The 142942-nt window shown below is 50.1% G+C and overlaps 1 protein-coding gene across 2 annotated transcripts; it reads right to left on the bottom strand.

The window, feature by feature from the left end:
• Positions 1-60534: 60534 nt before the first annotated feature.
• Positions 60535-139030, bottom strand: ETS1 (ETS proto-oncogene 1, transcription factor). 2 transcript variants are annotated; one of them, XM_076358711.1, is made up of 10 exons: positions 138965-139030; positions 132182-132264; positions 129936-130080; positions 84933-85052; positions 84075-84275; positions 80589-80666; positions 79409-79657; positions 75674-75934; positions 65706-65824; positions 60535-65122 (listed from the first exon to the last, which is right to left on the bottom strand). In XM_076358711.1, exons 2-10 carry the CDS (start codon positions 132251-132253, stop codon positions 64907-64909), a joined length of 1461 nt encoding a protein of 486 aa, XP_076214826.1. In that variant the 5' UTR covers positions 132254-132264; positions 138965-139030; the 3' UTR covers positions 60535-64906. The 2 variants fall into 2 exon arrangements, with proteins under 2 accessions (XP_076214826.1, XP_076214827.1); XM_076358712.1 differs by lacking the exons at positions 129936-130080; positions 132182-132264; positions 138965-139030 and adding an exon at positions 109319-109427.
• Between the last annotated feature and the right edge of the window lie 3912 nt (positions 139031-142942).

Below are 142942 nucleotides of genomic sequence, written 5' to 3'. Positions count from 1 at the left end.
ATGGCTGTCTCCAGATGGAAAGGGTGAAGCGTGGGGTCTCCTGCCTCCTTGGGTTGTACATTGTCATGGGAAAACACAACTGCTACAAGAAGGTGTGAGTATTTCTAGCAAAAGGTCTGCAGCTCCCCTGTTGAAATCAATAGGGTCAAGCACCAGGGTCAATCAATAGGGTCAAGCAGTGTAAATCCATCAGTGAAACATCCATTTTATATGTGAGTCTGAATTCTCACTGTTGATGGGTAAAGGTTAAAAAGTCAAAGATGCATCTCGGACAAAGACATCAGAAAGATGATTAAGAAGGGAAAATCCTAGACTAACGAGTCTGTGTTGCAAATAGTCAGAAACAAGTACTCCTTTGCATCAAAGATCTTGGGGAATGTTAAAGTTAGAGGAAATTTAGGCTTGGAGAAAGCAGAAGCAAATTCAGCTTGTGTATGGAGCAGAAGAACCAAATGCTGCTGGTGCCAAACCCACAAAAGCAGATAGCGAGTCAAGAAACCCCCCTGAACAGGCGGGAAATGCAGCCCCAAACTCCCAGAAAAGCCTAGGGGAGGGGAAATTCAAGTGACAGTGTCAGGCTCGGTGGCCATTTGTAGCTTTGAGGGTTTGACTTTGCAACCCCTGTGCTTTTTTCTGACCCAGCAGCGTTGCCTTCTGTGTATCCTGGCCCAACTCCAAGAGATTTTTGCTTAAAAAAAGTAAAGTTCCCACTGGATGACCAGACCAACTTGGGAAAGAGGGTTGCCTCAGACAGGTGGGGAGGACAATTCCCAACCACGGAGCTTGGATGATCGTTTGGGGATGGTGGGTAGTTTAAGTTAACATTTTCCATAACTCCGTGGTGATTTAACATCCTGGATGGGCATGATTTAAACAATGCAAGAGAAGAGGTGATACAAGAGAAGGTGCAGAAAGGTTTGTACACCTTGTACAAACCTTGTGAGCCCTTGGGGTGGGAATAAGCTTCCAGGCACATCGGTGGGCAAAGGTGCCACACTGGTAAGGCACGGGGAGAAAAAGAGACCACACCATCAGATGCTAAGATTGACCATGTGGTTATTCTGGAAGGGAGACTAAAACTCAGCTTCAGGAGAGACGTTAGCAGTAACGGTAGACTCTCCTTACCTTACATCAGCCTAATGGGTACAAATTTGCTAATTAAGGACCAATTAAGGGTCACCTTTAAATATGTTCTCCCTACTCAGCAGTGCTTCCATGCATCTATTAGCAATAGGGTCTTTGGTCAAGGTCATTGTCCCTTTCATCTAAGGATCCCAAAGCACTTGATGAAACTCCACTGCCTTTCTCTGTGGTAGGTAAAGGCTATAATGTTATTTTAATATCATGAACTTAATTTATAAGGATAAATTAAAGTGGGAGATAAAGAGCACATGGACCCATATGGATAAAAATAAAAATCCATATTGCCCCATTATCTGGCATTGGTTAAGCTTCTGCTTGTATAAGTTTTTTTGGCTAATTTCTCTCCTTTCTTTTTTTTTTTAATGAAATGCTATTTATTTATAGCTAAACGCCAACTTTGAAGCCAGAGCCAAGCATTTGGGGAGCTGCTCAGATAGGGCTCTTGAAAAGGAGAATTATGTCTGTTTCAGATGTTTTCAGAAGTTATTGTTTAAAGGCAGCGAGAACTATGACATTTCTCCCAACGAGCTCACCCTCCCCTCGGCATTTCTAGAGGACACAGGCAAAGCAGATGTCTCCAGAGCTGGGAGAAGAAGTGGTGACAAGTGTGTGGGGGGAAAGGCATCAGGGAGGGGATCAGATGAAAGGGGATTTTAGACAGGAAGCCTCAAAGGACCAACATTGGTGTAAAGTGCTCCCTGATGCCCCATGGGAACCTCATCCTGCTGCTCACCGGGGTACGCAGCATGAACGTGTGAGATGCTTGGAGTTGGCCAGAAGATGTTTCACTATCCCCAAAAAGCCGTCATTCCAGTGGTCAAGAAGAAGTTGGTCACCTTCTACAGTGTACCATGGTCTTCCTTGGTAGACTTCAAGCGCATGAGCTTCCTGCAAGCCAAAGTAAAGTTCTCATCAGGCCAAGGCACAAAGGAGGAGAGTCATCATGCAGCCTTCTGGCACCATTGGATGGACTGTGCTACATTTTCAGAAGGCTTTTTTACTTAATTTGGACACTTCCCTTTGCAATGTAAAGCTTTTCACCACTTCTTCCACGTGATCACTCAAGACTTCAAGCAAAACCCAAGACTGATCGCAGGGAAAACCAGGCTCTCGTTGGGAGCCGTTTCCCTTCCCTGGTGCAGGGGCTCACCCCGTCTCAGTGACCTTTGTGCTTACAAGCCGCAACGGGGCGGCTATTTCTGGCCACTTCTCCAATAATAAGACCCTATGAAGGGCCATGGGAAGCCTTTTGCTCGGAACCGCCAGATTTTGACTGAGAGACGAGGGGATTGTAGAAACGCTCGATTTTCCCGTGGCTCCTGCTTTGGTGTCTGAATGACATCATGCCCTCCCGACTGGCGATAAGACAGAGAGTCTTTGATAATGGGGAGGGGGGGACTCTGGCCCACTGCCAGAGACGATTACAAGCAGCACATACCTTCAGCGCGTCGCATTCGCTGAGCAATTCCTGGAGGGTGATATAACTTCCTCCAGACGAGTGAGGCTCGTGCGGAGCTCTAACAGAGACAAACCGGGGCTCTATCTCGGAGAACAGCGGTTGCTTGAGGGAGGAGAGGGGGAAAGATGGCAGGATGCATCCTCCCAGCTATGTGCATGGAGCAGCTTGGACAGATCGAACATTATAAGCAATCTCCTGGGTAATGAGGAGTTTTGCTGACTGTTTATGAACTCCCCATCCTTAATCTGTTCCCTGCTGCCCCTACAAGTACAAAAACAAATCCCGCGGTAGGTTTTCCCCAAAAGCTTTAGAGAAGAGCACCCCTTTGGCCAACTAAGTCCTTGCAGAGGTATAAGCAAATACCCTGTAATTGTACCACTGTCCTCCAACCCCATTGCTTTCAGGCTATTTGGGAGCCTGGGCCTGGAGATGGCAGTTCAGGCTCTCTGAACCAGCAAGACTGCTCCGGAGGAATGCAACTATAACAGAAAGCTGCAGCAAACAATGCACTGCCCCAGGGACTGCCATTTCCTTGGGGTTTCTGCATGATAGCATCAACCTCAGGACAAAACTGGTCCAGAGAGTTTGTAATATTTGACCTGATAACTTTGTATTGCCTGTGCCTACTTTCCCATAAGTGGTCCCTACTCATTTAGGTTAAAGATACCACCTAAGCATCCCTGGAGCAATTTTCCCCAGTCTGCCGCTGGCACAGAAACACCCACTTCTTTGGGATTTGCTAAGAGCCTTTAAAAACCAACACAGGAGGAAAAGCAGCATGCTGGGCATGGGAGCTCAGCAGTTGCTTTAAGGGGAGGTTTCAAAGTTGCTCAAGCCAGGAATACACTCTAGGAGATCGCCCACATCTGCAACAACCAATTTCAAGAATGGGAGGGGGTACATTGAGTTTCCCCACTACAAGTCCTTCTCCAGTCTCTCTTTTGGAGCAGACGAGATGCCCAGGCTCAGCAGCCTGCCCTGGCCCTGCTCCCCTCCTCTTGCAGGGCAGCATCCTTCAGCCCTTGCCTGAGAGCCTGCCCTGCAGATCACAGAGCAACATCAGCCTTGCAGTTACCTGCAGCCACCCCTAATTCTGCTTCTCAGCCTTTGTAGGTTAGAGCAGAGTCCCTTACAAGGTAGAGCCTGGTACGGCTTTTCCTAAAGCAAGCAGCTCTCTCCTAAATAGCATAGCATTCCCTTTCAGCCCTTCCTGAAAGCACTTCTCCTCCCAAATCTTCCTTACAGAGGAAAAGGGCGATATCTGCCTTATATAGACCCACACCACCCATTCCCAGCACCTGCGGAGATGCCGCTCAGCATCCCTCACGTGGGTGTTATAAATACTGATGGTTACAGGGATGCTTTTATTTTGTGAAACAACACAGGGAAAAGTTTCAAAACTGGAGCTGCGGTGTTTGTAAACAGCTCGTTCAGCAAAGCACACCAAAATCCCAGCTTTTTATCCCGGAGCCACGATACCACATCGGGCAAGGGGAGGAATAGAAGGGTTCGGTCCTGTTTGAAGTGCAAATCTCAGCTCACCCTTCACTCTGGAGCCATTAGCAATGTGTCCGTAAGACTTTAAGATCTCCAGTTGTCCCCCTGGAAATCTGAAAGCTATTAGCACGCTCGAGAAAGGGAGGTAAATGAAAATGTGTTTGCCAGTTTCACCAGATGTGAGGCCAGTGTCATGGACAGATTTTATTATTCTATAAATACCAGGGGCAGAAGGTTGTTATTAGCCACTCAGTAATTAATACAATGTGCAATGGCCTCAGACATGGCCCACCACTTAATGTCCAATTAATAGCATGCTGCCCTCCTGAGCATGTGTCAAATTCCCCAGATGTTGCACAAAGTCAGAAGAAATGTAGGCATCAGGCAGAAGTATCCCCGAATGAAATCCTGAGCTCAGAAGACAAGTTGATCGGAAAACAGATGATGTTAAATATTGCAGACATCAAAGCCTGCATGAGCACGTTTCTGCACATATTCAAGGCGCATGCAAAGAATGCCTAATGCAAACTCACAAACCAGATATCTATTTATTAAGAGGTGGCTAAGTGAACAAATCCCAGATTTGCAGTTGCCCACTGCATGCTAATAAGCTGCTTTCATGCACTATTAGCATAGCAGAGAGCCCCAGAACATCTGCACATCCAAGGACACTGCCTTCCTTTGCAGAAAGCCCCTGCCCTCTGCAGCACAAGGCGTGAAAATGTTCTGCTAACTCGTATTGATGCTGTTGAAAAAACATTGAAACTGTTTTACTAATGGGTGCTCTTGCTCCTCTTCCAGCAAGCCAGAAATATCTGAGGCTGGAGGTTTGGAACGGTGTTCCAAAAAGTAAGGATTGATGGATTTCCAAAGCAAGCCAAGGAGTTATTTGAGATGTTGGTCTTTTGGATGTTAGTGCAAAGGTGGATGGGGTGGTGCTAAGCCCCTGATGAACTGGGTTAATGCAGGGGTGGGTCAGGGAGCTTATGAGCGGTATGTGAAGGGAAGCAGCTCAAATGTGCTATCATGGAAAAATGGGTAAGTATCTGGCCTTGACACGGGAAATCAGGAGCTTTAAGTACTGGCTGTGTGGACCGTGATACATTTATTATTTATTGGGTTTGCCTGCAATAGCAAGGATGGGACTCGGTACCCCAGCGCATCGCCTCCTGTCCTGTATTATTATATCCTTGAAGCTATCATGATCAAAAAGAATGATTTCAGGAAAAGTAGGTGTTATTTTCTATTGCAGCCACATAATGCCAGGGGATCCAAGTGCCTGTGAGCCCTGGTGGGTCCTGGCTGCATTGCCAGTGCCCACGAGGAATTTGCTCTTCTGCTCATTGATGAAAGTTATTAACAACATCTCCTGAGGACAGATATGTCTGTCACTGGTGATCAGCACAGTTTAACTCACGCAGCTGGGGTTTGTGGAGCCCTGGTCGTTCCCTGAGTAGCCTCGAGCATCACTGCCAGCATAGCTGGACAGGCTGCACGGTGGGAGCTCTCAGCCCAACAGCAGAGCAAGCAAACAGCAAAACCACTGCTGCTGCCGCCTTCCAACCCAGTGCGTAATAAATGTGAGCACATCATACACCTACGGGATCCAAACTAACTTCGGAAAGGGTCCAGCTGTGCTGGCTGGGTGCCTCTGCCCTGAGCCGCCTGCATGTCCCCGGCTGGAGGGAGTACCACCTAGCACCAGGGTCACTTGGCAAACCTCTCCACTCACCCTCATCGGCAAGCCCTGGCTTTTTTAACCCTGCAAAGGCTCTTGTTTGGATTCCCACCGGCAAATTTTGATAAAGTACTTTGGGGCGGCTCCCTGATGGTGATGGTCACCGGAGGGAGCAACCAGGTCTTGGTACATGCCTGATATTATCCTCTTCAAGCTTGGCCTGAAGAGCAAATACATCCCTAAAGCTGGTGGCTTGGAGCTTAGTCCTAACCGTGTTATCCAAGCCTCTTGCCTAAGCAACCTCCTGCTTTTTACGTTACCCGCATCTTCCACAGATCCTCTGTTTGCAAAGATCAGGTCAGGATGATTTAATGTCAATTAAGAGCAAGGAAAGAGCACAGGGGGGCTTTTAACAGTTTGTAGCAAAGAGGCTATAAAATCACCTGCCTTGGAGGCAGAGAAACCACTCATGGCCAATGGCTCACAGGTTAAGCGCCCCACCGTGATGGTTTTTTGGCTCCAGCCTCCTGGTGCCGAAGTGTGAGAGAGAATAAGTTGCAATGCAACTACCTCAAGTGATTTATTTTATTGCATGTGTGCAAAAGAGTCTTGGCACTTCAAGAAGAGGTCACTGCCAACTTCAGGCTAGCCACGCTATACCCTGGTGTAAAATGAAATGGATGAACAGGAACATTTTTCCATAATAACAGAGTGAGAGATGCAAACGATACTCCTCGAATATCCATCTCTAATTCCCTGACCTTTGAGCAGTCTGGCAGCCGGCCTCTGAGATGAGTAGAGGTGATAAAATCACTTGCCAAGCCCTTGTTTCCCAGCTCTGTCTGGACTATCCAGCAGCAAGCACTTGCATCCCCCCCAGGGCTGTGCAAGGGCCATTTCCAAGCCATTCCCATGTACTGCATCGAGGACACGCTGGGTGACACCTCTTGGATAGGACCAAGGCACGTGCCACCACCTCAACTACACGTAGCCTGGGATGGAAGCAGGTTAAAGCACCCTGTGTGATCCATGTGCTGAAGCATTCACTGCATCTTTCCTGCCTCACTGGACACTCAGCTTTTCTGAAAAGAAAATTTGGGATTTACTGAAAGCTTTAGCTCTGAACCTAAAACTCCTAAAGCTCCTAAACTCGTAAAGCTTATAAAATGTCTGAGAGAAGAGACCATCTGGGTCATCAAGGGGTTGCAGAGGAGCATGTAAACCCATGCACATTAAGGTCTTCATGTGCAAGGAGGAAAATATCCATTGCAAGATATCCATGTGCAAGGAGGAAAATATCCATGACAGCTTTTTGGCACAATAATCTGAGATGTCAGCCCTGCCATACCCACTCCCCCTGTGGGGCTCCTCCAATCCCTTGTACTTTCAGCAGAGCTTGCTCTCAGCAACGTCCCAGTGCTTTCCCTCCTGTTGTTTACATCCCTTAAATATTTTCAGGTTGTTATCATGTCCTGGGGTAGTCGCTACGTTGCCGAACTGGAGGCATGTAGGGGCAAAAGGCTGCTGGAAATTGGGTTTTATCAATCTCAGCTGAGGATCTCAAGAAAATGGATGGGTTTTCCAAGGATTTGGGGGAATACGTGTTGTTTCTTGTTCTGCTTGGATAGCATTTATAGCAAGGAGGTTTTAGTCCAGACCTGAGAGATGTTGCTCTGACAGATAATTAATAATAGTCTGTTTGTTATTCAGCCTCATCATGTTGGGCTGAGCCAATCGATAGACCATTTCCCCTATGCAAAATGGAGGTGGTGCGTTGCTGTGAGCCCTTCATTACCTTACAGCCTTTCTTCCTTCCCATATGTCATTTTCTCAAGGATACGGGTATAAAACCTGCAAATGTCATATAAGAGGGCAGGATCCAGCCCTCCGTGCCAAGAACTGGCATGCAAGCAGCTACTGGATGGCATTGCCACCCCCTTATCAACCTGCTGCAGGGACCCACTTGCTGCACCCAGCGTGGAGGCCTCATGTCACCCCACTGCTCTCCCTACACGGCCGATCTCGAGCAGCTTCAGGGCTTCAACACGGTGTTAACGCGGGCCAGACACCTGCGAGCACTTTCCCTTCTCTTTTTCTGGCAAGACTTGTCCGTCTCCCTGGCCGCCGGGCTGAGAGCAGCATAAGGATCCTGCAAGCAGAGCAGACCTCGGGGGAGGATGGCGTTGGGATGCGGTGAGGTTATCTCTTTAACAGGTTTCTCCTGTCCTCTGAACATATGTGCAGTAACACATCTCTGGAAAATATGTGAGTGGGTGAGTTTGGACTCAGCTCTCTCCCAGATGGGACATTACACAGCCCACATCACAAAACCATCAGCCGCGGTTTGACAGAGCTGCCAGCACCACCCATCCCTTTATCAGAGGCCCAGAAATGTCCATATGATCACTCCTCTTCCCCAAACCCCCTTTTTGCTCTCATTTGCAAGCAGGAAACATGTTGGCAAAAGGGTTTGGCCTGAGAGAAGGAAAAAAAAATAGGAGAAGAAATGAGAGGGAAAAACAAAGCTTCAAAAGGAGAACGTGGAAGAGATGAGACTTGGGGTTGCCTGGAGGAGTGCAATATTGCTGAGGCCACTGCATCAAAGCCGGCACCCCTAAAGGGCACAGATACCTATGCTCATGTCCCCAGGGCACCCAAACCCAGCTGGTTTTGCCCCATTTTCTGACAGCAGCTTTGCACTTCTGCTGCAGGGTTGCTTCGCAGCATCCTCCTGGTCCCCTCCTGTTGCTCCTACGGCACAGGTAGATGCTCACAGGTTCCACAGCCCCGACAAGTTATAGCAACATCTCTAAGACAGAGAGGACTTATGGCTTTATGCGGCACCTAATTCACACTATTTAGGGCTCTTGTTTAATATTAAGCACTCTGAAGACTAAACCCATTTGCATCTGCGAAGGAGGAAGGCTTTGCTAAGACCGAAGTGACATATGAATTCAACAGCCCACAGCTGGGACGCATTTCACCAGCTCCAGAGATTGTTCTAGTGTAAAGAGCTATTTCCCTGCAAACAACCAAGTGTAATTCTTAGGAAAACCATCTGAGCCCTTGGCCTTAGCTCAAAACACATTAGAAAATCAAAAGCATTTATTTTATCCAATTTTTCTCCCGAGCTTTGTTCAATACTATCCAGAACAAGTAGGCTTAATAGACTTTGTTTTGTGACTGCAGACACCTTTCATAGCTTTGCTTTTTCATCACATGTGAACTTAGATATTCATCATCTGAAATCCGGTTAGCAACATGTTCTTCTTCCCTAGCCCTATATTTGCATTTTGTCCACTGTTTCTTAATGAATTTAGTATGTCAGGGCTTATAAATCATTAAATTCATTAACTGTTAGCATCCCATTTTACCACCAAAAATCCCAAAGTGCCATAGAGGCATTTAAAACCCAGCAAGGACGGTGCTGTAAGGTTTGCTGTGTTTGTAGGGTGTTCAAATTTGCTAAAATATAGCAGATTTTGAGGAGGCTGGTGGGGTGCAGGAAGCAAACTATTCACCAGCTCAGACTGAATTTACAATTTTGATAAAATTTGGCAAAAAAAGGTCCAGACAATCCGTTCTCCATCTTGACATTTTCCAAAAGGATGTTTGGGTGTTCGTTTTACTTTTCAAGGATATTTTGGTCTTAAAAATGGAGCCAGCACAGCAGGGTTTACTCCTTCACCAAAAAACCTCCTCTTGAAAGTCCAAAGAACCATTTGCTAACTTCAGAAAATAAATTAATTTGGCACATAACACCAATTCCGTTTGCTTTGACCTGACCTGAACTTTGCTTGGCTCCTTGCTGATGCTTTCACTCCTGTGGTTTGGTCCAAATCTCATGGATGGCTGCAAACACCTCGGGCTCGGCAGCCTTGGTACATCTCTGTCAGAGCCTCTCTGACATCCAGGCTCTGAAACGGGTGTCATGAGCACCCAGATTTAAGGTGGGTGTAAAAACTTGGCAGATCCACACCGATCCGAAGGCACTCTTAGTCTTGAACATCCCAGAGATGCTTTCAGGGTGACAAGCAGCTCCCAGGAGTAAAAGCACTGGCAGCGTTAGGTGCAGCAAACCCATATTCAAGCTCCTAAAACCTGCTCTTCCCAACTCTTCTCTATTTCCTAAAAAGCAGAATTGCGTTGATTTCCAAGGATAAAGCACTATCCCATCGCTAACTGGGACCTGCAGGTAGTAGACGCTGTTATCACTGGACTTTTCCCTCCATCAACCTGGATGCCAGCAGTACCAGATGGTCAACCACGCATGCGACCCAACCGTGATGCGATTCTTTTCCGTATTTTGAGACACCGAACACCTTGTCGCTTCCTAAAGAGAGCAGGCTCCATTTCAACACCGATAAATCAAAAAGCCCAAGTTTTGAATTGGGCTCACCCAAATCTTTGAAGCATACTTTGGTTTGGGGTGGGGTGGTGGTTTGGTTTTTTTTTCCCACTCTTTCTGAAAATTATTATTTTTTAACAAACTCGCTGCCAACCAAAAGACAAATTTTCTTTGAATGTCAAAACAGGATGTTTTTGACAATTTCAGGACATTCTAAAAGCTTTTTTTAATTTTCTTTTTGAAACAGGAAGCTAGTTTGAAAGCCCTTTCCTGCAAACAGTTTCAGTTGTGACAAAACTAGCACTTTCTGACAAAGTTTTTTGGGTGGTTTTTTGGGTTGTTTTTTTTTTAAAAAAGATGCCACACACAAAAGAAAGTTTATAAAAGCCTTCTGCCAGGTTACACGGTACTGAAGGTGGGTGTGGATTTCTGCCCCTAAAAAAGCTCATGAATGGGTAATATGTCAAGATTGAAGTGCCGCGGCAGCTGGGTGGTGGGGACGGGGATGTTTGACATAGATATTTGGAGAGCAAGGTCATGGCAAGTCATTGAAGTGAATGTGTCCATGACACGTATTGCAACACAGACATCTCCACTGCATCCCCAAAACTGGGCAGGCGGCACCTCTTTGCGTGCAAGCATGATGCAGGAGGGAATGGAGGTGGTGGTGGATGGTGGAGAAACCCCGGTGCAACACGGCGCTGCTCAAAATGCTCAATTCTCGACGAGGAACCGAAACGATATTTGCAAGTCAAACTCTTTCCCCCTCTTTGCACGCAGAGGGAAATGGGGCTAAGGCAGGTCAAGGGGCTAAAAGACTGGTCAGGGTGGGTTCGTGGTGGGCTAAAGCATAGGAGCTCTTGTGCGGGGCTGGAAGGTGGCCAAGGCTTTGTTAAATCCTGGTTGCTTTGCAATGTTTGTCAAGCCAGATTCTGCACAGGCTGCCTGGGACTGTAAGCCTGGGAGCAGTGTTGGCTCCTCTGCCCCTGCCCTGCCGATGTATTTCACCTGAGCTCTGGATGGGATTGCAACAGGATGAAATCCAGGCCCCATCACTACCAAAAATGATGCCAAAGGGCTGACCTGGGGCTCTGGATCCCTGGATCTTCACACATTAACCTAGATGCATTAATGAAGCTGCAGATGGGAAACCTTTCCAAAGAGCTCTCCTCCTTTCTTAGCCTGACTCTGACTCCCTCGTGATACAGGGACAGGAAAAATAACCTGGTTTACACACGGGCACAGATATTCCAAGACAGTTGTCTTTTATTTGCTCAGAGATGGGACCAACGCATCCTGGCCTGGCTTCAAACCATCACCACCTTGCTTGGCTCTCATCTGGTCCTCGAGAGGACAAGCAGCCGGCTTTCCAAATGCCAGAAGAGCAGATGCTTGGTTGAGATGTCTCCTCCAGAGGCTGCTAAATATGACCTGGGCATTACATCTGCAAAGCTACGGGAAGCCTCCATGAGATCCCAGCTCTGTCAAAGCTCAGTGTCACCCACTGACCACAGATGAGCCTGTACGGGGCAGCAGGACCTCAAAACGGATAGAAGTGGGAAAGGTAAAATCACCATCGAGTGTCAAGCCTGTTTTCTGTATTGTTGGGTGGTCTGAAAGTTATGGGATTAATATGATGCATACACAATACTTTGCATTCATCTTCTCTATTTCTGCCAGGCTTTTGTGGTGATTTGCAAGAGGAGTCAATGTCAGAAGGAATGTAATGAAATATTCATTCCTTCTGTTAAGGAAATTCAGAGAAAGGCAGGAAGAAGGAACCAAATGTGAGATCAAGACAGGAAGATGTGTCCTGCTCGTTTCATTTGCATTTCTGTAACCCAGAGCATGGAGAGGAGAGGTCTGACTCCTCACCATCATGCTGAATACAGCAACACAAGCAAAGAGCGAAAGCAGGACAAGGACTCTGATGGGAAAGACAAGAAACCCCTTAATTTACAAAGGAAGAGAAGTGCAGGTTTATTTGAATTTTAGCAAAGGGAGAACATTGCAACAAGAAATGTATCTTGATTTTCTCTCATACAGCCCAAAGCGGCAGGACTTTGGTAGTGGTGGAAATGATGTTCACCTTCATCCGCTTGCCTTGGAAAGTGCGGTTGCTGAGTGGCACTGCCTGGATGAATTAATGCTCCAGCGCTCCCCATCAAAAATGTTCTACAGGAGTGCAAAGCACTAATAAAATTGTTCCCCAGATGGGATTTTCAGACTCCTTTTTCCTTGTCTTTCATCTAATTTGATTAACTTAGCTCATTTCCTGTTCTCCCTGTGATCTCGCTTATGAGATGTGCAATCACAGGTTTTATTGCAGCCTGATTAGGATCAGTAAATGACAGGAGGGAGCTTTGCAAGCACGACCTCAGCCTGGCTCGGCTGCTTCCGTGTCCTCTGAGTCCCCCAAGCTACATCTCTGTACCCCACTGTCAGGAGATGAGGTGGCCCAAGGTAGCAGGAGCAGGCTGGGGGCTCCTGGGCCACTCAGGGAGCACGGGAGCATCCCAGGGCCACGGGGCTGCAGCTTGCAGGTTATGGGCAGCACAAGACCTGCTGTTCTTATGCGTCATGGATAACACAGCAACATGCTGGATAGACCCCAAATTTTCTACTGTTGCCCTGCTTTTTGGGGTATCAGCTTTGCACTGCTCCGTGTGGAGAATCGCCTGATGTGTGGAGGATGGGAACTGGGCACTTGTGCTCCCAGCCTTGTTATCTGCTCTGACCTTTCTGTTTAAACAAAGTTAAGCCTTCAGAAAATAAATAGGCTAGAAGAGTTTGGCTTTATCCAGCTCACCGCCTGGCAGCGCTCCTAAAACATCCAGGAGTTCTCGCAAAGCTATTTAGCATAATATTTGATACTTCTATCACTCCTTTCATCCTGAAGTGCTTCTCAAACTCAAGACCACCAATGGAGTAAAACTTCTTGTGGGACAGTGGTTTTTTTCCCTAAGAACCAAATCCCACATCATCCTGGACCCCCATGCATCCTCCGTCCCCCTAAAATCAGTGAGAGCTCAGCATGTTGCACATCCACGAGGATGTAGGTAGGACGATGCTACTGCAAAGAGGTTGGGAAGCACCGGAAGGTGGTCCTGCTTTTGGAAAAAGTGGTGCCTTTGGAAAAAATACGTCAAAAAATCCATGCACAAAATATAGAGGACATTGGCTCTATAATACTCTGCTGGAGCATGGGCTGGTAGGGTGTTGCTGTTAATAATACCCAAAGCAGGACAACTGCCTTCCTAGAGTTGATTCCTACACATTTCTACCTTTGGAGCCACTTTTGGTCTAGACAGAGCGGTGATTTCCAGGTTTCGGGAGCAGTTTTAGTGGTGAAAGAGCTCCCAAGCCATCAGTCTGCCCCAGGACAGGGATGCAGGAACAGGGCAAGGGCAGCACAGCTTCTCGCATGGCACCTCCCGAGGACAAATTAACTCTGAGCCTGTTTGGCTTTTTCCATCTGTGTGACCTTGGCCAGACCCCAAGCACTTAAACTCCTCTTTCTACCCTAGTGTAGGTGAGATGGAGAAGCTCACCCCATTTTTGCAGAGGTTAGATCTCCCTGTAGTGCTGTTTATCGAGAAGCAGATAACACCTTGGATAAAAAAACACCCCTGTCCCTATAATTAAACCTGACACTCGACAAATGCTAGTATGAAAAACCTCCAGGGTGGAGATAGGTCACAGCAGCTGCACAAAGAGGGTTCAGTGTGAAAGGCCCCGTTTCGATGTTGCACTTGGACTTGATCCTTCCAGCTCGACAAGATTTTAATCTGCTGTTTTCCTTAAAATCGCTACAAAGAGGCAATTGGCCCCAAAATCTTCATTCTTCTTGGTGCCGGGCTGTGGGGAGGTATGTGCCAGGGGTGTGAGAGGTGGGAGAAGATGCTTTTGGATCCATCAAGAGCCGGTTTGCGCTGGCGACAAAGGGAGATGGTCTGGAGCATCGCGTTTCCAGGCAGGCTCCGGAGAAGCATCCTTGCAATTTGAGGCAGGACTAGCAGGAAAAATTAAGCAAATCTGGAAAAAAACGAGCCCGGAGCTCGCTGCGGGAGCTCTCCTCCCTCCCTCAGACACCCAGGTATCACCCGGCCCTGGAAGCTGTCAGGCACGTGGAAATGGGGTCTGGCTGATGTTAAGCAGGACGGGGACCGGCGGGTTTTATTAGCAAAATGCAAACAGAATTGCAACCGAGACTTGAGCTTGGGTGGCAGGGGGGGAGCAAGACACTCACGCTTCGAGATGTCCTTGGGGGAAAGAAAGCGAATGCATTAACCCCTCCATCTCTGAGCCGGTCAACCCCTCTGCAACCCAAAATCTGCCCGTGCCTCATCTGGGCTTTGCTGGTTGAGTGCTGGAAGAGGGAGCAGGGTCCAGGCAGGGTGGCCAGAGCTGGAAAGTTTGTTAGAGAAGGATGGCATCTCCCTGCTAATGAGGCTGGCGATGGGGAATGTGCAGCGCATCTGGGAGCTGCCTGCACAGCCTGGGCTGAAGTTAAAGGGAAGGCAATTATATGATTACCGGCTAATGAAGGACAATTGAAATGGATAAGCCGTGCTTGGAAAAACCAAATGAGGCCGACCACGGAGTTTCTAGGGAGACCAAATTGTCATGGTCTCGGCTGAAGCAATGGCTGAGGAGGAGAAAGGGAGGATGCAGACCCCTGCCAAGCCAAGCCAGGGAAGGCGATGTCTTTTCTGACTCAGGATCCCCAACTTCGAACCATCTTGGAGCCATCACACACAAGCTCATACACCCCAAACTCAGTTAAAGCAAGGCAACCACTTCTTACAGCCTGCTCAAAAAAGGGTCAAGACAAATTGCATTTGCTGTCCCCGTACCCCACCAGTGATTCCTTCTCCCCCACGGCACGGTGCATTTTCCAGCCGCTGTGACTTCAATCATGTCTCCTAGTCCCTGGGCAGAGCTACAAAATTATGTTTCATGTGTCTGACTGAGAAGCAGGTTATTAATTCATCTGGGGGCACAGGGGTACTGGTTGTGTTGCAAGCGATGGTGCTGCTTTCATCCAGGACTGTGGAAGCGAATGAACAGGCACCCAGAAGATGGAGTATCTATCTATTTAGTTGATTTATTTAATAAATATATTTAATCTTTAAGCCTTGGCTGGCCTCACAGCCTCCTGCATGAATAGATGCTCTGTTGGGGAAAAGCTGGAGAGCCGGCTGGGCTGCGCATCCCACCTGAACTACGGCAGCGCCTGCTCGCCTGCATCTCTTGGTGTGGGTGAGGATGCTGTGCGTGGCCAAGGGGAAAAGGCAGGGTACTGTATTCTTGGCACGGCAAGAAATACCGACGTGGCTGAAGGCCTGAGCAGATTATCCGTGTCCAGCACACAGCTGTGTTATTTCTGCCGCCAGGAGATAAAAGGTTGTAAATGTGTCCGAGCCGGGTGCGCCAGAGATATATTTCCTGAAGACAGGTGAAATGCTGACCGGCAGGGATTGAACCGAAAAGCAACGGTGTTTGGAGATATCCCGCGGGCTTGAGCTGCTCGTTGGGGATGTCCCATCCCCATTCCCAAGCGAGGAAAGAGCTGGTGCTGCCGAGCCGCCGCAGTTCCCCGCCCCCGGCACGGCGAGTGCGTCCGCAGACGGGAGGGGGTCGCGCCGGGCTGATAACAGCCCCGGAAACCCATCAGAGACACCCAGCCCCGGCCCTCTGCCTCTCGTCAAAATTACCTGCCAAAGGAGGCTCCGCTCCAGCCCTGCACCTTGTCAGCTTTTATGGTAATAGGAAACAGCTGCTTGTGGGGGATGGCGAAGCAGAAGTGAAAGGGGCTGGCGGCGGAGGGGGAGAAGGAGCCATTCATAATTTTTGCTCCTTGCCCAAAGCTCCGGCGCGAGGCAGGGATGGGGAGGAGGCATCCGAAAAGCCCAGCGGTGGGGATGCTGAGGATGCTTGGACCCCTCGGAGCCGGCTCTTGGGACCTGCTCACCTGTGGATGCAGCCGACACACGTGCTGGGGTCGGTTTTTCCAGCTCGATGGGGTTTCCCATTCCCCTGGGTAGGTCTCGGCTCTGATGCTGGTTCCTGACAGCCTCCCCCTGCCTCTGATTGGGGGAAAGCTTTGCATGGAGGAGTCCCATCTAGCACCAGAGCTGTGCTTCCCAGCCCAGGCTCAAGGTCATGCCGAGGAAATAAGCTCAAATTTTTAACCAAAATAGCCCTTCCACACCCCAACCTGCCTGCAGAGCTCAAATCACTACTCTGCACAGACCATAGATCTCCAAGGAGGACTGGTCCCATGGAGAAGGTCGTCCTCTGGATGTGACAGCATCAATCCTCCCTGAGCTCCAGCACCCCAAGCCCTGCAGCACCCCAAATTTTCAGCTTTCCTTTCAGATTTCCACCCTCCCTAGCGCTGGGAATAGGAGCGGGGTGAGGATTTACATGTGTACCCAAGACGGGTTTCTGGGAAGAGCAGTATCGTCAAGGAACCGGCTCAGTAATTGGGTTAGCTATGCTCATTTTCAGGAACAGGTTGCTGCTAACAAGTTTTAATTAAAACCATCTTCACAGTGTCAGCAAGTTGAAATCAAGGGCAGCTATTAATATTGGCGGTAATTCTCCCCGCCGGATCAGCAGGCAGGCGGTGGGTGAGACCAGCCATCTGCCAGCATTTCAATTTGGGGGCAAATATAGCAAAATTTGCCATCCCAAATGGCTCGAGCCCCTCTCAGACCCTGTACGCAAAGCCTGCGGTCGGCTCAGCCTCTTCCAGCAACACAGATGCTTTCTTGCTCTCCCATCTCCCAGGCTTTCTCCAGGCTAATTTTAGCAACCAGCCCCACCAGAAGGTTTCTCCAAGGCCTAATCTTGCTCACGGCAGAGGAAAGGAAGAGTTTTCCTGCTGTGGAGTCACTCTGCTTTTTTTTTTTTTTGCCATGAAAATGCAAGTTTTGGGCCCTCTGAACCTCTGGAAGAGATTTTCCCCTTCTCTTTCCCAGCCCTGGCGCTGCCCTGAGATTTCACAGCTCATCGCAGCCCCACTTTGAGTACATCTTGAGTGTTTTAAAGGTGGCTCTTTTATGCTCTCTCCAGCTTTTAATGCTCGAGGGGGACGGGGCTGCGGTGGTTTCAGATGCACCGATGCTGCTCCGTGAAACGGGGTCCACGCCAGGAACCACTTTCCTCGCTGGAGGAGGAGGGCGATGGGTGCTGCTGAGCATCACTGGGCGCAGGAGAGAATCAAGCTGATGGGAGGGCAACCCTGACACGGCCACCTGCTTTTTGCAGAGCTGCGTAAATTCACTTTAACAGAGGCCAAGTGTATTTTATGCATGATAAAAAGGGTCTCTGTCTCCCTCCTTGCAGTTCTGACAGTTGGGTCAGGCTCATGGGTTGCTCAGGTAAGGGATTAAATTCACTGAGAGAAAAAATTCTGGTTTGATCCATTAGTTCAATCCATTAGGAAAGTGAATATTGAATTCCAGGGGCTGTTTGGGTCCACGTCATTTCCCTACTCAACCCCCAACACAAGAAGAGCTGAAACATTGTACTTCTCATCACAGGAATGCAACATTTTCCTTTTTTTCCCACAAAACCAGGTCTCCAACCCAAATCTGCAGCTGCTGTTGGCTTTTTGTCTCCCTCTTGTGACTGACCTGGAAAGGGTTTCCAGCCAGCTCGCTGCAAGGAGGTGGGGTGCTGCTTTTGGCACGTCGGTTCTCAGCTCCACGTGGATGGGCTGAGCACGAAAGGGCTGTTGTGACGTCAGGCAAGAATTAAAGATCAAAGATCTGCCTCTCAATGCCTCTGCAGGACTGTCCCCAAGGAATTGCAAAGACACAAATCCTGCATGGGCACGTACATCACTCGTCCGCCACAAAGCCCAAGGACCAGTACCCATGGCATGTGCTGATGCACACCTGGAGAAAAGCTGAATTTTTTTAGAAAATCTCAAATCTCTCTTGCTTACCTGGAATAAAAACACCCCACTTTGCTATTAAATAAAGGCAAAAACCTGCTAGAGTTGTTTTTTTTTAGGCTGGATGGCTCCAGACCAGGCACAGGGGGTGGGATTTGTCCACACACGGTGCCTTTAAGACCCTGAATCGCAGCAAAAGCTTGGCTTTTCCCAGCCCTGGTCAGATGAAGAAGCGATTGGAAGCAGATGTTGGAGGCAGCAGCTTGTTGCACGGGGGCGGACAGGGCATGGTGAGGGGCGCGAGCGGCTGGGACCAAGCCCCCACCGGCAACCCCGGGCTCCCGTCGCTTGAGGGGGGGGCTGAACTCACAGCCCCCCCGGTGATGCGCTTGGCAGACGGACTCCTAACCCAAACCAGATGGGAGAGGATGGCTTTTTTTCAGGGAAGGAATCAGGTCCCGGCGAGCTACAGCGATTAAAATAAATCATCTACAGAAAGAGAGTTGAGGTGCCCCGGGGATGGCAGATAAAATTTGGGATAAAGCCTCCAGCGATGGGGGTTTTGCTGCATCTCCCTTGCAGGGTTGCTCTTGCAGGGGTGGCTAAAATCATGCATGTATGTCAAGCGTCTGGACAGCAGGGTTTTTTCCATCCTGGGAAGCAGAGTTAATCCATTCTCCTTTCCAAGAGCCAACTTACGGCAGGTTTGACAGTCCCCAGGTCTGCCTTCACATTTTCTCCCCATCCCTCACCCAGATCCTGCAGCAGGAGCGAGGCGTGAATGCGGCACCCTCCTCCCTGCCCGCTGCTGGGCTTCGATTTCACACGGGAAAAAATACAAGGAGAAGTCCTGGTTCCCGCAGTCCTGGGGAAAATTTCGTGGGTTTTTTGGCTGGGATGGGAGACAGTGCCCATGTGAACTCCACGCCTCTGTTTGGACACGCCGGGGAGGATTTTGGGGTTGGCAGGAGTACCGTATTGCTGTGCGAGATGCTGGCTGTCTCTTACAGAAAAAGCCCCTCAAAAAGCACAGTGAAATTTCCTCTTTTTACCTTTTAGTTCAGAAAAAGCAGAGGATATAGGGTGGGTACATCATTGCAATGGCTGATTGCCATCTACACCACAGATTTCATGGGCATCTGAGGGAAAAGCTGTTATTTTTGCAGTGCGGCGTGGTGCGGGGGATGGCAGCACGGTGCGCTGGCTCAGGCCAAAACAGAGGTGCAATGAAAAATGCAGTCTTTATCCAATATTTTCTTGCTGACATCCTCCCTGCAGACTGTACTTTGCAAAAAAAAAAAAAAAAAAAAAAGCCCTTTTCTTCTGCCTTTACGAGGCTGGGACTCTGCATGCACAAATTCCTTCCTCTCCCTTTCCAAACCAGTCTTGGAAAAGAATAAAATCATTGAATTAGCCAAGTTAATCAGGTGAGCTTCTGACGCACCTCATTTATCTTTCTTTCAAGCCCAAGCCCAGGAGACCCAAAAATGGGATTAAGTGCAGCGATAAACAAAAGATCCCAGACGGCCAAGAGATTTGTGGATTTTCCCCTGATCTGAACTCTGGGCTGTACGGCCCAACATTTGGTTTTTATTTTTGAATAATAGGAAATGATGGAATTGGGTTTGCTGCCACACTTTAGTGACCGATTAAAATAGCTTGGAGGAGATGGGAAGAAGGTCCCGTAAGGTGATAGCCAGTGGAATCCCCTGCTCTACCTTGTTTTGGGACCTAAAAGATGGGTCTTCTCCACCCAGTTAGTACAGAGGGGTTGCAGCTCCCATCTCCCCTGGCTCAGACGCTTCCCTGCCTGGATCTCCCTGTCTGGAGGGGAAACAGGAGCTCACTTTTGGGTTATGCAGAGTGCAAGGATTGGGATGAAAACACTCATGAAGCTTTCACAGCCTGCCTGCAGACACCCTTGGCCACCTCCATCCATCACCCTGGATCCAGCCCCTGTAGGCGATCCATCACTTGCAGGAGCCCTCTCTGCCCGCATCCTCCTGATGCCTTGCAGACACACAGCTAAATCCCCCTTCCTCCCCCCCAAGCCCCGGCCCAGCACTGATCTCCCTTGGATTCAGCAGAAATCACATTTTCTGTTTTCAGAAAATCCTTTCCTTGCAAACATTCCCACCACCCATCGCTATTTTATGTTCACGGGGGGATTTTGGGTGCTACGGAGCTACTGCTTACACTGAACATAAGCAGCAAAGCAAAGATGTTCTGCGTCTGGAGGATGTCACGGCAAATGGAAATGCATCCCTAGACCTTTTCGGCAGTGCTTCTGGTTTGAGGATAAGTGGAAGCCCTTTGCTAGGATTATAAGAAATAGACACATAGCGGGTTTCAAAGCCCTTGAGCTAAGTGAAAATTTTCTAGCAGCTTTCTCCTTTCACATTTGGCTTTTCTTCCCTGAATGAAATATGTTCCTTCATCTGGAATTTCCTGAGAGGAGCACAGAAACCCATAGTCATGGTTCGAAAAATTCTAATTGATCTCTTCAGTTCTGTATTTTTAAGGGAAACTTTTTTGCTGGAAGATTTTAAAGGTTTCTTTAAAAAAAAAAAAAATGCAACCAGCATCTTTCTATGTAAACTCTTCTAAGAGCTGCAGCCTTATTCCTAAGGCTCCTAAATCAGCATCATTTGCAAACATTGGATCTAAGGAATACATCTTTACGAGAAGGTGGGTGCTTTTCCTTTTAATTTATTAGAAAACAATGTTGGAAGGACAGAATTCAGTGCTGGATGGAGGAAACCACTTTTTTTGCTGTTTAAGATGCCCTAAAGCCGGTCTGCGAGTGCTTGGATGGACCGTGCGGGCGTTGAAGAGAGCATGCGCTGATCTGGACATAAAACCCCAGACGCGCATCCACAGGGAGCAAACCCAGACACCCCACAATTTTAAATGGTTATCCAGGTGGAAGCTTTATTTCTGCACAATTTGTTTACGGGCTGGTGGAGAGGGAGAGCAAGAGAGATGTTTCCCTCTTGGAAAGAAGTGTTTCACACCAGCCTACGCATGCATTGAAATTTAACCACTCAGGTCAGCTGGAAAAAGCTCCCAAAGACCCTACGAGCCAGGAGGGTTGGGTTCTTCCATTTCCCTAAGACCTTTCATCTTTTAGGGTTTGGGTTTCACGCTTCCAGCATCCCAAAGGTGTCCCAAAGCATCCCAAAGGAGCAAAGCCAGGCTGGAGGCAGGAGGAAGAGGAGGAAGTGGCCTTCTGACCCCAACCCAAAAGCAGAGGAGGCATCTCCGTCCCTATAACCACTAGATGGTGCCAAGAGAAAGAGCGTGGGAGAAACAGGGTAGGAGAAAGGGGGGGGTACCCACACCACCAATAATCTCCTGGGGATGGGGGATGTTGGGCATCGCTGCCAAATCTGAGTCACGACAGACCGACTGCAAACTGTTGAGCCAAGCCTCGCACCAAAAAATGAACAGCTTGTGGTTGAAGACCTCCCAGACTGTGTCCACAGGGAGGTGGTAGGCTTCAGCCCTGCTGTGGAGCATTTAGGACCTATCCAACAGCTGTGCTGGGTGATGCAGGTACAGTGGGAAAGTCCTTCGTTGGTTTATACTGGGTTTGCAGGCTGATTTCTCTTGGTGCAGTCGTGCTTGCACCAGGGGTGCTTTCTGCACTCCTCCCGTCTCTGTCCCCATCAGATGTCCTTGGTTTCCTCAACCAGCGAGGATGTGATGCATGGAAAGAGGGAGATTTCTTTACTGTCACGATGGAAATTCATGGCTACGGTGAGGTGGGTCCTGGCTCACTTATCTATGGAGATGCCCAAGGAAATGAAGTGCTCCCTGCACCGTAGGGGCATTTTCTCCTGCTAGCTGGGCACCCAACAGAATAACTACCCTCCCCACAGCCATCTACAGGCTGTAAACTTGGAAATTTGGAAACCTGAAAGACTCAGGTGGAGCATACAGTGTCTTCAGCCAACCTTTTGTTTGCAAATCCCTTTGCTTTTGAAGCAACATGTTATATCTCCTTTATTCCTCCCTTGCAGCCAGAGGTCCTCTTCCACAACCTGCCCTGTCCTTCTCCTTGCAGCTCCCGCTGTCTTCCCAGTTCTATTTTACCAATCACCTACTGGTAAAGGAATCCACAGCTACTCTGAAACCAACTCCTGGCTTTCCTTAGGTTGTTGCTCCATCACTAAATGTCATTTCTTGATGTCCATCTTGTCCACGCTCATAATTGAAGGCCAGCCTCTGCAGAAACCCAACGCATCTGCAGCTGCAGGGGGACAATTCAGAGAAGCCTGATAAAGTATGACCACATCACTCAGGCTACCCGTTACCTAAATTCAGCTGAACCAAGAGCCAGAGATGTGGCTGCGGGTTCGCCATGCTGAGATTACTCATAACAGTACCCTTGTAGGCTCCTGCTGCAGGAGAAAGCATGGATGGAAATACTGCTGGGGTTGGGGAGATGTGGGTGCATTGGGTGGACCTGCAGATATTACAGCCTCCTTGCAAATCCGGGGTGCGAAAGGCCTGGAAGGATTTAGGGAGCACCTCTTGGTTGCATTTCAAGATCAAAAGCAAACCTCATTTGGCTTCATTTTGACGAAATCTGGAAGCTTGAAAAAACTGTAAAAGTCAAGAGAAGTTTCTCTGTATCTGTCAGCCTGCTGAATTTGCCCATCCATGCCAGGTCACCTGAGTTGGTTTTGTGTCTCACACTCTTTATGTTTCTCCTAAAAGCCCCAGTTCCCGGAATCCCGTCATTACAGATGAACCTATGAACCTATGATTCTATAACCTCAACTTTCTTTTCTTTTTAATTGAGGAGGTTTCTAGACCTGACTCCATCTCAAAAACATGACCTCGGGGTACCTCAGAGGCTCAGAAAATCCTTGCCCTTTCCCAGAGGATATATATATCTATATATCTATATCTATATCTATATATATATATATATTTATATCTATAAAAAGAGCTCACAAACTTTGAGGTCCTGTCCACGCCCGGGGGGGGTGGGGGGTGGGGAGAAGGGAGGGCTCATGATGCCATTTGCATCCACCTTTCGGTATTGATTTGCCATGAGAGGAGCTTCATCCCAGCCAGCCACGTTGAATGGGTCAAACTCACTGCATATGCAAAGGCTTCAATTTTAAACTGGAGTAGGAAAAGAGACCAAAAAAGTGCAGAAAAAGGCAGAAGTGTTGGGTTTCCCATGGGTTTCCCATGCTTCCCATATCTCCCGTGCAATAACAAAGATCAAGGAATAACACCGCGGTGCAGACGGAGACAAAGGGATGATATCCACACTGCCACGCATGGTGCTTTCCTGGGGAAACTGAGGCACGGAAGGATTTGGCTGTACTGGAAATCTGCAACACAGCTGGTGGCTGGATGTAAATGTGCCAAACGCCCTTCACCCACATGTTTTCATCCTAATAGGCAAGAAAAAGATTGCCTGCAGCACGGGCATTTCTCAGGACTTGCCTGCAGCCAGTCAATAGAGCTGGAAAGCCAGTACGTGGCGTGGGGACGTGTCTCCAGGCCCCCTTTCACCCCTCTCCTTCTCTTCTCAAAGTCCTGGGATTTGCTTTCTTCATCCTTTATCATCCGGGCTGGAAAATGGATGCGAAAGCAGTGCTGGGCTGGGTTCTCCATCCACAGCATTCCCAGAAATTGGTAGTTTCTTCTCATTTTTTCCTCCTGCAATCTGTAGGGGGGAAAAGCAACGTGTTTCCAGAGAAGAAACCACTTGAACTTGCTCGCCAGGTCGAGGCAAAGCCCTCTGGGGAAGCTCTTTTTTGTCACTCGTGTTCGGATATGGCTCAGCACAGAGCAGCCATCCACCATGGCTCGGCCGTGCTGTACTGCCACATTCCCATCCCCAGCGTCCAGGAGCTTTTCCTCTTTTAAAACCAAATAAAAACAGAGCAGATCAAGCTTGGAGCCAAAACCCAGGGAGAAAACTCCCTCTGCTAATAAGCTGCGTGCCGAGCATCTCCCTCCTCGCCCCTTCGCCCGCATGTCTCCATCCCAGGGAGCCAGCTGTGGCGTGTAGGAGAAAACGACCCTGTCACGGCTGTCTGCGCTGTGTTATTGTTAGTGTTACGTTACAAATCCCCTTTCCATGCGGAGGTCCCGGGGGGGTCATAAACAGGGGGGGAGGTCAGGACCCTGCCAATAAACAGGACCCCCAGCCCCACCGCGGCCTCCCCACAGCGGCTGGAGCGATGCAGATGGGATTTAGCCAGTGGTTTGCAGACTTGGTCCTCCAGATCCTGGCTCTGAGATGATCATCATCCATTCCCATCCAGCCAGGACACATAAATCCCCTTGGAAATACGGCACAGCAGTGGTGCGATGTGGCCAGCGTTGCTTACAACCACTTGCAGCTCGATTTATAATTAACCACCTTGCGGAGACGAGGCTTTTAAAAATAGGTATAAGGAGGAATTGTTGGTTTCCCCCCGTAATTAGTTTATGAGTTTGGCCGATGTTGTTGCCTGGTGGCAGCCTTCAGCCAAGTATTGTTTTCCAGTGCACACTCCCTGCACAGCTCGGTGGCGGTTTGTAGGCATGTAGTGCAAAAACGTCTTAAAATAAATTCAGGTGTGGATGGAAACTCAAGGCTGATGCTCTGAGATGGTTCCCTGCGCACAGCACGGGGTGGCTTTGCAAAGGCTTTTCAGCATCTGCTGGCGCAAAGAGGGTTTGGAGAGCCGGGCTCCAACTCTGCTGCAGCATTTGTGGTCCTGAGCAGCGGCAGGGAAAGGGTTAACGCAAGATCCCGCAGGAGAAGATCCCATCGGATCCCACTAGGAAGGTGCACAGTAGCCCATGGGGCAAATATCAGGAGCAGTGTAGCCTGCAGGCGCCTCTTCTCACCACCTTCCTCTGCAGTGGACCACACTGCTGAGGATGTTTCTTATTAATTGAGGATGTTTCTTATTAATGTGTGGATTTATTCTGTTGCACAGGGTGCAAAAAGGCTGGAGAAGCAAAAATCACCCAAGTGAGGACCAAAACTCAAGCTCTCCTGCTTTCATTCCCTTTTCCCACAGCCTTCTGCCCTCCCATGGTTTGGGATTACAACCCTGGGTAGATATTTGCAAAACAGAGGAGGATAAAGAAAAAAAAGGGACTTATCCACCACGAGGACAGAAATAAAACCCCGCAATAAATCATAGATATTATGAAGACCATATAGTTCAAAGCATTGAGGTTTCTGGATTATTTAGGAGCTTGAACCCACCCAGATGGGGTCGAGTGAACCTGTGCTCCACAGGCAACGAAGGTCTCGTAAAAAATCCCGCCACGGGAAGGTTGCAGGGGTGGAAGCGGCAGTTCATTGCCCAAGTCCGAGCGACTTTCGGTGGTGCCTCTGAAAACCCCACGCTCAAAGAGCAGTTTGCTGCCCACGGACTGAAAGACGGTCCTCCCGCGCCTGACTCACGCACTCAGGCTCAGCCGCTCCGAAACCACCTTGCTAATAGGAAAAAAAAAGGAAAAAGAGAGAAAAAGAGGGAGAAAAAGAGGGGGAAAAAGAGAAAAAAGATTTAAAAAGAGAAGAAAAAGGAGAAAAAGAGAGAAAAAGAAGTGCCAAATCCATCCAGCTCAGCTGAATGAAGCTGCTCAGCTCGAGCTGGTGATGAAGCATCTGGGACTGCTCTTAGGTCCAGCATCAGACCAAACTTTTAATAGCCAAAATGTGGTTAAAAACAAAATTTCTGCCATTGCAAGCTGAAACTTTTCAGAAGGGCGCAGCTCACGCTTGGCTCGTAAATCTGCAGCTCAAGGAGTCAATAAGGGACCCACATTTCTTATCATATTGGGCCATATTGTCAGTGAAGCTCAGCAGTGGAGGAGGCTTTTGGGTAGGATGCTCTCCATGCAACGAGACACGACGGTTGTCTTAAACATCTCTTTTACATTGCATCTCTCTGAAAAGCAAATACTGTAGATGCAGCAAAGAGATTTCTATGAGTCCTCTCGTGCTGAGATCCTGAGTGTTACCATGTACACCCGAAAAAACCCAAGACAAACAGCGTGGTGACTCAGAGGTATGTGTGATATCGGTTTCGGGTAGATGTGAAAAGAGCTCCCTGTCTCATTTCTGCTTGCGGGTTGGGTTGGTAACAGCTCCTTTTTTAAAGGCAGGAGGGTTTTTTTTTAAAATTTTTTGTGTTTTGCTTTGTTTTGCAGATGCTTTGCCCAGAAGCCGAGCGAAGCGCTGGCGATCAAGATAAAGGACTGAATAGCAACGGAGGACCCTGCGATAGGCAAAACAAAATAAATAGGTGCAGAGAGCTAAGAACCGCAAGAGTCAATACTGGGGTGGTGGTTGGGTTGGTGCTCCTGCTCCGGCTCTTGAGCTGGAGAAACCTGGGGGAGGATTCAAGTGCAATGCTCCAGGGCAAAAAATGGCTTTATGGGCTTCAAGTCCTTCCTCCAGATTATATTTGTAAATAGAGATGGAGCATCTTTCCCGTAAAAACTTGCAGATTGTTGCAAATCTATTGAAAGGAGTTGAGGTCGGACATGAAAACACAAGAGCTCCTGGCCCAGATGCTGCAATAAGCTTTGTTTCAGGGGATTCTAACCCATTTGCAGATCAAAGCCTTTAATTGCATTATTTTTTATAGGAGGGTGACAAAGTCACGATGTGCTTTGCAAAGGTGGGAAAAAAACCTTGTTTGTAGAAATAGGGAAACTGAGGCACGGCACGGGGATGTGCCTTGCTTGCATGGATGGGCTGAATCATGGCCAGCTACAATATTTCACGTTTATTGGAGGATTTTGGAGTTCGTTGCTATGGTTTTGGTGGAGTAAATCAGGGGCTGGTAGTAAACCAGTAAGAAAATAGTCTCGTGTCCAGGGAAACTTTGACTGACAATGAGTCAGGGGAGGAAACTGTGCTGAAAAGGTCAAGCTCATCTCCAAAAATGCAAGCCGTTGTCTATTTTGACAAAGGCCCCCTTTTCTGAAGGCAGCCGATATTTTCCCATGTAAAGTTGTATTTTGCCCATTAAAAAGAGAAGCCGCCTTGCCTGTTCAAGTATCCCAATAAGGTTGAGTAAATAAATAATAAAGAATATGTCCAATAAAGAACATATATAGGCATCCTCACCGAGTCCCTGTCTCCCCCTCGGTCAAATGGAGAGGTCTGCCCAGGAACATCAGCAATTTCAGATGAAAATAAACTCTCCCCTTCCTCTCCATTCACTTTTCCTCCCAAAACAGGCTTTTCTTTAGAAACCAGAAACCTCCAGGATCAGAAATATTCAAACTTGCCTGCTTTCTTTTTATGGGAAAGTTGGAAAGAAAGCATCCAATCCCCATGACAATTTGCATTTAGTAAAATCCCAATTTTCCACGGATACATTAATTTTTTTTTTTTTGATCAGCCACAAGGCCTTTCCCTCCATGAGAAAATATTTTAACGGCCTCAGAAGAAAGGACTAATTTGGGCTCGATTCAACCCAAATGCCAATAAAAAAGCAAAGATCCTCCACCTTCCTCAGCTTGTTTTGCCAAGCAGTGAATGGCTGAAGCATCCTGGGGACCGAGGACTTCGCCTTCATCCCCTCTTTGCCCATCTGCGCATTGAAAAGTGGTTTATTAACGAAGTCTGGTGTAATTATATCCCCTCCTCATGCTACTGTAGCCTTCAACAGTCTCTAAATGAATGGGGTTAGTGCGTTTGATCCCCATTTTCCCTCCGGCTCCATCCCCCCCAGCCCCAAATTTCCTCTTCCCTGCCTCGTAAAAAGATTTTCTCCCCGAGAAACGCAGTTACTATTTTACTGACGGGGTCAGGACCTTTCTTTTTTTCTTTTTTTTAATCCATTTTATTGCCCCCCGGGGAAGGAGGCTTTCCATCTGGGGAGACGTGTAATGCAATCCAAAAATAACAGCGCGGCCGGAGAGATGGAGAAATGGAGATCAACGGTAAAACCCTGCACCGAAACACCCATCCCGTGGTGCAGGACCAGCACTGCACACATCTGAGAGGAAGATTTATGTATATATTTGTATATTTACCCCAAGGGCACTGATCCTGAGTGTATATATACTTAAAGAAACCCTCAGTTATTAAAAAATGAAGCGGGTGAGGACGGGAGCATCTTAAACCAGCTTCGCCCCCATAGAGATCTTGGCAACATCTGGGTTCGGGCTCTTTTCCCCCCAAAAAAGCTGTGCGTCAGTGGAGATGCTGGGCCAGATGCACACCCCTCTGGATTCACCCCGGTGACAGGGAACCGGAGCTGGGCAGCATTTTCCTTGTAAAAAGGGAGGAAAAAAGCAAAAGCTTTTGTTTGCTTTTCTTTCACCCTGTTCCCAACACTGCGGAGCCCGAGCCCTGTCCAGATGTGCAGGCAGATGCTGCTAATTCACCTGATAACGATGAAGCCAGTGAAACGCTGCTGTACCCCGGCACAAGGTGGATTATATGCACTTAAAATAGCACTTTTCCTATTTTTTTTTTTCCAACTTTTACTAAACCTCCTGTGCCCCTTGCTGTGTCTCAGAGCCCGGCAGGTACCCCGGGCTCCATGCAGGCGTGAGGTCCCGCTGGGGGCTCACCCCAAACCCTGCCGTGGAGGAGCTGCATGTTACCAGGTCCACCCGCGCACTCATCTCTGGAGCACTGCCTCGGCCCGTGACACCAGCCAGTAGCGAAGCGAAAACACTTCTCCTCCAAAAGAAGTAGGTGTGTTGGCAAATCCACCCTCCCCCTCTAGCTCATCCTTTTCAGCATCCCGTCTCCCTTATCTTCTCTTTCCATTTTGCTCATCTATGGCTTGACATAGCCTCCCCCCTCCCAACCCACCTGCTTTCTCCTCCAGAAAAGAGACAAACCTATAAAAAGAAGAGTGACATTTGGCATGGCTGCGTCCTCTGCGTCTCGCCGTCTCTCCCTCCTGCCGGTGATCGCTCATCCTCTGGTCTGCATGATGCTCAGCACAGCCCCGCCACCTCTGCATTCACCCATAGGAGTCATTATTATTAGTGTTATTATCACTCATAATGTAATTAAGGAGAGGGAGGGCATCCCTCCATCCTCACATGTTCAGGTCTTGCTCTGATAACAAATATTTAACAAATAACCATTTTCAACGTGGGCTTCTCCAAGTGGCATCCAGCACCCAAACCTTGTGAATGCCATCGGGACGTGGGCGTGAAGCCCCCGGGGGCTGTCAGAGCGGCACTGTCGGACTGGTGTGCATTGGCAAACCAGTAAAAAGGGCAGGTTGGGGCTCAGGGTGGGGAGTAGAAGGATGCTGAATTTGGGGTCCCTCATGCAGAGCCCTTTGGACCACTCCACCAGTGTGCGCGCACTACATTGCACCAGAAGAATACATTTTGAACCCAAACCCACCCAAATCAGTCAACTCTGCAGCTTAGATATCCCCCCAAAACAACCCAAGAACAACCTTGACTTTGGAAAGCTTAATCAGCCTGGGGGTACCGTCCCCCCCTAGCCCTGTCCCCGTCCCCTGCACCTCTGCTCCCACCCTCCCCGTGGCCTGATCTTATCTGTGCGAAGCTGCGCCCCAGCCTGAACAGGCGTTAGGTGATGCCTCGAGCCCTTTGCAACCCGTACACAGGGGGAAAACGGTGGCTTTTGGCACCGAGAAAACACCCACAGAAGCTGCCAGGCTGCTAAGGACTGACCCACCTCGTGTCACGCACCGCCCAGCCCCAGCCCCTTCACATCGGGGGGGGATGGGAAAGGGATGAGAGAGTCATTTTTAGGCTGATCATTCAATATGGCATGGGAGATTTTTTTAAAATCTGCTCTGAGCACGGGCTACGGGTCTCCATGAGAGTTATTCCCCCTGGATACCCATCAAAATGCCCCCTGCGTCCTGTTTTTTACCTCCTGACCAAGCCTGTCTGCCCGCGGAGATGCCAGAGGGTGGACGTCTGGGTAGCAGACGGCAGAAATCCACCCCGAAACCTTTCGCAGCCCACGCTAAAAACGCTGCCTCTGCCTGTGCCCACTGCAACCTCTAGAAACAGCTATTTCTGGCAAAAAAAATCACACCGCTAACTGACAAAGCTATCGCAGCATAAATATTGGTGGGGGGTACTTAATGTATAGGCAGAACATAAAGCTGCATGTTTCCTATGAAAAACTGGGATAGGATATGACAGACAGGGTGGCTTTGGGGATTATTTTGTTATCTACGGTTTATTTAATAAACAAACCCCAAATATACAAGGAAGATGCTTTTCAAGTCGCCTTTTCTCATTCTCCCCTTTGTTAAAATGGTTGCAGCTTCCAGCCAGGAAATAAAATTCAAATGTTTTTTCCCTTTGCAACCAAAATAAACATCTATTTATTTTAGAAACACGGCTTGGAAAGAAATAAGCTCTTCATAAATCCACTACCCCTGTAAGCTCCCAAAGACCCCTGTAACATCATTTTCTTTTGAAATGGAAAGGGGGAAAAGTAAAGGTTAGAAAAAGAGCCCGGTCCCCACATAGCCCTGTTTCTCCTCCCGCTGCATCACTCCTCCTTTAGCTTTTCGAAAGGGTTTTTTCAGTTTTGAAATGAGTGTTCGCACGCTGTTGGCTGGTTCAAAAGGTGCAGAGAGAAAGGTCTCAGCCCGTCAGATGCACAGCTCTTTCCATAGGTGTGCTTTAAGAAAAGAAAAACAAAACAAAACAAAACAAGGATTGGGGCTTTTTCTCCTCATTTAAGGAAAAATAATAGGCAAAATATTAAAATTGCTTTTTTTGTGTGTGGTTTTTATGGAAGCAGAGCTGACCCTCAGCACAGCCAACACCACTAGAGGGCCCAAAAAGTGTTTCAAGTGATGCTGGTGCCTTCCTATATGTGCTTTCCATATCCACTGCCTTAAATATGGCAGGGCTGCTTGTGCATCCCCCAAGCCCTCCAGAAAAAAATATAATTAAAAAAAAAAAAGAGCTGAAATTAAAAAGGTACCAACAGTTATTTTGGAAGGATTTTGCTATAGAGACTCCTCCAAGTCTCCTGCAGCAGCATATCTCACGCATTTTAGACCCCGTTTGCAACTGCCAGTACATTTATATGTATTTATAATCTGTATTTTGGGTATATTTGTACCTGTATAAAGTTGTTTCGTATCAATACAACTTGCATGGATGTAATTCCCCTTCTCAGGGGTGGAATTCAGCTCCTGGGCTGGAACAGCCCCACGCTGACCCTCCTGCCACAGCTAATGCCCATGGGCTGTGGGACCCCATCGGCTCCAGGCAGCTGCGGCTGAAAATTGATAATTATTTCTCCTGGGGTTTTTAAACTGTTTTTCCACATTCCCCGATGAAATGAAAAAGGGAACAGCTTTTCCTGGCATTCTTCCATTGAGATACTTGGTTTTCAACTTATAAAATATAGAGGTAAAGACCCCACGGGAGCGGACCCGGGGGTATTTCGGCTCCTGCCATGAGGACCCGAAGGAATGCCTCCGAGGCAGGGATGTCGGGAGATGTTATCCCCAGCCATTTCCAAGCTGTCATCGCTAATTGATATCTGCACCTCCAGCATCCCCTGCCCCCTCCCGAATTAACCCTGTCGTTTAGCTAATTCCCAGGGGGGCAGAAGCATTAAAAGCAAGCGGCGTCTCCTTGGGGACACCATTAAGGAGGAGAAATGAGAAATGCAATCTTTAATAGGGGCAGCGATGAGGGGAGAGCTGGCGGAGAGGGGGAGCGAAGAGGGATTTTTCTGTCTTGGAGAAGGCGATCCGGCCGCGCTGCTCCGAGCTCAACCCCGTAGAGATGCAGGTGTGGGCTACAAGGTCCAGCCCTGCTCCCTAATCGTTTTGGACCATGGAAAAGTGTGAGTCTGTAGTCTGGGGGTGAAGCGGAACCTCCAGTAAGGTACTACCCTCATGCAGAAGGCCACTAGAAATGGTTTTGGCTCACAGAAACCTTCCAGCTCTCAACATGAGGACGCTCTTGCAGGCAAGCTCAGAGCTGAGCAGCCAAGGCACAAAGTGCAGAGACCAGAGCAATCACCCCAGCCCAGCTTCTGACCTAAATTAGGGGATTTCCAGGGCCAAATTCATTGAGCTCTCTGTATGGCTAGCAGCGATGCTCAACTTTCACACACGGGGTTAAAAAGCCCTTTCAGGCAGGAGCACAAGTCCCAGGGGAGATTTTTGATGCCCAGCGTGCCTCTCTGAATGGAAAATCAATGTATACGAAGGTATTTGAACCACGGGCCGCTGTCCTGGAGGCAGCTCCCAGCAGAGCGGCTTCCTGAGCATCCCCATGCCGGGACACCACGCCACGTCTGGGGTGCAGGAAGGGGCCGGGCTCCCCTCCAGCGCCGTCACGATGCTCTTGCCGGCGGTCACGAGCGGCCAAGATGTTTCCTGCAATTCTTGCCGGCCCTGACCTGGCTTTCATTATCGAGCGAGGTCCTGATGCTCGGCACCCGCAGCAGCCAGCTATCGCTGACCTTCCCCGCTGAAGCCGAGCCAGGCTGCAGCATCCCCCTTTATCCCAGTTTATCTGTCCATGGCTCTCACTTCCTTTGACGTCTTTAGATTAGCATGGAGCAGAGGTGGCTTCGTGGGGTGGATTATATAGCTGGGGAGCATCACAGCCTCCTGTGTCCTCAGGAATCGCGACAACGTGCACAGATAACCCCATGAGATGCTGGAGCAGGGCGGGAAAGCCTGCCTGCCTCCAGTCAGCTCTGAAGGAGCAACCTAAGATGTCCGCATCATTTATGAGCAGCTCCCTCGTTACCAAACACCTCTATTTAAAATTGCATTGGTGTAACGTCCTGGCTAGATTTAGTGTGTCTTTGCAAAGTCCTGCAAGCCTTGGTGTGGAGCAGAAGGTGGGACCCCTCCTCTCCAGGCCGTTGGGATGCTCAGCATGAAACCATGGTGGTATCTTAAATCACCCTGTCCAACATCAACCAGGTGCTGTGTCCCCTGCCACCCCCATCACGGCAAACCGGCATCCACGGAGATACATGCACCCTTTTTGGGGGAGTGGAAACCCCAGAGACGGCAACAGGGAGCTCCAATTGTCAAACCAAAAACCCCAGAATCCAGCCCACACCAAACTACCCAACCCTGCAAAACCAGCACAGCTCTGCTGACGGGGGGGGTGTGTGTGTGTGTGTGTGTCACCGTGCAGCTCAGGGAACACCCACGACCCCACAGAGGCTGATTGCACCCCACAAACCCTGGGGAGCCGAGCTTGCATCACTGCGTTACCACCCGGCATGGCGGCCTTGGCCCCACGGTGCTAGCAGCTCGTCCTCGCCGGCCTTTTCCATCCTCCCTCTCCCTATTGTTCGCCAGAGCCTGGCCCTGACCCCGGGTATTTATAACCCCCCTTTCCGGCACGGCATTGTGTGCCGGCAGCCCCAGCGCGCACCCCGCGTCCTGGATGAGCCGGGGCTCGACTCCTCGCTTCCTCGCTTTCCTGTTTACGGGGCTCGGGAGGAGCCAGTCCCAGCCACTCCTCGGAGGCCTCCGTAAAATCCTATTTATCCTTCCAGTGGAGAGAGGGACGGCGGCTTGGGATGGGTCCGGCAAATCCATAAGGCCACTGAAATTTGGGAAAAGATGGGTCGAGTCCGGATGAGCTGTAAGACATCCTATCACTATTGCAAGTGGGTCATGCACGCCACCAGCTTGCAAACCCTGATGGGTTTGTCCTAAGACCGTTCACCCATTGCAGAGGAAACATGGGTGCTGTCAGTGGGAGGGCAGCTCCCGCATTGTTTGTCCGTCTGTCAGATCAAACCCTCTCTGCATTCATTGCTTCCTCCAGGACAGGCGTGTTTTGCATCAAGCAATAAGATCTGGGCTATCTCAAGTCCTTTTACCTCCCTGAAATGCTGTGTAACCCCAAAACAACATCCAGGCTCAGACTGGGGCCCAAAATGGGGTTTTTCTTCTCTCCTAAAGCAGCTGTAGCCCAGTGGTCCATGACCATGGCCATGCCTTGATGCAGGCAAGTCTTGTACGTATACTGTATTAGGAAAGGGAGGAAAAAAAAAAAATTCTACACTCTGCCCTGGTATCGTGTGCGGAACAGTTTATTACAGCAAAAGAGACCTTTTGCCCGAATGCTTTTTATTGTTTGGGGAGGTAAATTAACAACGCTGGCAAAGGACCTTCGCTGGGGCACGGGTGTTGCCGAGAGCTCGCAGGCATTTCCCCCCCTGCCAGTGACCTCTGCGACAGAGCTGGGCCAAAACAGGATGGGGTTTGGGCTTCCCTCTGCTGAAGGGATACATTCAGGCTGAAAAAAATAACTTGATGTTTAATGAGAAAAGGTGTGTCAAGAAAACGTGAGCACCCGACCCCAATTTCGGTTGCTTTTGCTTGGGTGGGTGAACGAGCGCGAGGGTTCCCTGGCCATCACCATGATGCTGTCCTGGCTGAGGGAGAGCCGAGGTATAGGGAAAAGGCATTTCGCTCGTGCCAGGAAGAGAGTAAAATTGCAAAAAGGAGGAAAACCAACCCCTGCGTTTGCTCCGAATAGGTTGCCATCGGGCAACCTATAGGTTGCAGGTCGGGCAGAAGGGTGGCCCATTCCCACCGTCGTCCTCGCTGCGCTGCGCAGGGGGATGATTTATCCCCATTTTTTCAACTTCTTGCCTAAACAGAGATGTTGCTAACCCCATAGTTTGTAAAATTTACCCACAGGGCCAAACTCCGTCCCCCGTCCAACATCCTCGCTAGCACGGTCCCTTCCCGCTGCCCGAACCCCCCCTGGGGCGGTCCCAGCAGCGGGAATTAAACAAAGGCAAACAAGAACCTCCCAGCATTAATCTAACCCTTGCAAAAGCTGGGTGGAGCGAGTGCTCCAGGAAACCCCCATTCAAAGCCATTCATTAGTCAAACGCTGTATAAATAATTATCTTTGCTGCCGGTTCCCCAGCCCTCAACCTCTGGGTCCAGGTGGGGACGTCAATCCCCGCGTCTACTCATCGCTGGAGGAACATGAGTCGGTTTTTCCCCATCTGACGTGCAAACAGCGGCATGCAAACAATAGCCTTGCGTCAGCCCCCGGTCCCACCGCCGTGGCTCATGAAGCTCCAATATTTATGTTTTTTTCCCTGTCCTGACCCACCGATGGAGAACTACCCCCCGAAATCCCACCTGGAGCCCCAGCTGGGCTGTCAGATGTGCAGAGCCCACGGCTGTCATTTAACACTTATTCTTTATCTGGCTACGACAGGCGAGGCAAATACGTTTCCAGATGTTTCCTACCCTGGAGCCCAGGCCAAGGTTTTTGGGTTTTTCAGTGCTGGGCTGCCCACTCAGCCAGGCTGGCAGTGGGCTCATCTGCGGGAGGGAGCAGGCACCTGCAAACGTTGATTTTTTCACAAAAAAATAGAAAAAAAGCCCCCCCCCCCAATTCCATAGAGCTCCTATTAATCAATATTTAATATCAAAATAAAATCTCATGTGCTTTCTTATTTATTAGGCCATTGATATCACTATTTGTGGGGCTTGGGGCAGGGGAGAAGGATGGATAACAGGAATAATCCCCCGTAAGGGAGTCAGTAGAAATGTCACTGCATCACGACGGCGTTCATCAGAGCTGGCCTTTGCAAGGAAACCAAATTTCCTTTGCTGAGGATGGTAACACGATGGAAACCTGGCTGAAGGTCTACACATGCACTCCATAGGTTTCACCAATCACTGGTAGGGAAGGGACCGAAGCAGCTCCCGGTATGATTTTGAATGTGTTGGTTTTGGCAAAATTAGATCTCATGAGAAAAATTTAAAAAAATAGGCTTTAGTTTTCATTTTTAATTTTATTTTAATTCTAAAGCAAAATAGCATATGCATTTTCCATGGAAAACCCGCGTCTGGATGTCACCATTTCCGAGGTGGAGCTGGCAAACCAGATCCAACCAACCCACCCACGTCCCGGCAGGAGGAAGGTCCTGCTGCCAGCGTAGGCTGAGGTTTCTCGGTGCTGTGACTATTTACTCATCTGCTAGACCTGCTTCAGCCAGTGCAAAATGAGCTTTGCCTTAGCACCGTCCATCCATTTGCCAGCGTAAATTCCATCCTGCAGCACCTTCATCCCCCTGAAACTCCTCCTGCAAACAAGCAGCAGCTGGGGAAGGAAAGCGATTTCTTGCAAGCAGGGTGGCACTTTTTGGTGGAAGAAATTGCGCATCAAGGAACATGGGGGTGGTGTGATATGGGAGATGTGTATTTTTTCAAGACAAAAGGAAAGGACGGTGCTGGTGACCCACCTCAAATGAGCAGGGAAATTACAGCTGATGTAGTTGAGGTTGGAGATCCACCTTCCTTCCAGATGGTAGCCAGGATGCTTCTGAAAGAGCTGTGAGATCCTGCCATGGGTTTACGCCAAGTATTTTCTCCCCGCGTTAATTCTCCCTTTGGACTTTCCTGGTTGAGCCCCTGCACAAGCCCCCAGCTGCCTCGATGCTCCTGGTGCTATTGATGAGGTGTCTGAAGATGCCCCCATCACTTTCTGCTCTTTCCCTCATTTGGAGGAAAAACATAGTTCCTACCCAGATCTGAAGCCTACGGTCAGGGGAGATAAACTCCACTTCTAATTAATAAGGAGAAGCAGAGAGAGAGAGAATAGGGTCACACGTTGATGGTGTGATTGAAAAAACCCACAGTTCCTCCATGTCCAGAGGAGACTTCCCAAAGCCTTCATGCACCATGGGACATCAAGGCCAGCTGGGTTCACACTGAACATCTAAAAAGACCTGAAATAAAGTGATTGGAAAGGAAAAGTTCTTTCTTTTACTGACTGGTTAGTGGTAGCTACGGGAAGTGGAATTCCCCTTTATTTATATTCAGGTCATTACAAGGAAACACTCAGAGTTGTGGGTTTCTGTATCTCCTGGTCATCTAGATGAAAGGGTGGACAAGCACTCGGTGAGGTGAGCACTCGTGCTTGTTTGCTAAGGGTGGGATCCATCTTGCTTGGTGCAGGTCACCTTGCGTTGAGACTTCTCTGCGGGGCTAATGCCCTGGATCCCATGGGGACACGGGGACACGGCTCCAAAATCAGTGCCCTGAAACTACTGGAGTAGTTTCAAAGTGCTTTGCAACCACCGAGGCTGGTGGGTGGAGGTGGGTCCCACATGCCACGTCCTCACCACACCGAGCAAGCAGGGTTTGGGCTACCTGGGGAGAAAACTGCTGGGGCACGCAGGTTTCATTTTCCCCCAGCCTTTTCCTGAGACGAAGAAGAAATAAATCTCAGCTCTATGGCCATAACACCCATGCGGTTCAATTCCTCTTGGATCTACCAAAGCCCTTGGAGCCGCCGCGTCTCCTAGGTCCATGTCGCTGCACATCCCAAGCTGGCGTCTGCACAAAGCCACGTCGCAGCCTCCCACGCGCTCCCCTCGCCTTGCTGCTGTGACTCAGGAAACCAGAGCCTCCCTGTTTGTAAACTCAGCAGCTTTTATCAGAGCCTGGGCCCCAGCGTGGGGTGGGGGGGAGAGGACACAGGCTGCTTTGTTGTGCAAGGCAGGCTGGAAGGAAGGAGATGGCATGAGACCTAAAAAATGCCCCCAAGCCACAGCTGCATTCGTGGAGTCCACACGATGCGACGCTGCCCATGTAAACCCACCCATTTTACGGACGGGGAAACTAAGGCAAGGTGTTACAAGGGAAATAATGAGACTCCGTAGCCTGAAAAACCTGCCTAATCTTCCAAATTTATTTTAGAAAGCCACCTTAATTCTGTGTATCTGGCCCAGGCTGGTGGCTCTCACCAGGGACAGGCTGGTTGAGGGGCTTTTTCTGAATATAGGTAGGCTTTCAAAGCAATTTGGCTCATGCCTAACCACACTGTGCTCTCAATTCACCCTGCCGAGAGGCTGCTGGTTCTGTGGTCTTCACCACGGTGTAGCAGAGAGCAAAGGCTTTGCGAGGCACGTCTACCCGTCCCCATCCTCCCCTGGGCTCGGCCCTGCAATTTCTGCTACGTGAGATCACACCTTTATTTTTAATATAACATTAGAGATGCTTAGGATAGTGCTGCAGCACTCGCAAAGGTGGCTTTTCTTCTCCAGGGAAGAGATGGCTTCAGCATGGGTATGGCAAGAAACGTCGGAGGAGATCCCAGACCTGGAGAACCCGTGGCAGATGCTTCAGGATGGCTCCATAGAGCATTTCCAGGATTGGCTTCCCCAGGGCAACCCGAAGTTGTTTGCGGGGGTGTGTATTTTACTCGCAGTGGGGGGAGCGGTATCGTTTATAGGATGGGGTTTCCTTCCCATAAAGAGAGCCCGAGCGCAGCTCTGCTGCTCTTCAAGCCCGGGATGAAGCTCCAGGGTAAACACGAACATTGCAGGGATTCAACGGGAAAAGGGATTTAGAGGGGCAGGAGGGCTCTGGGCACATGGGGTGAGGACAAACAGGAGATCTTAGCAGCGAAGATGGGAAGAAGCCAACAACAGGGATTTGTGGGAACATTTGTGGATGTTTAGAAGCTGGAAAATCAGTGGATATGCCAAATCAAACACCCAACCTTTTTTTTTTCCCCACTCTGAAGTGGAGGTGGCTGCGGCTCCCTGTGCCCAGGATGGGGGAAGGAAGAGCAAGGAGGGTTGGAGGGGGGAAAATGGTCCGTGATGCTGGCTGGCATGGGATGGGGAGGCTTTCCAGAGCCATTCAGCTCTGCAACAGGGGAATTTTGGGAAGAAATTCACATTTTTGGGCCCAAAAGACAAAAACTTATTTTTGTTTTTCTTCCTAATTAACCATTGCTTCTGGTGGGGAAGGAAACAAGTCCCCTGAAAATTTATGAGATTTCAATGAAAACCAGATCTCTGCCCCTCCTCGGATTCACCAAAACCTCTTGCGTCCATTTGTGTGGCAACATCCCTCTCCCCACACCAGGAAAATAAAAGTCACTTCCCCACCAGACCTTCCAGAAACCTTCCCAACCGCTGATCCCTTCTTCCTTTATTTCCTCCGGGATCATCCAGGCTACGAGGAACCGGGATAAGCAGGAGATTGTTTAGACAGGAGGATAAACACTGCTGCGAGGAGGAGACGTGCGCGGTGCAGTGACGTCTCCCTGCTGTATGCACTCATAGGGACATCGGCATGGGACCCTTGAGGGGTGGCTCTGGGCAGGTCAGCAAAAGCCCAGCTTAAGGCCGTGGAAATCCAATAGCCCCTCCAAAACCCGGCTCTGGAGACGTTTAGCTTAAATCCAGCTTACCTGGGGACACATCCGAAAATACTCATCGATGTCGTCACGCCAGCATCACTGCAATGCCACCAGGCATGGAGAAGGACCCTGCAGAGAGCTTGCCCCCATTCCTGCCTCAGTTTCCCCAGCCATTCAATCGGGATTAATGATCTTTTCCACCCCGGCTCAGTGAACGCCGGTGTGGCACAAGGGATGCATGCAATAAATGCGCTTTTTTAATGCCATTCTGGCATTTAACATCTTAATCTTCGTAACAACGGAGCCAGCAGGCAGGCGCCTCTGCACCGCGAGCCATTAGAAATCCATTGCAAAGCTCTTTGAGGGGGACGGGCACAGAGAGAAGGTTGTCTTGTTTTGTTTTCCAGTGTTTTCTTTTGTTTTCCAGGGCACTTCAAAGCTTTGTTGAATATAATCAGGTCCCTAAGATTTTTCCCCGGTGGTCTTAATCCCTTTCCATCCACGCGCTGAGCAGAAAAGGGTGTAGAAGGGCCAAGCCTCATCTGCAGCCGGGAGACGTGACCTGCCAATATTGATACCTCATTAATAACAGCAAAAGGTGCTTTGGAAAAAGAAGACATTCCAGAGAAATTAAGGAGTAAAGCAGGATAATGCAATGCCCTGAATTGCCCCACAGGTTGGAGGGAGCTGGGATAAAGCCTCGGTGGGTTCCCCATCCTCTGCAGCCCTTGGGGCAGGACCACGTGCCTCTCCAGGAGTTGTATATACATAGCCCAGACATAAAGAATAGGTTAATTTGGGAACTACAGGATAAATTTCCTACACAGGTCAGTTCAGATTGTCTCACCAGTGCATTGTATCCTCTAAAGCTTATAAATCTATTAACTCAGGACTGCTAAGCTAATTACGGCTGGTTACACTTCCAGCTAACAAAATATTTGTCATTTTTAAAGCACGTGGGAGTTTTTCTTCAGCTTAACCAAATCACCCGGACAATCCCTTCGACTAAAGAGATTCCCAGCAGCATTTTTACCAGAGGTAGGAAAAAATCTGATTACGTGAGATGATGAAAAGGTGCATTCCTGCAGTTTTCCTGGCTGGAGCATGACGCAGTGGATGGAAGTGATGCATGGCTGCATCACTCCAGCATCGCTCCCATCAATAATCAAGCGGCGTGCAGCAGCGGGGAGGGAGATACAAGGAAATTCGGGGTTTGAGCGTTCAGAGACTCGTTGGACACTTAGGTTTGAGGGGATTCATCATTTTGGCTTCATCCTTAAGCCAAGTCTTGCTGAGCCTGGGAGGATTCAAGTTCACCTGGCTGATTTTTTGGTATTCATTCATCTTCCGGTACGCTTGAGACATGTTTAATTCAGCAAAGGAAAAAGAAGGCTTTTGAATGAGTTTCTGCATCTAGAGAGAGCACTTCTTTTTCCCCTTCTATCTTCCCGTATTTTTTGATGGACTTAATAAAAAAAGGAAATGTATTAGCCAAGTCCAGCCCATGTGTTTTTAATAACTCAATTTAATTAACATGTCCCAAACTGTCTTATTAAAACTAAATTAAATCCTTATTTGAGATGTTTAATAGATCACACAGACTTTGTGCAGAGACAACCGCAGCTGTGGGAGTGCCAGAAAAAGGAGCTGAGATTTTCCTTGCTCACCTTTGCAGGGGCCAGACCTGCTCCTTCCCCCATTTCCAGGCTATAATCCGGGTCTCCCGCCAGGATAAATCAGTGCTAACTCACTGGGGCTGGAGAGAGCCAGGGGGTAGAAATGGGCAGTAGCTCCCTGGCTCCGTAGTCTCTCCCGGAAGGCAACAAAAACTGGCAACACAGAAAACTGTGCAGAATACACAACCCTTTCCATGGCATTTTCCATTTACCTAAATCACATTTTTGTAAGATTACTTTTTGACGTTAAAAAAAAGGAGGATGCTCAGGTTAAAAAAAAATTATCCTAAAAATTGCACTGTTTACGATACACACTCCTTGGGAAAGGAGTTTGGCTTTGGGTTTTGCTGGAAACAAGTAATTTTTTGAAGAGAAACAGGGAAGAGCAAGAAAATACCAATTTCTTTCACAAATGTTTGCTCTCAATAAGAAGTCAGCAGGAACGTGCCGGCTCCACTACCCTCATTTCTTGTTGAGAAGCCGGTGCCGTCTCCTGGTGCCTCGTCTCCACCATTTCTTCTTTCTGTGCCCTTTTCTCTTTACCTTCCTTTGCTTCCTTTCCACTTTCTGTGTTTTTTTACCTTCCCCCCTCACCTCACCCAGCTTTGGTGGATGCTTGCACACCATAAAATGTCCAGGCAAGTGCTTCTGATCATGCTTTTCCCACCAGGACCTCCAAAGCCAGAGAGCCAACGAAGACGGCGTCTGCTTTCTGTCACACCTGCCAGGCAGGGCTTAGATCTCCTCCAGTTTAAGACATGTCGGTGCATTAAATATATCCAACCAGATTAAAACCATGTTCAAACAACACTCGCTCGTGGCCGCCGTGGCCCAGCGGGTTGGAGTTCAAAGGAGCTTGTTGGGGGCGATGGCCTGAGATTGCACAGCCCAAAGCTGCTGGTGAGGATGCCTTGGACCTCTTGGATGGATGGACAGGACTGAAACTGCTCACTGGAGTTTTTGTTCGGCATCTGCTGGCTCATGTCTACCACTGAGGTGATGTCAAACACATGGCCGAGCTCTTCCCCTGTGCTCTGGATGGATGGGTTTGGTAGCAGGGTTCAGCTACTGCTTTCACCGCAGGAACGCAGAGCTGCCCCGGTTGGACGGGGGCACCAGTAATGGTGGGAATGGCCAGCCCCAGGAGATAATGTCAGTCTGGAAAACGTCTAAACTAAATACAGAAGACACTGTGCAAAACAGCAGATGCAAAGGCCATGGGACTTGGGGAGAGTCATGCAAGTGGGCTCAAATCCCTTAAATCCAGCTGGCCAAAAGGTCACCTCTGAGAGGGGCTGGAAAGTCCCCGTCCTCGGTCGGTGTACAAAGCCTGTTTTCCCTGGGCACAGAGCAGCAGTGGAAAGCCTGTGATTCATTTATTTGCGAGCCCAAAAGATGCCCCATGCCCATCAAAATCAACACGATGCGTCAGCCAAGAGCGTGGGGCACGCAAGGGAGGGCTGCCAAGATGGGTCAGACACAGGACTCCAGCACTTGGGGAAAAAAAGCATTTAAAAAACATATTTAAAACACAATAATCAGTTAAAAAGCCATTGTTTCATCATTTTGCTTTAAGAGAGTGACTTTAGGCCAGCAGCTGGTTGTTTTGCAATTCTGTTGACAATGATTTTCCAACCTCATGTCCATTCCTGCTGACGTTCGTGGAGTTATATCACCTGGAAATCTGCTCCAAATGTGTGTGTAGCAGCATTGTTTACTGAAGATTTTTAATCCTCCATTTACAGCTCCTCTGATGCAAAGCTGTGCTGAAATCAGTAAAGGCATCTGCAAATAAAAAAAAAAACAACACTTTGTAAGTGGAAGGGGAAGGAGATTTAAATCATCGAGTGCTGGAAAACTTCTCTCATCTATTTGTTCCTGGGCGTGACATCTCAAAAAAAAAAACAACCCCCCGACCACTTTCCAAACTCAGAGAAGGGTCTGAAAAGGTTAATCCCAGCACAACTTTAGCATCAGCCCTTTCGGAAGCCGTATCCCCATCGGAAAACATTATCTTTGGTTGGGTTCATTATCTTTGGTTGGCTTGGGGTGCCCCTGGGTGCTCTGCTACGGGGAAGGATGAGGATTAGGCCTTGTGCTGTGTTTGCACCGTAACTCCTTTTAACGGTGGGAGATAACGATCATGTGATAATTGCCTCCGAGCAGGGAAAGATAAATGCTCATGGTTTCTCTGCCATCGCTTGTACAGCTCCAGCCTTGCGCCGACACTGCTTGGGGAAAAACTCCCTTTTCCCTAAAAAGCATTAAAAAGGTTGATAGAAAACCATCGTTGGGCATTTTTCTTGCACGATGCCTTCCAGGGCCAGCCCACGACTTCTCCTGATGAGGATTTTTGGGTACTTTCTTCTCGTCACAGGGTTGCAGTTTTAGGGAGGTGTGTTGAGGTTCGCGGCGTGCGGCGATGGCTTCAGCAAATGGCATCTCGGCTGGGTTCGGCCCGGAGACCCTGAGTGTTTCCAATGAAACGTGGTGTTGTTTCAAAGCCGGAGCTCTAGCTAGAAGGGTGGTTTAGAAACTGAGCTCTGCAGGTTTTAAAGCTGTTATTTTCTTTCTATAAAGTGTCCTTAGAGGCTCTTACTTCATGGTATCAAAAATCTGCTTTTCCCTTTCCTGGTAGTTCAGATTAATAGCTCTTTGGTAAAGCCAAGTGTTACCCTTCCAGCATCCCAAGGAGGCTGGCTGCCATCATTAAGGACACGCTTGCAGAAATTCAGACAAAGAGGAAAATACATAGAAATTATTTTCCTCTCTTTTTTAAAACCCCTTTCCCCTCTCTGCCACCTCGGCCTTTTTCATCTGTTTCTTTTCCTTTCATGGAGCGGTTGGTTGTGAGCGCGGTTCACCTTCTCATTTTCAAATTGAACTTTTCTTTTAGAAGTAAAAATTTCCAATCTCAGAAAAAACATTTTCGGGAAAATGGCACCATAAAAAATATAAATCACTGTCTTAAGTGAAAAATAACAGTAAAAAACAAAGTTATGGACAACCCACTTATTGACCCACTTCTGTGCAATGACAATATGCAACCACCCTCCTCGGTTTTCTTTTTGGGTTTGTTTTTTTTTCTCCTTCAAGCTGCCTTCCTTCACCCCAAGGACCCTTTTAATGGTGTGAGCACCACGAAGCACCCGTGGAAGTGGGGTCCCCTCGCGTGGACCCCTGGAGCTTCTCCCTCGCCCCCTCATCAGTGCGATAACCTGAGCTTCCCAGGGCAAACATCAAAGCTGTGGGGAGTCGGGGCTGGTGCACAGAAGCCGGGGACTAGTTTCAAGAGTTTCAGGTGGCGAAATCCCCCCAGCGAATCTCCAGTTTGAACCGGAGAGGTTAATGTGGCCATTTATAGATGGGAGCAGAGATTAGACATGTTGAAAGGGGAGAGGAGGAGGAACCCAACATTGCTTTTGATCCCTCTCCGCTGTTCCCCCAAAAGCCACCATGTGCCCAGCACCTGATAAACGCTATTTATAAACCTGGAGGAGGAGAAGGGAGGCCATAAATCTTCTTGCTTTCCTTTTCTCTACAGATCAAGAGGAAAATTAAAACCACACGCTTGATTTCCCAGGGATGCCCTATCCTCCTGCCCAAGCACGGAGGTGGCCATGGGGACCTTCCCATCCTGACCCAGTGATACCCAAGTAAGTCAGGAGGCAAAGTCCACACACGGCCAAGGGTGATGTTTCACCCAGGTGAGACACTGCCATGTAAAACTAGCAGGGAAGACATTTTACTGACATTTTGGTGGGGTTTCATGTAAAAAAACAAGGCTCCAGGGCCATAAACTTTGCTGCTGAACCTCCATCTCCACAGCTCCTCTGAGGACCGTATTCCCCCGTGTCATTACCAAAACCATTTTATTGGAAAGCAGAAAGCTGATCGCTTTTGGTAGGGAGCCAAACCCTTAATTTTACCAGGCAGGAACCACAGAGTTTCCGACAGGCTCACGGAAGCTGCAGTGGAGATTCTCTGATGTCTAATAAGGAGTTGAGCTTGTGCTGCAGCCCAGCACCTCTATGCTCGGGATAAATTTGGTTGCTGGACCCAAAATTCTGGGTGGAAAGGTGGATGCCAAGCGGACAGCATGCTCATACAACATCAGGCTCAGTGATGCACTGCACCGTGCTGGAGCGATGGTGCCCCACTAACACAGACAGAGTTATCTGATGGGGAAAGCTGCTTTCTTTGGGAGCAACGGGTCAAAGGCCAGTGCCACCAAATGTGACCCGCACGGATGACCTCGCACGGGGGTGAGGAACACATCCAGACACCAAAACTCATTGCGGGGGCGTTGGAGGCAGCGATGGGGGGAGATGGGGAAGGCACGATGCTCCCTCTCTCCATCCCCACTGAGGGAGCCAGGGTGAAAGGGGAGATGTGCTGGGCAGAGCCAGTGACCCAAAAGGCCACAAGAGAAGTAGGACCAGATGTTAAACAGAAGCTCGCAGTGTTGCTGTGGCCAGCAGGAGCCTGCCCCGGAGGAAATGACCCCGCGTAAGATGCATTGTCACCGAAATTTCTTAACATGAGATGGCGGCTAACTGATTAGGACGAGCTGCCCAGGGGCAGCAGCTGCTAAAAATACCAGGAGGCAGAAAAACTGGCTTCTCCTGTCCCTGCAAAAATGGTGCCATCGGGAATTCACTGTGCTGTTTGCATGGCAATGGAAACAGGACTTTCCCCCGGTTTGGGGGTTTCTTTTCCCATTCCTCCATCTTTTCGTTCAGCTCCGTGCCCTGGACCTGAAATGCAGAGCCTGGGGATCCCTTCTGCCAAAAACAACCCCACAGAGAAGTGCTTTTCAAAATCATTTTTAAGATGAGGAAACTGAGGCACGGAGCAGGGACGGGGTTTGCCCTCCCCTTCATATCCTGGGGATTAGACAGGGCATTTCATGCGAGCTTTCACGCAATCCTGGCCAAAATAAAAGCCGCTGCCCGGCTCCCCACGGACACGTGCCATGCCCTCACCCGGAGCAATGCCACCCTCCGCTGTGCTGCCCAAATCCCTTTGCATCCCCTTTCTCTCTGCCGGAGGAAAAATAAATAAATCAAACAAACCGAGTCACCAAAATCCCTCCTAAAAACCCAAGTTCTCACGGCCGGCAGCGACCGGCCGGCAATGAGGAGCCTCCCCGCAGTGCTTTCCTTGGAAAAACTTGGGGTTTTTTATCTGGGTAGGATAATCGGAGCAAAAAAAGGGCTTATTTCAAAGCCACAAGTCCCACGGTGAAGAGTAACCTGTGCCAAGAGCCAGCCCTTCCAATGTGGTTGCAGAAAGCGGCGAGCCTGCGAGAACCAGGTTTTCGGGATGTAGTTGGGCATAAAATTGAGAAAAGCAGCAAAAGGAAAAAGGAAAACAGGTAAAATATCCTCCAGCACCATCCAAGTGTTTCCTAAGCCTCCCGGACCAGGCTGCGCGCGCAGGAAAACAGCAATAATTCAGTAAATAGGAGTGGGATTTCAAGCATTGGGAAAAGCAGCGTCTGAAGTTTCCAGAAACGTCCCACAGCACCTGCGTAATATTTTTTCTTGCTGCCTTCCCCCTAATTGCATCCATCTGGGACAGAGTATCTCTTTCAACGCCGCAGTGCGTGGGCAGGAACCATTGGTTTTTGCCCCATTTTTTCTCACAGATCACAGATAAACATGACCTCTTCCCTCGGAGAGGCTCTTAGATGCTAAGATAATGCAAATACACGATATTATTCTTACAGTGCTTTCAACGGAGCCTGTAAGAAAGAAGTTTTTATGAAATAGTTAATTTTCAATCTCTTTTCTTCATATTTTTGGGAAGTGGGGGAAGATGCTGAAGATAAAAAGGAGAGAGCAATCTCAGCTTTCCTTTTCCCCCAGGAGCATCTTTGGGGGATACAGGCACTTGCTGCCAACTCCTGCACCTGGGTGTGTGCCTCAGTTTCCCTGCTTTGCCAAAAACCCCAAGGTTTCAAGTAACATTTCCACGTGCCGTCCCCAGGCACGACGTTCCCTCCATCGGACCAGCATCAAACCAGCAGAAATTTAGAGAAAGAGAAACCAGTCCCGTTAGGCATCAAAACCTCTGCTAGAGGGGTAACTCCTACGAGACGAGGGACTGGGGGGGCGTTTCAAGATGTTTGGAGCTCAACATCCCCCCCAGGGATCGGCATGAGGCTGCAGCAGGGGCTGGGATTGTCATCACATTTTTAACATTTCTATAAAACACCCAAGTTTTCAGCTGGTGGGAAAATCTGCGGCGAGGGAGGATGGCTGTTTAGGGGGTTTAGGGTGGGTTTTTTTCCCTGATTGCAATTTTCTTTGTAAGGATGTCAAGCCCTGGTGCTCCAGAACGCCCCCGTGACTGCAGATGCTTACGGACACCGACTCGAGAACAATCCTTTCGCTTTCTGACACCGTCCAATAAAGTTGTGGAGAGATTTATCTCCCCATCAGGAGCCTCTATCGATCGCTTCCTAAATACTGGGGAGAGGAGATCATTTAGCTGCCATTTCAGCGAAACCTCATTAAGTGTTTTGAGAGTCCACCTCCTAAGTGCTTGTACAGTCCCTGCGACTGCAATTAGTTTCTCAGCGGTTTTTTGCTGAGCTCATCCCATATAACACAGTGGAGAAGGAGGAAAGATCCAAATGTGAGATGCCCAGGGATGGAGAAGGGTCGGGAGCAAGGATTTAGACCCGATCCCCTGGGTGACGTCTCTGCTTCTCTTGGCAAAATGGTTGGGATGGGATGTTTTCATCACGTCAAGCGGTGGCACGTGAAATCGCAGTGGGACTCACGGAGGTCTTGTAGGATGGTGCAGCTCTGATGTCACCTCGACACCCTCTGCTCCAGGGTGCCATGAAACCACTCGCCAACTGGATCATAGGAGGCTTTTCTCTGCTTCAAGGTCTTACCTGCTCCCCCCAGCACAGCCAAACCTTGTGTAGGGCATGGGATGAGATGGTCAGGGAGGTAGATGAGGGAGGTAGAAGAGGGAGAAAGAGGAGAGAGGTTCAAGGCCAGCAGATTGCTGAGGTTTCTGCTGCTGTTGTTTCTATTTTTACTCCCTTTATGTTTTTCCAATTTCAAAATTCCACTTAAAAAGAAAAAAAAAAAAAAAAAGCCCTGCCTGGAATTTCTTTCATGCCCCGTTCTCAGCCTGCGTGCGTATTTCCCAACGCGTTGTCAAGGGTTGCATTGACTCAGCGGGGACAAGAGCCAGCTCTGGTTTCTATTACCAGTGATTAATGCCAGGGAACATGTTTAGACTCCCAGGGCTTACACGCTGCTCAGGGACTCGGGGAATTTTTGGTACCAGCTCTGGTAAAACCCTTCATTCCTACGGGGCAGCCGGGTTCACGTTACCGACTGGCGTTTTGAAGTTGGCTCCCCGGGAGGGTGGGAGCAGGGCAGCGGGGCAGGGCACCCCGAGTCCCGGCAGCTGCTGGGGTACCCCCCGCTTTTCCTGCTCTCTGCGGAGAATTTCTTCATGCTCAGGTCCCGGTTTCTTCCGTGGGAAACCCAGTGGTGCAATACAGGGAGGAATGGGAGTGAGCAGCACTAAGAGGTTTGCAATGGCAATCGTGAAATGAAGCAGATCAAAGCAGTATTCCTCCTTCCCTGTCCCACCGGCTGCTGATAAAGTCCTGGGGACATCCAGAAATCAACCTTCAGGACCAGCATCTCCCTCCCCCCCAGCAATTTTCAGCTGACTTCAATCCCTTCCCTATCGAAAGGATCACTAAATTCAATTTTACTTTATTCCTTATAGTTTTATTTGCTTTACTTAGTTCAAATTGCAAAGACCAGACCTGGCTACTCCAAAATCCTAGATGATGGGGGGATTTTAGGAGGAATCAGGAAAGCTGGGAAGATCTTCAGGGCCATGGGATGAAAGCAACGCTGTCTAGTCCATGCACAGCAAGCTCGGGGTTAGGAGCCCTCATTCTCCTGCGGTTGGGCTTCAGAGGTGAAGCCACATCTCCCCTGGGAGGGTTAAACCCCACGTTCCCCTCTCCCAAAGGGACCGTGGCAATCCCAGGCGCGCTCGTAAAGCTTTCCCCACGCTGGGTTAATTGGATTAGCCCCGGGAGGAAATGTCCAGGCTCCCCAAACCCCTTCTCCAACAGATGTTCAAATAACGCCACATTAAAAAATAAAGCTTCCTCTTCCAGGTAGCTTTAGCTGTCAGCGATGCAGAGGTGAAGTTTATCCTTTTGCTCTTGACAGTATAAATCCTTTCCTGGGCTTCGGGCCAAGGCAGCTGCTGTTGAGGGGCCGATAGATGCTCAGAGAGTTAATTCCTGCTGCCCTCACACCAGCCAGCCTGGACCTACAGGGGGAAAACCCCCAAATGCTTGAAACCCCACGGGGTTGCCCTGTTTCCAGCTCCTGGAAACAAGCCTTCTCCCTGCCCGGAAAAACAAGGTGGCCTTGGAAGTGTATGAATTATTCGGGGTACATCAGTGGCATCGCCATGCACCAGCAAGACCTCGGCAGGTTGGTTGGGCCACCTCTCTCCACCCAGGCAGATAGAGCTATCCATCCCTCTCGGTTGCCTCCAAAGCCTTGGATGGCCACCAAAAACTCCAGCCATCGGTGCTGACCTCCGACAGCCATTGCACTGGATTGCAAACCCTTCAGAAATCCCATTGACTGTGATTTTTTTCTGAACATTTTCCTTTTTCACCTCCATCCCCTGCTCCTTCCAAAAGGATCCGCAGGGCTGGGCTGTCTTTGGAGACAGAGATTTCTGCTGCCCAAAATATCGTCACAGCATTGCTTACAGACCCAGGAGAGATGCCAGCAACCAAATCATATCTGGCTTACTTTCCCAGCCAACATTTAACTGCTTTACCTGCTTATCCCTCTGCCTACTGGTGACGGGTAGCTTCTCTCTCACTTCAATCTTATCAAAGTTGCATTATCAGCTTCATCTCAGAAGATGCAGCTCTTTACACCTGCCCATGGTCAGCTATTTCTAAGCTTTTGAAGTCATCTTATTGGAGGGTTACACTTCTCAAAGCAAGAGCAGGGCTGGCTTTTGCAAGCAGAAAGGGCTACAAGATGTGGAAAGCATGGAAGAAAGAGCCCCTGTGCCATGCTGGGAAGGCTGCTTGGGTTACAGATTCCAGTACCCGGGAGCCTTTGGGAGAGAAAGATGCCGGGATTTTTCAGAGAGCTGGTCAAAACATGTTTTGATTTAATTTGGTTCCTCTCCACCCCCAGAAAATTGTTATTTTTCAGCTAAAAGTCAAATTCTACCCAGTTTACTCCCACACAGTGAGTATTTCTGTGTAAGTCTGTGTTGAGTCCTTCCCCTCTTTTGTAATGTCAATCCCAGAATTTCTATGGAAAGCAGACATCTTTTAAAAAAAACTACCAATTTATCAGAATTCCCATTCTTCACCTCGAAAATTGTCTTGAGGGATTATTGCCTTTTCCAGGAATGCAAATTATGCCCTTTTCAGGCTTTTCTTTCATTCAGCAATTTAAGCGACCAAGAAGCTGGCAGAGCCGTGGGGCTGCAGGGTAGACATGTCCTGCGCCTCCGAGCATCTGGCACGGAAGAGGAGAGCACGCTGGGGCTGCGTTGGCCCGTTCAACTCTGCTTGAGGTCCCTTGTGTTCATCCTCCTTTCCTGGAAAGCTGATGGATATTGTCTTCTCCATCCTGACTTTCAAGCCAGGCTTCTTGCTTCCCAGCCCGCCCCATGTACTCCCGATTGGAGCCTGAGCAACCAACTCAACCCCAGCTTTGCTCCGCTGGTGATGGCGATGAAAAGCCAACATTGCCTCCTCCCAACCAGGCTCCTAAATAATAACACACGCACACACAACCACGTACTTCCCACTGACTTCAGCGAGACCTCTTGTCTGCTTCCCCCCGTGTTCTTCATGGGGAGAGAGAAAGTGGTGGGAAAGTTATTTCCCAGGGCACCCAGCCGGCTGCGGCAGCGTCTTCGGGCTTGGAACAATGCTTGGAAGGGAAGATGGGGAAAAAATAGACTGGGATGACGGTGTACGGACTTATCCAAGCAGCAGCAGTGCATAGTTTGTGGTGGAAATGTCCTAGAGTTATTTCCTACAGAAATCTGGTTTAGGTTAGGCAGCCCCGCTAGCAGGCTGAGATCTTCACAGCTCCGAGTTCCTTTGCTGGACTTTCATTCATTTACCACCAGCTTTTCTGCTACAGGCTTTGCTTTTCCCAAAGGAGAACTATTGGCCTCCTCCCTGGCTGGTTTTCCAAGGGATGTTCCCAAAAACGCATCTGCTGATGGCTGGGGTTTCATCCACAGGAGGACACCATGGGACTCCTCATCAGGACATGATAGGATGGAGTCCCCCAAGACTTTGCTCTTACCATCCATCACATCCCTGTGTCGGGGCTTCAAGAACGAGTCAGGGACTGTGCCAGAGATTTTGGTGGCTGCAGTTGGGTGAGATGAAGCTCACGGAGAGGGTTTGCCCGGCAGAAATGGGGGCATGCATGGCTTGGACCTCTCCGTGCCACCAGAGCATGACAAGAAAAGCAAATGGACAACTGAATCTGGGTACTTCTCCAATGACTCTCAGTGTTTTGGGGGGAAAACAGGGAAAGCAAGAACTGAGTTCCCATTTATCAGCACTTCTAGTCTCTGCTAGGATGTGAACCATATCTACTAGGTGCTTTTTGAACAAATCAACCCTTGCAGACCTCCTTCATCATTCATATGCACATGGGAAGGCACCGACATTTTTTCCTGTTGCACCTTCATGCACGTTGCTAAGCTTAGACCTCCCCCCCCCTCATAGCTCCATCAGCTCCTACTCATAACAGCATGCCCTAAATTTTGGGAGCCCACTTTGAATGGCTTTAAACAGCCCTGCTTTTCCCAGACAACATCATCAACGCTCTCTGAGAAGCCCTCCTCTTCGAAGCATCTGGAAGCTGAATGCACAGAAGTTGGTCGGTCAAAAACCACTAGACATTTTTATCCACCACCAGAAACTTCTGTGTTTATTTCTGTAGTTACGGCAACCCAAAACGAAGATCTCTACGGCTTAAAAAGAATGTCTGAGAAAATTGTCAACGAGTCTGAAAGACCGTCTGGGTGCAGGAGGGATGTGCTCAGCAAAGAGAAAAGGGTGCAGGTCCTCACGCAACGCAGGGCTGGAGGACCATCACCTGCTCTGTGCTGGTACTCCTCCTGTGCCACCTCATTTTGGTCATGGTCAAGGGAAGATTTGAGGCTAAATTCTTCAAATCCTTCTTCTATAAACTTTCCCAAACTAATTCAGCCCTTATCTGCAGTGGGTCATCTCCACGCGTGCACAGGGAGAGTGAGAACTGGCTTGCAGATTCATGCAAACCCAGCTGGCGAGCGCATACCAGCCTACGACTGATTTGTATCAGTTTTGCTTGTGTGGTTAAGCAAGTTTGAATCATAAACCAAATTGTTTATTAAAATAATTTAGCTAAAATGTGCAACTTCTGGAAGCAGCTTGTGCTCTATTTTTTTCCCCCCTCTCCTACAAGCCCGATGCTCACGGTGGGGGAATTGAACGCTCCAGCTGCCGAGATTTCTAAATCCACACATAAAACTTTATTTGTTCTGTTTCTGTTTATCATTTCCATAAGCCATCCCGGTAGGAATTGCACATTCCTCATGGCTAATTTTAACGGAGAAGGATTGCACAGCTCCCCAGGCCGCCGTCAGGAATGCTCCTATGGAAATTGCATCGCGTTTTCCTGCCAGCGCGTGGCGTGTGCACCGGGTGGCTCTTCCTGCGAAGACTTGTAAATGGCTTTTTGTTGAGTTGTTGGGCTCACCTTGGGTTTTTTTTCTCTATGCTGGTGGGTGAGCAAGCAGTTGGCACAGCCTCGCCGGTCTTGAGGTTGCCACTGACTCACCGTGACCAGGCAAAGGGGGCCTCGTCACTCTGGTTTTTCCCTGCGTGTCTGGTTGCAACAACCAGTTTTGGGGTCGGGTTGTGAGGTTTTGGGGATGGGCACCAGCTTTGCGCTGGGCTGGTGCAGCCCTCGGTGGTTGGGAAGGAAAAGGTGCAAAATCCCGTTTTGCTACTGCGACAACATTGCAATGTTGGGATTAGGGAGGGATGGGCTTACCGTTGGCACTGAGGTACGTTTCCAGCTCAAAATAAGATCTGGTTGCAAAAACTCTCCCAAAACTCATGTGAAAATCCCAGGCTTGTTGTCAGCACCTCTGCCTTGGCAGCCCGATGGGAGCTCCACGAGGAGCGGCTGCGCCCTCTGCTACAAGGCATGAATGCATTTCTTTGAGCCAGAGCAAATATTCGGGGGGGGTGGAGGGGGGAGGCAAACAAAACAAGAGCCCCCCAGGCTCCATTTAAGCCACGGCAGTCGTGAGCAAGCCCTTCCAGCGGTTAACGAACCTCGCCGCTAAATACGTCTTCCTCATTTCCACTTTCAATTTGTTCACTGCCCGTTTTTTGCCTCCGGATCCCTCAGCCCTCTGCTGCCAAATTTCTCTTCCCCATGGAGGGAGGGAGCCTGCGAGCCGGATAAGCCCTTTCCTACTCGTAGGGAGAGAAATGAAGCTCCCAGAGCCTCATTCCGATCATTTTCCTTGCTCTGCCCTGAATTGCGGCCAATTTTGCAGCTCCCCTACTCCGGCTGTAAATATTGGTGCTGCTGGAGCCCAAAAGCTGTCACATCGCGGGGATGGTCCTTGCTGCTCCTAGTTCACATTCCCCTGCTTATTCACCCCAAAATCAGTTTCATATATTGGCAGAGCCATGAGACCAGGCACTCTTTTTTGGTCGTTATCCTTATTTTACCAGGGGACGAGGATGCACGGACATTAAAATTGAGGACAGATCTTACCAAACCCTGGCAAACCCCATGGCAGCACCAAGCCAAATCTGATACAGCAAACAAAATCTTGCAAAGAATCATCATTTCTTTATAGAAATGATCTGAGACTATCAGGTGGGTCATGCTTCCTTAGATGCTGAAACCACTTTGAATTACCCAGCCAGCACAGGGCACCCATAGATGCCCTTTGCAAAGGCACCCATGGGTGCTGGGAGTCCCAGGGGTGCTCAGGCAGGTGCTGGGTGGCTGAAATCACTGCAGGAGCTGCTGGCATCCCAGAGAAAGCAGAACAGACTTGACACCGTGGGATCTAAACCCCTTGGCACGTCCCAGCCAAGAGCTTGGTACTGCCTTTAAATAGGTCAACAGTGACAGAGATTTCCAAATTCAGCTGGGAAACGGGCTGTAGGATTTGGATTTACACTTAAGGGCATAAATCAGCGTGGATCCATTGCTTTGCCACCACCAAAGGGGTTTCCCCTTGCGTCGCCCAAGAACGGTGGCAAAATCACACCGTTTGAGACCTTCCCCCCGTATTAATACCCACGGCAGCCAGCAACCCCTTGGATCCGCAAGCCCTCCTGCAGCCCAGCGAGTGCCACTCGCTGGCATTTATGTATTTATTTTGCATTTCATCCCCTCTTTCTCCGCTTTCCCTTGCCGGCATGAAGCCCTCAACACCATTTTTATCGGTGGGGATTGGATCTGCCATGAAAGCCGCCGCGTGGGACCTCACAGGAGCCACGCCACGACCTCAAAAAGGGGAAGGGGAAAAATAAATATACGTATCACCCTGTGCCAGCCAGCCGGGCCAGGGCTGGTTCTCACGGGGGAGGGAAAAGCCGAACCAGGGCCGTGCCGCTTTCGTGCCGAGAGCGATATTTCCCCCGTTTGCTATTTTTTTTGGTGCCTTCGTGATGAAAAACAAGTCCCCGGTGATGCAGAGCCTGGTGATTTACAGGGAGCTCTGCTCCGACAAGGGCTTTCCGCTTGCCCAGACTGGGGGGATCCGGAGGAGAGGGGGTTTTGGGGGGGGGGGTCGGGGGGAGAGGAGCACAAGCTGGCAGGCGGATTGGAAACAGATGCCGGTGGTGCTCACACCGAGGGCTGCAAAACGCCTCCAGCCCAGGTCAAAAAAGGCCACCTTCACCCAGGGTTTGGTGCAGTTGCAGGGGGACATGGTGCCTCCATCTGCCTTCGCCCTCACCGAGGTGCAGCCACTGCCACCGACCCCATTTCGAGTGTCCCTGAGCCTGCCAGACCCTGAAACAGTAGGATGGGTCCAAGCTGGATGAAGCGATTCTCTGCAGAGCAGGGTTTGGCTTTTGCACGTCATTGAGGTCCAAAATCACCCAAGTTAATTTTTAATCCTCCGTGTTGATGCCTCTGCTCTTTCAGCCGTCCCCCATCCTCCCAGAAAATAATTCTGGGGACTCAGGTGGGTGTATTTGGAAAAACATAACCACTTGCAAAGGCTGTTCACAGGAAGCAAGTGCCCCGAGCTTTTCAGAGCATCCTACCGACCTCCCCACGGGACCCTGATCCCTGCAGCCCCATGCAGAGGGTCCCAGCCCCCAGGTTTTGTGCACGGTGTCCCCAGGGAAACCCCGGACAACATCCCCCGGTGACCCTCATCCCACCTGCCTGGGAGATATTTGGTGTAGAGCCGGGGAAAGGCTGCCGGAGATGCGGGCATGGGTTTATTCTGCAGCACCGGGTTTATTCTGGCCGGGTATACGGGTAATTGCTAAAAGGCTTCGGCGAAACAACGCGGCTGTGGCGGGGCTGGCAGGAGCAGCCATCCCATCCCGCTCCCAAATAGGGACCCCCAGCGCTCGTGTGGTCCTTTTGAGCCAGGCAGGGAATGCTTGGGAAACAGGTTTGCACTTGGGGAAACTGAGGCACGGAGGGTGAAAGAGGCCAAACGACCTAACAGCTCCACAAGTCACAGCTTCTGCCTCCTAAACCTACACTGTGGGACACCTGCCAACCCCTCCTGCTGTTTCCGACCGGCAGCAAACCCCTTTCCCACTGCCAAATCCCCCTGCCTGATTTCTTGAGCTCATTTAGCAAAGGGTTCACCCCCTTCCAGCAGAGCCCCCGGCGCGAGGGCAGCGATGCCGTCACCGGTGCAAAGCCACAGCTGGGATTTTTGCAGGAGCAACCAGGATGGGGAAGGGGAGAAACATAAAAACCGCAAAGAAAAACCTGGCTGTTCATTGTAGGGATTTTTATTTTTAATTTTCCTTGGAGTGCCTAGTTCCTGAAAGGATGATTTCCCCCCTCCGAAAGAAACCCCTTCCTCTGCTGGGGTTGAGCTCAGCAGCACTTTTCCCTCCCCTCCATCCCTCCCAGCCCATGCAGCTGCCCGCACCCAGCTCCCTGCGAGTCCCAGGGCTGCTTGGGTTTGGGCTCGGGGCCCCGGGCTCGCCGGTGGTCTGTGGCGGGCACGCTGGTGGTCTGCACCGAGCCAACGTGTTGCATGGCTCTGGCTTCGCCTCGTCGTTTCCAGCTGGTAAATGTCATTAATCGAAGCTGAAAATACGTGGCACCGTTCCTGCGATGCCTTTTCCACAGGGCCGGAGCTGGAGCTGGAGGAGATGGGAGGGAGGGGGCTGGGGATTACCCCGGGCAGGAGGGGCGGTGGGAGATGGTGGGTTTGGGATGCCGGGGAGGGGATAAGGAGAAGGGGATGGGAAGGAGAGGGGGGTGCAGGAAGGCAGCTAAGAAACAGCACAGTCGGGCTGGGGGTGCGGAGTGGGAGGCAGCAGGTCTCCTCACTCTGGGTCCATCAAGGGCAATTCAAGCTGGGGGGTATTAGGGCATCCCAATTTTACCCCTTGCAAAGACAGTGCTGTCTTAGGGAAGAAATAAGCTCAGGTTAGCGTGGCCAGGGCTGCGAGTGTCCTGCTCCCACCCCACACCCCAAAAGGATGCTGCAGGCAAGAGGGGGATGCAGCATCTCGGGGAGCATCCCCCACCTGAGGGATGCAGCATTTTGGGGAGCGTCCCTGGCCCTGGGCTCCCCACGAGGCAGCTGGGTGCTGGCAGGCACACGGCCCCCCCGGCAGCCGGGTTTTGGCCCCGGCCGCTGCCTCCCCTCCGGAGCAGCCTGGCACAATAGCTCATTGTAGGGCCGGCTTTCAAGCAAGGCCAGGGAACGGCAGCGCTCGCCGGCACGGGGGAAAGGCCGCTGGAGGAGCCGGAAAGTTGCTGTTGGACGGTGTTCAGAGGCCTCGGCGCAGTGGGAGGGAGCCAGCCGTGGAAAGCAAACAACGCGTGGAGCGGAAAGTGCTGACTCTGAATGGCGGCCCTGGCACCCCCGGCACCACCCGCGGCAGCACCACCCCGGGGCACGGTGAGCCCCGGGCGGGTAACTGGGGCCCAAGTGTCTAAATACCTTCCAGCAGCCCTAAATCTCCACTTGTTCTGGTGTGAGGCCCTCGTTGTCCCCAGCAAGCACTTGGCCATGAACGGCGTGTGTGCAAGGGTGTGCACGTGTGTGCAAGGGTGTGCATGCATCTGCGTGTGTGTGCATGCCCCACATCACCAAGGGAAGGAGCAAAGCTCATCGTCTTGCCGCTGCAAGTCTGCCTCCTCGCACCTCTCCCTCTCCGTCCTTCTGCTGCCTTCCCCTATATTCACGTTTCTCCTCTTTCACCGCCTCCTTCCACCTCTCTCGTTCTATCTCAGAGATTTCTAGAGAGCCCTTCCCTCAGTTTAGCCTTCAGTAATTTCGGTTCCTGTTTCAATCTCTCTTTATTTCCCTCAAGCGCCAGTTTAGATGTCTCATTTCAAGACACCAAACTGAAAAAGACCCGTTTGCTCTCTGGCCTCTATTTAGAGCAGCAGCTCTTGGCACGCGCGGCTGCTTTCGAGTGTGCAAACCCCCCTCCATCCCACAGACACCGGCCCCCCGGCCCCGAGGATACGCTGCCCCCTGCTCCACTGCGCTGCTGGATGCATACATCCCTGGACGCATATATGCTAGAGTCTGGAAAAACCCTGCTTGCTGCTCTGGCTTTGTTTAAATCACGCGCCTGATCAGCCACACAACAGCACCTGGGGTCAATAAGCCGTGCAAAATCCTCCTAAAGGTGCAATTCCCCGCACAGGCAGGTTTTTCCTGCTGGGGAGCTCATCCCTCCCAGCAAACCCCTTCCTCTTAAGCTCAGTTTCAGTGCTCTCTTATTAACAGCTTGCTTGCAGGATGCATTGCTGCAACAGCCAGGGACTGCTTTTGGGGGTGCAGAGCTGCAGCCGTGATGCTTTTCTGGCGGGAAGAGCTCCGGCTCCCTCCCCAAACTCCGCTTCCCCATCCCAAATTTCTTAAGCGGGTTATTGCACCTGGTGCTGGCACGCAGAGCCTTGGCATGGGAAAAGGAGGTGGGGGGACAGGGCAGGGGCATCAAGGGGGGAGCATTCGCTTCGTCCGCCGCCCCCCGGTGCTTCCTTTGGGGGAGCGGGGAGGTGGGGTGCTCAGCCGCCGGGGCCGTTAACTGCTGGCCATCATTTCCCTAGCGGGTACCCCAGGTGCGCGGGGGCTTCCCCCGGCAGGCCACCAGCCGGTATTTTTAGTGCAAGCATTAAAAGCAATCGTCTGCAATTGCTGGGGTGGGGACGAGGGATGCTGGGTGCCTGTGGCTCAGCTTCCCCTTCAGTTTTTAATCCCTCTCCTTCCCTCTCACTTGCAAGGACCAACAGCATCCTCAGGTTTTGCAAGGGCTCGCAGAGTGCTGCGTGCTCCCCTGCTTGCACAGCCCTTCTGCAAGGGGGGCAAAACCCCCTCGAAGAGCCGGGGCACGGTCACCCCTTTGCTTTTTAGCTGCTCCCCGCCACCAAAAAGCCGCCGGCGTGGAGCGGCTGCAGAGAGACTTGAAAGCAGCGGATGGGAGAGGAGCCGCGCTCGCTGTTTATTTACCCAGGACGGCCGGGCTCTGCCGAGCACGAGGCCACGCCGCCTGGCCCGGCGGCTCCAGCTGCGATGAAAAGAGCTACGGCAAGATCAAGGTCCCACGGCGGCTCAGCTGGCGGCAAAGGCAAAGGCGAGCTCCGCTCCTGCTTGGAGCTACGTGTCTCCAAGCCAAGGATGGAGCAGGCTGGGTGCTCGCCTGCCCGGTGTCCCCAGGGCTGTCCCCGTTTTGGGGTCTCACCCAGCCTCTCTGCCAGACCCTGGTGTTACTAAACTCGGGGGTTAGCTGAGCTTTCGAAACACAGGGGTGTCCCACAGGCATTCCAGGACCACGCTATGGCTGCAGTGAGGACCATCATGGTTCTCCACCTCTCGTCCTTCAGTCCTTCCCCAGGACTTCTTGCTTCCTGCCTGGCCGCAAGCCGAGTTACTATAAATGGAGTTGTTATAAATATTCCTTATCCTGGATTCATCCGTTGCATCCTCTTTACGCCAATGACTCCTCCGCCCTTCTTGGTATTCAACAAATCTGAGCGGCGCGTTTCTGAACGCTTTGTCTAATCCACTTCATGCCGATTCAAGCAAACAAGCGTCAATGATACTGTGAGACTGAAATTCCTCTGGGAATTTCCCATCACACAAACTCACCAGCCCTGTGAATAAGCGTCCGCTCCTGGACCGTGAACCCCTCCGAGATGCTGGCCTTATTAAGCAGCGCTTCCCGACCTACACGCTAAGGGGCTCCAGTCAAACCCCTGTCCAATTAGGCACAACACGGGTTTCTTCCTGGCTTGACGAGGACGAGGGGATACCCGAGCCTACGCTGGCTCACTGGGAAAAACATAAGGTATAAAAATATATGTTTTTTTCGAAGATCTGAAGCACAATGGTCCGATCTGATGTATTAGGAGCCCAGTGGCAGATTTCTCCTCGCGATGGACCGCAGCCCGAGGTCTCGAGTAGGAAAGCGGGTGCCCAGCACCATCTTCACGCTGCAGCGGAGGCGAGCTGGTGGCCACGGGGCTTTGTGAGTTGGCTACACCTATTTCACAAGAGCCCGCTGAAGAAAATACTACTATAAAAGTCGTTTGGGGTGGTAAACCACAGATATCCCAAGCTCCCAGTGAAGATTCAGGATGAAAGACCGTTTTGAAACCCTGGAATTGCCCCTGGGACAGCAATGCGGAGTGGTGACGGTCTCCGAGGAGCCGGAGAGGACAACCCATGTTCCCAAAGCGAGAGGGAGCCGGCGGGGTGCAGCATCTCCCTTCTCCAGCCCCCCGAGACCAGAGGCTGCGATGCCAGCCAGACCCTTATTTCCTATAACCACACAGTTTTGTTTAATAACGAAAAAAGAATATAGAAGTTGCTGGGATTTCGAAGTTTTTGCATTGTTTTTCCACGTTGCTCCCCGAATTTAAAGAGTAAAGGCAACGAATAAGCACACCAACACTGAGGGTTATGAATTATTCTTCTTTTAATTTCACATGGTTTAAAATACGATATGAAATAAGGCTACAGTATATAAAAAACTCTCCAGCAAAATGATGTGCCAGCATCAGCAATTAAAACAAAACCAATCCCCTCCTTTAAGAATTCAATGTAGGAGGGACTTTTTTTTGTATCCTTTAAAAAACAAAACAAAACAAAACACAACACACGGACACACACACACATCGCTACATCTCTAAGCTACCTCAGCTCAGTTTTTTTAAAAAGCACCTGCTTTTTCCTTTTTTTTTAATCTCGCTTTTAAAATTTTTTTCCACTTTTAAAAAATATAAATTATATGAAAATACAAGTTGGAAAATAGTCAAACAGCACAATATAACAATCTCTTTTTTTTTTTTCTTCTTCTTCTATGTTTATCAGCTTAAAAAAAAAATCCCATGTGTAAAAACAAAACAAAACAAAACAAAGACTTTTTTTTTTTTTTTTTTTTTTTTTTTTTAACTGAGGCAGTTAATTCCTGGAGATATTCCATTATAACATAGATGTATACATAGATTTATCATTTATTTAAACCTCTTTGGAATGTAGACAACAGCTCACGGATGTTATATAGACCCTACCAGAGAGCAGAGCACGTCAAGGCATCCGAATTTTGCGACGTTAACGAGGAACAAGCAACCAAGCCCTAAAGCCTCGCAGAAAACCCCTCCAGAAGAGCAAGAGTCAGAAGATGGAGACGTTTCCCGCAGCATCTGAATCTACCGGTGCTTACAGGGACCTTTTTTTTTGGAGGAGGAGGAGGAGTTGGTTTGGAAAGACGTGAGAAGGTTAAATCTTACAGCATCTTCTATTTTTTGCCCTGTTTGGCCGTTTCTCCACCTGAACGATCACGTCTGGAGCGGGACGGTGGTCGTGCGGAAATAAAATGGATCTACACTTGCACACACACGAGTGTCCATGGGTTATGGTCATCCTACGCACAGAGGTGGAGAGAGACAGGCAGCAGAAAAAGTGCTTGCATTTTTCATCTTTTTTTTTTTTTTTTTTTTTTGTCCTTTTACTGAGGTCCCAAATATCGACTGCCGAGGCCCTGGAAAGCTGTTTGCAAGAGCTAAGCTCCCAAGGTAGGGCTCAGGCTTTGCTGGGGCGGGGGCGAAGGGGACATGCCCCTGCACGGAGAACAGCAGATCACGAGCAGAACACAGAAAATATCCCAAAATTACCGAACGCACCTGAGACATTCCAAAAACAAGACGAAACTACCCCGTTTCCAAAAGCCACGTGTATCTACCGAGGGTGAAGCTCGCCCCCACGCAGAGAAACCAGCACAGGAGCGAGCCCCATCCCTGGCAGATCTCCATCGTCCCTCTCAAACCCATCCTTCTGGTCCAGCACGTGTGCGTGGGTTAACCAAATTTTCGTGGCCTCGAAGAATAGGAGGTCAGAGGGTTTGGGTTCCAGCACATCCCTCGCCAAAAGTCAACATGCAATTAAAAAGCAGAAAGAAAAAAGGGGAAAAAAAAAAAAAGAAACAAAAACAAATCTGCAAATTTCCAGTGTATAAACAGCACACACAGCCCTCTCCGGGATGGTCTCTAGATTGGGAATAAGAAGTAAAGGAAAACAGAAAATTATGAACCTGATGTCCCTAGGACTGTACTGCCCTTTTGCTGCTGCACGTGCACACAGGCTGCGAGCTGGGATTGCAAACGGCCGTGAGAAATGATGGAGAAGCTCCAGCCAGGGGGCTACTTCCAAAAAACAGAGCTGCTTTCCACGATTCGCCCTTTCTAACCTTTAGACCGTCTTCCCAAAATCATTGGGAACACACAGGTTCGGCTTGGAAACCTGGAAAAAATAAGCACGGCGGAGCGGATGAGGGATTTAGCCTGGCAGAAGGATGGGGTTGGTACCCGAACCTGCGGTTCCTTCCGTCGGAGAGAAATTTTGTCCCCGTTTTCTGCTTGAAAAAGGCACTTCAGCTGCAGCGGAGCGTCCAAGCAAAGCAGGAGACATGTCCTGGGGCACGGCATGGTGCCAAGGGCAGGAGATGGGGCGCCTGGCCTCCTGGCAGCACCCTTTCTAAGGGTGTAAGGGGGATTTTTCAAAGCACTGCTGGAAGTGGCCCACGAAGGGTAAGCTAAGGGCGCTTTGCAGCTGCATGCGAGACAGCAACCCCGAACACCTAAAAAAACCAACTCATACGGTGTGTCCTGTTGGGATGCTTTTTGACTACTCCTCCCCTGCACATTTTTGTGCTGTCACATCTTGCTCGACTCCCTTTTCAGCCCGCTCAGCGGCTGCGGCGAGCCTTGGCTCTGCGGTAGAGCTCTGCCCCAGTGCCTTGCCAGTGGGGGGACCTCATCCACGATATCTACGCTTTCCTTTCCTCTCCCCAGCTCGGCTAAGCTGCCTTCTCCCATCTGCCCTGTCTGCCTGAGGAGATGAGCTGAAGTTTAACCTCCCAGCGGGCAGCGTCCCTTTCCTCCTTTGGTGCATGCTCCTTCCACCCTCCTTCCATCCCCTTTTCCTTCCTTTCCATCCATCCCACCCTTTTCTTTCCATGCGCAGCCCCAGCCCCGTGAGCTAACAGCATAACTAATAACCTCCCTTATCTAAACCACCATCTGCTTCCATCCCCCTTGGCTGGAGCTCCCTCTTGGCCTGCTCATTTCCCCTCCACCATCACCTTTTTTTAAGCACACAGCAGTTTTGGGGCTGACTCATCCCAAAATGACCAACCGGGGATACAGAGGTGCTGGGTGCCCCCAGCTCCGGAGGAAGCGGAGGAGAGCCCAGCACCTCTGAGCATCACCTTGCCCTGGGGTCGAGCTCCCCGTCCAACGCTGCCCCTGCGCAGGGGGCGTTATGTGCCCGAATATTTTGGCTCTTCGCACCCAGAGTCCTGTCCTGCCGACCCGATATGTCAGCCTGTATCAGGCAGGCATCGCCCAGCGAGCATCTCTGGAAAGCTTCTCCCCACCTTGCCCCGCCACTACCATCTCACAGTGCCTCTGTAATGAACGCAACTACCTAAAACACACCGACGGACAGACAAACAACACAAAAAGAAGGTAGCTTTCGTTCAAATGTGTAATACTGTCTTTAAAAAGAAAACGCCCAGTGGCTCTCAGGGGCGAAAGACCCCATTTCAGCAGTCGGATCCACACGGATCCGGCTTCGGGGTCGTATCTGGATATGGAAACGCTCACCGCCTGACCCTCTAACTCACACCGAGCCCACCCCGAAGGCAGTCGTCAGCCTTGGTCTGCTCAGAGCATCCCGGGAAGTGCTCGGTGCAGCAGGATTTACCCCTCTGAACGTAAACCACGCTGCAAAAGGCTTGGAGGACAGACGGAGCAGCTCCCCCCGGGACTGATCCCGCAACCGCCTCGGGCAAGCACATGAGACCTCTCGTCTACCCCGGCAACACCGGTCATATGCTTCATGTTAATCACACCCTGACAGGGTTTGCAGGATCAGGCTTACAAAGAGCAGTAAAGAACCCATTCGCAAGGACAATTTCCTTTCTGCGTGTGCCCAGGCTGGTTAAGTCATACAGCAATAAAGACAGAGCTGGTCGAAACAGGAAGGAAAAAACATTTCCCTTTGGTTTTTCAACTTTTTTCCTGGTTTCTTTCCCCCCAGTCGACTTCTACATTTTCCATTTACCACATTCAAAACGTGGGAATTTCTCCCCTTTCCCCTCCAAAAAAAAAACCAACCCAAACTTTCTGAAAGCACCGAAGTGTTTCTTGAGCAAAAAAGTGATTTGGAAAACGCAAAAAGACATTTTCCCCGCAAATCTCGACAGGTTTCGGGCACAAAACGCAGCCGTACAACAAGGCCCCTTTTTTAACAGCAACAAAAAAAGCGAAAATTTCAACCAGCTTTATCAGCAAATGGCGGAGCAAAGCGTGTGGGACTGGAAGCGAGAGCGGCACACCCAGCCAGCATCACTAGGAGCCAGTTTGGAGTTAATTTTCCTTCACATACGATTCGGAGATGCCGAGTCGTAGCGCTACACTTCTCCAGTGGGGTCTACATAAACTAATTTGGGGTTTGGTTTTTTTTTTCTTTTCTTTCTTTTTCCTCACTGTGATAAAACTCTCTGCTGGCATAACAGAAACAAACACACACAATATTGCAATACTGAGACCATCTTAGAGCTTAAGACTATTTAAAAAAAAAAAAAAATACTGGCACAAAATTTAATAAAATAAAACTTTAACAAATTAAAAAAAAAAAAAAAATCTTGATCCCTCTTAGCAAAAATTCTCTCTTTTGTAGAAAAGAAGACAACCGACAGAAAGGCGATGTAACAAGAACGACAAACAGTTCTTGGTTTTTTCCTGAATTGCCGTTCCCCGAAGCAGGAATATTCACCCTCTTGGTTTTCCCTCCCCACCTCCCAAAAAAAGGTTAAAATCCTCAAATCCTCGGGAACACTGTCATTTCCTGAACTGTCAGTTTGTGTGCGAATAACACAAAAACCAAAGGGATCCATTTGATAATATTTTTTCTAAACACCAAGGGATGGGGAGAGGTTTGTTGTTTTTTTTTTTTTAAGTAAGCTACATTTTTCTGGCTTTCTTAAAACTCAGAATTTCACCCAAAAAAAGCCTGTCCTGGAGCTTTCGGGGGAAAAAAAAAAAAGCCCATCCTTCTCCGAACCAAACTTTTTAGGTTTCGGCCAAAAGTTTGCCTCTTCCGCCACCCTCTCTCCCAACATCTCAAAGCATCAAATCTGAGTTGCTCTTTAAAAAAAAAAAAGGAACAATAAAAATAACAGCAAAAATAAAAAAGAACCAACAGAAAAAGTCCTATCGACTCTCCAAAATGTCACAGGGTGATCCTCCGCCCCGGCCAGCCGCCTTCACTCATCGGCATCTGGCTTGACGTCCAGCATGGCGTGGAGCTCCTCGGGCGTGTAGCCCAGCAGGCTCTGCAAGTCGCAGACGAAACGGTAGACGTAGCGTTTCCCGGCTGTCTTGTGGATGATGTTCTTGTCGTAGTAGTAGCGCAAGCCGCGGCTCAGCTTCTCGTAGTTCATCTTGGGTTTGTTTTTCCTCTTGCCCCATCGCCTGGCCACCTGGGAGAGGGGTGGGAAGAGTCAAAGCGGCGAATGCACGTCACAGGGAAGGGAAGGAAAAGTCTTTCTGGCTTGGCTGGGCAGCCATCGGCAAGCAGCAGTGCCGGACACGAGGGAAGGGAGAGGACTTTCCTCATCTTTAAGATGGGCACGGATGGGTCACAAGCATTAAAGTTTGGGAAAACCAATCTCCACGCAATGGCAGAACATTGCAGAGGACTCTGAGGATATGTAAGTCAGGGAAGGGAATGAATGTCCCATCTGTTCCCCAAAATCAGTGGGAAGCCCCCCCTCTCACCTCTACACATCCTATTTGAAGAGCTTTGGCAATATGCCTCTCTCTACAGCGTTTCAGCTACTTCACACCAACTTTGGGCACCAATTACTGCTTCCGAGGTATTACTGCAGCCCAATTTTTAACAGGTTTTCAGCTGGGCTCTAATTCATTGTTTTTCCCTACGCATACCCAAGACCAGAACAATGTGACTGCCCAAATCTCAGCCCTGAAGGGAGGAGGGGAGGGTTATCCACACCAATATTTCAGCGGCATTTGGGCTGTGCACTTAATTCCAGGGCACTCTACCTCGTCTGGGTCGGAAAGTTTGAATTCCCAGCCATCACCCGTCCAGCTGATGAAGGACTGACAGGACTTGTCAGTAAGCAGTTCCAGCAGGAATTGCCACAGTTGGATGGGTCCACTGCCTAGAAAGACAAAGGAAACATGAGACATTAATGCCAGGAAAAGCACGGCCCTTTCTATCTTGGCGGGGGGGGGGGGGGGATCACATGCAAATGGTGCTCACTGAAAAAAAAAAAAAACCTCTACTATCAAAAAAACCCCATCAGCGGCCACAGGGCAAGATCTGGGTGGAGATGACAGCTTGAGAGTTAAATCCTGCAGGTAAAAGAGCTTCCTATTTGCAGCAAGAGCTGAATATTCATGCACTGGAATGCTTCACTTCAAGTTACATAAATAGGATTATTTTTCTGGCATCCAAACTGCGAGGAGTCATTGTCTTGGCATAAGAGCACCACTGCTTCCTCCGTGCCAAAAAGCTGCTGGCCATCGCATGAACTCCGGCAGACTCTCACTTCCCGACCTTGACTCTTCGCTCTGTCGCTGTTTACCGAGATAAGGGGGGACCCAGGTATGAAAATTATTTGGCCTCTTTCCAGGGCGTGTTGCTGCAGGAATGGGCTACGCCGGCTCGCAGAGCTCAGCGGGCTGCTGGAGCGCGGGGAAGGCAGGGGCTGGCTGGTTTGGCAGGCAGATCTCACCAGCTCAGGACCGGAGGATCTCCCCGTCACGGTCTTGGCACGGTCTTAGCAAAGCCATAAGCAAACCTCCCTGCGGCTGCTGGTTCCCCTAATCCAGCCGGAGAGGCATGAGGTGGCCACGTACATTCAGCCTCTCCTTACAACGCCGCGGTCTCCATCTTTCCCCTGGGTGCTAATTTTGGCCAACGGCAATTTGCCTCGGGGTCCTGAGCCTGACACATCTAACCTGCAATACCCGGTGCACCCCACTGAGAGCCTGCAGCTTCGCAGCCTGGTTCTGGCTGGATTAATGGTGTACGTGGAGTGATTTCGAAATACGTATCTCTTCTTTGCGCTTGCGCCCCAATCAAAGGTAAAGGAGAAGCCCTCAAGCCAAAATCTCTTTGATGAGCAACTTCCAAATGCGGCCGCACCCAAAATATTGCACTTAGCTCTGGGCAACATGTTTTGGGAGAGATTTTGCCATGTTTTAAACACAGCTTAGAATATATCACTAATAATAAGAATTACAATAATAATAATAATAAACAGAGCCAGAGGTTAGAGGAAATGATTTATCACAAAAAGAATTGCACAGGCTGGATCAGGACAGCAGGCTGGGGTAAACCCGCCTGCTGACAGCAATGAGCACAAGCTTCAAGCAGGGAAAAAAGAGTTATGTACTCAGAAAAAGAGATGGAGAACAGCCTATTTCCACGAATGACAATGAAGGCTGTCAGAGCTGTGGCTGCAGGATAACCCGCGGAGGGAAGAGAGGGCTGTTCCCCCTTTTCTGCAAGGTTTAAAATGACTCAAAAGCAGACAAGCTGCTGGGGAGGAGGAAATGAGAGAGCTGGCTCCGGGACAGGGGAATCGCTGTGCCCCGTCCAGCCCTCCCCAAATTGTTTCCCTCCTGTAATCCCTAAGGAACCGCTCCAGGGTTTTGCAGGCACCGGGTCCTCCGCCAAGCCCTGGGGGTTATCGCACAGCCATGGGCAGGAAAAAGCAGGGAGCTCACAGCATCTCTCTGCTTGTAAATGGGAAGATGACACTCAGCAGGGAAAGGCTCCAGCCCGTCTTTCTTGGCAGGAGCTTACCAAGACATTGACTCCGCGACCATGCTCTCCGGTAGGGATGGAGTTGGGTTATTCACGCCAAAACAAGGGAGGAAATTCAGATGACGCCTTCGCCTCTCATCCAAAAGGGAAGAGCCAAAACCCTGGCCTGAAATGCCACCGCATCTCAAAGCTTAGACCTATTTATAGCAGTGAACTTTAAATACAGGCAAAACATTGGGCAAAAAGGTTATCTCAGCCACCTGAGGTCCTCCACGGGGAACTGCAGGTGAATTCACATGGAGCCGGTTTCTCTTGGCCCATCTGACTTTACACCAATACCCTACACACATACAGAGAGCACCCAACACCCAAATCAGGTTAACAGAGGAACAGCCCTAGGAGACAAGACTGAAGCAAGACCAGGTTCATCACCTCGCGCTGATTTCTCACCTGCCCAACCAAAGAACAAGGATTTTTTTTTTATTCCTTCTGCAAAATAAGATGGATGGAAACCCATCACCTAGGCGCCAGGTTCTTGGGTAAGCAACTGCCCTCAAAATACCCCTGGGCCACCCTGGCTCTGCGGGAGCCTTTCAAGATTCAAGTGTCATTAACCCCGAGCCAAGCGGCCAGCACAGTTCACGCTTGGCGCTCGGGGCTCGGCTGCCAGCTGGCATGGAGAGGTGTCAGGAAACCCAGCAATTTCTCACCCTCTCTCCAGCAAGCGAGGTAGAGCTCCTGCTGCTGCGCCAGGTGCCACTCTGCCGGGTATTTTGGGATTTTGAAGGAAGTGGTGTCATCCTTGGAACAAGGATTCCCAAGGTCTATTCCGAGCTGCCTGCGGGACACGCGTAAAACCCCAAATTCCTCTGTGTTGGACAAGCAATTATGTCAAGAATGTGTTTACTGCAGGGCTCGCAGGCATGTCTCAGCTCCTATAAACACACACCCTGCCAGAGGGGAAGGCAGCGGAGGCCCTGCAGATGTGCCGCTGCCGCTGGGGCACGACTCCGAAATGTCAGCGAGGCGGGTGATGCACGAGGTGGCAGGAACCAAACCCCAGCACATGCCCAAGCCTGCATGCCCGAAAACAGCTCTGGGGAGACTGCAGGGTAGGAAGGCGAAATGATCAGGGCAGGGGTGCTGGAGGTCCATGCTGGTGGGCCAGTACAGCTGTAATTAGTGCTGGGAGGGCTGTCTTCAGAAATGAGCTTCTTTTGCCTGCTCTGCAGACCAGCAAGGAGCAGGGAGTTATTTTTCCCAATGCCTAAAGGATTTCAAGGGGACCCTTGGCTCGCACAGAGGCGACCCCCCCAGCATCGCATCCCCAAAGCTATCAGGGCAAGCATGAAGCTGCCAGGCTCGTCTCCGCACCCCAAACCTCCGCCCCCGCAGGAGCTGGGAGCAGCGCCCATTTTCCACCCCTTCTGCTTCAACCCTTCTGCTCATCCCTGGCCGGGGCTGGAAATCCCCACCGCAATGCCTGGTCCAGATCACTTCATGGTACAAGCACGCACAGCCACACCGACTGCCCCAAGGCTGGCGTAGCTTGGCAGGTGTACCCCACCACACGACCTGTTGCCTTGGTTATCTCCAAAAACAACCACCACTGGAGTGTTCTTGCAGCCTTTTTTTGGATGCAGCCCCGAGCACGGGGTGGAGGGACACAAGCCACCCTTTATGGCGCTGGTCCTGCCACACGCATCCAGGGGCTTCCCAGAGCAAGCCCAGCCCTGGCTGGGGAACGGCGGCAGCCCCTGCTCCACAAAAGACAAGGCCGAGGACTCAGAGGGTGGTGGGATGTCCTCCCGCCCCGCCGTGACCTCCAGCACCCGCGGAGGCTGCTAAGAATAGTGCCCGCCGGAGGGGCTCGCCCGCCCGCCGGGGCTACAATGGGGGCCCTGTCTGGCCTCAGTGGCACTGAACGGGGTCCTTCAGCGGGGAGTGTCACACCACAGGAATTCTCCCACGTCAGGGGGAAAATATGCCTCTTAAGCTGGATGACAGGCGGCTGCTACAGCGGGAACCGCTGGCTGAGCGGTGCCTCCTCGGCACCAGTCCTCTGATGGCACCCGTGGGTGTCCCCAGAGCAAAGGGTTTGGTGCCACGCCATCCCTGTGCCATCCTCCCTTGGTCGGGACTGGATGTCCCCTACCACCTTCCTACCCAGTGGCTCTGGAAGGGTTTGAAACCAAAATATGCACGATGGCCACTTTCACTGGCACGGTGATGGTGGTACCACCTGGCTGGGGCAGACAGGCATCTGCGCCGTACTTGGGAAGGCACGGCCCAAAACACGTCATCCCCACTCTCTCTCAAGACGGTTTCACACCCCCACCCCTCTCAACGGCCTCTGTTTTTTTTTCCTTCTTTCAAACAACAAGAAAAGAAGAAGAAAAAAAAACCCTACTGAAAAAAAAAAGCGGCGCACCTATGCTTTTTGCTCTGTGGTTTGTGGTTCCAACCCAACAAAACAATTGGGCATAGCAACGTCTCCAAAACAGCCTTTGCCTCGCTCACGTGCCTGCCCTCCCTGAGCCCCCTTTGATGGCACTGTGGCACTGAAGGTCCCCAACTTCCCCCACCACACTGGGGGATGGCAGAGCTCACCCCCATCGCTCCCTTGTTAGACCAAGCTCAACCACCTCCTTCCCAGCTCTTGCCCAGACTGGCGCAGGTAGTCACGCCACCGCGAAGTGCCGGCTTTGCATGGGTGGGAGGGAAGCAGTGGAGCTCGGATGGAAGCATCTCCAAAGAGCAGGTGTGAAGAAAGCAGGGAAGGACCCAAGAAAGCACCTTCCTTGGGGAGCTACATGCTTTTGGCTATGCTTACAGGCAGGAGAGTGGCCAGGCAGGCCGCTCTAGGCCAGTTCGGCTTTCCTGGTGCATCTCCTCTGTTTCAAGGAAGAACACGATGGGAGGACTGGTCTCACTCCCGAGGCATCTGGCAAAGCACAAGGGGTTTCGTGAGCTTCACGTCTCCCCCTGAAGGTGGTCCTGCAGGTCAAGAGCTGCCATGCAATGCTCCAGCTCATTGCTTGAAGGAGGGACTAAGCCACAGTTGCTGCTTTGCCATCGCCTCCGGGCTGCTGAGAAGCCGGTGCCAACGGCTGCAGCAGCTCTGGTGAGAGCTGAGCTGCCGTCACGGTTGGGCAGCGTTGCGTGGGGCTGATTTCACTGTCATTTGCACATGTCTGGCAGGTGGAGCAGGAGCCACTGAACCAGCCCCGAGCCCCACCCTTGAGCTCCCCACCTTGCGGAGGCGAAAAGGGCTGCTGAGCCCATGCAGGCTCTGCGCTGGAGGCAGAAAGCGGGCAGGAGCCACTTGGCTGGTCACACTCGGAAGTCACCCTGCAAGGGTAGGTAAAGGGTATGACCCAGAACGAGCGAGCTAACAACATCCCCTGCATCACACAGGGGACAGAGGTGCTGTCGTGCTGCTTCTGATTGCTGGGGCAGCAGACTGCATCTCCAAATTCCCCTAACCCATGATACAAGTGGCTACGGATGCCCATACAGGCACACTTCTCCAGAAGTGCAGGCAAGCAGGCAGGAAGGATGCTGATGTTTCGAGGAAAGCTACTGCACAGACTCTGGATGTCAAGGACAGCCAGATCACCGGACCGTGCTGGGAGAGGGGCCGGGAAGGCGGCTGCTGGCAGATTTTCAGATGCCAATGACCACAGCACGTCCGGGGAGCTCGCTGGTGGAAGCCTCAGGCCAGCAGCACAGGCAAGAAGAAGAAGAGGGGAAGCACACAAGCTCCCTTGAAAGAGACCCACTTTCTTTGGCACCGACTTGACTTTCTTGCAAAACAGCAGCTGCATGCTTTCACTTCTGTGTTACAGATAAGCATCGCTCAGAAAGGGAGGCTTGTCGAAGGCTTCAGGCTCTGCACACCGCAGACAATTTGGACAGGGCAGATGGGTTTAGCAGGCAAATTTGGGCCCTATCGACATGGTACTGCGAATGCTGATAGCAAGGATCAGGGCTGGATCTGGCCCGGGTAGACAGAAGCGCTCCTGGGTGCTCGGGTGAGATAGCATCTATGAGAGGTCGGCTATTCCCTGCACTACTTTCTGTCTTCTTTAAGGGCAGCATGATAATGAAGATAGCATCAATCTGTGGCTAAGAGAGACACTCAGGTCATGTGTGATATTAGCTGGGAAGGGGGCATTAACTCTTTGGGTGTTGAGATTGTCTACAAAGGCATCAGCAATTTCCTAACCAGGTCTGTAAGAAAGGACAGCATCACAAATGCAAAACCAGCCTTGCAGATGAGGGATCAAGGTTTGGTGTGCACTCACTTCACCTTTCTTGTCCCTCTTTCCTCCTTTCGCCTCTCAAACATGAGGGGAATTGCTCCGCTCTGTCTGTTCAGCTCTGGGGAGCAGCAGCTCAGCACATCACAGATCTGGTGTTGTGGCAATGCAGACAACACCGTGAGATGGAAAGCCCCGGCCTGCACAGACGATGCTGAGGTCCTATGTACTACAGAGCAAACAAACACCACGTCTTGGCTATAAACCCACGCAGGTGCTTTGGGGCACTCAAGAAAAGCCAAAAACAATTGAGCCCTGAGTGGCTATCACCAACCACAGGGGCAGAGGGAGGGTCTGAACCTCTGCTGGACCTGCATCATCAGGAGGGCAGCAGAACGAGTAGGTCAGCGTAGTGGAAAAATAAATATAGGGCAGAAAGGCCAAAGACCAGTGTGGTCAGACTCACACCACCTGCCCTCTGCACGGGCTGCACACTTCTCTGCTACAGACCATCCGCGTTTATCCACGCGATGTCGGGTGTCATGAAGGATGTGGGCGGCTGTGATACCCATTGGAGCCAGCGGCTTGCAGGATCCAGCTATGGCACAGCCCCAGGCAGGGCTGCAGGTGGCACAGAGGCAAAGCCAAGCTAGATTTAGCCCAGCCAGGATCTGTGCCCATGTGCCAGCATGCACTTAGCACGAGCCGCCCGCCCACACCAAACACTGCACTGCTGCATGAACGAGGGAGCTTAAACTGAGCTCAGCTGAGACAACGTGAGGTTTAGCACATCTGCCTGCAGAGAAGACACATCCTGACACACCGCTTGCCTAAATTTAATAGATGCATTCTGTCTTCGTTTCCTAGGTCATGTCAAAAAAAAAAAATCTGGCTTAATGTAAGACTCAAGCTGGCCAAGCTTTGAGAGAGCTGGCCCCAAAACCAGGTGTCCAGAGCTGGCCCTCCCTGCAGCTATGGAAACTGAAGTTCACCAACTCCTGAGCAGTTACATTTCTCCTTCAAAAAAGATAAGAAAATTGCATCAACCTCTATCTGAGCAACCATGGCAACTTGTTAAATTAGGTCAAGATGTGGGGGCAGATAACGCAGCTTTGAAAAGCTGCTTGCAAGCTGGGTGAAGAACACATCAAACGCAAATGGAGCTTCCGCCAAAATGCACCTTCTTACCAAAGCATGCGCCTCCTAGGGCAGATACCATCAGAGATCTGCCGCGGCTGCGATAAAGCACTGTGCCACCTCCCTGGGCCACCAGCAAAACAGGCCCATGGTAACAAAACCTGAACAATATTGTCAAGTTCTTAAAGTCAACCCAGAGAGCCCTGGAGATGAAGGACGTGATCTCCCAGGCTTCACCCTTCCAACCCTAAAAGGTGCACACCATGGCATGTCTGTTGGGTGCTCCACTGGCTGGTGACTGGTGTTGGACATGTGCTCGAGGCATCATCTGAGTGAGAAAGGGAAAGCAGGGGTCCCGGCCACTTTGGGACCCTGGGCTGGTAATCCCCTGCTCTGCTCGTTTGGAGGCTCCACCTCCTCACCAGAGCTGCAAACAGAGCCCAGACTTTAAGTTCCTCTGCTCTAGCTGCTAGACAGCACTTCCTCCCCCAAGTAAAGTAAAAGTAATGTAAAGCAAAGCAAAAAAAGAAGGATCTAGGAGTTCTGCCTGAGAGTCCCCACATGGCTTGCTCAGCTGGCCCAAGCGAGAGGTCCAGCACTTCTCAGTGGCCAGCCTGGATTTTTTTTTTTGCAGAAATACACCAATACAGAAGAGTTTTGAGAGTGCCCAGTTCTCCTACAGTTTGTAATGCAACATGTTCTCACTTGCTCTTGCTGTGACCTGCTTTCACAGCAGCCTGGCTTTGCTTTGCACCCATGCTGTGCTCCCTTTGCACAGAAAACCTAAGGTGCTGACAGGTCAGTAGGCTTTAAAGAGGGACAGAGGACATCTCTGGAGCCACATGTCTGCAAAGATCATCTGTCCAAAGATCGTTCCCAACGGTAAATACAGGCTGTGGCGGTTTGAGGACTGAATTATTGCTTAGCTGCCTTCGGAGCAAGCAAGCAGCGCTCCAGCCCAACAATTTCCAAGTGACTGCTGATTCTGGAAACCTCCGATTTTCCTCTCCCCATTTAAAGTTTCTCAAGTGAAGCAATGCAAAAAAAAATCAGGCGCTCCCACTTATTGATCACACCGAAATGCCTGGGCCAAGGGATTATCTTCCCGGCTCAAAACAGGGTTTGAAATGAGGCAAGGGAAAATGTTATGCAGCGCAAAGCGTTTGGAAGTGTGCTCTGGCATTGCATTAACTGAAGTCTCCCCTTCCTGACGGCCCGAGTCCAAGTACACTCTTTGGGGTGCTAATACTCCTTGGCAAAACACAGGGTCCAGCCGCCGACTTCGGCTCCTCGCTCACGGAGGGAGCTGGGAACGCCGCCTCTCTAACGGGGGTGGCTCCTTTCCATGAGCTACAGCAAATGTGGAGGGAAACATCCAGCTTGGAAAATAAAGCTCCTAGTCTTGCCAGTGCCCCTGTGCCTCAGTTTCCCCAGCTGTTAAAATGCAACCAACGCTCCCGCCCAGGCACTGGGTACCCAAAACACTTCCATGGGCCATAGTGAAAGGCGTTATCAGGAGAAAATAGGAATAAAAATCGCAAGTTGTGCTCACGGTCTCTTTTCTTAGGAACATCAACTTCCGTGGCACAGCGGAGGACGGTGTCCCGGGGCACGGCCCCTCCTACCACTCATGCCTCTCCCCACCACATCCCCCAGCCGAAAACCATTCAGGAATAGCAGAGCACACTTTTATTTTGCATAGACTTGGTCGAAACAGGCTCATTCAGCAGGCAGGGCTGAGCTTTCTTTCTAACTAAAGCTATAGCAACAAACCACTTCCTTTTTTACACATAGCTCCTAAAATTATCTCTCCACCTCTCCGCCCCTCTGCATCTCTCCCCCCCTTACAAAAAACTAGATACCAGCCCTAAGATGAGCTGTGCGTGGGAGGAGATTTCAGGGACAGTCGCACCTCAGGATCTGCTCTCAACCTTTTGATGATCTTTATCTGCACAAACTATTTCCACTGCTTGGCTCCTCCGGGCCACAGCTGCTACCAGCTGGGGCAGGAGAGATCAGCACGTATGAAGGGGAAGGGGAACAGGCAGGAGGCTACCCTGCGAATTTTCCTTATAGTACAGGGAAAAGACATGGCACAGAAGGACTGGAAAGGATTATCTCAGTTTTAGCTGGAAGCCCCATCCCACCACGTTTCTCTCCATGGAGCTGCCAGATTGCTGGAGGGCTGTCATATAAAAAGCTGGAGTTTCCGTGGCCTATCACCTTCTCATCTCTGCCAGTGCAGGGAATGGAAAATGTTTGGGTCTGCTTTGGCACCATCCCTGCCTCACACCAAGGTAAAGAGCAAAACCAAGTGCTTCCTCCAGGCCAAAAGGAGAAAAGATCATTTCACGTCACACACAGCAATGCTGGAAATGCAGCCACTCCTGCCCAAGGTCGGAAACTACAAGCAAGTGGCCAGCACGTTGCATAAAAGTGTTGGAGGGGGAAACGAGGGCTCTCTACTACCTTGTGTTCTCAGCAATACAAACCAGACACCAGTTCCTACCAGACCCAAGCAGGAGGTATCCATGCATAAATGAAAACACAAGGCATCAAATGCCCTGCACTCAGCCACGTCCTACATCCTCCATGAGGTTTGGAGCGCCCACGCTTGAAGGACATGCAGCCTTGTGGGGCTGCGTGCTCTCAGGTGTGCCTGCATTCACGTGGCTGACCCCAGGGGCACCCCAAAACCCCTCACTCGTGGACTGCTGAACCAGCGACGCAGATATTGGGGCAACCCAGAGACCGTGGAGGCTCTGCCCTCCACCGATGGAGAGGCTCTACCCAAGACGCTCAGCAGAGAGGTGGTTTCCTGAGGAGCGTGACCCTACCTGTGTAGCCAGCAAGGGCGGCAGCAGGAATGACAGGCTTGTCCTTGTTCATATCGGCCCGATCTCGAACATAGTCCTTGAAGGTGCCCTTGGGCTTGTGGTTGGGCAGGGCAGCGGGGTAGTCCTCCGAGTCAAAGCTGTCGTAGGAGGGGACGCGCTGCAGGCTCTGGAAGGAGGACTGGCTGCTCCAGGACTGCGTCAGCCGGTCGCAGCTGTCGTAGCTCTCTATGCTCTCGAAGGAGTCCTGGCCGCCCAGTTTACCTGGCGAGAAGGAAGGGCATGTGAGATGTGCCTGGCCAGCATGGGGATGCTCTAGCTTGTCGCGGCCAGGAGAAGGATGCTTCGCCTGCCCGCTGCGCAGGCAGAAGGCAACCAGGCAAATGATGCTGTCCCACTACGCCTCATCTCCAAACAAACTCAAAAGTACGGCCTGAAACTGGGATACTTCTGTTACATTTGTAATTCAGAGCAGGGCTATCTGAGCCCCGGAGATGTTCAGGCAGCAGAGCAAGGCTGAGAGAGTCAGGGGAAAAACCCAAAGTCCTGACTCTCTACCCAAGACTGATGCCTGGGGCTAACTGGAAGTTGTCCTCTGTTTCAAAAAGGCAATGGCAGAGAAATAATCCACCTTAGACAGGTCTTCAAGGCTCAGTTCAGGTGCCTAAACATGGGCACTCCAGAACCTCTTGCTCTTGCTGCTGAAAGATATGGGTCTCCAATAAGTCCCATATTATATCTGCCAGCCCTATATAAACGCTGTTCAGGCATATTCAAGGGCACTGGACACCCAGCTTCTTTACTTTTGATGTTTCCTGCAAAACTATATAGCAGCCTTTTATTGCCATATATTACAACCAGCTTCCACCCCCAAATCCCCAAACAGCAGCAGATTTGATGGAGGAGGAGAGCAAAAGGCTGAGAGCTCAAACAGCTATTTTTCCAGTTCTCGTAAGGTGAGCACAGCTGGGTTGTATCAAGGCCACTCTCTGGGGTATTTTTAGTAAAGACCAGAACACGAGAGGCCAGATCCTCAGCAGTGCTATGCTGCTTTACACCCACTAGAGACAGCATAGTATACCCTCTGTACTTAAAACAGAGAGCTAAAAAAGGATCCAAAGAACAAACTGAAATTGCTCTCTCTGATCTCCCGTACGCTGTCGATTGCTCAACGTCTTTACTGACAAACTAAGAGCGTAACAGGATCATTCAAGTTCACTAATTTCCCAAACTGGGCTAAAAACAGCTGCTGGGATTGTGCAAGAACTCCTGGAGAAATTTCCATTGGCAGAGCTACCCACATCTTGGGCCCAGATAGTAAATCACAGGGGAACAGGAACGTGGAAGGACGCTGGCATGCTCCCCCAAATATTTGTTGTGTTGTAGTTCGAAGAGCACTTGCTGCGAAAAGACTCAACTACCGTGGGCTCTGCCCTGACTGCTGGTCCAGAATCGTTTGACGTTTGGATCCATTGGCTTGATTCTGCTGGTAATATCCATGCTTCAAACTCATTTTATTTTTTTCTTTTAGTTTTTTGAGAATTTCACAGAATACACTTCAATCACTTCCTGAATCCTGCAAGGGGAAAATTAACACCGCTTTGTGCATGTTCATTAATTGGCATAACCACTTCCCTGAGAAGTCCTGCAGCACAAGCTCATTTAGAAAAGGAATTAAAAATCTGCCAGATGAACAGCCGCAGTGTCAGAGACGTGACTTGGGTCATTTCATTGAAAATTCACCTAAATTTGACATAAACGTGAGCCTTTAGAAAAATCACGCCTTGCACCTACTCAGGAGAAACTTGTTTGGCAGCTACACTTTCCAACCAGACATCCTCACTGATAAGGCAGAGTGAAACAACTCCCATCGGACCACAAAATTAACTCTTAAAGCCTACTCAAAGAAAGACAAACGGCGACTGTCTGGAAAACCTTCATTCTGAATTTCCCACTGCTGAAGCGCTTGACTTTGTGACAGACTAACCTTTTAATACAGTGGAAGGTAAAGACGTACGTAAATATAAATAAGCTGGACTCTGCTTTATATTAAGGCTTCTTTATACCACTCTGAGAGGATTAGTGCCACCCAAAGGCCCTTCTACATGGCTGAAATGTAGCGTTAGTGTAAGCACAGCCGTAGCCTGTTGCATTTCTTCAATTGCAATCAGTATGTTAAAGTGTTTGCTAACACCAGGGGCCCTTGGTCCCCAATGCTGAGTTAAGGGCTCTTTCTTCCCTCCCCTGGAGCCTTTTTAGGCTTGCCAGTGAGAACAGGCTCAAGGTACAATTGCAAAAGCACGCCTGAATCATTGCATTTCAATGAGAATTATTATGAAATCACCTGTGTTGAAGAAAAGGTCAAGAAAAGGGAAAGACACGGATGAAAGATAGCTAGAAAAACAACCCCAGAAAGAGGAGTTTACCTAAAATTGTAACACTGCTGCCCTTTTGGCTCACCATATTGTCCAAGTCACCTCTCACATATTAACACTCAGCCAGCAGCAGAAGCAGAGGTAATAATACAAATAATAACTTTCCTGTCATTAGCTCTCCCAGCTTGGAAAAAGAATGAGAAACTTAAAATGAGCTCCACTGAGCAACGCATATGCAATGCAGACCTGCAAAGGGGCTCCAGCTTTCACAGGGAGCCAGCACATCTTCAGCTCTCGTAGCTGGTTAAATGGGTTTAAATGTTCAACATCAAACCTGGCTCACAGCAACACGTCACTATAATGAATTTTAGGCATGGGGACACCTGGATTCTATTCAGGGCGCAATCGCAGGCAGGTCAGATCTCTTCCCCATGCCTCAGGTTCCCTACCTGAAATCAGGAGATAATGATACCCCTTTGTAAGAGACTTTGAGCTCTATGGATTAAACTTTTGCTTTGAATATATACTGTGAGCCAGATCCTCAGCCTTGCATTAAGCGATGTAATTACAAAGTAGTCGGGCATCTGGGCCCCATGTGTTCAGAATTTAATAATATTAATTGAAAAGGCATTTGGGCTCAGATCCTCAAAAGTGTTTAGGTGTTTAAATCCCATCATCTCAAACAGGAATCATGTACCTATAACTCTTTGGAGATGTAGGGTTGCAGCAGAAGGATTTGGGGGGTCCTTCGGCTCTGTCGCTGACTCAACCCATGACATCTGCATCTCCCAACAAAGCACAGGGCTTCAGTTCATCAGAACAGATTATCGGTTCAAGCAAACAGCCATCAAAATCAATGGAGATAATGGATAAAGACTTCGGATCATCAAGTGTAAAACCCTTCAGAGCCTTGGACAGTAATTCCTGATGAGAACTTGTGAAGGATTTGTGGGGTTTTGCCTAGTCTCCTAGGAAAATGAGATTTATACAACCACACAGCAGTCTGTCCTTCCTAATAACCTTAAAGCCTATTTCAACTTCACTCAAGTTTGACATCAAAGTACAGAGCCAGAAACGCTACATTTTTGCAGATGTTGTAAAAACAGGCAGCAGAGTAGAGAAAAGAAAGACCTCCTTCATGTTTTCCCCAGCCAGAAAGGCAGGAAGGTATCAAAGCCATCAGGGAATCCATCTGGCAGTTCAACCTCCTAAGATATATGGCTTCGTTACTGGCATTGCACGGTGCCCTGATGGCCTTGGTCCCCCCAAAGTGTATCTCCTACAGAGGGGAAGGCGGCACTTATGTTGATATAGGTAGAGGTGGCAAGAACACAAGCAAACCCTGGGAGATGCCCTACTTTACCTCGACTGGCACGTCCCATGCACATGTTATCTGGCGTTACTACTTCTTGCTTGATCGTGAAGTAGTCTGTCTGCAGGGAGTCCGTCTGGACTGGGTCACGCAGGATGACCGAGGGATAGTCATTCTCGTACTTGAGGGAGAGGAGCTCTTCCGAGCTGATGGGATGGAGGGTCTGGTAGGACTCTGTGATGAAGCTGGGCTCAGAGAACTCAGAGGGAGGCACGCACTGTGCATGCTCGATGCCATAACCTGCCGGCAGAACGGGAGCATCAGAAAGCAACCCAAACACAAGCAGCTCCAAGAAACCAGAGCATTGCTCACTTCCCCTCCAGTCTCCCACAGCACAGTGAGATTTGAGGTCTGCAGTGCAAGAGGAGACTGTCTTTGGATATAAAATACCTGGAACAATTGGGCACTAATTTTGAGTAAGGTTTCTAAAAGCTACAGAGACATTGCGTCTTATAATTGCAGCAGTTTAAAAAAATAAGACATTCTCAACCACCATCAATGTGCATTACACCAAACTCCTCTCAAGCAAGCTGCTAGTGGGAAAAAGCTGGAAAATCACAAAGAGCATAGTCTCAACAAAGGAGATAGAGGGCAAAGAAGTTTCATTGATGATTGTAATAGATGAGTCACTACCACGGTCACCTCTCCTCACTTCCAGAGACCGGAATCCCAATTCAGGCGAGTTGGGTTTTTTTGCTGGTTCATGTAATACGTCACAGATTTCAAATGCCCTTAAAGAACATCTCCAAACCAATGGCAATGGGAAGCGCGGGAGTCTAGACTGATGACATCTCTTTCCTCGCTAGGCTCCTACCTAGCAATGAAGAATTAAGCCTTCTTCCCCCATGCCCCCCTTTTTTTAATACTTTTTTTAAAAAATTCCTAATGTTCTGGGGTGTTGAGGTCGCTTTTCAGGTCTACTGAACTACAGCTTCAAACAAATAGTGCTTTCAAAGTCAGATTATGGCATCTCAAGGCAGTCCCCAAAAAATAAAGATAGCTTCTAAATAAACCCAAAACACTAGGAAAGACAAAATTACGCACTTTGCATGCTCTGCCATGACAGAGCAACAACCGCATGGTGCAGTCCTCATGTGATGCAGCCAAACCTCTAATAGGTGGCACTTTCATGCCTGGAAGCAGCAGAATGATACTGATAATTGAGACTTACTAATTAAGCAGTCTGAAGTATAGCGGGATTCTGGATATGTTGTATTCACTCCATTTGCGGGGTATGGTTTCACCTCTTCTGCAAAGAGAAAAGGAAGGAAATGTCATATGTCCACAGGCATACGGTGCTTCGCAAGACTTGCTGTAATACAGAGAGGTCTGAACTTCCTAAAATGCTCCTCTCTGGGTTAAACTGCAATGTTCAAGGGAACAGAAATGAGTTAGGAGCTGAAATCCCACCGAAACAAGTGCTTGATGCACTTGGGTTCCTTTGGGAATTCTTGCTGCAGGCGTGCTCAAATTTAAACAAAACAAAAAACCCCAAAACAAACAACAACAACTTTCTCAATCAGAGGCTCCAGGTGGTTCTGAAATACTAATTGCATAATTTCCTTGCTTCCCTTAATTTTTGTTGTCTTTCATTCTCTTGAGGATTGCTTATCACATTTAACGTGTATGAGCTTGTGAAAAAAACCCACCATACAAGGACAGCTGTTTTCCTGAAAAAGCCCCTATTTTTAGACCAGCAGTAGGTGTGTGTGAGTGAGTGGATAATGCATACCAAAACCAGCTCCTACAACCCCAAATTAATGCTAATTCCCAGCCTACGCAGCACCTTTTACCTTACACCTGATGCAGGCAGAGGATCCCATGCTCAGAAAAGCTTTGTCGCACTGTCCATCACCCAACTCCTGATATAGACTCCACGGTGTATATATGGGCAGCACACAAAATTTTAGCCTTTCTATAGGCATAATTCACCAAGAAAGAGCACGTATCACATCAAAGCACAGATTCTCCGCTTTCCATTCCTTTTTCCGGGCAGTTTGGTACTCCTGGGCTTGGCGCTGAATTTGCTTTCCCATGTAAAAGCCACATTGCTCCTACCCTGACCCACTTTTCCATTAACACCTTATTCATTCCAGAACGGCATGTGGGCAGAGATACCGGCATGGGAGATTTTCTTTTCTTTGCAGAGGGTAACCAAAATAAAAACCACACAGACAACTCCGGGTTATGTTTATTTCTGCTGAGGCTAAAGAAAAGCGAACCGAAGATAACGCACGTTCGCTTGCAAGGAGCCTAATTTTGGCCCTCTCTCCTGGGGATTGCAGGGTCGAAAATATTCTCTAACAAAAGGAGGGTTTGTGCAAACAGAGAGACCTAATGAGAAATGCTCTTCTCTTCTCCCCACGGTGTCTGCCAAGAGGCAGGGTGGGTGACCACAGAGAAAGAGAGCAACTTTCAGCTATGCTTACAGTCAAGTGGAGGGCACTGCTGACTGCTGGTAACTGAAGAGGTTATTTTAGGAAGAAATTTGGAAAAATATGCCTGAAAATACCCAAATCTATGCAGGGAAAAATCACCCATCTGCTGCCGTTTTTAAACCCTGACCAGCCTGTGGTACATGAGTCACTCTCAGAAAGTGCTCACAAGGGAGGCATGTTAGCAGGAGGGGCAGCAAGGTCACAGCCTGTCCCAGCATGACCCGATGCCGGTGGTCACACCACTATAGGTAAAGCCAAACATTTTAGGGTTAACCACCACTCTCCGCATCAACACCCCCAAGTGATGATGGTGGGTGGCTGGGGAAGATGGAAGAGACGGGGACTGGCAGGTTGGACCCTGACTCCATGGGTGAGCCTGGAGAAACCTTGATCTCTTCACGCTTCGCATCCTCAGCTGCAAAGTGAAGACAACCATCTCCTCGTGCGTGGGCAGAGATGCAACAGGGAGAAATTTGCACATTATGTTTGTACAGCACCAGCACAACAGAACCCAGATCTTGTCACGGGTCTGGAGATGCACTATGAGTCCCATGACTTACAGGGAACAGAAGTTAGTCCGTGGGGTGAGGCTGGTTATTTCTTGGAAGCTCTTCTTAGTTACTCTCCAAATACTTCACAGATATTGCCCTTCTGGGAAATGTGTTAAGAACCCACCATAGAAGCTAAGGCTCAGATAGCTTATGCAAGAAGTGACAAAGTAAAACTGAACACAGAACGGAGATTTCTTGGTTCCCAGGGCTACGCCAACAGTGTTGAGACAGAAATTCAGCCTTATTCTTTTTCATCCTTTCAGAAGAAAAGCTGCAACAGGCACAAAGATTTCCAGCTTCTTTGTAAAAGCTCCTCTCTGTCTCAGACCCTTTGCATCCTCATGATTGCAGCATCTGAACACCCGTGTGTGTGTCAATGCTATAAGGAAATATGATCCCTACTTTACTGTGAAACTACAGCACCACGTTCATCTCCATGCCTTGGGGAATCTGCAGGAAGGAGCAGCAAACCCAGTTCTGATGCCTCAGCCGGTACCTGCAGCACGTCGCACCCCTCTCCGGTGGGTTACAGCCCAAACAAATGAAGAAGGGTTGCAGGAAGGCAGAGCTGCATGACAAGTGATGGCTTATAGCAAGGAGAAATTGGACTGACCGCAACGTTTTTCTTTGTTTGGTTAAACTGCTTGCTGTTGATATAAGCACTCAATAAAAATTATGCAAAATGAGAAGAGAAGAACAGAACAGATACAGAGTCAAAGAGCCTGTCGTACACAGACCCTGGGAAGAGCTGTGTTTACCTTTTGGAAACCACAGGTAGCAGTAAAATTAGTAATCAGCAATTAACATCCATTTGTCAAAGGTTTCCTGGAAGGCATAACTTTGCTCCCCCTCCCCTTCCTGCCACCAGTACAGGCCCGCTGACAAGCACACAGGGTCGGTATGACAGCGCAAGGGATATTCCAGGAAAGCAAATAGCTCTGCAGAAAAACAAGCTAGAGACAGAGCCCAGATTTGCTGCTGCTTCTGCTCGTGGCTCAGTTAAAGGTGTTAAACTCTGCACCTGCTCTTTAGAAACCATCTCAGGTTAAGTGTTGCTTGGGCATCCAGACACTATGAAAATCAACACCCAAAATCAATGTGTGTGTCCCCCGTCAATGAAAATTAATGCCCTTAAATGCTGTCATGCAGGGACTGGCAGAGATGGCTTCTCCTGGGGGGGACACAGCCACTCTTAACAAAATGCCATTACACCTTTTGGGACATGAAACAAAGAAAAGCAGCTTCCAGTCGCAACTGGGAAATTAGGGTGGGATTTTGGTGGTATTGTTGTACCCAGTTCTACCGGAGGAAGTAGTAAAATTCACAACGGGAGCCGAACGAGCTGAGGAAGAATGCTTTGGAAAATCCCACTGTCGCTTCCAGGCAGACAGAGCGTCCCTGCCCACTGTGGACTCCTGCCAAGCGGCCAGCGCAAACACCCTTCCTCTTTCAAGCAGTGCCAGGATTTGTATTGCCCGCTACCAACTGGGATGCCCATTTGAAATCCTACTGGAAAGCTGGGCTTTGAAAGCTGCTTTTATTGGGATTAAAGCCCAAGGTAAACACCTCATTGCACAGCTAGGCTGCGAGCCAAGGTCTTTGGAAAGGCCCAAAATCAGGCTAGCCAGGACGGCGTGAGCCATTCACCCTGGAGATGCCAGGACTCACCTTTCTGCAAGATCTCCAGATGCTCCCAAAGGATATCTCCCACAAAGTCAGGCGCTAGCTCCAGGAAGCACTCCTTGCCCAGGGCACAGAGGGCAGCTCCATTCATGCAAAACTTCTGGAAATCCACTCCCTTCAGGCTAAACTCATTCACCGCCCACATCACCCAGTCCCGCACGTGCGTCTCCGTCCACTGCTGGGGATCTGCATCAAGGGGGTGTAGAAGAGATCCATTAATGTGCAACCACAAGCCGTTTCCCCAGGAAAACAGGACACAAACAGTGCTACAGCTGTCCCAGTAGATAAGCACCTGCAGAGCTTTATCCCATAGACAGTCCACTGGCATATGGGTAAAACGTGGGGGGGGAACACCGTACCTACAGTTTGGATCAGCCCTATTTCACACAAGGAACGAGCTTTGGATTTGTTTGGGACTTTTAACAATCCCACCAGTTCTCTGACCCCTTCTCCCACCCATTTCTCCATTTTGCTTGGTTTCTCCCTGTCATCAGCCTCTTGGAAAGGGTCCCCGTTGCTTCTCTGCACAGTGGAGATGACTTGCAAATAGAAGCCCTGGAGCTGCCTCCAAAAGGAGCAGGTCCCCAAAGCTGCAAGAGCAGTCATCCAGCAGAAGTTAGCAGGACAGACAGGCACAATCTGTCAGACAGGTGTAGTTTGCCAGTGGTACTGAAAGGTTTTGCCTGTATGTCCAGATTTTTCCAGCTGAAACTGCCAAGAAACAAGGCAATACTACCTGAAGAGAATCAACAAAAGAGATGGCAGATGTGGAGACGGGCATCCTGGCAGGAGGACGCGATCTCCGTGACTGCCACGGCTGCTCACTGGGAAGCCATGTCTCACCTTTGGGGATTCCCAGCCGCTGTTGCTCTTTTGCGAAGCCGCTGAAGGTGGCCTTCAGTGCCTGAGACATCATTTCTTTGCTGCTGGGAGTTAATAAAGGCACATCTGCACATTCCATATCTGAAAGGAGCAGGAGAGAAAAATGGCCATAAGGACATGAGACTGGGAAAGACGACAGAAGTCCTTGTAACGCAGCAGATGTTGAATTGTCAGAAAAACAGAGCAATCCATTTCACTTTTTTCTTCTAAAATTTTCACACCCAGACCTATAAATCTATACCCTGCAAGTCCATGACCAGACTTCTTAAATACAAGAAAAATAAGAGTGTTTATAGTAAGCCTGTGCTTAAAGGGCATAGACAAGCCATGTCTGGTAAGATAGGTGCACACGGTCTCCCTACGAGTCAGCCATGAATATGCTACTGGAAATTTGATGGCGATATCGAAGACCATTACAGACATCAGCCTGCTGGGCTTCATCACCCCTCGTGGCATCTGGAGCCTGGGAGATAGCTGAGCAGCTCCAGATGGCAATGAAGGTAAAGAGTCCTACACCAAGGTGAACAAGAAAGCAGGGAGAAAAGCATCTCTGAATTACCACTCCACCTCTGGGCATCCTGGTCTGAAGAAAAGCAAGTGGAAAAAAATTAATTTTCAAGAATCACGGGCAATCCTGGAAAAAGTAAGCTGTCAGCAGGCTGAGGCAGGATGAAGAACCAGCAGAAAACCCATTCGAGGAGGCAGGGAAAACAAAGAGCTGGAAAATCCCACGTTAGCACAGAGTTACATCATGCGCAGCCCATAGCACGGAGCGACGCGATTCGGGGTGAGTCACTGAACAATGCTCAGCCACCCCCATGGGAGAGCGCGGGGCCAAGCCAAGAGCCGGGCCTTGGAGTAAGTCCTGACGAGAAGCAAAGCTCTTCCTTTCTTTCCCCTCCCCCCCCCCCCCAATTTATTTGGAAGGACACGGATATTTGTAGCCAAAGAGTTTCATAAACAAAAGCAACCGTTTAAAGAAAAAAAACCACCTCCTCAATCTGAATAAAGGTTTGGCTCTTTTTCATATATTTTAAGCATTCCTGAAAAACATCTTTCGCAAAGAAGGGAAGCCTCATACAACCACCATCTCAAACGACTGAACTTTATCAGTCTCATATGTAAATCTTCCACCTAAGGCTGGTTTAGCACTGCAGCCTATTGGAAATTTTTCAACGAAAACTGTTCTCAGTGGAAAAATGACAACATGCGCAAGCTCTTTTGGTGTTTTCATGAATGTCTGGATGTAGACAATAAAAGTCAAAGAATTCTCTGTTTTGTGGAAATCCCAGCCACCTCGGCTCACCATCACTCTAAGTCCATTTAAGCTCTGATTTAGTAAGCCATTATACCTGCAAAATGCTGGCGAGTGCTTGTTTCAAGCAGCGTTGAGTGCGTCCCTAACGCAACGGCAAGTCAGAGCTGGAGACAGAGCTGCAGCTGCCGAGCACGGGCAGCCCAGGGCAACAACGCTGCTTTCCGGTCTGACCCAGTCTGGGGTTCCTGCTCCACTCAAGTCCTCCACAGCCAAACTTGCAGGCATCATTTAAAGTCCAAACAACACAACGTTGGGTTTTTTTTTTGCAAGTGGGAATGTGGGAGTTGGGTCGATAAGCACCCACATGCAGCTCTGCAGCACAGGGTGAGGTTGCCCAGGCTGCAAAGCATCCCCAAAACATTAGCTGGATGCGCCAAATGCAATTCCACCGCCAAACCAAACAGAACCACTTTTCTGTCTCCATCTTTGCACCTTCGACCTATCATCCCCAAGTAAAAGACATGCAAAATCAATCCCTCTATTTGCAGCTCCCTCTAACGTTAGTCACCAAGGAACTCACCTAGTGATTTGCACGACTCTTTGTTCAGGTAGGACTAGTAAAATCCCTGACACCAAGCCTCTCGGGACCCAATTCCTCCCCCTAACCCCACCATGTAAATCAAGGATTCCCTGGCACAGTGGAAGTATTGGGACCTTCAAAAGCAAATAATACATTCAAAGGCTATTTGGCAAATTACACTTCATTATTTACTGGATTTGGCTGGAGAGGGCACGGAAAAATGAGCAGCCACCCTCGCTATCTCTGTTCTCCATCTGCTGCTTTGAGATAACACTGAGAGAAAGTGGTTCAGTGCCCCTTTCCCTTCATCCTCATGTTACATTTTAATGCTTTGCTTTCTGTGCTCTGTGGTTACAGGGACCACCCAGGAATCCGCTCCCCTCTGCCGGCTGGTTAAACGGCAGTTCACTGCTCCCGGGTGCTATGGGAAGATGAGTCAGACTTAGGCTAAGAAAACATTTCTAACCCCAATTTTTACACTGACTCACTTGAGAAAACCTGTGCAGAGATGACCTCCTTAGGCAAGCCGCGAAGAACAGCAGGGCAAGGTGAGGTGCGTGCAAAATTGTATTTGTATCTCTGCAATACAAGCGAGTACCTGTCACTGATCCCCCGTTTTCTCCTGCAGGATTCATGGGCTTGGGTTTGCACATATCCAGCAAATCAATTTTTCAGTAGCGGGGGATAAGGTTTCGGTTTAGCAAGGTGAATGCTGAGCTCTGCACAAACAACATGTCAAAACAGGGAAGACTTAAAAGTGATTCCCAGGGAGAGGTCATCGGGGAAGCAAACAGTCTATTTTCAAATTTAAAAAAAAAATTTAAAAAGCAAAGTGCCAGAGGAAGGTTTCTATTTAAACACCACAATAAACCAAAATGTGCATTTCAAGGCTTCTCCTTCAAATTACGTTGTACTCGTCAGATTTAGGATTGAAACATCATCTACTTTTTTTCCTGTTAGACCGTAGCTACTAGTTAAAATTTCTTCAGAAGACAAAACAGCCAAAAAGCCCCAAGCCTGCAAACACTTGCAGAAGCCTTATTTTAGTCAGCAGTGTCCCACATCTATAGAAAAGCTCACACGTGTAAAACTAAAACGTGTTTGTAAAGCTCTGCATACGTGTTTGTGGGCAAGTCTTAGCTGTGTGATCTGCAAGAGATGGGGGGGACAGACAGTTTTTAATGTAAATTCTGCCTCTGCTGGTTTTGAGACACTGAATTTACTTAAATACCATTTTCTTTGTTAATCCCTGAGTGTCCATGGAGCACGATGGATTTTATCCGTCCCTCCCCAATGCAACTTTGCCGGGTGCAGGGGAGTTACTTCCCAGGGAGGAGAATCGAACTCTGGTGATGTCCTCCAGCGCCCGCAGACAAGTCCTTTGCCTTCAGTTTGGGATGTCTAAAGGTCAGAGCCAAGCAGAATTTCGGTAACAAAAGCAACCCGGGCTTAGCTCCCCCGGTTTCAGCTTTCACTGCCATCTGAAACCTGTTTCCAAGATTTTAATCAAATCTTGCACAAATAAAATGTCGCCTTTTGTGTACCTCCTGCTGTCCACAAAGTACACACACGCATGCATGTGTGCACACACACAGGCTCAGAAGAAACGTATGGGAAGGAGCATTAGCTAGCACCAAATCCAGCTGTTATACCTAAGCTCAGTTTAGAAATTTCAGGGTTTTGATCCAAAAAGCAAGCGCAGCAGCAGGGGCCAGGCGACCACGGCGTTGCATCCCAGACTCGGTTTGCTGTATCGTTTTTATGACGCCCATTAAAGCCTCATCGACACGGCTGCCACGTGCAGTTTGCTGCCTAGATGCCATGTCCTCTTCTTGCTGCCGCTGCACTGACAGGGAACTGCATTTGATTTTCCTCCTGGGAGACCAGGCAGGGTGTTATGGTTTGATTTTTAAATACTAACAGGAGTTGCAGTCGCTCTGGAAAATTATGTCACCAGCATCTCCAGCATCTGTAGAGCAGAGATAAGTAATTTGCCTTGCACGGTGGGAAGGCAGAGAGGGACATCTATTCATCCGGCCAACAGCTTTCCAAAGCAAGGAGGGATCTGGGGGCTCTATTTGAGACCCTGGAGGCTTCTCAAAACCAGACCTCTCTTTTTCTTCCAGCTCCCTGACATCTCCTGGGGACAGGCCTTCAGAAAGACAAGAGGATAACAACTCTGACATTGCCGAGAGCCAGCGCTGCATCCCTATATGGGTTTTATGCTAAGGGTTTTACACTGCCCAAAACCCACTACCCCATTTGTGCTAGGTGTTGCACCAACAGACGTGGAGCCTGGGAGAAAACCAGCCAGCAAACGGACAAAGAGGCCAAGATCACCGAGTTCATCTCCCAGCCAAATTCCCGCTCTGCTCTCACCAGGCTCCGCATGTATAAACTATTTCTACGCATCCAATCTTTTTAAAGGACTACAATTTACAAACTTTAGGGATTTTGACCTTAAAACGCAAGCAACTCCGCTGGACGTCAAAGCATTAGCATCTGATTGCATAAGCAAAATAAATGGCAGTAAAGGAGAAAAAGATGCTCTGAGCAGGAGGATGGGAGCAAAGTCATTTTTCACCCGAGTTTCCACTCAGGGTCAATGCATCTTTAAAGCTCCTCTCGGCCACTCACTTTTTTTCCAATCAAAAGCCCCAGTGTGTCCTTGTCTGGTCCCCGCTATTTTACCCAGTAGCCTGCGTGTAAATGGATGTACTGCGGGTCAGAGTGGAGCCAGCTGACCCGGCGGCCTCCTCCTGCCCTTGCTCTGATGGATGGACACCAAGGTCAGGAACCCAACGCACTGTTGTCTCAGGTAAAAGCCTGCTCCCGGCCCAGCCTCCTCGTCCTCCCCTTCCCAGGCCTGAGAGTAACCCCGCAGTACGCTGATACCACAAGGATTTGGGGCCCTTTGGTGGTTTGAAAGAGGCATGGGGACAAGTTCGGGAGAAGATGTGTGTTGGCTTCGAACTAGACCATTTGCAGAGAGTCGAGAAAAATCATCTCTCTGGGACTGTGCATCCAAGGGCTGCGTGAATTTGTGCCTGTCTCCCTCAAAAGACCACAGTCCTTGAGCCCTGAGCTAGCTGAGCTGCTCCTCTGAGCCCCCGTGCATGACAGCCACCAGCACTGCCCCACCTCGAGGTGTCCATGGTCCAGGACATTCCCCCACCGCCGGATGTCTGTGATGGAGCAGGAGGAGTTTCTCAGAGGCTCTGCAAGGAGGGACATGGGTTTGCTCTCCTACCCTCTTCCCGTGTGCCCACGGTGAGCCTGTGACCACCAAGGCCCAAGACTCCCCATCTCCAGCCCACACCAAGCCTAACGCTGCCCGAGCTCATCCCCGCACCATGCTGAGCCCCCTCTATCCCAGCCTTCACGAGGACTAAAACTAGGGCAAGAGTTAGGGATGGGGGAAGCTGAAACATGGCCGATTTCCCAACGTCCCCCAGCTGGCAGGGTTCAGCAGCCGAGAAACCTTTCTCAGGGTAAGAAGAGGCTGGGGAGAGGGGCGCTGGGAGCTGAGACCCTTCCCACGCTCCCCAACGAAGCAGCCCGGGCACTGCAGAGTCATCATCTCCCCATCTCAGGTTTCCACCACCAGGCACCTCTACTCCCCCTGGGGCAGCTTTGCCTTTCCCAGGTGCCCCCTGCTCTGGAGCGGGGACGCCCGGGCAAATAACCCCAGCTGAGCCCCCTGTTATTTAGGCAGGATTAGGCAAAAATTTGTCTGCACTTTTGAACTGTTTTCACAAGCGTTGCCTCTCACTCCCACGCAGGAAGCAGGAGAGGAGCTGGCCTGTTCCAATTAGGGCTCCTCAGACCGAAAGGGCAGCAAAATTCGGGGGGGGGGGAAGGAAAGCGGGACAGAAAGCTGGAAAAAAGGGAACAGAGGGAAAACTGGGAAGCAAGGAGGGATCGGGAGAAGGCGTGAGCACAGGGAGAGGCGTTTGGTGGTGATGCAGGGATGGGACGGGAGAAGAGAAGCAGAGGACCGGGCAGTACGGACGGGAGATTTGATTCCCCTTCCTGCAGCAACTTGCCAGAGACTGGCCCTGCTTCCCTCTGCAAAGAATGGCACAAAAGGCACAGACATTTGCTATTTTAATTTAAAATAAATATATTTCATTAAAAAAAAAAAGAAAAAGAAAAATAAGTCTTTTTTTTTTGTCCTTCAAGCAGTGAAAAATAAATACTCTGAGATGAAAGCTGGGCTTCAAGAGAAAAACAAGAGAGGAAACCGAAAGCCCACACTGCTTAGCACTGCAGAAAGCACAACAAAGCCCGCTTTCTTCCGGCATTCAGCAGCTTTCTTATGGAGATGTGGTGTGTCATGGGGGCGAGCTCTTCCCCTAAATAAAGGGCCTGAAAACTGTCTTCCCTAAATGCAGATAAAAGCATTTCTTCCAAGTTTGGACTCTCGGCACTTAGAGCATCACAGGGAGCGAGGAAGGGGAAAGGTTAAGGTGAGGGTGAGATGTCAGGATGCTCTGCTCGGCCTCGAGCTTTGGGGTAAATTGCTTCACCCCTCTGTAAAATGGAGACACCCTTGCATGGGTGCAAGCTTGCTAGAAGAAGATGCTCAGGGGAGCCCACAAGGAAAGCTGGACACAGAGCAACCAAAAGGCGAGGGAGGGTTTGTTTTGGCTCTGGGTATCTTGCAGCTGGCGAGGAACCAGGCAGCAGCACTGGCAGGTGAAAGGATGCTTCGCCCACTATCCTGATGCTATCAAAGTCGCAGGCTTCGCCCTCCGAGCCTGCCTGCTGCTCTCGTACAGGCTCCTTTCCACTCCTTCTCTCTCTCCCGGCTTTATAATGTGGGTGTTGGACGGAGATCCTGGGAAAGTGGCATCCCCTGCAGTCCCAGGAGCTCGTAGGGGAACAGTAGCCTGGTGGTCAGCTAGCTCGGTCCTCCCTGGCTTTTGTGGGGGAGAGGAGGGAAAGAAGTGCTAGAGAAACCCCTGGACCAAAGCTAAGCAAAACCACAGGGCTTGAGTCAACGCTGGCTGCAATTACAGGAAAGTTTCCCCAGCCTCAGCAGGCAGGGACAGGACCTACAGTTTGTCTTTCTGCAGCAACTCAAAGCGGGGCTTCCCTTGGTGGAGGGCTTTGCTCCGTCCTCCACATCTCAGCTGCTGGAAGGAGAGCAGATGGATAAAAGCAAGCACGGGGGAGATGCGGCCACCTCTGAGGTTGGGGAACGTGGCCACGGTTTAACAACACTTGTCAAAACTACGCAAAGCAGTCAGCAAAAAGAGTTTTCCATCAAGTCGAAGCAACAGCAGAGGTTAGGCTGTGCTACGAGGCCGACGTGGTTTAGCTCCAGCACCACCATTAACTCAACACAAGCCCCCCAAAGGCAAACACTCTTGAATCAGCTTCGAAATGGCTTCTGTCACTTTAGCTTTAACGGCAAGTGAAAACTTGCGCAAGCCTTTTCCAAACCCACCGGCCTGACAGTAGAGTCCAGGGTTAATTAAACCTGTGCAAAACCTGTGCGGAGACTGAGCTTACAGGTCAGCTCTCTGGAGATAGCCAGACCAGGAGGCTGCAGCTAACGCAGAGGCAGTGAGGAACAACCTCCACGTGCCCAAACCACTCCTGCTCAGGAGTTGAAACCTCTTCTTGCAGCGGTCAGGCCCTTATCGCCCTTCACCCTCCCACTTTCCCAATCGAACATCACATGAGCCAGGCCCTCTGAAGATAGGATTAGCATCTCACTTTCAGGCTTGTTTGCCTTCGATCCTTCCCTAGGAGGGCTGGGAGGACACTCCCTGCCTCACGCAAACCTATAAGACATGCTTCCCCTGTGATAATTCACTCTAATCCCCACTAACCGCGCTGCTAAAGAGCTCTAATCCCCATGCACAGGCACACATGCACTAATGGGAGCGTGGGGTGGGCTCAGCAAAGCCTGTAATGGACACCCAGCCCTGACTGAAAGGAGGTCAAGTGTAAATAGCAAGTCCAGGTCATGCCCGTGTCAGCTGCCCCGCATCAGTGCTCCAGCTCCGGCAGATGCTCCTCTGCAAACAAGCAGCTAAGACCCAGCTCCTCACACCCCGAGTCCCAGCAGCAAAGCTCAAATTGCTCAACAGCAATGAGGAAAAAAAGAAAAAAAAAACTACCAAAAACCCAGCGATCCCCACCAAACAAACAACTAGATACTCATTTGCTTCTTGGAAGGGTGCCCGAGGTATTCAAATGGCTCACGCCTGGGACCAGAAGCCTCTTGAAATTCCTCGCTCTCTTCGGGCTGGGATGGGAGCCCTGCAAGGCCAGCCATGCTGCCTTCACCGCCCTGGAGGTTTCCACAGCCACAAGAGCACGGCCTGAGCCCTCCCAAAGCAAACCCATGGCTGGGCGCCGGCACTCCGCGGAGGAGGCAGTGGTCCAGGTCATCCACACCCAGCGCTTCCCACCATCCGTGAGAGCACACACTTCTTCCCAGCCAGGTTAAAACCAGGACTTCTGCTATTCTCACCTCAAATCTCTGGCTGATGATGCCATTTCTGGCATCTTTGATGAAGAAGTGATGCGACTGGAGGATTTGTCCCAAGAGAAGGATGCATCCCAGTACTCTGACATAGATTTACCCTTGGCTGCAAAAGCACACACGGGATGCTACCAAGGTACTACTGTAATCATACCCGAGCAGTTCAGATTGAGCATTTCTCTATCCAAACAAATCCTCTCTCTCCTCCAGATATTAATCTCCCTCTCCTTCATCATCCAGGGATACCGACAGATATGCAATGGGGATTCAGCTCCAACGCTTCCAGCTGCTTGCTCCGGGGAAGGATGGGGCTGCCAAACCACGCGTGATAGTCTCCCATTAAAGGGAGAGCAGAGATTTTGCAAGGCTGGGTTGAGGTTAATCGGCAGTACATTGTGTGAGGAAGATGCTGTCAGGATCGGAAGTGTGAAAAGGGAAGGCTGAGATCCCTTGGCAGGGCTGTCCCCTCGCAGTAGGGATAAGGGCCAAGGAACCTTCACTCATGTTGAGCTCTTTCATCACCCCACAAAGAGATCCCAACCCCTCTAAGTCGGCTCAAACACACCTGAAGTACACACCGTGCCAACGCATTTTGTAAGCAGCTACACATGACCTCACAGCTCGGGATGGTTTCATTGCGTATCCATGGCCATGTGAAATGACTCCGTGCCCAGAATGAAAAACCAATTATTTGTGCTGCCCATCACCACGATACGACACACTTCTGATGTAGACGGATTCCACAGATGCCCCTGCTCCTGGGAGCCCACTGGTCCTAAAAAGGAGCCTCAATTATCCTTGCCGCAGGAAGGGATTAGACATGCAGACACGCAGCCAAACGCCTCCAATCTGTCTGTCCCAAGGAATTCCCCAATCTTCACTTGATTTTCAGCCCAAGTCCTCCATAAACTGATCTCTGTGTCCTGCCTTAGCCCTTGCCCCCAGGCTGAGTCAATGCCACGTCATGCCAGACACAAGGGTAGCACATGGCAGGACATAGTCTGAAGTGCCCTCAAGCTAGGATGATGTTCAACCCCCAAAATACCTCCCTCCACATCAAAGTCGCTCTCCTCCACTCGCCAGCTCTCTCATTCATAAACCAAGAATGTTTGTTAAAGCTAGAAGGGCTGGATCTGCTGTGGAGTCACGTTGGTGGTGTCCATACAATACAAGTGCCTATCGGTCACGAGGGGAACGTGCCCACGGATATTCCTACAGCATTCCTCAAGCCCAGGACATCTCCACATGATGTGGAGAGCACGAAGCCAGTGGTGCAGAAGGGATCGAGCCGATGACAAGGAAGGGAGGCTCGGCAGCTCCGGGTCACCTCCCGAACACACACGCTGCCCCGGGGCAGCAGGGTACGGGGGCGAAGCTTGCCACATCGCTCTGCAGCTGCAGATTCCTGCCGCCCGTCCCACCCCCACCTCCGCAGCCTTCCTGGCCAACCCTTCCCTTCAGGGCAACGCCAGCCAGACGTACAGCCAAGCCGGCAAAAAACCGTGGCCGATTGCTCAATGGGAGGGTGCAAGTTGCAGCGTATCACATCCCCCATGGATTGCAGAGGGATCACTGCTGTTGCCTTACCCAGAGAAAGCCCTTCTTCTAATATTAGGCTTTTGATAGCATCTTTTGGTTTTTTTCCATACAGCAGGGAGTGTTTTGGCTCTGCCCAGGAAGCACAGGCAGCGCTCAATGAGCAAGGCGAATATGTGCGGAGGAGGAAAAGAAGCCCAAGAGCTTTACCCTGTCCTCACCTGGTGACCATCAGGTCCCCATCTCACCACCTCGTCCCTTTCTGCCCAGGGACCTGCCACCACACGCGAGGACTCCAGGTCTGTCCTCCCTTATCAGGCCGAGCTGTCCAGTTGTCTTTGCAGTTACCAAAGGAGAAGAGGAGAGATTAGGGTATTTAGCTTTGAAATCAAACAAATAATTGCACAGGCTTTTTGCAAACAGATCAGGGTTGGGAGGTCAGAGCGCGGCTGGTAAATCTCAGCACTGTTTGCTCTGACTAAATAATATTAGACCAAGGATAATCAATCATTTTAATCAACAAAATTATTTATAACTCTTTAGAGCAAATAGTCAACTCTGCTAGCAGCTGCCAAGAGATGGCAGGTAGCGTAATGATCCACATACCTCTAATTCCCCTGCGCTAGATATGGATTTACTTCTTCGCATCACTGGATTTACTGCCACTGAAGACTTGCACTTGCAAGTACCTTGACGCCTCCTATCTGAAGGTATCCTTCCTCCCTCTCTGTGGCTCACAAATACACACAACAGCCCCTTGCAGGTGAAATTAAAACCGAAGTAGCTCGCAATATTCACTGCACGCTCCAAGCACCTTCCCTATGCTAGCTGCATCTCTCAGCACAGCACCATTTAACAGGAGGGGAGAAAGAACCGACTAAACAGAAGAGGCAAAAGATGCTCAAAGCAAAGGACCCGCTCTCTTTGCTTTGCTACCTGAGCCAGCCCCATTCCTCGGTTCCTCAGGCAGCCCTCAGGGTTGTGACTCCACTAATGCCACCAAATGACACCTCCATGAGCACCATCCATGTCTCAGCGCATGAACAAGAGCCACACATGCTCTACACCCATTGCACACTGAACGTTTCCACCCACCAGCCCTGAGACAGACGTGCTTTGCACAGCGGCAGATGACCCCAGCCACAAACAGGGGAGGCTTTTGCTGGCTGCGCTGAAAGCCGTGCAAGCGATCGTGCCCCTGTACTCGGCACTGGTGAGGCCGCACCTCGAATACTGTGTTCAGTTTTGGGCCCCTCACTACAAGAAGGACGTTGAGGTGCTGGAGCGTGTCCAGAGAAGGGCAACGAGGCTGGTGAGGGGTCTGGAGAACAAGTCTTATGAGGAGCGGCTGAGGGAACTGGGACTGTTTAGCCTGGAGAAAAGGAGGCTGAGGGGAGACCTCATCGCTCTCTACAACTACCTGAAAGGAGGTTGTAGCGAGGTGGGTGTTGGTCTTTTCTCCGAAGTAACAAGTGATAGGACGAGAGGAAATGGCCTCAAGTTGTGCCAGGGGAGGTTTAGATTGGATGTAAGGAAAAATGTCTTTACTGAAAGAGTGGTGAAACATTGGAACAGGCTGCCCAGGGAAGTGGTGGAGTCCCCATCCCTGGAGGTATTTAAAAGACGTGTAGATGAGGCGCTTAGGGACATGGTTTAGTGGGTGGTGGTGTTGGGTTGACGGTTGGACTCGGTGATCTTGGAGGTCTTTTCCAACCTCAATGATTCTATGATTCTATGATTCTATCGCTGGGGCAAGGCGAATGAGGGTCAGCTTCACATCGGCCTTGGGGCCAGGAGGGGACAAGGGACAAGGCCATCCCTGGATGCTGCCTGCCAGCCCGACACTGTTTCACATCCCTGTCCCCTGTCCCTTGAGAGTGAACCAAGCTGCTCAGCTCCCCCAGTGATGGAGGCCAGAAAGGGCCCTGGGAGAAACCTGGGAACAAAAACTCTCCAGCCCACAGCAGAGAGAGTGCCTCAGCAACACCGGCGCCACACTGATTTCGTTTCACAACATCCCAGGAATGATTCTCCTGGTATTATTATTTTTAAGCAGACAAGGAAACAAAGGTGAAGAAGAGGATTTTCCCAAGCACAGCAGGCAGCTGAAGAGCCCCAAGATTAAGCCTCCTCCATCCCTGGGCAAGCACAGAGCTCCTGGGCTTTGCCCCTTCCAGGCTACACCATGCAACCTCCAGGTTATCAAGCATCCCCATGCAGGAGAGCAAGGGTTTTCCTAAACGACCCTGGGAAGGTCATCTTTTCCAGCTCTGACGTCTAGGAAACTTCCCACTGGGGAAGGGACCAGCGCAGAGATTGGGCCAAACAAAGCCCTGGGAAGATGAAGAAGGTGGGAGTGAGCTGGGGAAGGTGGCCAAAGATGAACTGGGATGCCCCATCAGCTTCAGTCATTCCTATCCCAAAGCCAAGGGGTGTCCAGGACAGGGATTATGTCACCTATTGGCCTCAGCCCGGAGAGACAGGAGAGCGAAGGGCGGGCAGGGATAAATCAGAGCGGCTGGAGGTACTTGGATCTGCCCAGAGGAAGCCCGAGCTTGGAAACCTCAGCAAAGGCTGGGGGGAGAGAGGCTAAGACACTCACATCCCTCACATCCACCCCGTGTGCAGCATCCGGAAGCTATTAAGGAATTACAGCCTCTCTGGCCCCGAGCCTTCCCCGGCAGAAGTGCCTGGGAGCAGATGGTGAAAGGGCTGATTGAATTCGGCTGCTCAGGCCAAGAGGCTATTAGGAGGAGACGTAAATGGAGGAGGGGGTGGAGGGGGTGTCATTTGGCGACTCAGGAGCTGGGAGCCCTTGCCAAGAACTCCAGGAATCCTCCACCGACCGTAACAAGCCCGGGGGAGCTTCGGCAGGGCCCTGGATGGGTGGCTTGGGGGTGCGAGCCTCCCCGCTGCCCTCAGCAGCTTGGCCCCAAGCTCCTGCTGCTTAAGGGCTGGGGTGAAACCGTGAGTGTATGGGGAGCAGGAGCCACAAGCTGGTTCCTCTCCCCAGGGATCTTCATCTCAAAGGGCAGCACGGCTGCCGAGGTGGATGGGCACCCTTCCAGGGAGGCAGGACGCCCACAGAGACCCATGTCCCTGCGGTCACAGCCCCAGAAGCTGCATGCTCCCAAGCCTTGATCCCGGTTGAGAAGGAGGTAAGAGAGCTGTCAGCTCAGCAGCCCTGCCCGCCCACAGGGCCAGCCTTACTCCCAGAAAAATGCAGGTTTGCAAAGATACTCGTTTCTCAACCTGGTCTAATCCCACCCCATCCCCAGCACTGGGCATGGAACCAGACCTCCCAAAGTGCCTTCAAAAGAGGATGGGACTCAAGTCGCTCTAGATGGGGAGGAGGTGGGTGAAAAAGGCCAGGGCGAGAGAGACACGTAAGATGAAAAAAAGCCAACAGGCAAAAAAAGCATAAATACGATTCATAAGTCATCCACGGTGCCAGCCCCGCTGAAGGTAACGCTGGTGTCTGAGCAAAAACACTGATGGAAGAACCGAAATTGCCTGGGGGCAAAGGAAGGGTTTAAACCCCTCCCTGGGAAGTAGGGGAAGAAAAAGGAGGAATGACCCAAAAATCAACACAACCCCAAGCTCTGGGCTCCCTGCCCTGGCAAGCCAGCTCCAGCTCCCCACAACCCTGTGCCCCGGAGGAGAGAGGCACCAGCTCCAGGGGCCCCCGCACCACCCCCATCTCCGAATCCATCCCTCTTTTTCCAAGGAAGAAAGGTCCAACAAGTCCCCCCAGGCTGCCTTGGCTGACTGCCCCGGCTCCCCGAGGTTGGGAAATCAGGAGCCTCGTCAGGGCTCTGCTGGAGGGGCGGGCACGGAGCGCTCCATGACCGTAAGGGGATCTTTTCGGAGCAATCTTTTCCGAGACAAGTCATGAGATTATTTCTTGCCTGGAATTTGCTCCCGTGGCTCCCATCGGCCCCGGACTGCTGAGTCAAGAGACCGCCGGGGCTGTGCCCTCCAGATGAGTAAATAAATTGCCATGGGGAGTGGTGGGGCGGCTCGGGGGGGGGGGGGGGGGGGGGGGGGGGGGAACGGCGCCCTGGCGGGGTGCGGGATTAAAGGAGGGAGGGGACCCGATGACTCCTCAAGCCTTCGGCTGGAGACGCAGCCCAGCTTGGCAGCCGGCTTCGCTGCTGCTTTGCAACGCACCGAATTAGTCACCAGATTAGCGAGCGCAGTTACACACACTGGCGCACAGCTGTTTAAAGGCACACTATCCCTCCCCTTTGCTTTTCTTTTTCTCTGGGTTTTTTTTCCCCCCTTCTTTTTTTTTTTTAACTTATTTTAAATTTTTTTTAGACCTAACTCCGGCTTTCAATTAGTGCTCAGGACCGGCAGCCAGCAAACTCCTGCGGAAGCCGAGGAAGAGGCAGCAGCCCTCGATCACAGCCTGAAGATGCCAAATGGCTTGGGCTAGCGGCGAGAGGGCTGGTCCAGCCCAGGACCAGCTCAGAGCAGGGGCAGTCCCCCGCTCCCTGCCGAGCCCCCTTCCCTCCTCGCCCTGTTACGCCGGTCCAACGGGCTGCCAGGTCACTCTATAGGAGCCATATGGCCCCGGCTGCTCCAGGCTCGGCCGTTTGAAAGCAGGAACGCGCGCGCAAGTCATCCAGCTCGAAGGCAAAACAGGCGCACGGCCGGGGCCTTTCAAGTTGCAAGCTTTAGAGCCAGCTTCAAATCTGGAGCCGCTTAAACGGATGGAAACCAGCCTCAGTGACTAACCACCCCGCTGGGCCACGGCTACCGTGACAGCTCCGAAACCCCACTGCTGATGCTGGAAAGCGAAACTTTCCCAGCGCCGCGGCGGCACCGGGCTTCCCAGAACCGGGGACAGCCCTCTGACATCAAGCCCAAATTTCTTCGCATCCCTTCGAAAGGACGGGTCCGGGAAACGCCACAGGGTCGAGGTACGGGATGGAGAGCCACCATGCTGCTACCAACCTGCTGGACTCATCTGCTGCCTGCGGCTGATGCTGGGGATTGAGTAAATGAGTTTTTCCCCACCTCTGGCTGCAAACAAGGAGGAATTGCATTTACTGACCTCACAAAGCGGTCTGGAGAGATGGAGCGGTTGGGTAACATGCCTTGAGCATTTTGAAAGAGAAAGCACTTGGCATTGCATTTTAAAACCGCTTTTAACAATAATGTGTAAAAAAAGAAAAAGAAAAAAAAAAGACCCAAATTTCACGTGTTCCACTACATCTTTTTTTAATTTTCCAGTGGAAAAAGCCAGGACTACTCAGCTTTTGCAAATTGTTTCTTCTGATGGTTCAGGTTTCGGTAAACAATTTTTCAAAACTAAAAGGTAAAAGAAAAAAAAAATGCCTTGCTGCTTCCAGAACACTGACCAAAATTAAGTGGTTTTGCACAAACACATGCAGACACCTATGAAAAAAAAAAACTTTCATGTGGGCCAAAAAGCCACATTTTGATTATTGTGATAGATGGTGCTGACGGGGGGTGGGGGGAAGCAACAGAAAACAAACCCCAAAGCGCTTCCCAGTGTCCGGCTCCAGTTTCTGAGGTTTACTGGCTGCAACATGAGCGGCAGCTTTCCCTTAGTCAGCAGTTTTCATCCAGAGACCTCCAAGCGCATCCCAGGAGAGGCAGCACCCCAGTGGAAATCCCAGCCCAGGACTCCGGCCGCCACGAGGACATGCAACCCTCATCCTGCTGCGCAAGACACTTGGTTCCTGGAGGGACGCAGGGCTGAGCCATTCGCCTCCCCCCCAGGTCTTGCTCCCAGCCCAAATCAGAGTCAACCAGCACACCCAAACTGGAAATCCCGAGAGGCAGATGGGTCCTGGCCTGCCTAGTGCTGTGGAGGAGCCAGAGAGATGCAGTACGGCTTAATGCAGACCATAAGAAAATCTAAATATTGCAAATAGAGGGAGACCTGGAGCACATGACTGGGGATGCTCCCACGTCCCTGCTGCAGCATAATGGGGGCACCATGCCTCAGTTTCCCCCAAAACCAGGTCTCATCAAGCCTTTCTTCAACATCTTTTGGGGTCAGAGGCCCCAAAAGCATGCTGCATTTTAAAAAAAGCAAAGTCCCACTGGCTGGCCTCTCCTGCACTCCCCACCAGCCATCTGAAGAATGCCTTGGAATCACGTCAAATATTTGAAATGAGATGGGGGGGAGAGGGGGCACAGGGAGGGGAGCGCAGGGGGAGCTGCTCCACTTTTGACTCAGTGTCTGGCTTCTTTCACCAAACCCACATTCCTACTCATGCCATCACCCTCCAGGAAAGTGCGACAACATACATAATCCATGTGGAGCCAATTTAAAATCCCCTCCATGTAAGAAAATGCATTTTGTTCATTAACAAGCTCTGAACGCTGGAGCTGGGGTTAGGAGCCGGCCTGCAGCTCCACAGCCACTCCATCAACATGGTCTTCAGCAGGGAAGGTTTCCTACGCCTGCTTGGGGCACAGCCACGTCCTACAGGAGAGCAATCCCCCCAGCAAACCCACCCAGGGCGCTGGGGGATGCTGAGCTGGCACAGCTTAGCCCACCGGACATTCATTGCAATCTGAATAATGCTGGGTTTTTTGCACAGCCACCTGAGATGGAGGTCTCCGCCTCTTCTGGCTTTATAGGAAAGGTTTAACAGGAGCAAAAAAGCTGGAAAGCAGAGGATTGCTGGAGCAGGGGATTGCCGCCATGTCCAGCACCAGCTGCGAGACGATGGGGATGGGAATTACAGCCCCAGAGCCCGACCAGCTCAGACCCAGACAGAGCCCTGAGACTTTGCACATCCCAATCCACAACGGGGGCTGCCGCCAGCACACGACAAATAGCTGAGGGCTCATGGTGACTTCTGATCTTCAGCTCTCATTTCCAAACCAGAGGGAACCACAGAAACGAGGGGATTTTCCTCTCTGGGAAAGAAAGCTGCTATTTCTTCCTTGCATTTGTAATATTTTTCTGGCAGGTTATACTTATCCACAGGCTGCGTGGCTGCAGGAACCAGAGGCTCGACTGAATGACCGCGCTGCGCCAGCACAGCATCCTAGCTTCTTGCAAACAACAGGTCCACCTGTGCAGTGCACAGGCCAGGTCACTGGAGGGAGAGAGCCAGGCATCGACAGCAATTTGAGACATGCCAAAAAATCGTGCATGGTCAGCAAGACCAGGGGAGGCGATGGGGAAAAATGTATCACCTGCCCAGTCCTGCACGTACAGATATTGTCCCAGTGACGTGATGCTGTTCATGGGACAGAAGAGCAAACCAGGTCCCAGATTTTTGCCAGTTGAGTGGGGAAAAAAACCCCTCAACACAAAAATGTGCAGTTTCATCTCACAGCTCAGAAAGAGGCGAGCAACGGTGGAGAGCTCTGGGTTTGCCCCCATCTGGGGCTAAATAAGCCAAAAGTTACTCTGAGCCACCCACCACATTGGAGAAGGGAACAGAACAACTTAGAGCACTTTTGAATGCAAGCGCCAAGAGCTTTGCCTTCATCTAATCACACGCAGCCTTGCAGAAGCTCAGGCTTTGCATGCAAACATTTGCAGCCTGTTAAACGTTACACGCTTTCAGATCTGGCGGGTGTCTACAATCTAGATACGAAGGCTGAGCCTTTTAAACAAATTACAAACTGAAACCACCCTGATTTTTTTTTTTTTTTTGCCACCTCTCCAGACCCAACATCGAAGTACGTATCCCCCCCCAGGATGCGAGTCCCTCCCCTGTTCAAGGAGATACTCAGGCAGGTAAAGCGACTTGCAGATTTGCACATTTTCACATAATTACCACCAAAGCCTGCAGCAGTCACAGGCACAAATCCTCAAACCTGGGGAAGCTGAGACGGACAGAAGAGAGCAGATCTATAGGCTGGATGTGTGGGGCAATACAGCAGGACTGAACCCAGCTTTGCAAGGGTCACCTTCGCATCCGAGACCACTAGAGAGACGTTATCTCGGGAGCCATCTCACAATTTTGCGATAGGCAGGACTCAAGTGGCCCCCCCCCCTCAAATTCCACCGCACCTGGGAAAAATGTAGGAGCTTGTAGGAGAATCAATAAATATTTATTGTTTTACCAGCAGTATTTTGACTGGAGATGTAAGCATGGCCTGACGCCAGGGAAACCAGAGCCTTCTTGGCCAGCGCTGCAAACAAATTTTTTTCTGTATCTAGTTGGAAGATTATAAACTATACAATGAAGAAAAAAAAAAGAAACACAGGCAGTGAGCAGCTTAGTCACGGAAGAGGAACAAAAGAGTTGAGATGCATAACTATGTCGCGGGTTAAAAAAAAAGGGGGGATGCAGGCCCAATTTTTGGCTGCGAGACAGCTGTACAGTTTATATCAGCTACAGATTTGTCCCACTGGCTTCTGCAGTGATGAGGCTTTACGCTGGATCACAGCATATATCCCCGGCTTCAGTGGAGCTATGCTGATTTGGACAAGCTGCAAACCGGCCCGTAACTCGCAGCCGAGAAGCAAATCTGGGGAGTCAGGTCTCGACCTACGGAGGCACAATTCTGCACCCATAAGGAAGACCCCAGTTTCCACGGGGATCCCCAAACTCAAGTGCAATGAAGAGTCAGTCCCTGGCTCCAGGGGCATTTTAATGCTCAAGTAAGGCAGATCATCCCCTCCTTCTTCACTTCAATTAGTCCCCTGGCACCATCCTACCAAGCACAGGTCTTCCCCCGAGCGAAATTTGTAAGCCTGGAAGATGCCAGCAGCTCCATCCTTTGGATCCATTCCAGGGACAGCAATGACACTTGCTCTCCTCAGTCATGTAATTTGCTCGCCTTGTGCCCACGCAAGGAGCAACTGACAGTGCAAAAAGGAAAAGACCCTTTCTTTCCCAAAATCCCATCTGATATCGGTGCCACAACTGAAAACAGCCGTTCCGGGCGACACATCTGCAAGTTTACATCCCTGAACCGTATTCAGACAAAAGCCTGCTCTTACTCACACCTACCTCTTCCCCAAGTGCCTGAGATGTATCTGCTCGCACCGAAACAGCAACTGGTGAAGAACACCAAGCCACCTTCCATTTTGCCTCCAGCATCAAACTCTAATGCCAAGGTCTAACCACAGGACGACCTTCACACTGCTGTTTCCCTAAACCTGGTTTCCACTGCCCCCCCAGCTCAGCCACACAGCAGGGATTCATCCAGGAGGATGCAGTTGCTGCTTTTTCACTCAAAAGCTGGTTCCCCTGGTAAAACTCAGCGTGCCATAGTCCCACCAGAGAGCGCGCACGCTCCCAGCTACTTGCTGCCTGCCTGCCAGCAATCTGCTATGGATTTGGGAGAGCGGGATGGCATACGACGTGCTCATCAGCTCGCTTTGGAGAGCTCAAGCGTGGCATTCCAGCATGAGACTGTGTTATCCTTTCATTTTATAAGGCCTATCGAAGCATGGCACACCGTAATTACATGGCAAATTAGCGGCCTCTTCGTGTAACTACACTGTAATTACACAGTTGTTACATGCTTTGGGGAGTTTATGATGAAGAAGTGGAAGGAATGGGGCTTTGCTCCTTTTTCCTGGAAATCTCACTCCCTGTACCCAGGTTAAAAATGCTGTAGTCAGGGATGTGCTTTAGTTGGTGTATCCCTGAAGGAAAGGTCTATGGAGTTGCCCTCTTTCCACCTCTTTTCACAGCTTTGTCCCTTAAGTAGACAGAAGTTGACACTAAAGAAGTTGGAGCTGGTGGCAGCCAGGTGCAGGCAGTCCCCTCCCTCCTGGGAAACTATCATTCCCCCATCCTAGCTGGATACCACAGTAATGGGCATTTTGTAAGTGCATAGAAAGATAATTGCTCTTTTTCAGTTCAAATTCTCACCTCCTCCACAGGCAATCAGAATCGAAAAAGCCAGAGGAGCCCAAAGCCCTCAATTTATTAGTCTCACCCTTGTTGGCTGATGATTCATGCTCACACACAGCAATACACAGCCAAAGCTGAGCTCTCACCTTTGCTGTTAATGCAGAAGCAAAAGCATTCAGAAAGATGCCGGATGCAATTCTCTGCATCCCTGAAATCACCTTTTAGTGCTTGTTTCCTTTCCCCAGGCTTTGCTGGGCTTCCAGGCAAACACTCTGGCATTTTGTGTGTGCGCAGCCCATCCCAGTGGGGACAGGTAAATGCTCTTCCAGTACAACTGATGCAGAGGAAGGGACAGAGAACATCTCGAAGCAGAGAGGGAAATGCTGGTGTTCTACTCCCGTGTTTCATCCCGCATGCAAAAACGTGACCATGCAAGCCACCAACAAGACCGATCTCTTAACAGCAGCAGGGAAACTGAGTCACTCAGCGGCCAACACAGCTGTAGGGACCAACCTGGGGTCCGAGTGCTGTGCAAGAATAACACAGGATCAAACCTTCCTTTTCCGAAGAGAAGATGTTCCAGGTCCCTGTGCACTACTCTTATCCCCAACCAGCTCAGCAAATTGACTCCCCTTGAATGGGCTGATCCAGCTGTGACCCTATCCTGTGCACATATATAAAGACCTGACAGCGAAGGTATGGTTGGAAACGTGCCCTCCCTAGACAAGATAGAGGGAAGGATGAAGGATCCCATCCTAAGACCGCAATGAAGACGCATTCAGACTCCTAAAGCACTTTGCTATTTCCCTGCAGCAAGGCACTGAGGAGGAGGGTATGCATTTGCCAGAAGACTCGCTTTCAGTGCAAACCCCCTTATTTGCCTGCATTGAAAGTGAAAGCAAAGGACAAAAAGAAAAGATTGACCTGGCTATGGGAAGGGGAAGCGGCGCATGATTCAGGCAGGTCCTACATCCAAATATACACTGCATAGAAGCTGTCCGCTTCCCTGTACCCTGAAGCAATCACAGCAGGAGAAATCTTGCTTCAGCCCCGACCCGACGTTGTCCCAAACCCTAAACAGAGGGAAAGGCTCTTGCCAGATAAAAATACATCCCTGGGATGCCACCCACGCACAGGCCATGGAAACAACACGTCTGTCTCACAGCTGTCCTTAGGGTACGCATGGGAAGCGTCCTTCCGTCCCCCAGCAGTCAGGATTTCTACGCTGCATGTGCACAGACCAATTCCTCTTTTCATGCCAGGCAGGAACAAATCCACCACCGTGCCCGTAACACACCTCCAGAGAAAGGAAGCAAGAGGGGGAGTGGATGCAGAAGGACGGGGAGCCCAGCATCTCTGCCTCGCCTGTGATGCCCAGCATCACCACCTGCCATTATAACCCTTCTATGGTACCCTGTGGGATGCCCTGGGGGCAGCAAGTCAGCAGCTTCATTAGCAAGAAATGTCGTTATCTCTCAGTACTTGGGAGTCCCAATTACACGCTGCCAGCTTCCAGCAAGGGTTCCGGAGCTGCTTTTAACTCTGACCACAGAGAACAAACAGAGCTTTGCAGAACTGGAGGAAACAAATTGATTTGCGGAGGGCAACATTTACCAGTCGCAAGGTTAAGTTCCCATTAGGGTTGATTTTCACATGGTTTGGGTTTCTAACTGTCTGAAGAAAAGCCGGTAAACTAAGTCCCACCAACCCATTGGTGGATCAGTCACATATCTGCAATCAAAAGTGATGTTACCATCTACTCTATCTGATCCTTATAATGAAAACGCATGCACATACAACTTGTATATTAAAGGAGAAGCCCACCACCGTGGTTTTTTGGCTCCTGACCTACTCATCTCACTCACACATTCTTGCTGGCAACAGGGGGGAGGAATTTGGCTTTGGAAGCTTTGTACAACTTCACATCCCTTTCAGGTTATTTTTAAACCCTTTGGACACACTACAAATCCCATCTAACTTTTACACGCAGAGGTTGCCTGCGCGCGTGGGTTGGAGCAGGGTTTTATTTCAGGGGAGTGAGGGGGGGACGGTACTGTGCGGCCAATGCACCTACAAAAAACTAGTTTTACAGGGCATCAAGCACCTGGCACATTAAACATCTTGCACAAGTGAAAACCTATGCCTGTAGCGACTCTCTCTGCGTAAGGTTAACCCTATGGATACAGTGAAGCAAATCTGCTTTGCTGCTTGCTGGCATGTAAAGGAATGAGGACTCCTTCTCAGCGAGACTGATGCTCATTTTTAAGTGAGGGGCAATGGGCACATTTGGTGGCAGATTCAGCAACGAGACCAAGGGCTGAACGAGCCGTCAGGGAGCGGTTAAGTCATGAGACTCAGTCCAAAACAGACAGGAGTAGAGAGAAGTTATGGCATCGCTGGATCCCAGAAACATAAGGTAGCAGCATCCACACTCCTTCTCTCAACATCAGTCCTACCAAACAAGAAAGCTTCAGCATTCTCGAAAAAGTTAGAGGGGAAATGAGGTTAAGCCAGCTAATTGACAACATTGACCTTTTTGGCTCAGAGTGTTAGCGCAGCCACCAAAACAGAAGCGACTGCAGCTGAAGTCGACAGACACTCAGCTCTTTTTTACCTTTTTGGTTTTTGTTTTTCAGCGCTCTTCCTGCCAAAGTTTAAACTTTGGGTCAACTCTAAAAATGGCTTGCTGACATAAGCTGCAGAAGAGCTTTCATGGAGAGAAGAAAATGAACTTAAGGCAGCGTGAAACACCAAGTCCTCACTTTAGGCACAAGGCAATTACATTGATCCAATGCTCAAACACCTCAACAACACAGACACCTCTGTAACATGCACGTCTCCCATGCCAGGAGACGTGTAAATTTAAACAGATAGTTTGGTCTGAACTGAAAAATAAACCCCACATCCTCCCAGCCCTGCCCCAATGGACCAGGTGTTTCTTCCTATCCCATTTTCTTCCCCTGCAAGCAAACTGACTGCTGTCACGACCTGAAGCACAGGAATGACTTTCCAGTAAATGTTCTTTTAATCAAAGCTTTAGGAAATAGGCACAAACAGGTCCTCAGCTCCACCACAGCCTCTCATTTAACCTGCATAGGTGCTTTGGAAAATCATCCTCAGCGTCCCCATTGCATTTTGAAGCCCGGCCCTTCAGAGCCCACACCTCAAAGCCAGGCTCAGCCTTGCTGTCAGAGGCACAGAGCACCGAAATAGCTATAGCCAGAGACCGGGTCCTCTCTATGTGCACGTAGAGCGGAAAGATGGATCATGCAAAAGACACTCTCCCCGCATCGGACACCATGTAGCCCATCAGTGGCAGATCCCCCAGGCATGTGCTGACTTACTGGAGCTCTCTGCAGACAAGCTGATCCCACACAAGCATCTATTTTAAGTCTGAGCACCAACCCCTGCGTCGCTCCAGCCCCCCTTGCACTCCAGCAGTCAGCTGTCATTTTATTTCCCACATGCAGCCTGAAATCATATTGCCTGGCAGGAGTTGAGCCCCCTTTCTGGGTTTCCTAGAAACTTGCTAAGTGGCAAAGAAATGCACAACTCTATCTTTAATTTGATTTTCTTCAGCGCACCAGTGCTGCACAAAATCCAGCAAACCTCCACTTCAGTACAGTGGGAATTACAGCAGGGAGAGGTGAAGCAACAGGACTCATTTCACCCTCCCTTGTACCCAAAAAGAGACGTTTTTTTCCCTGCAGGCCCTCCAAGCACCATCCTCTACCTCAGCTGAGCAAGGCAGAAGTCAGTTGAGCGTCTGGGGTCAGCAGGCAGTCAGACGACATCAGTATGTGAACAACAGCCCTTATTATGGTAAAGGCTCAACTATTAGTGTTAACCACAGCCAGCAGCAGCTAAACTTATCGCTACAACATAAAAAAAACACACGCCTCGTTTCAGCAACATGTTGCTATCTTCCCCGATAGCTCCTGCACCCTTCCTCCACCCATTTCTCCAGCTCCAGAGAGGGGGGAGAAAACAAATCAAAGCAGCGGGCTTCCCTGGTTTAAACGTGGTAAATCTAGAGGAGGTACCGCTGGAGTTTTGTTTCCCAAATACTAGCAGCGCTTGGACCACACAAGACATTTCCAGCGAGGGATGGGGGGAACGTACATCCCAGATAAGGAGCTTGTGCAGGGCTGCCAGCCCCGGCGTGGCTCACCTACTCGGGAAAGGGTAGGGGTGCCCTGGGGAGCTCGTAAAAAAAAAAGGCCATCCGAGTGCATCTCTCCTGCCTCCCAGCCGGAGGTGCTTGCCTACATCCCCGCAAGGATGCCAGAAGCATGAGAAAAGGAGGCTGGAGGGGCGGCGGGTTGTTTTATAAGAGAAAGGGGGGTTGGGGGGGGGGGGGATGTGGAAAGTCTTAAAACTGCTCGGTAAGCAAGTTCGCCTTCCCCCAGCGGTGCTGCGGGGCAGAGCCGGGGGAGCGCAGGGCCGGGCGGCACAGCCCGGGCGGCGCCGCTCCGCTGCAACTCGGGGGGTGCGTTTCATTTTCCCTTCCCAAAGACACCCCCCCCCAAAAAAAAACCCAAACAAACCCAACCCTCACCGGGCAGGTATTTCCCCACCACCGCCCTCGCTGCGAAAAAGGGGTAGAAGGGATCCACAGGGCTCCCCGGCGAGGGGGGGACGGGGAGGGGAGGGCAGGGCGCTTACCGGGGGACGGGAAGAGCTCGATGTCCACCTTCTCCGTCTTGATGATGGTCAGGTCCACCGCCGCCTTCATGGCTGGAGCAGCGCCGCGGGGGCGTCGCGCCGGGACCGGGGGGCGGCGGCGGCGGCTGCTGAGCCCCGCCGTGCGCGGAGCGGGGCGCCCGGGGCAGCGGCGGCCGGGCGCCTGCCTGCCTGCCTCCCTCCTCCTCCTCCTCCTCCTTCTCCTCTTCCTCCTCCTCCTCTCTCCTTCCTTCCGCGCTCCCTCGCTCCTCTCTCCTGCTCCGCTCCTTTCCTCCGCCGCCCCTTCCGCGCTCCCTCGCTGCCGCTCCGCCTCGCCCGTCCCCCGCCGCCGCCGCCGCCCCGGCCCGGGCTGAGCCGCCGAGGGGAGGGCGCTGGGCCGGCCCCGAGCGGTGACAGCGGCGGGGAGGGACCCGCCTGCCCCCGCCCCGGAGGCGGCCCCGGCACCCGGCGCCGCGGGGAGCGGAGCCGGCGCTGCCCCGGGGTCCGGGGGGGAGCGGCGCGGCGCGGGGAGGCGAGAGGTCCGGGGGGATGGAGGATGCGGGGTGATGGGGGGTGCGGGGTGATGGAGGGGGGTCTCAGCGCATCTGGCACAAAGTTGGGTGCTGCTGCGCCTCCGCCACAACCTCCGCTTGCATCCCAGCCCCAAAACACGAAGGGAAAAAGGGAGTTGCAGTTTTAGCACGGGAAAATGCCGCTGGCTGCACGCAGCCCAGGGCCTGTCGAAAACCGACGTTTCTTGAAACCAGGCCAGTTGCCTTCACCCTGCCTGTCACGACACGAACCACGATGCGAACTTGCACGCTCGCATCACCCTTTCACGCTCGCATCACCCCTTCACGCTCGCATCACCGGCTCTGCTGCCCGCTCGGAGTGGCCTGATCCTCTCTCACCCACAAGCGCATCCGAATGTGTGGGTACGGTCAGGGCAGAGCGTGTGTGCACAAGCACGCTCAGTCGGTGACGGGTGATGGCCAGGGGTGGTTGTTCAGGGTGTGCTTCGTACAGGTGGGAGGCCAAAAAGGTTTGGGAACTGACTGGATAAAAAGCATCTTAAAGATGCAAGACAAGTATCATGCCAGCATGGCATGAAGTTAACAGCAAAATATCGTTTTTCACATGAAATATGTTTTATTATATTTAGGTAGCACAAACTTCAGACCACAAACGGCAGAGCAGAAGGGAGATTATGACTCACAGATGTCAATTTACCGGTACAAGTGTTTAAAAAAAAAAAAAAAAAGTCATTAGCAACCAGCTCTTGTGGTTCTCTCACTCCGAAAGTCTTAACAGTCTCCGACACACTGGCAGAGACCAGGCTGCTCTGATCAAAGATGGGCTCAAATGAACATCCCGGCTGTAACGGGGGTGAGAGGGCAGCGACGTGAGTCAGCCTCCGGGGTTCAAGGCTGCCTGCTAACCCGTAGGATGAACCAGGGTCCTGTTTGCAAACACCATAGAAACCTTCAAACGCACTGAAAGATGAGCTGCAGTTGCAAACACTGCAGCTCAGGATTATTTCTAGCTTCTTCAGCAGTGCCTTTCTCAGACGCCTAAGGCGTCTATATATAAATATTATAGAAGAAAAGTTCATGTAAGTAAAAGGAGCTGCGAGGTGCCGGGGCCAGAATTCGAGAGCCTGATTCTGGCTCGCACGAGCAGCTGGTTTTACCCAGGCAGATAGCTCAAGACGCAGCCAGCAGGAAGTTTGAGAGCTAGCAAAGCCGGGCACCAGCCGGCACCAGTTAGCACCAGCCGAAAGTTCATCTTTCAGGTGCCTCACCCATTGACAAGCACTCGCCTTTCCAATTTTACAGGCAATTGTGTTTCCAATTTACTTGCAAGCTCAGTTATGGGCAACCTACTCCTGCAGCAGCAGAGTAGGACCAGCGACTCGCTGTGTGACCAATATATAACCTCCCTCCACTGATTCCCGTGTGCTTTGGAGAACCTGAGCTGTGCTCAGGCAGGGCACGAGGTTTGAAACCTCAGGTGGTGGGTCCTTGGTTTGAAACCTACCACAGGAATGAAACTGGAAATCCAAAAGTGAAAAGAGGATGGCTGTAAGGATAAAACTTGGTCCCCATTGCCTCTCCCTGTACAGGATAATGTGCTTGCACCCGTCCTTTGTTTTGGCTTTCTTTCCCCTCTTCCCTATACGGGATGGACAGCAATGTTTGAAGGAAGAAACTATAGAGAGGAGATTTAGCAGAACGTTTCCCGTTGAAAATCAAAAGGGGATTCAGGAGAAACGGCTGCCTTTCTATGTGATCCCTTCCAGAGCAGGCTTGGGAAGAAAAACCCGATGCAGTTATCACAGCCTGACGACCTTTCCCTTCCTACACTTTGCTCGGCGCGCTGCAAACTCCCGGGCGAGCACGCGCGCGCAGGCAGGCTGCGATCCTGCGGTGGGGTGAGTGTGGGAGAGTGCATGCGTGTGTGCACGCTGGTGCGGGGGGACCGATTTACGCAGCTGGCTGCGAGCTCCTGGCCGCAGCAATGAAGCCATCAGAAGGCACCTGCGGTCCCAACCGTATTGAAATGACCCGAGTGTTCCCCCCGATTCAGCGGCGCTCGATAATCTACCCTGCTCAGAGTGAGCACAGCCTCCTGCAGCAAACCACAATCCCCAGACTGAAACAGAAGAGGAGGCGTGCAGTGAGGTCGCCGGGGCTCACCCGAGCAGGCGCTGATGGGGACAGGCTGTCGACGCCACATAGGAGAAGGCTCTCGTGAGCAGAGATGGTCCTGGATGGAGCTGCCGGTGGGATTAAAAAGTGGCACCAGAGGAGGCAGCGGCTGCCCCTGCGGTGTCTGTGCTTTAGCCTTCTCCCATGGGCCGATGCGTTTGGCTCGGCCTCTCCTGCAAGCGTGACAGTCTTAAGGACTGGCTGAACTCCAGTGCACCTGTAATGGGGCTCCTTCTCTTCTGGACCAGCACAAAGGCTCTAATAAAGATCTTTCTCGCAGCTTGTGTGTTTTTTATTAGGAAAGATACACACGCTCTTGGCATCCTGGCTCAGTCCTGATCCCACAAAGCCGATGACACTAAGCCACAGCTTGGTGCAGTATGGCTGCAGCGAAGCTTTGAGCTTCTCCACTCCTCTGCCTCACCCCCCCCTCCATGCTTCCCCAAATTTCTGTTTCATTTTGCTTGTGCAACGTATGGCAGCCCCTACATGCGGGGAAACTAGAAATACTTCCAAAAGTAACAGCGGGGCAAAAACCCTCAAGTGGAGGAAAAGAATTGAGAGGCTGCGGACAGAGATTTCCTCCCAGGGCAGCTGAATCTCTCCTTCGAACTCGACTCCATCCTAGCGGCCGCCTTAATTTGCGTTCACTTCAGAGCCTGTAACATGAAAGCCCTGGCTCTGAACTCCAGCTGAGCCGCTCAATGGCTCAGTGTTCGCAGAAGGCATGGAAGGAATCCATTGATTAGTTTCTTCAGCTGGGATGTGACCATTTGGAGCCCAAGACCTGCCAAACATGACTTTGCCTCAGCAACTGGTTCCTATTTGCTGCTTACAGGCTTTAGAAAAATCTTTCCTCTTCCACATCCAAGTCTCACCCTCCTTTTCCATTCTGTCGTTACTCAACGTTAATATCTATTCAGGCTCTCTCCTGTCGAGGGAGGATGCTGAGTTGCGGAGAACAGCCCTCCTGCCATTAATATAGCCAAAAGATTTTGCCGTTGATCAGAGATAACCATCTGCCCTCCCTCCACAATGCAGCCTGACTGTTTTTCAACAGTTTGGAACAAAGAAAGGACGGGCAGTAATGCCACATTGTTCCCAGGGACGCTGACTAACCTTGGTTTAAAAGAATAATAAAAATTATTCATTTAGCATCGAGGAAAGGTATTACGAGACCGGAGCCTTTGCCATGATTTCCAAACGCGCAGTGCGGGCAGGACTGCTCTTCCACGATCTCTCTCCTAGCTGGGGCCGGCTCACTCCCTTCGGCAGAGCCAAATTCGCTCCTGTCACGGCCCTTTTGCAAACGGGCAGCTGCTGGCTCTTCTCCAGATGTTATGGAGCAGGGACGGCTTCTCCTCTCCCTCAGATCTACCCACTCTCATTTCAGCAGGCTCAGGATTAGGTGTTACCGGTAGTCTGGAGAAGGAGCTTTTCCTAGCACCGCTGCTACCAAAACGCAGCCACCTCTGGGGTGAAATACAACGGCTACGTAATAACAGGGAGCAACACCACCCAGCTGTTATGGACAGGAAATGAAGAACACCATATCCAATTAAAACTGCAGGGGGATATTTATGGCAGAACATAATTAGCCAAATTGGAGCCTTCCCCAAAACTGCCGTGGGATTTTTAATGACCGCAAGCGGTCAGGGCTTCAGTTTGATGTTTTGTCAAGTAAACAATATCCAGAGGGCATGAGACAAAAATCAGGAGCAAAGGGGAAGGGGGGGGAAAAAAAAAGCGTCGTGCAATTCCAGGGAGAAACGGAGACATGAAAGGATTTATCGTAAGGGGGACATTGTTGGAAAGAGCAGCAGCCACCACTCCAAGAAAGGAAAGAACAGGGAGGTGGCTCTGGGTGTGGAGGTGGCCCTCTGCAATGAGAGGAAAGAGCAAGCAGCTGCCATGACTGTTCCCCAGGGAGATACCTTTCCTGGAATTTAAAATGATATGAGAAATTCTTTCAAGCACAGTAATAGCTGGGAAGTATTTGAGTGAGTTGTTTTACGCTGGTAAAAGGAGGCTGGATTAGTAGTCCCAGTGCCTACAGCCTCCCCTTTTTGGCTAAGCAAGCGGGCATGGAAATAGAGCTCATTAGTCAGCACGCACTGTGTGTGCCCCCCAGGCTGTCTGTAGAGAAGGCAGCCTGCTCTCAGATCTAGCATTTGTGGCCAGGAGGTGATGACCATCACGAAAGCATTGGCTCCTCCGTGACCCAGATGGCTGTAGCCTCTCCTCGCTGCTCCGCGCTATAGGGTTGGAGTCACGGAAAGTCCCCATCCTCCACGCTGCCTGCATTAAAAGCAAGTTTCTGTTCACGCTGCGGAGATCCAGACTTCAGGCCCCGGCTCAGCCCCGAGACAGCGCTGCTACAATACCGTCCTCTGATTGCCCTCCAGGCGCGAGCAGAGGAAGCCGCCTCCAAGCCTCCCCGACTCCTGCTCTCATTAACTTCCCAGCGGAGATGGCTCACAAAAGCATCTTTGTGGCCAGATAGGAGTCAGGACTCCAGTGCACACACATCCCCGCGTGGCTGCGAGGGAGCGACAGCTCCGGTTGACATGCCATAGGTACCTCAATCAACAGTCTCGCAAGCTGCTTGAGCATCTTCAAGTGCCTCCTGCTATTGGTTTCCCAGAGGTCCCATGCTGATTCATAACCTGATTAGCTAATCTGGGCTCGAGCAATGTAATTCTGCCTTGAAGTTCGTTGGCGGGGGGTGCTGTCACTCACTTGTTACCCTGCTGGAAGAACTGGCTGGATGGAAAATCCTCGTAAGCTGTTCTGCGGCGCTGTTTGCTCTTGGTACATTTCCCCTCTCCTTCTCAAGTAACAGCACTGAGTTCTTGGTAAACATAACCTGAGGATTTTTGCTGTTTAACTCTTGATATTCGCAATTACTCTGAGCACGCACAGACGATACACATCAAAGCTCACCTGTAGGACCTCTCATCTTTGGTCAGATCTCTTGGGCAGCCTCCTTCATAGCAGAAACCAATGCAGCCAGCTCAGACTTAAGCAACATATCTCTGCTTGCGACTTCACCCTTGGCTTTCACCGATCTCTGGCGACAGAAGTTACTGAACCAATTTCTGATGGTCCTTGAGATCCCCTTCCCTGGGACACAGGTGAGGGATTACAAAGGAGAGGCAATGAGATCATTGCTAATAAAGCAGATCTCCTGGACAGCTAGACTGTATTCACCAACACTTATCTGCTCTTTCAATCTTTCAAAAAAACCACGAACAACAGAAAAAGACCTACTGCTTCAAGAAATACCAAGTTAACAGCCACATCTCGCTTTCATGAAGGTGCCAGGAGCCACACAAGCACCTCCCAAGGAAGGTCAGTCCAGCACCAACCTCTAGTATACAAATTCACAGCCTAAGAAATGACAGCCACTAGAAAAACACGCTTGCAAGCAGCCAGTTGGAAGTAGTCAGCGCGGGGAAATAAAACACTTGACTGCAATGACCCCCAGGTTAACGCTGTGGCCAGGACAGAGGGGTTCAAGAGATGGAAGTTTAATTCCTGGTCAATATTTCCACATGACCTCTTACAAACCTTCGTGCCTCCATCCCCCTTTTTTAATGAAACGACACTTTCTCGCTTCACAAGGGGCTGGGAGCATCAGTTCGGCAATCCTGAAGGAAAAGCTCAGGGGCTGGGGACCGTGACGGGGTCTCACCAGAGTGAAATTTGAGGGGAAAGCTCAGGAAAGAGAACTGGGATTCCTGTCCCTTGTCACACAGGACCCTGGGAGGCACAGATACTGCATCCACAATGGCCAAGATCCCTCTAGCCCAAACCACTGTCCCACCACGGTTATGAGATGACAGGTGCATACAGCCAGTCTATGGAGATAATTTGGCGATGGGCACAATTACCCCCCGTACACCATGCCCACAGCAAGGGAATTACAGGATGAGACCCACACTAGCAATTAAAGCCCTAAAGCTGCCCTCTCCAGATAGGCTCTGCCGGCAGAGACACCCCTTCAGCCCGCCGCACTGCTCCTGGGATGAAGGATTCGCCCGCGTACGTGTTTCAAAGAGGAAAAACCCTCGCCCGGCGCTGGAAACCTCCTCGCTTGCAATTGTCTCTGCTTGGCAACCCGGCCCAATAGTGAATAAACGACAGAGAAATATTCCGCTCTACACGTGTTTGGGTTTTTCGGGGTGGTTTTTTTGGACGGCAATCCTGGCTCTGCAACAATACCAGTCTTGTTCGGCCCGCGCTACAGAGCAGGCTTGAATAGATCTGTCTAAAATTATAAGCGGGCAGCCCCTGGGCTCTGAGAGATCACAGGCCACATGCTGGGGCTGAACAAAGACTCTGCTATTTCCTAACAATTATCCCAGCTAAAAGGACATCTATCTCCTTCCATTAGAGCCACCACGTGCCTCCCAGTCAGTCCATTGTAAAGCTAATTAAATAACACGCCTCTCTCCCCATGAGGGTCTCCTGATTAGTTCGCCTTGGTCCTAAATCCTTGCTGGTGTAAATGGGGAAGAGACAGCTGGTCAGCAGGGGCCTGTGACTCCAGTGGAAGTATGGTCCCCCATCTACAGCTATCATCATCATCACCAGTTATTTCAGGTTTTTTAATTATCTTTGGAAAGCTGTTGAACAGAGATTTTGAGATACAACGGGGTTCAGCGCACAAACTGGTTTGCTTCCTTATCCGCTTCCCCACCGCCTGCAGCAAAAGTTGTGAAAACAGCTGATTTATTTATTATTTTGGGGGGCTTTGCTGCTAGTTGGAGGAAAAAAGCAGACGTAAATATTTTTTCTAAATATGTTCTAGGTTGATGCAAACCAGTTTGGGTTTTTTTTCACACACTTCTCATCAGGCTGAAACAGAGAAAAGAAAATAAACAAGGAAAATGGTGAGTCATTCAACCTGAGCTAAAACTTTCTATTTTGCACTTTTAAAATGGGAAGAAATTTCAAAATGAAAAAAAAAAAAGCCAATTAAAAGTAATCTTAACAAACCCTCTTTTCACCCAGTTCACCTCTTCGAGGAGATTTCTGTGGGAGGGGTAGGTCTCGGGTGCGGATGAGCTGAAATTAATCTCCCTTTTTAGCTGGGAAGCCCGATTCATGTTTTAGCATCATAAGTGAGATGAAAAAAAAAATATCTCTGACGCTTGGAGTTTCCTTCCAATCTGAAAATTAGTTCTGGCAAGTCAAGAAAATTCATTCAGACGATACACCAAACGTCACAGGGGCTGCCTGCAATGTCCTGAGCAATGCTTCAGGGAGGTCAGGGGCCACCACAACCCATCATCTGTCCCTGGACGAGGTCAACACGGCTCTTCTGCAATGCCCAACCTGCACCTGCTCAAGCCAAACGCCGCGAGCGGCTTTTCTCTCCGTCAACCCGTCCTGGTTCTTCAGAGTGAGCTACGTCTGCACCACCACGAGTGCACAGCCTCGCACAACAGCACAAAACTGCTAAATCGCTCCAGATGTTCAACACCTTTTCTCACACGCTCCCAAGACCCGGAAGAAATACAGTTTCCTTCTGCCAAGTCTACAGTCAGCAATAGTTGTGAATATCCCCTTTACCCCCTTTAAATCATTATTTTCCACCCTTGGCTATTTAAATCATTATTTTCACACTGAGAGAGCATGGCTGGAAAACTGGGAAGGTGGGTCAACAGACTAATGAGCTGATTTCCTGTGGACCTTCGGCTCCAGGCTTAAAACAGCTGGACCTGTCGCTACAGACGGAGCTCCATCCACCCAAGGAAAACAGAAAAACCCCATTCCTCAGCTCTCATGGTGGGGAGACAGTGGGAGGAAGGACATGGAGGAGGAGGCAGAGCTTGGTTTTGTTCTAATGGGAACGAAAGCTTGCTCCTGTTTTCCAAACCCACGAGCCGCCCGTGCTGCTCACAGCCATCCTGGGTAGCAGCCGCTGCTGGAGCCTGAGTGGGAAAATGCTGGGAAGCTTTAGAAACGCATCAGGGCTTGCCAGGAAATATGTTAATTAGTGTATGTGTATGCACGTCCATAGGGTTTTATTGTAAAAGCACAAGGATCAACTCATTGCCTATTGCTGTCAAAATCATATTTACCCTACACTCAGGAAATGCAAACATTTTACATCAACTAATCAAATTTTACAGGTACATATCAACAGGGCCAGATAAATCATCGTTAAAAGATGCTACATGACTCACTTGAAGGCCTAGAAGGGGCTAATACAAGAGTCAAGCCAAAAAACCACAGTTTGAATGTAACCGAGGAGCATGCTACTCAGCCCTCCGGCTGCTTTCAAACCCCAACAGCCAGGTCTGACTGCTTCATTCATCGCTAACCTACCAAGAAAAGGGCAAGAGCCAAGAAAAAGATGTCTTGTATTAACTGCCTGCCTCCCCTCACCCAGCTAGTGCCCTTGATCCCAAAGCTATGGGAATGGCTCCACAAGCCACTTGATTAATAAGAGCCCGGGGGGAAAAACCGTTTATATAACCTCGTCTTCTCTAAACTTCCTAAGTGCTTTAGAAAGTGGCTGCCCTGGAAACCCAAACTGGAAACGAAAAATATTATCTCTTCCATTTATAAACATCTCCGGTGCTAATGAAGTGAGGAGCAGCAGCAACGGGGAGGGGAGCGTCGAGATGCACTTGGCAGGCGTGGGAGAGCCCCGATAAAACCATTTCGTTTCAGGTGGGCGTGGAGCAGAAAATCCTCCCACCGTGGTCCGGTGCCACTGTAGCTGCTGACTACAGCGCTGCGAGGCCCCCAGGGAGGGATTTCAGGAGATGGATGGTTATGGAAGTATCTGCTACGCTAAACCCAGAGGCAGACCGACAGCCTTACTAGGTGCAAATGTGGGGGGAAGGAAGACAGGGCGACATGAATGAGCAAGAGCAGATGGATGAAATCTTAAAAAAATCAGTTCCCTTAACTTGGAGCTGTAGCTCGGATGAAGCATCACGTCCTGATACTGGAAAGCAGGGAGCGAGAATCGGTACTTACTGTGCACACATACTTTGTGGCTCAAACTGCACTGACCGGGTTCCTTGTGCATGTCAACAGAGCGCGTCTGTTTACACCAATCTGGTCTAAATAAACATACAAATGGTCCAGATTAAGCTCTTGGGTTCAACCACCCTCTGCCTTGCAGCCCCTCAGACACACATCTGAATCAGAGAGCCAGCAGAAGTAGTCTGCAGAATAGTCCAACCTATTTCTCCATTTTCTTTCCGTGTTGGCATTTCCCACGGAGATTTGTTTTTGCATCAACGCAGCCAGCACCAGAAAACGCTGAGTTTTAGCTGGAAATGTTTGGATTTCGTTTTGACAAAACAGTGATGATTTCCACAGAACAATCTGTCACTTTTGGCAGCAACAAGAAAAGTAAAAAAGACATATTTCATCTAGATAGGGGACTGAGCTGACACCCAGCCTGGAACTCTGCACAAGTGGAAGGCAAAGCAGGCTACGGGGTTGCCTCGTTATCCTGTCATTTTGATTACTGTAAAGCAAGGGAAACTGCTACTACTTTCATGTAGTAGCTGTTTGCCTGGATAGAAACACAACCAAAGCTGCCAGACAAAGAAGCATCTGGTCTCCTGGGGTTAGGCAGCAACTAGATGCAAAGCAGGGGAAGAGAAGGTCTGATCATCTCTGGAGGCATTTCACAGGAGATGTAGATACCCCAAGGTTGCAGCATGGCAAAGAGCTGGTCCAGGGCAGGACTGAGATGCCAGCTTTATTTCCATTACTACCTTCCATAATTATTCATGCCTCTTGAGCCTGCAAAACTGGGTTGAAATATCCCAAGTGCAGGCTCTTCTGTGAGATGCCTGGAACTGACCAAATTAGAAATTTTCCATGAACAGGCTCCCTTGGGGAACCTCCTCCTTTTTTCCTATTCTACCTCAATGCTGACATCAGTCTGGCCAAAACGAGTGCCCTCTAGCCCCTCTTGAACTTAGGATGTGGAGAGTGAATCATGCAAACCAGGGGAGAAAGGCATTCCTAACTCCTGAAAAATAGTTGCTGATGAGTTAGGGAGAAGTAGTTTGGGCCAGCTCTTCTTAGAAATCAAATCTCCGCTTTGGTGGAGCAGTTTCTCTTGCTTCATCCCATTTGTGCTACGGGAAGCACAAATATCTGCAAGTGTTTTTGCCGCCCCACGCGCCCCTGCTCACACAGCGTATGCCATGTCAGCGGCCTTGTTTCCCTTTCCAGGAAGGGAAGTCCTGTCATGAACTTTATTATATTGCTTTTTGGTGAGTGCGCCCACCCCCTCCATCGCTAAAATCAATGGCAGCGTTCCCACTGAGTGGGTTGAAGCCAACCCTGTTTTCCCGCGGTTTCACCGAGGGCTGCAGCCGGCTTCAGGGGTTTAGAGGCTAGATCCTGGCCTTGAATCCTAACCTGCCCTTGCAGTGTTGTGGAGGAAGAAAAAACACCGAAAGAGGAACCCTACCTCTAAGAGGGGATCAGAGGTCTCCGAAGGCAGCTCCCAAAGGATGGACCTGCGCTGCTCACGCTGGCTGAGAATCTCCTTTCATAAGCCTAATGCCGAAAATAAGCCCGCATGCAAATTCCACCCTCCATCCCATGCTTTTCCCACACCTCACTCGAGTCATTTGGAGGCCAGCAAGCCGCCCGCTGCAACTATCCCATGGCTCTTCTGCAGAGAAACCATCTTCCCGACGTACACACACAACCTCATGAGCCCTGCCTGCTGCCAGACAGGCAGCCTCCCTTGCCGAGAACCAGCTGCAGAGAGAAACTGTATTTCATCTATTGTGAAACAGCCAACAATTGACACGGTGCAACTTTTTCAAAGCCTATTGATACAAAACCCCACAGGGGAAGGTCCATCCGGTGGGCTGTGTAAACTTCAGCACGTGTTCAGCAGCTTCAAGGGCTCAGCCACACTAGCAGCTCAGTGTCGCTTAAGACGTCTATGGTTTTTTTTTTACAATATCAAGCACTTGTACAACACTGTTCTCCAGGGACTTCCAGCTACTTGCCTGACCTCAGTGAATTAAGCATTGCAATAAAATGTGCAATGAATTAATCATCTGCATCTCCAACGTGAGAAACTGCTACGCAGTGGCTCACAGGGAGCCTTTTGAATGATTTAGGCATCTCACTCCAATGGAAGTCAGTGGGGTTTAGATGCCTAAAGACTTTCTGTTAAGTGATGCAGCCAAGGTCTTCCAAGTCCCAGCTGTAAGACTCCGTAATCTCAGCCAGATCTCCTAGATCTGCTGTTCTTATCCCTGAGAACCCTTCCTTCATAAAAAAACCACAGATGCTGGGGAAGAGCCACCAGGACCTAGAGCTCAGGTGAATGAAACCACCCCACGGCCTGGGAAGAGGATGTTGCGTTATACAGACCAGGCGTTGCGGGGTCCTTTCAGTCAAACAGTTGATTGCTGCAAACCAGGAATGAAAAGGAGAGATGCTAAGAGCACAGCAAGAGAGCACAGATACCATATCTCCCCCCAGGAGCTCCAGACAAGGTGAGAAACTTAATGTGCACAAAACAGGATCTAGTCAACTAGGCACAGAAAGCACACTGCATTAGAGAAAGCTCAGACCTGGGTCTGCCCTGAAAAGGAGGAATTATTTCCACCCACAATTAACAACAGGGGCAGCTCGAGCTTATTTCTATTCAATTTTAGAAAGAGAGCAGAAAGATGCAATCCCTTACAGGGCTTTCAGGGAATATTGGTCCTAATCTTGTCCTTACTCTTGTGTGGCTCTAAGCATCGTATTTCTCCTTCCTGCTCTTCATCTATCCAGCCTGCATATAAGCTCCTTGGACTGCATGGGACACAGGACAGTCCAATCCTCCTGGAGGTGTCTGTGTGTTAGAAATAACAAAAAAAAAAAAAAAAAAGCAGACCGTCCTAATACAACTTGCCCCTCTCCCCAAATGTCTGACAGCCTGGTTTCTCAGGCTGAAGTGATGCAAATGGCTCAGATAAGGTTCAGATAAAGTATCTGAGCTCTCAAGGGCTTATCTGAGCTGAACACCGACTCCAAAAATTCTGAAATTTGCCCTGTGGGACTATCTCCATAGAGCTCGATTTCCACCTGAAGCCTCGACCTCCAGAGGCTGCAGTAACAGCTACTGTTCAAATGCATTCTTGAGATAGCGGGGTGGGACGCGGCAGGTCTGCAGCTCCCCTATCATGCACTATCTGGGGATTTGCCTTCTGGTGGGAATGTTGCAAGAGCTGGGCTGATGGCTCAAGGAACCGGTGACGGCACCTTTCACCGCTAGCACTTGCATTGTAACAGATGAGGTAAAACCTTCTTCGGCCGCGTCAATGGAAAGATCACTTTCCCTTGGCTAAAAAGTGCTCCATGCTGGCTTTTCCTTTCAGCTGTGTTCCCTCTCAGTAATTGCTAGCAGAGCTTGTGGGAGAGCACTGGCTTAGAGTGCCGCGCCGTGAACTCCGTCACAGACGGTGTCAGCATGGGCATCATGCTAAGATTTGGGGTTTCCAAAGCAGCCTGGATGCAACATGGAGCTGGGTGCAAAACCCATCCAGGCTTCTCTGAAAATCTCAGCCTGGCAGGATGTAAAGGGAGTCAGCAATCGCGGCGAGGAGCTCCGATGAAACAGACCCAGGCTCACAGTAATGGACAATCTCTAATACTCATTTACAGTGATAAACATCCGTGCTTAGAGATCCAGCCTTTCTGAAACACAGATAGCTGCAGCGGTCTCAAAATGTGTGAGACCTGGTAGTGAGCATCCATTTATACTATGCAACTCAGACTGTGAAAAGAGCCAGGGGAAGTCCAAGGCCAGGCTTAGAGAGGGTAGATTGAGATCTCTTTGTAAAGTTGGTACAAAGGGCCCATTAGCTCACTGACACCTGGACTAGAGTTATTCTTTGTCCTGCAGGAGCATCAAGGGTCCCCTATCTTACAGCCAGATCCCATACACTGGGTGCTCTACAAACACAGGAGTAAAAGACAGCAGGAAGGATTCCTCCCTGAAGGGTTTGCAACCAAATAATCAGTAATCTAATCATTTATACACCTAATGGAAATCTGGCAAGGATGAAAAAAAGAGCTTTCTGAAAACCACTCAAAGCTCTGCAGAAATTACCCCCAAATCTCGCTGATTCAAGCAGAGAAAGATTTCCTCTCTGTAGAGGTTTGCAACCGTCAGGCAGAGTTCTCAGGCAAGAATAACTATGAAATTCTATAGGATGGCTCATAAACCATAGAAAAAAAGGTTTCATTTCCTACTAAAAAATTCCCAATGGCTCATTCCCAAAGGGCCTTCCGCATCGGCACTTCGCCCTGGCTAAAAACCAGGGACTGGGGGAAAACGCGTGGGCAGGCTACGGGCTCTCCGCAGCTCCCCAGCGCTCAGCTGTGTTGGCAGCACCAGGGTTAACCGCGACGGCGCCCTGTAATGCAATGATTTCTGGTTTATTTCAGCAGGGGAAGTGTGTCCCGGCCTGATTAGCCCAATGGTTTCCTCTTTTCCCATAACCTCCAGACCCCCATGGCCTAAGTGTTTACTTTCTGAAATAAAAAATCTGCTAGTGTTTTTCTTTTTTCGGGGCATGTGTATTTTGGGAGGATTCGGGGGGAGGAAAGTGGAGAGGGGGAGTTGAATGGGATGGGAGGCTTGCATACACCTCCCTTCTCTCTCCCACCCCTCACCCCCAGCTCCTTTCCAGCTGCAACCTCTGAGCTGAGACTTCTGGCTTCAATGTGAGAAAGAGAGAGAGAAAGGGAGAGAGAAACGTATTAATGAGAGAGTTCAGTCTCTTGCTTCAGCAGCTATAAACACAGTGAACATCTGGAGGGAGAGAGAGGTGCTTCATGCTGCCAGGAGCTGAAAGAAACAGGCTGTTTTCAGGGTCCCAGCCCCCTGCGCTCCCCACGTCCCCCTCTGCCTGCCCTGCACATACGCACGCTGCTCTCCTGGCATCACCCAGCCAGTCCTGTCCATCTGGAGAGAAAATAGTAGCTGGCCTCACTTATGTTGCCACCCCTGCTCCACGCCGGCGCAGCAAAGCCCACCTAGGTGCTGCTACAAGAAGGGCTGGCCACGTGCAACCCAAACCCTCTAGAGAGGGTGCTCTGCTGCCCGCTATCCCCAGAGGCAAGTGCTCGTGGGTCTGTAGGCAAAGGAGTTTGGGAAAGCTCAAAAAAAAAAAAGCAGCCGTGCTTTGCGTAGCCTGTCTGAAGCAAGTGTTTGATGGCACAAACACAGAGCCTCCTCCTCTGGAAAAAGAAACAGGTACAGCTACCTCACTCCACCCCTTCAGAGGGATCAATCCTACTCCAAGACCAACCCAAAATGAGACATCTTCTGCAGTCATCCTCAAGGCACCACAGAAGCCCTGGATAGGCTGTTCCTTAGTCCCTTTCCTCCTTGATTCTACATCAAGTTATTCCTTCCCCACCGCATACCAAAGCTGCCAGTCCTGCCGTTCATTTTTACAATGGTCCTGGTGCAGTGCACTAACTTGAGTTTTGCTTCTTGCGAAGCTCCCATCCCCCTGTTATACTGGAGGCCCTCAGCAAACCTGCAGGCATCACCCAAAAACCAAGCAACAACCTTTCGGCTTTCACCCAGCCTCATCCAGGGGACCAACGCCCCGTTCAGAGCACGATTCCTCCCTGCGCGGCAGCTGATCCCCAGCTGACGCCAGTCTGCAGCTCAAGTGGGAAAAGAGCTCAGCACTCATTCTCTGGTGATGACCCAACACGTAGGGAGCTCCCTTGGGTTTTGTCTTTGAGAGGCGAGACAGGGATTTTTCCAGAGTCAGGCGGGAAACAAATAGAAAAGTGAAAGCCTGGATTTTTGTCATTCTATTGCTTCAGCGCAAATAAACATCTCCAAGTGCTGACTTGCAGCAGGTTACAGCGGGGGATGCAGAGGGAGCATCACTAGGTATCAGAGGGTCGCCTGCATATCTTTTCCTCACCAGCGAAACAAAAAGGATCCACACAAATCAGACACTGAGTCCAGCTCTCACTGAAAAGCAAACCAGTAACTGCTCAGCATCCTTCACAGGGCCCTTGCAAAAGGGCCAGGAGAGTCTAAGACACCACAGGCAGCCCACAGCTCTGAAATTCATTCACAAGACATAGAGGGATCTTTTCTCTCCACTGACAGATTGGAGTAAGTGCTCTTAATGGAGAAAATTATGTGTGTCCTTCAACAAACCCCGAGCGCCCAAGTATAGTAGGTGTGGCATGCCTTTAACTGGAGCCAATGAAATGCCCAAAGACTGCCCGGAAGAAAAAGGGTCAAAGAAAAACCCATTCCAACCGGGCTATAAACAGTGTCAAACCCCAAGGCTTGCAAGAGGCTGCACCACCTCGCCAGCCAGAGGATGACAACAGAGCCCAGCAGAAAGGGCTCATTCATCCCCCGGGCTGGAGCGAACGGCCAGGGAGGGCTGCGGATCTGGGGGAACGACCGGCAACAGGTTGGGCAGAGGCAGTATTTTGTGCACGGCTTTTGCTGAGCCTTGGAATGAATTAGCGTCCATCACCTCGGCTCTCGCTCGTCCCTCCCCGTGGTGGCTCACCCCTTTCTTTCTCCCCCTGTTCTGTTTCCCTTCACCTTCCTCCACGTCCTCCCTTGCCCGCTCCTTGTTTATTAAGGAGGGAGAGGACAGACTGGCCAGTCCAGGAGAACTGCCTGAGAAGTCCTGCTAGGTCTCGCAGCAGCAAGCAGATGTGCATGCCCTGTGAAAAGACACCCATTCATCTCTGCGGAGAGCGTGCGGGGGAGGCAGCAGCAGCACAGGGGAGGGGGGAAGTGTTGGAGGAGGCTGAGAAAAGGAAGGAGGCCGCAGTTAAAAATAGGATAAAAGGACATGAAAAAAAAAGCAGATTTTTTTTTTTTTTTTTAAAAGCTTCACTCGGAAAATGTGCTGCAGCTGGAGAAGCCATCGGGCTGAGCCTGGTCAGCTTTCACCTTCCCCCCCCTTTCTCCTCCTCCCCAAGCCCCCTTCCTCCGAGCGTGGGCCTGGAAGACGGCCCAGAAACCGCTCACAGAAAGAGCTTTCCTCCGGGGATCTCCACCAGGGAAAGAGCAGGTCTCGCGGCGAAGGAGGGGGCAACGTGGGGGAAAGCAGGGAGAGTTCGCCACAGATGCAGGCAGTCCCCGTGGGACTCCTGCCTGCAGTCCAGGCTGAGCTGAGACCTGGGTTTGAAGGAAGATCACAGCCAGAGTTAACAGGGTGGGGGCAAAGGGAGGGCATCCCTGATTTGTCTGCGTGGGTGTGGGGCAATGCGACGTGCTGCAATGCATTGCTCCAGCTACAAGGGCTTTGCTTTCCTGCCAAACCCAGCACAACACTGCTATCGCCCAGGCTGCAGGGACCTGATGTCCATGAAGCACCAGGGGATCGGATGCAGGTTTGCTGCATTAGGACATGCCACTCCCAAAGCTAATAAACCCAAAATACTCTGGGCTGAGAGGTGGCACCAAGCTAATGTGGCCAGACAGCATCAGCCACAGACTGGCTAAGGCTGGTCTCTGCACCATGCCCTCCCACAGCACCGGCCTGAACCACGCTGGGTGTTGGGGATGAGCCTAAGGTGATGCCTTTTATTTGTGACAGTGTCTCCGTGCAAGAAGCCTGACTGAAATCAGCAGGATTGCTTTCATTAGCCTGGAAGCAGAGTCAGACCTGCAGCTCTAGTTTCTCCTCTAGAAAAGGCTTTCATTTCATTTCTTGCCTTGCAAAATCCCAAAGCCTATCCCATTTGCCACAGTGAAAGCAAGATCACTCCCCCAAGTGTTCCTGTAGTGTCCAAAAGGCTGGGAGCACCTTCAGTCCAAGCGTGCTAATTCAGCACAACAGTTGTAGAAACTTCTTCAGCCAGAGTCATTTCATCCATCGTTCGCCATTAACAAGAGTTTTATCTCCCCTATCACTAAGGAAAACATACCTGTTCAGAGTGGAAGGGGTTGCCAAAGTGGCCTTGGCTCAGAAAGGCAGCGCAGTCAGGACTATGCCCATACTGAAATTATAACACTGCTATCAAATCTTTTCCTCCATGCCAGTTTTGTGCCTAACCTTGTCTCAGCCAAAAAACGTTACCAGAGGGTAACATTAGGATACTACTACCTTAGGAATAAAACATACGGTGCTAAGTGTGGCTTTCGGCACCTTTTCAGCAACCCTGCCGCTTCGGGCAGACACATGGCACCCTGAATTTTGGGCTGCCAGATGGTTTGGCTAAGGTGCAATGGCCTCTTGCTCCTATTCCCACCTGTCCAAGGAGCAGAGCTACTTTTCGTAAACAGGGAGCAGCTCCCTTCTTGCTAGTTTTTTCCTACCACCTCTGGGATGTGCCCTTTGCTTGCTGTGCACCCAGTTTAGTTTGATTCTCTGGGCAGTAATAGTCCCAACATATGCACCACAGATTGTGGTAGCAAGCTAATAAATAAAACTGACTCTATACCGTTTCCAAATTTTTGCTTTTTAAACAAAAAAACAAAAAACACCACCACCCCTTCTTGTCTTTATCAATGAGCTAAATCCACATCAGGCTTTCCTTTATCCATATCACTGAATAATCTAATCGGACTTCAAGCACAATGTAAATAAACTCACCCAAGCTTCAAAGGCAAAATATCTTCTCTAAACGCAAGCAACTCTAAAACTTTTAGAAATGTTGTGGGTTTCTATTGCAAGAGGATATATTCACACTTGCATTTTCCTTGTTGACTTGTTTCTTTCACCAACAGCAAGACCATGAAAACCAAAATAGCCTCTAGTACACCAGAAGAATAGATGACAAATGGTTTTAATGCGCACCCGAAACACAAAGGAGAAATGAAAGACTGTTCCTAGCGGTATATACAAATGAGAGTTTCCTCTCATTTAAAATTAGCAACTGCTCTAGACTGAAGAAACAGCAGTATTAAAAAAAAAAAAAATCAGAGAAAGATTACCTTGCACTGCAACAGGAAGAACTGAAAAGTAATTCTTAGGTATTGCAAGAGAATCAGAGGCCTGTCCTACCCGTCCCAACGTACCGAAAGTTTGATCGAAACCTGTTAAAGACAATGACAGCTTTTTTTTTTTTTTTTTTACTGACTTCACTGGGGTTTGAACCAGGCTCCAGTCTCTGCAACAAGAAATTTCACAGACCCAGCATGGGGTAATGAAGATCTGGGTTGCAGATATGTTGGTCCCTGGAGAGAGCACTTTCACAGAAAAGGGGAGAGGGTAGGGAAAAAAACACAAAGAAAACTTTCCAGGCACAGATTTGCAAAATGTTTGAGTAAATCCAAATGCTGCAAGGGCAGATTTCATCAGAGCAGAGTTGACATCATGCTGAGAGAGGTCACCCACAGGAGTTGAGCAAATAGCTGAAATGAGAACGGCTGGGAGTAGGCAGCAGAGTTTTGCTCCAGCCACAGGCACAGCGCTCTGCGTCCATCTCCTGCTCGCACACAAGTGCTCACCAAAGGAGAAAAAAAAAAATTGAAATGCCTGAATATTTGCCAAGGAGAGATTTCAAACTGTACATTTGACTGCAACAGTCACTGGTTCTGCTGAACTCTTTAGCTGCAAAAAGTCTCTAAACATCAGGGCTTTTCCCCTCCCAAGGGGCCAATGTGCATAACTAACAAGCCGGGAACAAGTCACAGAAGACCAGCACATGCCATGCAAAAGCTTACATGGGATTTAAGTGCTTCACGATAGGCTTATGTGGGACTTAAGTGAAACATAAACTTCATATTGGCCCTTTGCAAAGGTCACATTCGTGCAACTTGAGCTCTTTCACTTAGTTCCTGCGGTTGGCCTGTGCCACGGCGTACCTGAGCCCTCTCCTCTGCCACAGCACAACAGGGCTTTTTGCTGACGCCTCGTCACCCGTCCCGCAGGCAGGAGGACCAACTGCCCGCCTGACATCTGCGCTGCCAGTTGGTTATACAAGAAGCAGCCCAAACTGCAAGCTCAGCTTGAAGATTCACGGGTTGAACAACGTGCGGGGCAAGAATTAGTCACCGGCGATTTTTTAACGACTTTCAAATTATGAATGCATTAGAGAAGGTGATCATCTAGTCCAAGTCAGTCAATTGCTTTAAGTGTGCAGCACATTGCAACCATGCAGCCCTGACAGCACAGCGTGACCACACATCTGTGGTTACCTGAAGATCATGCCACCACCCTCCCCAAGGAGCAAGGCAATGAGCTACAAGAGCAGGAGACCCAAAATTACTACCACAGTGGAATTAAAACTTAGGAGTCCCCAGCTCCTTGCAACCCTCCATGAAGGCCACTTTCCAAAGCCACCGGCAAGGTCATCAGTCCTGCCAACACCATGAGAAATGCTGAAGATGCAACCAGCAGGCTGGCAGGTCCACCTTGCCTACAGCATCCTCCTGGAGACCCCCATGACTGTCAAGACCCTAGGGAGCCTAGTTTAGGCTGCAGTCCCTAAATGCAAGGGAGGTGCACACAGGACATCAAAATCACCACCTGAAAGAGAAGACGGGTTCTCCCAGCCAGGCACCCACACCATGGCGGGGAAGAAGGAAGCTCCCATCCATCAGCATCGCTCCAACAGGAGGAGACTAATTAAACAAAGCGGGTTTAAGGTTTTTATCTGCTTTCTGGCTCCATCTCTACTGAGGGAGACCCTTGAGGGCCAGTAAGGCAGGTACCGACCTGGTGATGCTGTGGTAGGTGCCCTATGGCTGCATTAAGGGTAAAACACCCCAATAAATTAAGTCAGGACTGGGGCAGAAAGCAAATATAGAAGGAAGGAGACAAGGGGGACACGCTGGACAAGAAACAAGAGCATAGCGGGGCTTTAAAGGCTCGTCTTTTCACCTGGGCACGCCGCCAAGCCCCACGGCACAGGAGAGAAAGGCGCCATCCCGGTTCGCAAACCCCCCCCCCAAAATGGTGTCCTACCCGTGCTGTAGTGCTCCAGGCCGGTGGGCACTTCTTGCGTGGCAGGCTCGTCCCAGAGCGGGCAGCACGTCCTCGGCTGGCAGCAGGCGGACTGAAAGCCGCAGGTCACCCAGGGATCCTCGCAGGGGCCGGCGGCACCTTGCTTCTGGGAGCAGGAGAGGGAAAAGCGTCAGGGGAGCAGGACCCCGGAATTGCCGCCCTGTGCAAGGTGGCAGTGCACCTTCCCCCCCCCCCCCCCCCCCCCAAAATCAGGCACGAAGCCCAGGGTCAGCAGGGTTTGCTCAGAAGAAACAGTGTCATCCAAACTCACCTGGCTGAGGGGCAGCATGATGAGGCCAAAAAGGCCCTTTTTTAAACAAATGTGGGGGAAAAAAAAGAAGGCCTGCAGTGAGGCTGTGCTCAGCAAGATGGCGGCGGGGAGGGAGCTCTCCTCAGGGCCGGCAGTGGGGAGAACACCCTCCATGGGAGGGGGCTCGTTTCAGCTCCACCAGCTGGAACCATTTTTTTTCGGCAGCATGAGGCAGGAGGCCCCATAGCCCCCCCAAAAAATGGGGGGGGCCTGTGAGGAGGTGGAGACGCAGCGGCCCTGCCTGGGTCGCAGCCCTGGCACTATGGGGGAGCCCGGCCCCATGCTGGCAGGACCTGGGGCTAGCCATCATATTTATGTTCATATTCCTGTTTATATTGATATTATTTGTGATTATTATGCCTATATTTATGTTTATATTTGTGTTATTTGTAGTTATATTGGTGCTAGTCATATTTATGTGTCCATGGACATATATGTGTGTGTATACATACATGTGTATATACACGTGGCATGCACGCATGAAGTATATACACACGTGTATATTTATATAAACTTACGTATTATTACATATATATTACATAATATATTGTATTATTATATGCTTACACATAATACATTAAATATGTATATACATGTATGGATTATGTGTGATATAGGCATGTATATGTATATACCCACACGTATGTAATCCTAGGTTATAACTGTCATTATATATTACACGTTTGTTTTTATTGTATATAAAGTTATATTTATGCTTTGTAAGGAAAATATATATATTATATATACAAGCATATATAGGTATATGGAAATAATCCCAGGATATATTTTTCGTTTTATTTTATACATACCTATTTTATACATATATATTTATAAATATGTCTCTATATAGTGTATATGCATGTATATACCTTATATACATATTTACCGTATATACATACGTGTATATACATATATACCATATAATACATATATGGTACATATACGTGTATATCTCTGTATGAGAGGATAACAACATACATATAAATAAATTCAGGAAGAAGTAGTAGTATTAGTAGTATCATCATCATTATTATTATTATTATTATTATTATTATTATTATTATTATTATTATTATTTCCCTGCAGGGAAATAGTTTTTCTTTGTTTCCAATCAATATTTAAAAGCCAAATGCATGCTTGGAACCATTTAAAGGAAAAATATCGAGCTGTGCTAGAAATATTTCATGTGTCAGAGTGGTCTTTTCCTAATTTGGTGAAAATTTTGCTTTCTAGCAAGTCTTCTGGGCAGGCTGGTGTCCCAGCTCAGAGTTACAGCTTTCATCTGACCTTGTCTAGGATCTTTAACACTGGCCAGCATTTCTTTGGGCAAACATCTATTAATGTGATTTCTCTAAATAAGGGTCGAAGCACGGTCAAACCCACCCCATAGCTGCTGGCAGTCACCACGGGCATGCCCAGGATCACACTCTAATATATATCATACATAACCACCCATCAGCTGCACAGACAGAAAGGAGCTGGCTTGGAAGGGGGAGCACCAAAGTTGTGCAGAAACTCCAGCCAAACCAACCGAACCTTTTCCAACGCCTGATCTGCTTTGTGCTGATCCCACTGCGTTCATCCACGGCAGGTGAAGGTCAGCACGGGGAGCGGGGGCACCAGGACAATGGTTACCCTAACAATCCTCCTCCGAACACAAGCGCAGGAAATCCGATGCAGTGATCCTATTTCCAGTTGAGGTTTGCAAGCTCGAGAGGTTCAGATAAGCTCTGGGTAAACACTCAGCATTCGGACGCTGCTCTGAACTGCGTGAAACCTTGGAACGATTCGGCGGTCAACACCAAGCCGTGTCAGTGAATGGGATAGGCAAAGTCACAGCAACCAAAGAGAAAACCCGCTGCTAGGGATAGAAAAATAACCCAAACTCCTTCCTTACCATCACTCCAGGGCGAGCCAAAGGATAAGGGGCTGTGTTGCCGATGGTTGTGTCCATATAGTAACTCATCATCTCTGAGGTGCCTGCAGAAATGGAGATGGACATTAGATGCCCTGCTGCAGAAAGCATAAAAATTGACAGCATCAGCTAAACCTGTGCTTTCTCACAGCCATATAAAGCCAGGACCAGACTATCATCTTAATGAGTTTAAGCTGGAAAAGTTAAGAGGAAAAATATCTGTATTAATAGCAGATATTGTGATTAGATGTGTTGTATCAACAATGCAAACACACGGATCCATTAGTGTAAACTGGTGAGAGCCTGACAATGGTGAATGAATTATCACCTGGAAGCTGATGGAGCTACTCTAAGGGAAGATGAGATCATATTTCCTTTGCTGTAGAATCGGAGGGAAATTGTTGCCAATTTTTTTTCTTTTGACAAAAAAAAAAAAAGCCGGTTTGTTGAGATCAACACCTTTCCTGTAAAAGTTTCTTCAAAAACAATGTTTCACAAAGAACTTCATTGTTTTCAAGAGACATCTTCTGTTTTCCTGCATTAGCTTACGTCCCCCTTGCTAAAGCTCTCCCTTGCATTGCTGGGACTTCTATTCCTGAGTAATTTGGAGCGCCCTAAATATCCATCTCAGCCCACAGGAGCATGTCACAGTTTCACGTGTCATTCCTAGCATGAGATGTACTCCTCTGAGCAAGTCCTTCTACCAGTGCTGTTCGTTAGATGTGATTTTTAATCATCGATTAGCCCATTTGTGTAGCTGAGGTGAAGGAGCTGCCATCTGGCTCTGTGTTTCTCCCCCTCTCCTTTAATTGCACAGCGGAAAACGCAGGGCCAATGCACTTTCTGTGTTTTGGGGAATATGACTTAAAGGTGCTGGGAGGAAAGAGTAAAGGGGGAGTAGCCTGGGCTCGGAAGGGCTCACTCAGGCAGGACATGACTTGGAGCCAAGGGGAATGGCTATTTTCATCATAGAGCCATCCGAGAGACGGAAGAGCTGCCACTGCTTTAACCTCTCTGAGGACACGGCAGCTCCGGCTCCTCTGAAATACCTCCCTTTTGATTTCTGCAGACCTCCTGCGCTACCGACTGTAACCGCTGCAGATGCAAACACTTGTCTGAGTCGTTTTCTAGACAGAGCCAGCGCAACCATGTTACCTTCAGCCTCCGCTTCTGCACTGCACCCACAAATAGCTCCCGGAGGCACTGGGACCCGCTCCCAGCCTCCCCTCCGCTTCTTCCCTGCTCACGGGGCCGGGGGCTTCGCTGCTGCCGGGGGCCAGCCAGCCGTTAGCAAACATCCAGGCAAAGGGCAGAGCTTGCTTCAGCTGTGCCTCACTCACTGCTTCAGCAAACAGGGACTCCAGATAGCGTCTCCCACCGCGCTCTGTGACTAATGGCCAAATGTGAAACACCTGCATGTGTATGCGTATTAAATTATTATCATCATTTCCTGCTTGTTATTGCTAACTTTTGCTCTAACACCAGTATTATTTTTTTTTAAACTTCTCTTTTTAATTCACAAAACTGAAAGAACAACGAGCCTATTTCTCTTTGCGCCTAGAGCAACCCAAAAACACACATATTGCAAGTTACTGTGGCTGAGAAGCCTTAACTAATCTCAGCATCTGTGCACACCCTACCAGCCTGCTCTAGCTAGGCGTTAAAACACGTTTGCTTAAATCTCACTGCAGCTGGGTCAGCCTGCAGCTGGGTAAAACAAAGAAGGTGCGTGGAACCCATTTCTGCAACTCAGCTAATGAAGGGCAAGGTGCTCAGTCCCACCTGTCCCCTGATCCTGACCTTAAACAAGTGTAAACCGTCTCACGTAAACATGAGCTGATCTCCCTCTTGCTCTAGAGTAAAGACTAATGCTGCCAAACTGTACCGAAGCAAGACAGACACTGCAAAATGGAGACAAAGAAATCTCCAGGCTGATTCACCTATTTCAATGACACACTCGTGTCTGAGAGTAAGGAGTTACAGCGTTAAAACAGCAGTCCCCGTGAGCAGCTCTTTCTCCTGCTTTGCAGCTTGTGCAATAAGCAGTTGGGGTTTGAGGGTTTTTTTGTTCCTTTGATCAAGACACCTAAGTCGCACCGGTTCTCGAGAACTGCTTTCATGCCTCGCTGAATGTCGTTTGCATCTTTCTCAGGATGCCGTTGCCAGCTGAACCTTCCAGCAAAGTACCACACGTTGATGCTCGAAGCAGCATGAGCTTCGGTCACAGGAGAAGCACTAAACCCATCCTGACACCCAGGACAAGGCTTCATGCAATAAAGAATATCAATAAGATTGCTGGGGCTGTAAAGCAGCACCGGCAACCCCCTCCTGAGCCCCGGACTGGAAAAGGGGAGTTATCATCTCTAGACAGCAGCTCCAACAGATTTATAGCAAGGGCAGTTTGCTTTTCGGTTTCTCTTCCCCTGCAAGGTGTACCGTTTAAAAGCACAAGTGGGGGTCAGAAACACAATGCAAACCTCAGCAACCATTTGCACCCCCATCCCTGTCTGTTCAAGACAAGTCCAACTTAAATGCAAGTTAAATCAGCCCCCCAACCTGATGCAGATTTTGTGGGTGATAACAGTTAAACGACAGAGGGACGCAGGCTTTCGGCTGCGAAAAGGACCTGGAAGACAAGCCCTGCTAGAAAAAGGCAGGTGAGCAGATTCTGTGCACAAAATAATTGTGCTCTGGAAAAACAGGTATGCGAGGCCAGCAACAGGAGGCAAGATGACAGCAGAAAGGGAGCTCTGGAGTGCTTTGTCCAGGCTAATTTTAACAGAACTTCCACCACTTCCCATAGGAAACTACTTCACAGCCCAATACATCTCTCACTGTCAGCAAGTTTCCCTGATGTCTGAGCGATATTTTTCTTCTCTTTAGCTTCCTCTAATAAGAGCCTAAATAGTTCCTCTCCTCCCCTTGGACGCCATTAGATAGCTTTAATGACTGCTCAGGAGCTTGCAGCTGAACTAAATTCAATGATAGCGCTCTTCGTGGCAGGTAACTTGGCCGATATTAAGGAAATCACTGCAGATTTACACCAAGATAATCAAGATCCACAGCTTGCTGAGAGCTGTTAATAAATAGAGGGGAATCAGAGCCATTTGGTAGAATCCTTAATGACTTAACAGCTTGACTTCAGTCTTATTGTTTGCTCTTATTATTCCTGTCTTATTGTGAAAACATGTGTGGCAGAAACAGCATTTATTTTGGGACTTGATCAAGTACCAGCCAAACCTATTAGACTCTTGGGTCATTTCTAAACTAAATTAAAATTTTAATTTCATTTCAACATCCATCCCTCCTCTTTTACGTGAGTTTTTTTTTAAAACAAATTACCAAGCTTAGTTTAAAAAGGGAAAAGCTGTTTGTTCTCGTGATCAAGAGACACACCCATGCAGAAGTTAGGAAGGAGTTAAAAATGTATATGAAAACAAAGTGAACTTTGTCTATTGGATGTATGAAGACCCTTTACAATATTCCCATATAATGTCTAATATTATATTGTTTTAAGGATGGGGAAAGGGAGGCAGAGTGAGACCACAGTGACTTTCCCGTGGCAGAGTCAAGACCAGCAGCTCCCATCTCTGTTCCCCGGTTTAGTGCTCTCTGCATGGGTCTCCCCTGTCTCTTGTAAAATCCTCTGGCCCAGATTGCTCCCCAATTTCCGAGTTGCAGGAAACCTCAGCTTCTGCCCATCCCACATCCCTCAGCCCCAGGCTGGCAACCCAGTAAAGGTGTCGCTGAAGGGTGGCACAACTGGGACAGCTGCAGAACAGTGTTCGGGCGCTTTTCTCCATCCCAATAAACCAATAAGATTCCCTTTCCATGGGGTTAGGTGGGAAGCCAGGAGGATGGGGCAGCATCAGCAACCCCGTCAAAATATTTCTAACTTCAAGAACGTGAATGAAGACTTTAAAAATGAGAAGCAGCACCTTCAACGCGACCATCCTGCATGGGCTGCTGCGCTGGCAGCTCGCTGACCCAAAGCTGCTTGGTGATAGCCATTTTATTTTTGCACCAAGTAATAATTTATCATCTTTGAGGGGGTGGGGAAAATAGCTCGTGGAAATGACATTCTTCCGCAAGGCTTTAACCCTTGAAATCCTGGCACTTTCCAGGCCGCCTGCCAATTCAATTCTCAGGGGAAAGAGTGTTTGTTGATTTGTTGGCATGTTAAAAACCTCATTCAATTCATCAAACCCTGGCACCAGCTTAAAATAAAAGGAGCATCCTTAATGCAGGGATACGAGCAATAGAAATGAGCATGTTTCTCTTGCTGCCTATTTACAAACCATGCTTTTTAACAGAGCGGCCACCTCCTGTCTCCGTTTCATATCAGTGGATCCCACATTTGTTATGATTTTAAAACTTTGCAGTGTTCTCAAAGATAATACCTGATTTACTGAAGGGAAACCGGGCAGGGCAGTAAATAATGATGCTATGGTAAATAGAGCAATATAGCAATTGCCCTTCTGCACCCTCTGTAAATACTCCAAGAGATTAAACGACTTGGCTAAGGTCATACGGAGAAAGTGAGGGTGAGAGGCTGAGTATCTGAGCCCCTGAGCCACTATCTTAACTACACAGCGGTGATTGCAGTCAGATTAGCTTTGCCATAAGAAGGTTGTCCGCGCTGTTTCTGGGGACGATGCGGCTAGCAGGGGCAGGGGGGGCTGCCTGTCAGCACATCACTTTCTGCTTTAATGCTGTGCTTTTTTTTTTCTCAGTAGCTGTCAGATCTGAAAGAGATATGATGGTACCTTAAGAGCCTTCCCATCTGGCTGGACAAACTCTAGCTGGGATGGATGACAGCGGTCGTGAGATAGTGCCGGGACAGTTTGGACCAGTCTCATATACACATGCGCCCACGAGCCCTTGTTCTCTGTGCTGGGTAGTAAACTGCTTTCCGCTTTAGACTTCTCCTTTACCCTGCTCATTCGCCTATTACTCAGCTGCTATTTTATAATTAAGCTAAAATAATGCCACCGTCAACAGCACCACCAAATCTATAGCAAGCTGACAGCGCAGGTCGTGGCAAGGAGAGGGGTTTAGGTGGGATACTAAACCAGAGAGGCTGTTGCCATTAAATCATGCTGCTCTCCCTTGGATCGTAACAGCTACTTGCAATTGCAGGAAGATGTGAATGGGTGGGGGGGTTAATTAGGTCATCTGTTATTTCACTCACAAATTTCCCTCCGTGAAATAGTAGACTTCCAGCACAACGTCACGGGCCAGATCCTCAGCTGGGGCAAAGCAAAGGGGGAAAGAACCGGATAAGTTTTCTGCAGTTCAGCGAGGGATCCTCTGCACCAGGGGAGGATCTGGCCCTGCAAGGAGCATGCGTTCCCCATCTCAGACAGCCCAGTCTGCCCCGTGGCAAAGGGGTCTTGGTTAGGGACTGAAGGCCCAGCTGTAAGTCTGTGTTTTGCTCCAGACTCCCGGTACGACCCGCAGCAGGACGCTTGGGACCAGCCTGCCCAGATCTGCTGGTGCTTTGAAAATCCCACTAAGCACCTCTCTTCATTAAGTGTCCAAACCTCTTTAGAAAGTTAGGTTACCTTTCGTTTCTCTGTGCCTCAACTTGCCAGAAGTTGGAGGAAAATAGCACTGGGGTGTTTTCTGATTTGGAGGTGCGCGTGGTACCCCAAGCTCAGCGGTGAAGTCCCAATGCACAAAATGCACGGCGGGCTTCCACAAAAATCCTGGCCGCTGGGCGAGCGGTGCCATTCCCTGCTGCCCAAGGTGAAAATGTCTGGGTAGCCCAAAATATCTAGCTTGCCAGAAAATTGTTTACACGACAGGCAGGGGCGAGCTTTAAAAACCAGCCGAATTAGAGGCAGCATGAATAGCCCGTAAGCAGGAAACTGCTCTGGACAGAGCCCACAGCCCCCAAAGGTGTCAGTTGACAGCACAGGATGGGAAGTTGATGGTAACTGTAATACCAAATGAGTGGCCACATGCAAAGCAATGATTTAGAGACTAATGAGAAGGGGGAAGGCCTTGGCTTGTGCTCCTCAGGGACTCGTAACTCCCACTGGCTCTTTCTGGCTGGGTGAGGGGTGCAGGACTGTGCCCTTCCCAAAGAATGGCAGCGGCACGGCAGCACATCCCTGCGGCTGTCGCACTCAGGGCTCCAATTCCTCCCGAAAGCAAACGCTGGCACCTGTGGCACTTTCTGCCCTTTGGGGGATGGCATTGCTATCGAAAACATGCGGAGGTGCGGCAGCGAACCCCTTACAAGCATCCCTCCAAAGACAGGAATCAGCCCCGGTCTGAGGGGGTTCGCTCCTTGTCTGTCTGTCTGTCTGTGCGCAGGGCTGGAGGGAGTCGAGTGAGCATCCGACCCCGGGCACTTCGCCTCTCCCCCTGCCTCGCAACAAAAACAAACAACCCCCCATCCAAACCAAAATGCAACTCGAAACATAAAAGGAATTGCAAATTTAATCCACTGTAATAATGCCAAGGCGCAGCCTTCTACCTAGACGAGGAAAATAATAATGTTCTCCTAAACATACATATAAAATTTATATACTCTATATAAAAAAAAAGGGATTTTTAAAGGGAAGCATCAGCTCAGACATTCTATAAGATCCCGCAGTACTGTTAGCAAACACATGAATCAGTTACTGGGTGAAACTGGAAATGGAGAGAGTAAAAGTACATCACCAACAAAACAAATCTTAGATGTCCTGAAAATGAACACAGGTACCTACAACCCACAAAAGAGTTTCAAGCGACTCTCTCCCCACCACCACTTACTACTTAGCTGAAAGACCAGGGGAAAAGCTTATGTCCTCCACGGCTTCCCACACTTGTTTCCGATCTCTTTCCAACTACCTGGTGCTATCCTCTGCGCTGGAGCTGGAGAGGATGGAAATACCATAGTGTTTGCAGCAGGGCCGCCTATTCAAAGGGAGGGGGAGTGGTCAGCCCCGCAACCAGGGCGGTGGGAAAGGCGAGTTCCACGCCGCTCACGCTCCGGCGGCCACCGCCAGCCAGGAAAAAGCCACCTCTGGCAGATGTCACGCCGGTGGGGGAAAAAAAAGAAAAAGACGTTGGTTGGAGGTGGTCATGGGGGGCAGCCTCCTGCCAGCCCCCCCCCCCCGGTGCGGGGTGCCGGGCTGCAGTGGTGGCCTTTGGGTCCGCGCTGCTCCTGCATCCTGTAAAGCGATCCGAGGGCTCCAGCCTGCTTTGCAGTTGTTACCTGGGCCCCCCAAAGTCCCTGTGAAGTGGAGCTTATTCTTGCACGGCACGAAAAAAAAGGCACGTAGAGCACGACCAGGGTGAGGTTTATCCAGCCCCGGTCCCCGAACCTCAGCTCAGCTGCTGCCTCTGCCTGGAGGTGCCTAATGGCAGAAACTGCTCTTTCTGCCTAAAAGGTCCCCTGGGCACCTCCAGCTTTCCTGCTCCTGTGTATACCCCGGGGCAGCGCTGGCTCCAGAGTGCTGTGCTTTCTGGTGCCTGCCTTACCCCCAAGACTGGGCAGGATCCAGCCATCAGTCTCCCCTGCTGCTGCGGACACAGCCTGGTAGCATGCCCCAAAACCCCTTCGCACGTGCCTCTGGTACTAGGCATGCCAAAAAAAAAGCCATGCTAGCTGCTGCTTGCTTTTAAAGGCATAAAGGTTGAAGTAATCTCCCCTTACATATGGCACCAGAGAGGGGAGACGCTCGGGCAGCACTGGGAGACGCTGGTTTATCCCCCTCCTTTGATAGAGGTGGATGGTCCCAACCTGCATCACCCCAAAGACTGCTTTTAACGCAGATGCTAAAGGAGGCCAGGGGATCTCCGGAGAGAAGGCGGCTGCCGGGATGAGAAGGGCGGGCGAGTGTTTTCCCGGCTGGGCAGGAAAAGGGAGGGGGGCAGAAACACAGGTTGCAGCGGGCTCACTCCAAAAACCTCGGTGTAAATTTCCCGCTCTGCTCTGGGAGAGCAGGACCTGGGGCTGCCCTCTCCTAACGCCTCTGCCTCCCCCTGCCCGGCCTGCCCGACCCTCGCAGCCTGGCCAGGGACCTCCAAAGCCCCAGTGCTACCCCCAGATCCTGGATGCAGGAGGACGTGCCCATCCTGCCTCTCCTGCTCTCACTCTCCAGCCAGCAAAGCTGCCTTTTCCTCCAGGAGAGGGCTCCAGGCTGAAAATCCTCTCCCACTCCAGCACAGATCGCCGTCACGCCGCCTTCGTGAGCAACCGCTCCAGCTGAGCCCCTGCCAGCAGCCCCAGGAGCGGGGCAAAGCCCAAACACCAAGGGTTAGATATGTGCTGTTCTGGGACATTTTGTTTATGGGCAAACTGGGGGGCTGGGAACAGCTGCTCTGATTTTTCCTAGAAATCCTAATAGCGAACTGTAATATAAAAACAGCAAAAAAGAGGACACTGCCATGGGACTCAGCCCTTAGTGCCTCAATGCACTGACGCCGTAATATTCTGCTTGCCAGAATATTTGCAGAAGTGGCTGGTTTTCAGGGAAGTTTGCAGCATCCTCACAATAAAAAAATGCTGCGTGTACATCTAAGTACTGTCACTAAAAATCCGGGCTGAACCACTGATCAGTCTGGGGAGAGAAATAACTCCTGAGGACGCCCTTTCCCAGTCCAAAAATGGGTATTTTGGATACTCCCAGATAAGTGGACATTTGCAAAGTGCAGACCGAAACTGTATTTGCTATCACATGGATAATTTCTGCCTGCACAGGGCTTCTGTGGCATCTACTGCTGCCAAATGCTTCCCAGAGAAATCAAACATGCAAAACCGTAGTGTTCACAGCCATGAAGGACTCCCCTGTTCTTCACCCCCCCAACCCAGGAGATTGCTCAAATGCACATAGTGACAAATAACAAAACCCCCCAATATTTATGCACATAAAACTATTAACAGGTCCTCCGAGGATTTTCTCGAGCTCCTAAGAATGAATCTCTGCTTTAGCCATTGCCTTAACTTAGAAACACACAGCTACAGGTGGCCCGAATAAAAGTTACCTGTTGAACTTGCAGCCGTAAGGCACAGATCGCTCTTGTAGCTATTTTAACGCAGGAAATTATTTACAGGGTTCCCATCTTCTCAGGAAGGTTTCCAGCCTCCTGGGCTTTGGTACAAAGGCTCAGTCACGTCTGAGCGCCAAAGGAGTGGAATGCATCCAGCAATCAATTTTTATCTGGGCAACTCATCCCAAGGCTGCAGGATAACCTCGCTGGCAGCTGCAAACAAGATGTCTTTCCCTGGGCTGGATGCTTTGCTCTGCAGCAGACGGTTCTTCCGATACAGTAATCTATATATTAATAGCCTCTGTATTATGGCTGTCCAATCGACTGTGTGTCTGCAAAATGGAGAGGCTTCTGGTTTCAGCTGTTTCTTAGAAGGCAGCGCGGTGTCTGCTGCGCGCAGATCACCTCGCTCAGCTTGCACATGGTCGCCTGGTTTCAGGGTCACCGCTGCCACATCAGTCACCTAAGCCAGTTGCTTCAGCTCGCAACAAAAAGTTGGGTTAAATTTCGGGTAGTTCATGGAATTTGTCGTAAAGCCGTTGTGCATCGAGAAGTACTTTCCATTTCAGATGGTTTGGATTTTCTTTGTACTCGTAAAAAAATAAAATGATTCCTTAATGTTTAACTGAAGTAGTTATTCATGTTTTTACCGAATCTGAGATGTCTCGTGGATGTTTCATGGGTTGTGCACTGGTAGGCTGCTTAAATTTAGGGGCACACGGGCACACAGGATCCTTCTGGAAGGCGCTGGACATAGGTGTCAGCAGAAACAGCCCCTTTCCCAATAACCTAAGAAATCCTTATGACCATTTTGCAGCTAGAGGAATGGATGGAAAGTGAGAGTGGCGTCATACTGAAGGTGGCTACGACTGGAGAGGGTCACGGTTTGTATCCTGGAGCTGGGGAGTGAACACGGATCACCTGGGCAAAATTCATCGGAGCCAGAGCGCTCTGAGTTTCACCGACTGTCACCTACCACAATTCACCCCCTTGCAGCCCCCAGATTACTTTCCAGGGAGAGATCCTGCAGACTTGTGGTCCTGCTTGAGGATCATAAGCCACTAAGGGTGAGAAGCTGCATGTAATAAACATCCACATCCCTTTATAGATCTGTAAGTATCATCATTTCCATATTACACTGGAAAAACAAAGCAGGAACTGATAAAATGACCCTGAGTGCCTGAGTCTGGCTGCTTTCAGCTGGTGTTACATGCTGACCCCAGTACAAGGGAGCAAAGGAAGGGGATTTTGGAGCGTTACCTTCCCAGCCACTGTTTGCCCTGGGAGAAGGTGGTACAGTCAGATCAAGGAGCTGCCTGTGTTTGTAAATATTGTGGCAGGTTTGCCGGGGCTGCAGCAGCATTCCCTCCTGCCCCTCCTCAAAATCAAGGCAATGACACACAGCCTGTGCCCCAGATGCTGCAGCAGTGGTCCACCAAGAGCTGTGCACATCTGGTGTCCAGGTGCTGAGGCTTTCCGTCGCTGGCTGGCCTCGAAAGCAAACCAGAGGCACCACCAGAGCTCATCCCTCCTGCCCAGCGGGCCAGGGACAAACACCCGATTAATTGCCTCCTTGTATGGAGCCCAAGGATGCCGCACGCCCTGTCCAAGCCGAGGGGAAATATCTGTCCTCAAAAGCAGGAGAATAGGGTTTTTCCATCCCGGGGTCAGGCAGGAGCTCACATCCTTCATCTCCAATTCGATGTGATGGATACAGGATGTACACTAAAAGAGAAGCAGTTCAGAGTGTATGGG

Source organism: Aptenodytes patagonicus, chromosome 23 (assembly GCF_965638725.1).
Source record: "Aptenodytes patagonicus chromosome 23, bAptPat1.pri.cur, whole genome shotgun sequence".
In the NCBI taxonomy this organism is placed as follows: Eukaryota; Metazoa; Chordata; class Aves; order Sphenisciformes; family Spheniscidae; genus Aptenodytes; species Aptenodytes patagonicus.
This window is presented reverse-complemented; position numbering and strand designations above follow the sequence as displayed.

Excerpts from the sequence above, each read along its gene's own strand:
- ETS1 (XM_076358711.1), bottom strand. The coding sequence starts at position 132,253 with ATGATGAGTTACTATATGGACACAACCATCGGCAACACAGCCCCTTAT. Across the intron at positions 130,081-132,181 it reads TGGCTCGCCCTGGAGTGATG|AAGCAAGGTGCCGCCGGCCC; the intron begins GTAAGGAAGGAG and ends TCCTGCTCCCAG. Across the intron at positions 75,935-79,408 it reads CATGGGACGTGCCAGTCGAG|GTAAACTGGGCGGCCAGGAC; the intron begins GTAAAGTAGGGC and ends CCTTCTCGCCAG.